Source organism: Malania oleifera, chromosome 2, assembly GCF_029873635.1.
Source record: "Malania oleifera isolate guangnan ecotype guangnan chromosome 2, ASM2987363v1, whole genome shotgun sequence".
NCBI lineage: Eukaryota > Viridiplantae > Streptophyta > Magnoliopsida > Santalales > Ximeniaceae > Malania > Malania oleifera.
Window position 1 is genome coordinate 105966972 of NC_080418.1, and position 144179 is coordinate 106111150.

General features: G+C 37.1%; 2 protein-coding genes across 4 annotated transcripts; one reads left to right on the forward strand and one right to left on the reverse strand.

The window, feature by feature from the left end:
* Nucleotides 1–22779: 22779 nt before the first annotated feature.
* Nucleotides 22780–23847, forward strand: LOC131148301 (uncharacterized mitochondrial protein AtMg00810-like; the record flags this gene model as incomplete). The annotated part of the gene is made up of 1 exon (XM_058098018.1): nt 22780–23847. A coding segment is annotated over exon 1 (1068 nt), but the record flags the coding sequence as incomplete, so codon positions are not given.
* Nucleotides 23848–62768: 38921 nt separating this feature from the next.
* On the reverse strand, nt 62769–100894 carry LOC131149581 (uncharacterized). 3 transcript variants are annotated; one of them, XM_058100161.1, is made up of 9 exons: nt 100756–100894; nt 88396–88481; nt 87361–87878; nt 78356–78514; nt 77898–78053; nt 72160–72289; nt 64517–64744; nt 64295–64419; nt 62769–63693 (listed from the first exon to the last, which is right to left on the reverse strand). In XM_058100161.1, exons 1-9 carry the CDS (start codon nt 100780–100782, stop codon nt 62975–62977), a joined length of 2148 nt encoding a protein of 715 aa, XP_057956144.1. In that variant the 5' UTR covers nt 100783–100894; the 3' UTR covers nt 62769–62974. The 3 variants fall into 3 exon arrangements, with proteins under 3 accessions (XP_057956144.1, XP_057956145.1, XP_057956146.1); XM_058100162.1 differs by lacking the exon at nt 100756–100894 and adding an exon at nt 100615–100727; XM_058100163.1 differs by lacking the exon at nt 88396–88481 and having other exon boundaries at nt 100756–100835.
* Nucleotides 100895–144179: the final 43285 nt, after the last annotated feature.

The window sequence follows — 144179 nt, forward strand, 5'->3', positions numbered from 1 at the left end:
GTGGTTTTAGATGGGTATGATAGTGCAGAAGTGTTAAACGTCTCTAAGAAAGATTTGGGAAAATAATGGACATTAGATTCAGGATGTTCCTTCCACACGTGTCCATTGAAAAACTAGTTTGAGTCCTTTACATGCTTAGAAGGAGGTCACGTTGTCCTAGGAAACAATAAGTCATGTAAAATGCAGGGTATTGCGACAGTTAGGCTTCTAATGCATGATGGGATTGAAAGAGTGCTAAGATATGTGAGGTATATACCTAAGCTGAAGAGAAACTTGATTTCTCTTGGTAGCTTAGATAAGACAGGGTACACATTTATGTCTGAAAGAGGTAGCCTAAGAGTATGTAGAGGTTCATTGGTAGTGATGAAAGGGGTGCTAAAGAATGGGTTGTACACCTTGGTAGGAAAGACAGTGATTGGTGAGGCTTCACCTATCAATCACAGGGTAGAAAATTAGGTTTCCTTGTGGCATAAGAGGCTAGGACATGTTAGCTAATAGGGCCTAAAGGAGTTAAAGAAATAGGGGATGCTTGGGGATAGGTAACTTGAGAAATTGTCATTCTTTGAGGAGTGTGTCTTGGGTAAGTCTACTAGGGATAGTTTTAAGAAGTCCACTCACACCACAAAACAGAATCTTGATAACATACATTCAGACTTGTGAGGGCCTACTATGGTTAGTTCTCATGGTGGTTCTAGGTATTTTCTGTCAATTATAAATGACTTTTCTAGGAAAGAATGGGTTTATATTCTAAAACATAAAAGTGATACTTTTGAAAAGTTTAAAGAATGGAAAACCTTAGTTGAAACTCAAGATGGTAGAAAAGTTAAAACACTGAGAACAAACAATGGATTAGAATACTTGTCAAATAAATTTTCTGAATTTTGTAAAGCTAAGGGCATTGCTAGACATAGGACTGTTAGGGATACTCCCTAACAAAATGGACTAGCTAAAAGGATGAATAGGACTATTCGGGAAAGGGTAAGATGCATATTAGCCACTTTAGGTCTGCCCAAGACCTTTTGGGCAGAGGCGGTGACCAATGTTGTATACCTTATTAATAGGTGTCCTTCCTTAGCTCTAAATTATAAAAACCCTCAAGAAAGATTTTGAGGGTTTGCAGCTCCAGCTATGTCCAAAATAGCAGTCTGTATGCAGCCAGCATTGTTGACTTGTCTTCACCCAGATTGATTGCTATATTTCACCTACATGCATACCGAATTTGAATTTATTAAAAATATAAAAGTTGTATATATATGTCTTTTCTTTCTATATATAAAATACCAGCTCATTTGGAGATCTACAACTTCATATATGTTCAAACTATTGACTGCTGTGCAGTAGGTAAGCAAGCTGAAATTGTTGGCTTTTCATTCACACGTTTTTTTCCATTTGCACACAACAAATACACTACATAAATACTATACTTTATGAATAATACTCAAGACAACCTAAACATGTATGCATAGTCTTATTTTTACAATTAAAGTCAATACAAATCAAAGTTGTGACATGAGTTTCTACTTTGACCAAAAGTATGAGTATTAATATAATGGAAGTGTAATAAAGTCTTATGAAGTGTATAAAAATACTGAATTTTTAGACTATTATCACAAGTACATCATGTTATGTCGACGCCAATATTATGATTTTTACGTTATGATATAATGGCATAAAATACCGTAATTATGCATGTTATGTCAAGTTTCAAGAAAAATATTATCATGTTATGTTTTACCCTGATATATGAAACTGCTATGTTCAATATCATGAAATGTATTATATGTTATCACAACTCGAATAGCTTAGTTTAGTTTCACGAAGCACAGTACCGTAGCTATATGTTCACGTTTACGTTTATGTTTACATTTATGTTTATGTTAGTGCTACCACACATCTTATGTAAAGTGTGGGTGATGGTAGTCGATGTGGCTTCATGGGAGTGTCGTAGTTCCCCTAGTAGTCCGGCATAGGTGGAATAGGCCCATCATACTTACACTATAACTAATATTGACTTAGCATGGTCGGCCAGCCATTGCTAGGTCCAGCCTTCAAGCCGCACAACCCTGTCATGTGGGGCGTAAGACATGACGATAGGTAACTATCTATCTATCTTGGGTAACAATTTAAGTATGATATGTTTATATAAGATGATTATCCAGTACACAAATTTAGTATGTTAAACTCTGTTATTTTAAATCATATTTTATTCAATTATGATATGATTGTTTATCCCTAATATGAATTATGTACTCTTTATATGTAAATCATGAAAAAATACTCATATTGCCACAAACTGATATTAATTTGTCTCCCTTACTGAGAGGTGTCTCACCCCAGCATTACAAACATTTTAGGAAATTTAGGTAGGAGGGCGGATAGAGTCCCGCAGCAATAGAAGTGGATTGAGCTACCCTATTTGTAGGGTAAGTGAGTGAGCTAGGGTTAGATGGATTTTTTATTGAGACCCTTACTTTTTTGTCTTTTGTGAATGAATGTATATATATATAACAAATTTAGTAAAACTCTGGCATGATTTCTAGTGTTTTATGGCATGTATGTGATTTTATGTTTTCCACTGCTTAGGTGTCAGAGTTGTATGATAGGTATATCCCTGGTACCCATGGGTCTAGGTTTATCATGATTATGATAGTTTAGTTAGATGTTAGAATTATTAATATTATCTTTATGTGGGAAAAAAATATATATGGTAAATTAGGCAGGTCGTTACAGTCTGAGACAGAGTATTTATGAGCAAGTTGTGGCATTCCAGGTGTAGACTTTTTCAGAACTAGTGGATAAAACCACAGTGATAGAGACTAGCTTGTAAAGAGGTGTGGGAGTACAGAGTTAGAGGAAGAGGCCTATGCCTCCTGATTTCTGTGCAAGCACCAGTCAGGGTTAGTGGAGGAGATATGATGGGAGCCAGCGGTAGGTAGTGGGACGCCGAGCCCCTTAGGGTGATCTAGCACCTCCTATTTGTACTAGGTGTGGTTGGTGGCATATAAGGGAATGTCGGGTTGAAGAGAATGTCTGTTATCGATGCAATAGACCCGGACACATTGCATGGGTATGTCATGGGTTGTTGAACAATGTACCTGTTCTGAATCATTACAGGGGAAACAACCAAGCACCACGAGGTAACCAGCAGAGGAACGTCGCCCCGACGGGGGTCTATACACTAACACCGGGAGATGTAAAGGCGGCTTGTAATGTGGTGACAGGTATTATTTCTATATTTCAAAAGTAAGTTGTTGTTTTGTTTGATTCAGGGGCCACCCATTCTTTTGTATCTTTGGGATACATCAAGTTGTGTGGGATAGAAACTCAAATGTTAGATACCAAACTAACAATAGCCACACTAATGGGATCATTAGTGATATGTAGAAGGGTGCTTAAAGACTGTCTAGTGGATATTTAGGAAAAAATGCTACCAGCCAATCTTGTAGTATTTGACTTGCATGGATTTGATTTGATTTTGGGAATGGACTGGCTAGCTGCCAATTATGCTAGCATCGACTATCATAAGAAATAAGTGGTATTTAGACCTCTTAGGGAGCAGGAACACATATTTGTGGGGTCGTGTGTGTGCTCCTCACCATAATTATTGTCAGTTATGCAAGTAAGGAGGCTACTACTATACGGGTGCAAGGGATACTGTTGGAATTGGTGTGATCCCAAGAGGGGGGGTGAATTGGACATTTAAAACTTTTCAGCTAATTTAAAACGTTTCGCCGATTCACCAGGGTTCATGTCCCATTCAACTTATATACGTGTACGTAAAGCAAGTTTAACGATAAAAGCAAACATACACGTGTGCAGTATCTTATTTAAATCAAATGTGTGCATGAGAATAATTTTGACATTAAATAAACATTCATACACATGCTGAAATTAAAGTGCGGAAATTTAAATAAGATAGAAAGAGTGACACTGATAGTTATGGGGCAACCCAAGAGGGGGGGTGAATTGGAATTTAAAACTTTTTCGCCTAGGTTAAACTGGTTCAGCAATAGTACTTTCACAACCTAGGTCTATCTACCCAAATGTGCAAATAAGTATAATATGCAGAATTTAAATCATGTGCATCATTCACACAATAACATAGGGCTGACCTCAAACTTCACAATCCTTACCGAGCTAGATTACCGCCCCCTTAGGCCACGCCTAGAAATACAACAATATTCACTCAACCAAATGGTACAATAATTGTGCTTTCATGTAAAGTAGATATGTACCCCAATACGCGCAGTATACTTAATCAATCACATACACATCAACAATGTAGGTAAATGTAAGCTCACTGATGTGTATTTTTGTGCAAGCTACACTCAATAAGATATTATCACTAATTTGCTCAAGAGTGTTCTAAACAAGCTATATCTTTGAAACAAGTTAAATGAAATCTCAATAGAAAATCAAGGTTTTAAAGAAATTAATCAAGTATTCAAACTAGCTCAAAAGATTTTTCTTCAATGTAATATGCTCAAGAGTAGTTTGAAAAAATATTATAGCTTGTAGAAAATGTTTTTGCACAAAAAAAAACAAGCTATAGGAATCTTTGCAATGACAATGTAAAGATCCTTAAGCTAATGAGTTTTTCCCAACAATAGATTTATCAAATAAAAATCTGTGGGAAAACTTGACTCCCTAAAAATAATGTCAAACAATCAAGCAAAGCAATGGGAGTATGAGCAATCCTACTATACACTAGCACAACCAATATACTCTCACACTATCAAGATGTATCAAGGGAGTAAATATTTGAGAGTATTTTGGGCAAATGTGATTTTGAGATAGAGAGGATTTTTGCTAATGATTTTGGCTAATCTCCCCCTAATCCTCACAAATGAACCCATATTTATAGGCAACGGTAAAAATATAACCGTTTGGGACTTGTTGGGAATTATTAGAAAAGATTCAAAATGTGTAAACATACTTAACCCAATTTTACCGCAGTTAAAACAGTTTTAACCTGCCGAGGTTCGAGTGGTTGAACCGAGGTTCGGTCGCCCAACCAGACTCAGTAATAAAAGCCACTCTTGAAGGTTCGGGTTCCCGTGTCAGGGCTCGGTTGGCTGAACCAAAGTCAGAAAGTTTTGGTGCATGGTTCGGGTGCCTGAAGATACATTCGGTTAATCGAACTAAGGAATTCGGTCGCCTGAGGCCTGTTTTGAACTGAAAAGCTCGGCAGCCTAAGTTGGTGAAAAGTGACCTTCTAAGGGTTCGGTCGTCCGAGGGTGATAGGGTCATTTTAGGTTCGATCGCCCAAAAATTGGTCAAACAGTTGACTTCTCAACAATTCGGGCACCCGAGGTGTTCTGAACTTCTGGGGTTCAGTCGCCCGACCTCTCACATATTTGCCTATTATATTTAATTTAATTTCAATATGATCCCCTGATTGAGCAAGTAATTATGGGGACTTTCTTACGTGTAAGTGCGAGGACCTAGGGTCTTTTCAAGTACGCCCAAAAATCTGGTGTCGATCGGCTGAAGGCCGACCGAAGGGTGCTCTAAGGTCATTCGGTCTTTATGGTCAGTCTAAGGCTTTTTTGAGCTTACTAATCCTACATGCATGACATGTAGAGATTATTACATACCGATATAAATTATTACAGACCCAAATAATATAAATTATAACAATAAGTCTTCAGGGTCTTTAGTCTTCAAGTCTTCTTATGTGCCAGCATATGATCTGATAATATAAACCTGCACACAACTAGATAGACATTAAATACTAAATTATTTGTCATTATCAAAACCGGGTGTGACCTATAAGGTCAACAAACACCATATTTGTTATTGATGTTCGGCCAAACTAGCCTACATCCCCGCCTTGGGCATACCCCCTAAGGATTCCACTATACCTGCTCACTTAAGCGGGCGGAGTAAAAGCCTTTTATATCCTCTCCTTACGGGGTGAGGAAAACCCCAGTTCAATTACTAGGCTAAGCCGAACTAGTCTCACTTACGGGGCTGAGACTCCGCAGTTCAATTTTGGGATGAACCGAACCAGTCTCACTTACAGGGCTCAGACTCCCCAGTTCAATTAACGGGATGAATCCAATCATTACAATGAAACCATTTTTGTACATGAAAATACTTCTAAAAAATACAAGCTGAAATGTACACAATAAAGCTCAAACAAGTGTACTCTCTAATGACATGAATTGTGCTCAGTAGAGTAAGGGTGTTTTTCTAAACATGATATTTTCAATCTTTGAAAAGTAGTGTATATGATATGCACAACAAAGATTTAGACCCTAATAAAATATTCTCCCAAAAATATTTTTTAACAAATGATTGGAGAACTCATGGTTTTGATTTTTCAAATGATTCTTGCAAGATAAACATTTTCTATGAAAGCATGAATGCAATAAGTAAATGCCCAACTAAAATGTATGCTCACATTGAAAAAGATTTTATAAAGAATAATAAGAGAGATTTGGAGAGTAAAATATTTGCCCCAATGAAAGAGTTTTTGCAATAAAAATGTTTTTGGGGGAACTTTGATTAGGATAAAATTAGGGAGAAAAGTTGGCTAATCAAAGTTACTAATCTTGGCTTATGAAGGGGTATATATAGACTCAGGAAAATTTTTGACCGTTGGGGACATGCTGGGTATTATGGAAAAAGATTAATTAAAAAATTAATGATGTTTAAGCCCTTAAAAATTTCCAACCCGAGAAGTTTTGGGTGACTGAACTTTAGTTCAGTCGCCCGAATAAAGTCAGCTAAAAAAGCCATTTTAAAGAGTTCGGTCATCCGAGTTTGAGTTTGGTAGGCTGAACAAAAGTCAGAAACATTTGACGCGTGATTCGAGTGCCCGGCTCAAAGCTCGGTTAACCGAACTATCCAATTCGATCGCCTGAGCCTATTTTGAACGTAATCGTTCGGGCGCCTAGGTTGTTGAAAAGGAACCTGACATAGGTTGTGCCCGAGGGAGATACGCTCAAAAGTGGTTCGAGTGCCCAAACACCAAGTCAACATGTTGACTTGCTCGGTCGCCCGATCCATTTTACATGGCTTGGGTTTGGTCACCCGAACCCTCTCAATATTTTCAATCAAGTTCAATTTTTTAGCCGATTTAATTCCCCAGATATAATAAGTGATGTTGGAGACTTTTTAGTGCATATGTCTTGGGACCTAAGGTCTTTTCAAGTACGCCCAAAAACCTAGCGTCGGTTGACCGAAGGGTGCCCAAAGGTCATTCGGTCCCTATGGTTAATATATGGCAAATCTGAGCATTCAAAACATATCATGCTAATGCATGCAATATTACAGACCAAAGATATAAAAATTAAGTGCAATACAAATTAAAATCAAAATTTCTTCTTCTCTTGCTCTTCATTTTCAATGGAATTCGCTAGGAGAGTGTGAGATATATGTCCCTGCTGGCTTCCATTTGGCGGTATCTTATGTTCGTGCTAAACTAAACACACACATAAGATACTGGTGGTTTGTCAGCATCAAAACAAAGATCAGACTCAAAAAGCCAACAATCTCCCCTTTTTTTATGATGACAAACAACCAAGAGCAAAATGGGTACAGCCTGAAAAGGCTCCCTTCTAAGAATATGCATAATGTAAAAATAACACCAATAGCTCAAGAATATTCATTAAAGAAGACATTACAAGAGATTATGCATTTAAATTTAACATTAAAGCACACGCTCAGATATTTTACCCCTATATTTTGGCCATTATCATTTTGCTCAAAAACATTCTCCCTCTTTTGGCATCAACAAAAAGGGCTAAGTTAAGTGGAAAAATTTTATTATTTAAAAACAGACTTAGTAAAGATCAATTTGTTTAGAAAATACTCCCCCTTTATTGGTTTTGGCACAAGATTTGGGCATTGAAGATCATTCTTATATTTTCAAAAAATATGGCAATAAAGCACACAACATTATAACTAGTCATTCAAATTTACAATGACATAACAAACATGATTAGACCATAATTATCCACAAACCATAGCAATTTGAATTGTATCATAAGACCCGTAAAAGATTTGAGTTTAAAAACATACGGCATATGATAACAAGTATAGGTATGAGCATACAAGCAATCCAACTAGTTCATATGCATTTCATATGTGATCTATGAACCAGTTATACAACACCCTTAAAAAATTTATAAACAATATAATTTCATGACATAAATTTCAACACAAAATTAGCAAAAGTCATGAAGGCATTTAAGCACACAAGCAAGACATAAAATATATTTTATATAAGTTCAATTCTTGCTTTCATAAATGTATATATATAAATATATATAGACATAGATATATATATATATATATATATATATATATATCTATGTGTGTGTGTGTGTGTGTGTGTGTATAAAAATATAACCCCATAAAATTTCGATAAAAAAATTAGGGGCTTATGCTTGCAAAAACAAAACTCTAATTTAAAACTCAAGCAAGCATTATTTTCCTGGTTTATCATTTAAGCACCAATCACAAAATACCAAAAAAATGCAACCATATAAATCCAAGGATATTAAATAAAATTAAGAATAGGGATCATATGGCAAAACCTAAAACATTGTAGCAAGTAAAATATTTTCATTTATTATATTCAATGAAGACATTACAATTAAGCACAAGCCACAATGAATTCAAAAACCAAATCTAAGCTAGAAATGTTGTGAGCACAACAAAATAGAAAAATAATTTCTAGGTGCTCCCCCTGTCAAATTGAATACGTGCTTAGATTCTTTTAACTACTTATACTGATATAATTGGTGAAGATTCATTAAAAGCCCAAATAGTATAAGTATTAATTTCATATTTTACTGGATAAGTGTTAGACGAATAAATTTCACCAGTAAAATGTCGCTAAACACACATGCGCTAAAATTCAAACAGTAAGTCAAGCATGGTGTTCATGTGTACCCGAAACAGTCCATATCAAAGATATTCAATAGAGACGGGATATGATGTTCAAGGTGCCTAGAAAACCTTCAGACTCAAAAAGTAGAAACAATGAGTATATGAGTCCATGGGCCAAGAGAGTTATGATCCTTTTCTCAAGGATGGGGCTTAACCTCCCCGGTATAGTCTCAAGCATACAAAAGTGCATTAACGTTCAAGGATGGATTTCATTTAAGCACACTCAACACATGTACATCCTTCTAAATATTACTTAGCATGCAGGAGATTATAGGCATTAAGTTCATTTTTCTTAAATGTGAGGCTTAAACTCCCCCTGTATATTTGCATGCATACATACTTGCATTAAGTTTAGGATGATAGTCATTTAAGAGCATTCCTAAAAAATTCATCCTTTTAAAATATTTTCAGCATGCAGCAAATATAGGCATTTAGCATATACTAACATAACATATTACATTTTGTTTTAACAACACGATAGTCAATCAAGACTATACTCAAAGGTAATGCAATAGGGGATTAAAAGAATAACACAAGTCAAAATTCACAATGAGTGTGTGTGAAATGAAAAACTCCTCCTAAGTCATGCAATTTTTCATAGTTTATGGACCATCATCAAAACATGTGACGATCGATTACAAAGATGATGCTTTACCATTTGGGTCCGGAATGAAAGTGCATAATTCAAGAATTGGATCAAATGGTGTCCATGAACTAATCTCTCCTAGGACAACATAATGTGTACATGTCTTCAATTTATATAGCGGTTTGGATTTATACATGTACAACCTATTTAGTTATCTAGCATCCTAGGAAACAAGTATGAAGATTGCGCATGTTTTTCAGTTTAGCATATATCATTTAAAAAATTCAACATGCACTAGCGGACGGTTCAGCATGCACCTATAATTAAGGATGGAAAATAAAATTCTTTTATGATTCACTCATCCTTTCAAAAATATTTTAGCATGCATTGAATTATCTATCCTAATACATGGTTTCATTTTAAGAAAAATTCTACCGAAATTTCGGCAGCATTTCGTCTGTAAATTGAACATTTCCCATTTTTCCATGTACCCAAAACCTGATAGATTTGCGCAATTAACAAATAATAATCCAGTTTAAGCATGCAAGAACCTATTTCCACTACCAGCATGCAATTCTCATCAACTACATCCGCCATTCAGGAGGCATTCTAGACTAAGCATGCAATCAGGTAGTTCAATCAATATATCAAATAAGATATAAACTATCCATACGAAGATATAATCATTAGGCAATCAATGGATAGTGTCATTCAATACAAATAAGTTATCCATCAAATATAATTGAACTTAAATCAAAAGATGGATATAAGCATTTATTTAAAACAAATTATCCATTCATGAAAAACTATAGTCATTTAAATAAGAATGGACATAGGCATTTAGCTCACATCAGATCAAATTTAAACAATATTCATCCATCATAGAGTGTATTCATTTATCACAAATAGATATTTGCATTTAGCTCAACAAAAGTCATCCAAATAGTATAAGCACTAATTTAAGATGTTTATTGGATGAATTTTAAATTTTCTGCTTCCCCCTCATTTATGGAGCTAAAGGGTTTTATATTCAATTAAGTATCTAGCATAACTGATATTTTCAAATGGGAGGATGAGCTTATGAATGTGTTTGAATATAATTAAGCGTTTAAGCTCCATGATGAGTTTAGGGTAGCATGATATATAATACTATGATAGATTCCCTAAACGTCAATCTGTGTGATGGACAAATCATGGTACATTTAAGATTTTTGAAATTATAGCAGATATATAGCATTACGAATATAATGATATTCTAAAATCAATTTGTCCATTTGAATGGGATTTTATTTAAACATGCTTATGACATTTGAACGAAGAATTGATACTTCTATATAAGCATGCTATAGCTAATATTATCAAATAACATCCAATCATAATAATGTATATATATATATTAAGCTTAGATTGGATAAGATCATTAAAACTCACATATTGGCTAGATTTGCTTAGGGTTTTCAGTATGATAATAGTGTATATTAAGGTTTTAAATTTTAAGCTTATACACTATTTAAGCATTTAAGTATTCTAACCCTATGTATAACAGTTTCTAAAATCTTACGAGTATATGAAATTTCCTTGAAGTATTTCTCATAAGATGACATGCTAGCAATATCCATTATATCATGATTCATAAAAATTTATCACAAAGTCATACAAATCAGGACATATAATTTTCAATAACGTTGAAGGAGAAAGATATACCTTTACAATTAACTCCTCCATAACAGTTCATGCACAGAGTGGTATCTTTTTCTCCCTCAATTTTTCAAAATCCTTATGATTCCCACAATCCTTAGCACATAGAAAGATATAAACTTGCAAAAGCATTAGTGACTAAGGCACATAAAAAGTATGCATGACACACAAATGATATGCATTAAAACACGCATCATGCAAATATAATTTATTTTTAATTTTTTGGAAATTATGCATTTTTAACATCATTTTTCAATGGGATATGATAACTTTGACCAAAAACTTTCCAAATCCACCAATCATTTGATTTTACAAAAATATATTCAAATTTAACATAGTAAAATTTATGTAATAAAACTATGGAGAATTTGCAAAAGAATAACCCTCAACACAAGGATACACCGAAAAAATGAGTCGTTGCAATCTTTATGCGAATAGCGGTTAAGCTTATTGCAACTAGGCTTTAACACCAATTTTTGGAATTGGTGTGATCCCAAGAGGGGGATGAATTGGGCATTTAAAACTTTTCAGCTAATTTAAAACGTTTCACCGATTCACCACCGTTTATATACCATTCAACTTATATACGTGTATGTAAAGCGAGTTTAACGATAAAAGCAAACATACACGTGTACAGTATCTTATTTAAATCAAATGTGTGCATGATGTAGACACCTTATTTTTGCCCTAGCCAAATAGAACACAGGGTCCCCTCTTATTATTTTCATTATTATTATTATTACCTTATTATTATTATTATTATTTTCCTATATTATTAGTACTTTACTATTATTTTTCTAGTATTTTTATTATCATTATTATTATTATTTTTCATTTTTATTATTATTACTAGTACTTTTATTATTTTTATTTTATTTTTACTTTACTATAATAATTTTTATTTTTCATTTATTTTATTATTTTTGATATATTATTATTATTATTATTATTAGCATTAGTATCTTATTTTGGCTATTATTATTTTTATTATTTTTGGTGATGTTATCATTATTATTATTATTATTTATTACTTTTAATATTAGTATTATTACTTTATTTTTATTAATATTATTATTATTATTATTTTATCGATAGTATCTTCATTTTTATTTTTTATACTATAATTATTTATTATTATTTACTATTAGTAGCATTATTATTATTATTATTATTACCTTATTATCCTTATATTACTACTATAATAATAATTATTATTACTATTTCCATTTTCATTATTACCATAAGAATAAAAGCATAAAAAAAAAATAGATTCAAAAAAGGGAAGTTTTGTTTTAGGGTTTTCAATTTTTTTTTTTTATATAAGGGCAATGAGGCACGGAGCCAAAAGGGGGGGGGGCGCGGCACAGCGGGAGGAGCCAGAAAATCCAAAAAAAAAAAGAAAAAAGAACCCCAACTATTCTTCATCCTCTCTCACACGCAAACAGCCGGCTACCCTCTGCAACTCCAGCCACCCGAGCACCACCCCCTTGTCCCTCTGCTGCCTGCTTTCTTCCCCGCAAACCAGTAGCTCCGTCGCCCCTCGCCACCTCTCCATCACTCTCTGTTTCTCTCCATTCTCCATTCCACTCCAGCAAACCAGCAAGCCAGAAGATCTCCGGCAACTCCACCCAACTCCAGCCGAGCACAACTAGTGCAGTCAACCATTCCAGCAGACCCGAGAGACTCTCTGCACCTCCGTAAGCTCCACCGGCCTCTCTTCTCCAGGAGCTCCCTGCCCCTCTGCTGTATATACACATACACACTGCACATGCACAAAAACACACACACACAGCACACACAAAATACACACACACAGCACACACAAAAACACACACACAAAATACACACACACTGCACACGCACAAAAACACACACACACAGCACACACTGCACACACAAAATACACACAAAAACACACACACTGCACACACAAAATACACACACACAGCACACACAAAAACACCCACACACACAGCACACACAAAAACACCCAAACACAGAAACACACACGCACACACACACACATTCACGTGCCTTTTTTTTTCTCTTCTATTTCTTTGTTGATTTTTTTTTTTTTTATTTGTTCTAACATCTAATATCTGGTTTTTTTTCCTTGTATATGCAGGTGTGTAGGTTTTTATTTTTATAGTTAGTTTAATATTTAGTATTAATGGTAAATTTTGGTTGTATTGTTTATATAAGTTAATTGTCTTTATTGCGGAATTTTTGTAGTTGGAATTTGTCTAGATATTTAAAGTTTAATTTCATTTTGTTCGTTGGATTGTTAATATTATTATTACATGTTTAATACGTAGCTAGAATAGTTATTGTAATTATTTACTTAATCCATATGTTTAGGGTTATTTAGGGTTTTTATCGTTGATGTATGTTCAATTTTAATTACTTAGGGTTTTCTTTATTGTATGTGTTATCTATACTCATATTAATATTTTCTGATATTTTGTATTCGTATTCTAATATTTTATCATGTTTACATATAAAGGTATCAATCATTATGGTAAGTTTAGTGTTTTCGTATATATTTTGCTATTATATTTAGTATGATATTGTATATAATATTATGGTATAATTATTATTTAGCTTCACTTAATAAGGCTTTTTTTTTTTATAGATGGTATTACCTTGTATAGTATCTTGAGTGTTTTAATATATATATACATATGGTATTTTATTGCCTATTTTGAAAGTTGTAATATTTTAACAGATATGCTTATTATCATTACTATTTTTATATACATTGTGATAATTTAATATTTTAACTTATTATCTTACCAATATATAGTAAAACCTCCCATACTAGTATTTTCCTATAAAAATTTTATATACGATTTCTAAATTTGGGAGCATATTTTCTTAGATATTTCATTGATTTTTAATCCCTATGATTTTATTGTGGGGGTATGAGCCTTCGGGCATCACGTACCTTAAGCTCTGAGGGAATATATATGTATATATTATATTTATTTATTTGTTTATTTATTTATTTTTCATATGTATTTATAAATTCATAAAAAGGAGTAATTTAAAGACTTATTAGATTAACTTAGGGATAATTTCAAATTAATTAGGTACCGTTCGTAAGAACAGGCGCGTAAGGAGTGCTTGTACCTTCCCCTCGCGTAATCGAACTCTCAAGCCTAACTCTGATAACGTAGACCCATTCTACCCTTAACGGGGTAGTAATCATGATTTCTAACCACACTAAAAGGTTAGTGGCGACTCCGATATTCCAATTTTTTCTGAAAATATTAAAATTAATTTTTCGCCGCCCAGGGCACACGCGCTCCCGGGACGTCGCGACACATGAGAATAATTTTGACATTAAATAAACATTCATACAGATGCTAAAATTAAAGTGTGGGAATTTAAATAAGATAGAGGGAGCGATACCAAATTTGTTATCGAGGTTCGACCAAACCAGCCTACATCCCCGCCTTGGGCATACCCCCCAAGGATTCCACTATACCTACTCACTTAACAGGGCGGAGCAAAAGCCTTTTACATCCTCTCATTACGGGGTGAGGAAAACCCCAGCTCAATTATTAGGTTGAGCCGAACTAGTCTCACTTATGGGTTTGAGACTCCCCAGTTCAATTCCGGGATGAACCGAACAGGTCTCACTTACGGGGCTGAGACTCCCCAGTTCAATTAACGGGGTGAATACAATCATTAAAATGAAACCATTTTTGTACATGAAGATGCTTCTAAAAAATACAAGCTAAAATGTACACAATAAAGCTCAAACAAGTGTACTCTCTAATGATATGAAATGTGCTCAGTAGAGTAAGGGTGTTTTTCTAAACATGATATTTTCAATCTTTGAAAAGTAGTGTATATGATATGCACAACAAAGATTTAGACCCTAATTAAATATTCTCCCAAAAATATTTTTCAACAAATGATTGGAGAACTCATGGTTTTGATTTTTCAAATGATTCTTGCAAGATAAACATTTTCTATGAAAGCATGAATGCAATAAGTAAATGCCCAAATAAAATGTATGCTCTCTTTGAAAAAATATTTTCTAAAGAATAAAGAGAGATTTGGAGAGTAAAATATTTGCCCCAATGAAAGAGTTTTTGCAATAAAATATTTTTGGGGGAACTTTGATTAGGATAAAATTAGAGAGAAAAGTTGGCTAATCAAAGTTACTAATCTTGGCTTATAAAGGGGTATATATAGACCCATGGAAATTTTTGACCGTTGGGGACACGCTGGGCATTATAAAAAAGATTAATTAAAAAATTAATGACATTTAAGCCCTTAAAAATTTCTAACCCGAGAAGTTTCGGATGGCTGAACTTTAGTTCGGTCGCCTGAATAAACTCAGCTATAAAAGTCATTTTAAAGAGTTCAGTCACCCAAGTCTGGGTTCAGTAGGCTGAACAAAATTCAGAAACATTTGGCGCGCGGTTCGAGTGCTCAACTCAAAGTTCGGTTAACCGAACTGTCCAATTCAGTCATCCGAGCCCATTTTGAACGTAATCGTTTGGGCGCCTGGGTTGTTGGAAAGGAACCTGACACAGGTTCAAGTGGCCAAGGGAGATACGCTCAAAAGTGGTTCGTGTGCCGAACACCAAGTCAACATGTTGACTTGTTCGGTAGCCCAAGCCATTATACCGAACCCTCTCAATATTTTTAATTAAGTTCAATTTTTTAGCCAATTTAATTCCCCAGATATAATAAGTGATGTTGGAGACTTTTTAGTGCATATGTCTTGGGACCTAAGGTCTTTTCAAGTACGCCCAAAAACCTGGCGTCGGTCGACCGAAGAGTGCCTAAAGGTCATTCAGTCCCTATGGTCAATCTACGGCATTTCTGAGCATTCAAAACATATCATGCTGATGCATGCAATATTACAGACCAAAGATATAAAAATTAAATGCAATACAAACTAAAATCAAAATGTCTTCTTCTCTTACTCTTCATTTTCAATGCAATTCGCCAGGAGAGTGTGAGCTTTATGTCCCTATTAGCTTCCATTTTGCAGTATCTTATGTTCGTGCTGAACTAAACGCACACATAAGATACTAGTGGGTTGTCAGCATCAAAACAAAGATCAGACTCAAAAATCCAACAAATACTTAGCTTTTATAAAGGAAGTGATAGGAGGGGAATTGAAACTTGCAAATATTTCAGTAGTAAGGGAGTTTTCAGATGTCTTCCCATAAGATTTACCAGGATTGCCTCCCCGACTGTGAGATTGAATTTGTATCAATCTACCTCTAGGTACGGCGCTAATATCTAAAGCTCCCTATAGAATGGCTCCAACAGAGTTGAGAGAGTTAAAAGAATAGTTGTAGGAATTACTAGATAAGGGGTTTATCAAACATAATATATCGCCTTAGGGAGCACCAATTCTATTTGTAAAGAAAAAATACGGGACAATGAGGATGTATATCGACTATAAAGAGATAAATAAAGTGACAGTTAAGAACAAGTATCCTCTCCCTCATATTGATGATTTGTTCAATCAGCTCCAAGCAACACGGGTTTACTCAATGGATGATCTTCGATCCAGGTACCATCAAGTGAAGGTCAAGGCAGAGGATATGGCAAAGATAGCATTCCGAACTCGATATGGTTATTATGAGTTTTTGATTATACCATTCGGACTGACAAATGCTCCTATTACATTCATAGACCTGATGAACAAGGTTTTGCATGAGTATCTAGACCAGTTTGTAGTAGTTTTCATCGATGATATTCTGGTCTATTCAAAGAGCCCCGAGTAGCATGAGACACATTTGAGGATAGTTCTTCAGATACTGAAAGAAAGTAGGTTATATGCCAAATTCAAGAAGTGTGAATTTGGTTAGAACGAGTTACTTTTCTTGGACATGTAATATCTGGGAATGGTATCTCTGTAGATTCAAGCAAGATAAAGATAGTAGTGGACTAGGCGAGACCGAGCGAGACCGAGAAATGTTTAAGAGATCAGAAGTTTCTTGGGTCTAGCAGGTTACTACCAATAGTTTGTGGAAGGATTTTCTAGATTATCGGGTCCTCTAACATGATTGACGATAAAAAATGTGAAGTTCGAATGGACCGATGATTGTGAGTAGAGTTTCCAGGAATGGAAGCAACGACTCGTCACTGCACCAGTTTTGTCTATTCCATCAGGAGATGGTGGATTTGTGAGATACAGTGACGCATCTCAGAAGGAAATTGGGTGTGTCTTGATGTAGCAAGGAAAGGTTATTGCATACGCTTCTCGTCAACTTAAAGAATACAAAAAGAACTACCCTACACATGATTTGGAGTTGTTTGGAGTGGTGTATGCATTGAAAATCTAGAGACATTATCTGTATGGTGAAAAGTGTGAAATATTTACAAATCATAAAATTTTGAAATATTTCTTCACACAAAAGGAGCTAAATATGAGGTGGAGGAGATGGCTGGAATTGATAAAGGATTACGACTGCACCATCCATTATCACCCATGAAAGGCTGATGTGGTAGTTGATGCTTTGAGCCGAAAGTCAAGAAGTGCCTCAGTATCAACAGTGGTGGTGCAACAATATATTAGAATGGATCTAGAAAGACTTGGTGTGGAGCTGGTAGAGGGTAATCACCGAGCATTTATTGCTAATTTGGTACTTCAACCAACTTTGCTGTAGAAAATTAAGATTGTGCATATGCAAGACGCAGAATTGGTAAGGATCGAGGATAAAGTGCAGAGTGGACAGGGAGCCGATTTTAATATTTCATATGATGGAACTCTGAGGTTTCATAGTAGGTTGTGCGTGCCCAATGATGCTGAAATTAAAAAGACCATTTTGGAAGAGGCGCGACGTTCCCTGTATGCGATACATCCAATAAGCACTAAAATGTACAGGGATTTGCGGGTATCCTTCTGGTGGAGCAATATGAAAAGAGAAATTGCTTGATATGTGGAGCAATATTTGACCTGTCAGCAGGTGAAGGCTGAACATCAGAGATCAGCAAGATCATTGCAACCACTTCACATTCCCGAATGGAAGTAGGAGCATATTCTATGGATTTCGTCACAGGTTTACCGTCGGCACTCCATGGGTAGGATTCTATTTGGGTAGTCGTTGACCGACTGACGAAGACTACCCATTTTCTTCCCATCAGAGTTAACTACTCAATGAGTAGATTGGCAGAGTTATATGTATAAGAGATAGTCAGACTGCATGGTATGCCGGTGTCCATCATTTCTGATCGGGACCTGCAATTCACATCTCAATTCTGGAGGAGTTTACAAGGAGCCTTAGGGTCTCGGTTGACATTCAGTACAACATTTTATCCTCAGACTGATAGACAGACAGAGAGGATCATACAGATACTGGAAGATATGTTGTGGGTGTCGCAACGTCCCATGAGCGCGTGTGCCCCGGGCGGCGAAATTAAAAATCAATTTTAGTTTTCAAGGCAAATATGGAATGTCGGAGTCGCCACTAACCTTTTAGTGTGGTTAGAATACATGATTACTATCCCGTTAGGGGTAGAATGGGTCTATGTTACCAGAGTTAGGATCGGGAGTTCGGTTACGCGAGGGGAAGGTACAAGCACCCCCTACGCGCCCGTTCTTATGAACGGTACCTAATTAATTTGAAATTATCCCTAAGTTAATCTAATAAGTCTGTGAAAATAGTAACCTTGACTGAATCTGGAGATGGTCGGCAGCCCATCGTTGTTGACATTGGAGATTGGCAGGCACCTACTCCACCTACCAGCCCACCTCCGTTGAAGTTTAACTCCCACCATTGTTGATTATTTGTTTTCTGTAATTGCTATAAATAGGTGAGTGTGTGTGCATTGTAAACATGTGGTGTGTTGAGAGTGTAAAGCCAGTGAGAGAGAAAGAAATGAGAGTTGCTTCCTCTGTGTATTGTTTCTTATTGAAATAAATTGTTCTTGAATTTATCCTCACTAACTTTCAGTCACAACTAGTGACTGAGTGTTCCTCTCCACCCATCAGTGGTATCAGAGCGTCCAAGAACACTGAAATCCGCCAAACAAAGGCAAACAAAGAAAAAATCTGATTTTCTCCCAGTTTTGAAGTTGTTCAAAATTCAAAATTGAGCCTATCATTTTGAAATTCGATTCAAGACAATTCCAAAGGTGAAAACCACGTCTCAAACGGACACCGGAGGACTCTTCACGCGCTCCCACGCGCCTCCCACGAAGACAGCCCTTTTCCCATGCGCCGCACGGCTGACGAAGACTCCGGTAGACGGCCACACGCGCCTCACGCTCCCGCACGCGTCTTCTTCGCCCGATTGGCGAGATCTGACCCGGATAGCGACCCGATACCCGGCCCAGCGACCAGCAACCCGGATCCGTGCCCGAGACTTGACCCGCATCCGACCCGCTCCCAGCAGCGACATGCAGCACGGGCAGAGAACGCCACGTGGTGTAACGGGATCATTAACGCCGTTAAAGGTCGTTAAGTTAAACCGGTTAATTTAAAAATTCACCAGAATTTTCCTGTAACCGGTTCAGTGATTTTTAAACCGGTTCTTTGCAAGACAAAATCGGTTCCTAAGGTTTTTCGACCTTTGGAACACTGGTGGCATCATATTTTCCAAAATCAGTGCCCATTTCTCTTTTTTTTATATATTAAATTCGATGGCTAACGGTACTACCCAATTGGTCATTCCAAAATTGACCCGGGAAAATTATGACAACTAGTCGATTCAAATGAGAGCCCTTCTAGGTGCTCAAGATGTCACGGACATCGTTGAAGATGGGTACAGAGAAAGCCCATCAAAAGAAGCCGAAGCAGCTATGCCCGATGCTCAAAGAAAGATCTTGTGAGCCGATCGAAAGAAAGATTGTAAGGCAAAATCCATAATCTACCAAGACCTTGATGAGGCCACATTCGAAATCATCGCCTCCACGAAGACATCCAAAGAAGTCTGGGACTCTCTCCATCGAACACACAAAGGTGCAAATAAAGTAAAAAGATTCGTCTTCAGACATTACGAGGTGAGTTCGAATCTCTCCAAATGAAGTCTACTGAATCCATTGTAGACTACTATACACGAGTAATGGTAGTATCAAATCAAATGAGAAGAAATGGAGAGACTCTCAATGACGAGAGAATTTGTGAGAAAATTTTGCGATCTTTAGATCCAAAATATGATTATATAGCTGTGACCCTAGAAGAAACAAAAGACTTGGAAACAATGTCTGTAGAAGAACTTGTGGGCTCACTCCAAGCCCATGAGCAGAAAGTTAATAAAAGAAGTGATGATAAAGCACTGGAGCAAGCCCTCCAAACGAAGTTGTCCCTCACTGCAGAAGGATACGACAAAGGGGGGACGTCACAATAAGGAAGAGGACGAGACCGAGGATCTCGTGGAAGAAATTCTGGAAATTTTGATTCCAAAGGAGGTAGCAGAGGCAGAAGAGGTCCTACTAGAGGAGGACGAAATCAACAGAACTATGTCCCACGAGGTAGAGGACAAGAAAGAAGAGGAGGATACAATAACCGCTCGAATGTAGACAAAAGAAACATTCAATGCTACAATTGTCATAAGTATGGACACTATAGCAATGAGTGTTGGGGGCGACAACAAGAAAAGGTTAGCAAGGAGGCCAACCTTGCTGAAACTGATCATGCAAATGGAGAGTCATTGATGCTGATGGCACACAATGCAACTCCTCAGGACCAGAGTGTTTGGTACCTTGATTCTGGAGCCAGCAATCATATGACTGGCAGAAAGAACCTATTCTTTGAACTTGATGAGAAAGTTCAGGGGGAGATCTCTTTCGGCGATAATTCTAAAATTCCAGTCCAAGGGAGAGGAGATGTTTTGATCAAACAAAAGTCTGGAGATCATGCTTACATCTCCAACGTCTACTATGTGCCAGCCATGAAGACTAATATACTTAGTCTCGGACAGCTCGTGGAGAGAGGCTATCGAATTAGCCTCAGTGATAAGTAGATGGTGATAATAGATGCTCGAGGAAAGCTTGTTACTCGAGTTCAAATGGCAAAGAATCGAATGTTTCCGCTTGCCATCCAACATGATACGCCAAGGTGTTTGAGCGCTATCATTAGCGACAAAGACTGGCTATGGCATCTAAGGTATGGGCATCTAAACTTTGAAAGTTTGAAACAATTGGGAAGCAAGAAGATGGTGAAGGGCTTACCCAATATCCATCATCCAAATGTGATATGTGAAAGCTGTATTTTGAGCAAGCAACAAAGAAACAGCTTTGGAAAGCAAGCCGACTGGAGATCAACCATGCCACTCCAACTAATACACACAGATGTGTGTGGTCCACTAAGACCATTTTCGAATGGACAAAATCGATATTTCCTCACCTTCATCGACGACTATAGCAGGAAGACCTGGCTCTGCTTCCTGAAAAGGAAATCAGAGGTATTCGATAAGTTCAAAGAGTTCAAAACTCTTGTGGAGAAACAGAGTGGCTACCGCATCAAGTCACTCTGGTCAGACCAAGGAGGAGAATACAAAGACGAGGCTTTCCTGGAATTCCTTAGACAACAAGGGATTCAGAAACAATTCACACCATCATACACTCCCCAGTTGAATGGTGTAACCGAAAGGAAGAACCGCACAATCCTTAACATGGTTAGAAGCATGTTAAAGGATAAAAATGTGCCCAAGAGTTTTTGGGCAGAAGCAGTGTTATGTGTAGTCTATCTGCTCACGAAGAGTCTTGATACAAAGACACCATATGAAGCCTAGAGTACTCACAAGCCCAGTGTGAGTCATCTGAGAGTGTTTGGCTCTATAGCCTACGCCAAGATCCCAAAAGCAAAAAGGACAAAACTGGATGATAAAGGAGAGAAGTGTATCCTTGTAGGATACGGTGATAGCACCATGGGATATCGACTCTACAATCTCATCAATAAGAAAGTCTTTCACAGTCGGGATGTCATCTTTGAAGAAAATGAATCTTGAAAATGGGATCAGGCTGAATGTTCTAAAGATGCGGAATTGACACTTGAAGGAGAAGAACCTACATAGACAAGAGAAATGGCTATCGAGCCACAAATTCCTAAGCTACAGACACCTCCACATGGTTCATCGCAGAGGAATGAAGCTCCATCACCAATAGAGCATGAAATCTCAGACATAAGACCTAGAGGAGCTCGAAATCTAGCCGACTTGTATGAAACTACAGAACCAATTGAAGAGTATGTTACTCTTTACTGTCTATTGTTAACCAGCGACCCGATTAGCTTTGAGGAAGCTAACGAAGAAGACAAATAGAAAAAAGTGATGGATGAGGAGATTCAATCCATCGAGAAGAACAAAACTTGGGAGTTAACAAATCTCCCGAAGGGCCGCAAAACCATTGGTGTGAAATGGGTCTACAAGACCAAAAAGAATGCTCAAGGAGAAGTTCAGAGATATAAAGTAAGACTTGTCGCCAAAGGCTACAAGCAAAAAGAAGGGATTGATTATGGAGAAATCTTTGCCCCGGTTGCCAGACTTGAAACCATCAGATTACTTATTTCACTTTCAGCACAAAATGGATGGAAAATTTACCAACTAGACGTGAAATCAGCATTTTTGAACGGTTTTCTAAAAGAAGAGATTTATATCGATCAACCACCTGGATATGTAATGAAGGGCAAAGAAGACAGAGTGTACAAGTTAAAGAAAGCACTCTATGGCTTGAAGCAAGCACCTCGTGCGTGGAATATGAGGATTGATGACTACTTTCAAAAGAATGGATTTCAGAAGTGTCCCTACGAGCATGCACTATACATAAAGATGGAGACAAATGGAAGCATGCTGATAGCTTGCCTATATGTTGATGATCTGATCTTCACTGGCAACAATCCAGAGATGTTTGCCGCTTTCAAGAGGAGCATGGTCAAAGAATTCGAAATGACGGATATTGGCCAGATGGCTCACTTCCTTGGCATAGAAGTCGTGCAAAGTGAGAAAGGAATTTTCATCTCCCAAAGCCACTATGCAAAAGAAGTATTGAAGAAGTTTGGGATGGACAAATGCAACCCAGTGACAACTCCAGTTGAAACAAGATTGGAGTTGAGAAAGAATGAGCAAGGAGATGTTGACCCCACATATTTTAAGAGTCTGGTTGGAAGCTTGAGGTATTTGACGTGCACCAGACCAGATATACTCTATGGAGTTGGACTTGTTAGCAGATACATGGAGACTCCTGACCAGTCCCACCTGAATGCAGTGAAAAGGATACTCCGATATGTCAAAGGTACCATCACCGATGGTATGTTTTATTCATCAAGAGGTGACTGCAGACTTATTGGCTATTCAGATAGCGATTGGGGAAGAGATCTTGATGAAAGAAAAAGCACAACTGGATTCACATTTTTCATGGGAGATACAACGTTTACATGGTCTTCAAAGAAGCAACCCATCGTAACATTGTCATCATGTGAAGTTGAGTATGTTGCTGCCAGCTCGGCTATTTGTCATGATATATGGATTAGGAATGTACTGAAGTATCTGGGATTTCTTGAAGATAACCCCACAAAAGTTTACATCGACAACCGATCAGCGATTGCATTTGCGAAAAATCCAGTTTACCATGAAAGAAGCAAACATATTGATACTCGGTATCATTTTATCAGGGAGCATGTCAAGAAGAAAGAAGTGGAATTGATATCTTGCAAAACGTATGATCAGATTGCTGACATTTTCACAAAGCCACTCAGACATGATATTTTTGCTAGACTGAAGACAATGCTTGGAATGACAAAGTTAGGAGAGTCAAGTTTAAGGGGGGATGTTGAAAACAGTAACCTTGACTGAATATGGAGATGGCCAGCAACCCATCGTTGTTGACATTGGAGATTGGCAAGCACCTACTCCACCTACCAGCCCACCTCTGTTGAAGTTTAACTCCCACCATTGTTGATTATTTGTTTTCTGTAATTGCTATAAATAGGTGAGTGTGTGTGCATTGTAAACATGTGGTGTGTTGAGAGTGTAAAGCCAGTGAGAAAGAAAGAAAGGAGAGTTGCTTCCTCTGTGTATTGTTTCTTATTGAAATAAATTGTTCTTGAATTTATCCTCACTAACTTTCAGTCACAACCAGTGACTGAGTGTTCCTTTCCACCCATCAAAGTCTTTAAATTACTCCTTTTTATGAATTTATAAATACATATGAAAAATAAATAAATAAATAAATATAATATATACATATATATTCCCTTAGAGCTTAAGGTACGTGAAGCCCAAAGGCTAATACCCTAGCATTAAAATCATAGGGATAATACACACGAAAATAAATAATAAAAATAAATACTACAATACATAATACAAAATATAAATACACCAAATAAGAAAAAACACTAAGAATATGTAATAAAAGTAATAGTAAAAAAGTAATAATAATAGTATTAATAATAATAAATCACATTAATGACAATACGTATATAAAACATATTACTATAATAATAACCCCATAATAATAATGTTACATTAATAATACAACCAGATTCTATAATAGCATGTACATAATAATATCAGAACAACTACTACATAATAATATTATAATAATTATATAACACGCACTAACAACACATAATCACAATAACACTGCCTTGATGGTAATCTCATATTAACAATAATAACACATCAATAATATAATAGCAATGATACCATAATGATTCAGCACATAATAATAATAATAATAATAATAATAATAATAATAATAATAATAATAATAATAATAATAATAAATGACAATAATAGTAATAAGATATGCACAAGACACACATATGTAAACACTTAATTAAGGAACAAACCGAACTTAGGATTAAAATACGTAAACTAATGAAAAGGGCAAGAAAATGATTGAATTTATGGAAACGAGTTATCTCTAAAATTAATGCGTACCTATTCAATATGACTACCCAAAATTAACACACAACCTTAACTATACAAACATTAAATATAAAGTGAGTACAATAATGACCAAAAACCCTAAGTACATAATTTATATGGAAGCAATTTCAACCCTAAAAGTACACAAAGATACTATGAAGTGATCAAAACCCTAATAAATATGAACATGACATAATCCAAACTCTAAAAAAAAATACCTAAACCGTGATAATGTGAAATACTTAAAATCCTATTAAATATAAACATTGAATAATCAAAACCCTAACGATACTACTACATGATAATGAACCATAGTATATACAACACAGAATAATAAATCATAATATTATATAAATATGTACAATGACAAACCATAATAGATATGAATATGTATATATGATAATAAAGCAATATGAAACAATGAGCCTTAATATTACATAATAATACAAAACAAATGTAATAATAAAAGCATAACATAAGAAAAAATATATATACATGCTGATAATACAATATTAGATAGTAAACCATAATATTACATATTTAAAAAAAAGATGACAAGAAAATTCAAAATTTGACACTTGAGACCTGATCAAACAAAAATGAATCCTACAAAAACAAAATAAACCAATTAGTATTTATAATAAATATGACAAAAATCTAAACATGGATATTAAATACTAATATTACAACATTAAAAATCCTACAATAATAATATTAATTATTTAATATACATAATAAATACGACAAAGATTTAAACGTCCCTAAAATAAAAAAAATCAATACGTGTGTGTGTGCTGTGCGTGCAGGAATCTCATAGGGGGGTGGGCTGTGTTCGGGAACAGTGGCTGGGTGTATTGCCGAAAAGGTGGCCTGAGCTGTGGGTCGTAGCCGGAGTTGATGACCGGAGTTGGGAGGCCCGCCGCTTGTTGCAGTGAGGTGATGGTGGCTGGAGGGACGTTGCAGAGGAGGGTTGCAGCGATATGGAAGCTGCTGGAGGGTGGTGCTCGGGTCTGGGGGCTGTTGGTAGGAGCTTGTGCAGCAGTTTTTTTTTATTTTTCTCTTTTCTTGCTGTGCGCTGCTGGCTCCGTGTATATTGTGGTTGCAATGGGTGTGTCGTGGGCAGAAGGGCTGCTGTGGGGGCTGGGCTTGTGGCTGTGTGGGTGGTGTGATGGGGAAGAGGATGAGGAAGAGAGTGAGGTTGGTGGAGCAGGGAATCCCTGCGACTGAGAGGAGAACAAGCAGCACTGCTGCGTGGGTTAGAAAGAAAGGAAACGAAAGAGAGAGAGAGAGAGAGAGAGAGAGAGAGAGAGAGAGAGAGAGAGAGAGAGAGAGAGAGAGAGAGAGAGAGAGAGAGAGAGATGGAAGAGGGGCTGTGTGTAGGAGAATGAGGGAGAGCTTAGGGTTTTCTTTTTTTTGTGTCTCCGCCCCTGCCCTGCTGCGCCCCCTCTTGCCCTTATATAAAAAAAAATTTAAAACCCTAATAAAAAAACTTCCTTTCTTTGATTTTATTTTTCTTTTTTATTTTTTTTATGCTTTTATTCTTATGGTAATAATGAAAATGGAAATAATAATAATAACAATTATCATAATAATATTAGTATCAATAAGGTAATAATAATAATAACACTACTACTAATAGTAAATAATAATAAATAATTATAGTAAAAATAAAAATTAAGATACTATTGGTAAAATAATAATAATAATAATAATAATAATATTAATAAAGTAATAATACTAATATAATAATAATGATAACATTACTAAAAATAATAAAAATAATAATAGCCAAAATAAGATACTAATGCTAATAATAATAATAATAATAATAATAATAATAATAATAATAATAATAATAATAATAATAATAATAATAATAATAATAATAATAGTAGTAGTAGTAGTAATAATAATAATAATAATAATAATATATCAAAAAAATAAAATAAATGAAAAATAAAAATAAAATAAAGATAATAAAAGTATTAGTAATAATAATAAAAATGGAAAATAATAATAATGATAATAAAAATACTAGCAAAATAATAGTAAAGTACTAATAATATAGGAAAATAATAATAATAAATTAATAATAATAGTAATAATAATAATAATAATAATAATAATAATAATAATAATAATAATAAGAAAATAATAAGAGGGGACCCCATGTTCTATTTGGCTAGGGCAAAAATAGGGTGTCTACAGCTGCCCCTCTTTGTAGGCTTAGTTGCTTCAATGTAACGGTAGGAACTCTCCTACGTTTTTTGTAGTAACAAGCCTACAAAGATAAAAGACACCTATTTTAGCCAAGCTATTCACCTCTCTATGGCTTTTCAGGTTAATCAAGAGTTGTTTATTTCTGCCAACTAGAGATGATTTGCACTGTAAGTAAGAATCCAGGTTGAGGCACACAGGGATGCTTTTCTGCGAATGTAAGAATCCGAGCCGTAGGGATACGATGATCCAGCCAGGGGACACAATGATGGCTTGCTTCGAATGTAAGAATCCGAGCCATAGGGATACGATAATCCAGCCATGGGACACGATGATGGCTTGCTTCGAATGTCAGAATCCGAGCCGTAGGAATATGATGATCCAGCCATGGGACACAATGATGGCTTGCTTCGAATGTAAGAATCCGAGCCACAGGGATACGATGATCCAGCCATGGGACACAATGATGGCTTGCTTCGAATGTAAGAATCCGAGCCGTAAGGACACGATGATCCAACCATGGGACACAATGATGGCTTGCTTCGAATGTAAGAATTCGAGCCGTAGGGACATGATGATCCGGCCATGGGACACAATGATGGCTTGCTTTGAATGTAAGAATCCAAGCCGTAGGGACACGATGATCTAGCCATGTGACACAATGATGGCTTGGTTCGAATGTAAGAATCCGAGCCGTAAGGACACGATGATCCAGCCATGGGACACAATGATGGCTTGCTTCGAATGTAAGAATTCGAGCCGTAGGGACACGATGATCTGGCCATGGGACACAATGATGGCTTGCTTCAAATGTAAGAATCCGAGCCGTAGGGACACGATGATCCAGCCATGGGACACAATGATGGCTTACTTCGAATGTAAGAATCCGAGCTGTAGGGATACGATGATCCAGCCATGGGACACAATGATGGCTTGCTTCGAATGTAAGAATCTAAGCCGTAGGGTTACGATGATCGATCCATGGGACACAATGATGGTTTGCTTCGAATGTAAGAATCCGAACCGTAGGGATACGATGATCCAGCCATGGGACACAATGATGGCTGGCTTCGAATGTAAGAATCCGAGCCGTAGGGATACGATGATCCAGCCATGGGACGCAATGATGGCTTGCTTCGAATGTAAGAATCCGAGCCGTAGGGATACAATGATCCAGCCATGGGACGCAATGATGGCTTGCTTCAAATGTAAGAATTCGAGCCGTAGGGATACGATGATCCAGCCATAGGACACAATGATGGCTTACTTTGAATGTAAGAATTCAAGCCGTAGGGATACGATGATCTAGCTATGAGACACAATGATGGCTTGCTTCGAATGTAAGAATCCAAGCCGTAGAGACACGATGATCCAGCCATAGGACACAATGATGGCTTGCTTCGAATGTAAGAATCCGAGTCGTAGGGATACGATGATCCAGCCATCTCAACCAGTAACAAGGTGTGCAAGCAAAGTTTAGAAAATTGTACTCTATTTGGAAAATGCACTTGGGGTAAAGTTCAATTGTCAATGAATGAATCCCCTTGTCTTTGGGATCTGTTGCCCCAATTTCAAAATAAATCAATGTGTGTCTGGGGTCAACTGCCCTAGTTTTCCAATTAAATCAATATGCGCTTGGGGTCAGCTACCCCATCTCAGAATTAAACACAACAGGAATCTCTTCATCAAGGATGTCAAATAATCAAGTGTGAACGGTGCTCTATTGCTGCTTGTGATGCTAGAATGTAATGATATGTTGCTATATGTATGCATGTTGTTAACTTATAATGCAGTGATATGTTGCTATTGATATGCATGTTACTAACTCGTGATTATATGTATGCATTTTTTATTTTTTGTGTAATGTATGAAACGCACAATGGCGATGCATGAGATGTATGGTAATGCGTGAAATGCATGGCAATGCATGAGATGCATGGTAATACATGAAATGCATAGCAATGCATGAGATGTGTGGTAATGAGTGAAATATAGGGTAATGCATGAAATGCATGGCGATGCATAAGATGTATGGTAATGTTTGAAATGCAGGACAATGCATAAGATGTATGGTAATGCATAAAATGTATGGTAATACATGAAATGTAGGTAATGCATGCAATGAATGACAATGCGTGAAATGTAGGCGATGCATGAGATATATGGTAATGCATGGAATGCATGACAATGCATGAAATGTATGACAATGCGTGAAATTTGGGTTAATGCATGACAATGCATGGATCTTTTCTCCCAATGACCTCATCTTTGGTCTCTACATGAAATTCGCCACATTTGAATGGATTTGTAACCGATCCTGGCTTAATCTTCTTTATTCATCCGGTCATGGAAGTGATTGACTCAGCTCAAATAAAAATCACAAAATCTGCCCCAGTTGAATGGACCTACAGATGATCTTGACTCTGATTTCATATTCCAATCTGATAAGAAGGCGCTTGAATGGGACGTACTGAGACTCAACTCGAAATTTGCCCCAGTTAAATTCATCTGCCACTGATCTTGACTCTATTGTTGGATTCTTTTCAATAAGCAAATTCTGACATAACATTTACCCCAGTTAGGCTGCTCTTTCTCCACAGGTATCTTTTTCATAGAAAGTACTTGTGATTTTGAAACTCTTTGACTATCCATCCTCTTTTAATGCTCTAAAGAGTAAGAAGGGTTTTTTTTTTTTTTTTTTTTTTTTTTTTGAAGGAACAAGGAATGATTATGCAGCTATGACATCAACTTGCTAAATCAAAAGGCCACCCGCACAAAATAAATGTTTTACCATGTTTCAATGCTATCTTAGGAGAAAATTTATACCAGTATTCAAGAGTTGTATAACGTTGATTTCCTAGTCTAGACGAATGTCATTCTCTTCAACTGCCCCAGTTCCATCATCTCATGCTTTGATCTGAAGATGGTCTTTAAGACTCGGGACGAAATGTAGGCTTAGGGGTGTAGGTTTTCAGAATAAAAGGGAAACTAAGGCTCAAAAATACCACCCCAAATAATGTTTTATGCCTCCAATTTGATTTGAGGCGTTTTGCAAGATGTTGACTGAACTTGTTATTTAAACACCTACGTACCTTTTTAGGATCAGGTCATTACGTATTTCAGACTCAACATTGAGTCTGACAAATCATTTAAGACAACAATGTATACCAATCTGGTCAGGACTTTCATTTGAACCGTAATATAGGCTAAGGATATGGGTTAAAGAAGAAAGGAGTTACATAAGGCTCAAAAATCATCAATTTCATCAAGGGTAATTTGGTCAAAGATCACATATGTAATAAGTCCCTTATTTTCTTTCTTCTTCCCCCTGCTTTTCTTTTTTTTTTTTTCTTTCCCTTTTAATCTTCTTTTCCTTCTTTTACTGCAACTTTCACTTTTCCTTTTATAAAGAAATCGTGACTTCATTTTCATTTGAACTTCAATTGGGACCAATATTTTAAAAACTGCCCCAGTGTGGGGTGTGATCCTTTGACGGGTTAATTAAGAAATGAATCTTTCAGGCTCAAAAAGTGTTTGCAAGGGATTTCTTCTTTGACCTTCTTTTGGGTAGCAGAATAATGGTCTGCCATCCTTTTGGTAATGACTATTGTCTCAAATGATTTTCCAAACGCTAAGGGACCCAAACCTAGGTTGGATCTTTGGTGATCTGACTTTTAAGAAAAAGCTGGTTTAACATTCAGACTCAATTTGGTTAACAAATGGTAATCATTGTTCAGGTTCTTTTTTAGGAATAACTGGTCAGCCAAAGAGGGTCATCCATCATTTGATCAAAACATGAGTGATTAATTGATAGGAAATTATTAAAGCAGCGTAGCCACTTCGTTGAATTCTCAAAACATGAGTGATTAATTGATAGGAAATTATTAAAACAGCGCAGCCACTTCATTGAATTCCTTGGAAAGTAAAAAAAGCTTCTTCATAACGTCTGAATTCAATGATTGTTTCATCCTTTAACATCTCTTTCTAGCTCGTGAACACTGGCAATATTACTTTTCCTATTCTGGCATGAAACATAAGCAAACAAAATTTGGCAACTGGACTTATGATGCAAGTGAGATAACGAAATGCATAATTCATTCTATCGAATATAGAAAATATTCCGAGACACACACGTCCACAAATTACAAAAAGCAAATAACAATGGAAAACAAAAGAACATCAACTGAAAAGGATTAGATAGTCAAAAGTTCACTACTCCATCACTTTAGCCTCGGTGGATAACGACTGAAACCATTGATTTGGGAACCTCCCTGATATGTTAACTACTTCCTTCCTCGTGTTTGGACAAAGGATTCCCCTGGACTCCTAGTTGCTTGTCCTCAAAAGCTAACCATCCTACATCTCTTAACGACTGCACCTTATGCTTGAAAGCCCAACAACGGTCAATAGTATGGCCGGGAGAGTTAGCATGGTACTCACAACGAACCCAGGATCATACCACTGTGGAGGAGGGTTCGCAACTGGCATCCCAGGGATTGCAGATACCATCCCCCTTTCCCGCAACTGAGGAAATAATTCGGCATATGTCATGGGAATGGGGTCCACCTTTCGTAAGTTTCTGGTCACATTCCTGTCTTGTGCTTGCTGATTCGACGGGGCGAACGTAGGACCAGAGTGAGCAATTTGGGGCCTTGTGCCTGTATGCGCCGTTTGATTTACCATGGGCTCATTTCTCTAAGGCCATTGGTTTCCACCTCTGGTATACTGATTCTTCCAGTTAAACTGCCCCTGTATCATTTGTGCCTCTTCCTCCTTCTTCCTATTAGTCCACCTTTTGCCTAAACTAGATTCTGTGCCACTATCTTTGACTAGGCGTGCCTTGATATCGCCTTCAATTCTTCCTCCCGCAGCCACAATATCCATAAAATCGTGGGGAGTTGCTCCTCGAAGATGTGTGCGGTAAGGGTCTTTTAATGTGCTCATGAATAAGGAGATGGCCTCTCGGTCTCTTACCGGGGGGTCCACTTGTATCGACATATCTCTCCACCTATAAGCATATTCTCTGAATGTTTCGGTAGATTTCTTCTCCGTTTCTTGCAGCATCATTCGATCAGGCGTCATTTCTGTCACATGGCGGTAGTAAGTGATAAAGGCGTTGGCCAAGTCCTTCTAGGTGCGGATCCGGGCCTTATCTTGCTGAATGTACCAACGGATAGCGGAACCGGTCAAACTACTTTGAAAGCGATGCATCATTAGTTCTTCATCGTCTGAGTAAGCGGCCATTGCTTGGCAGTACATCACTAAATGTGTTCGAGGACACTGGGTCCCGTCGAATTTTTCAAAGTCTGACATTTTGAACTTTGGTGGCAGGGTGACTTTTGGCACCAAGCACAGATCATTAGGATTAACAGAATCTAGAGTATTAAATCCTTCCATTGCTTTTAGACGCTCTTCCAATACATCACAGCGACGCTCAGTCTCAGATTTGTTCATCCCCATATCAGAAGGTACTAATGGAGGAGTTCTTGCCACTGGGAACCCCTGTGCTGGCATGGCAAGGATGAAAGGAGGCATATTTGGCAGTGGACCCCCATGACACCAGGTGGTGGAATTGATGTTTCTCCATGGTCAGGGGTGAACCATGGGGGATGAGTAGGGTCCACATCTACTCCGGGATCAACCTGCATCGCCTTTCCTTTGTTCATCAGTAACTCTAGGACCTTACTTATCTTATCATTTATCTCTTCTTGCCCTTGTTCTAGACCCACAACTCTATTTTCCAATTGTTCACTCATTTCTCTCACTCTTCGCCTGGTATTGTACTGATGCGTGCTGGTCTCAATTATTGCTTTAACGACCTCTTTGAACTGAAAAGCAACAATTTCCTTTTTAGAATCATGAATGCACAATTATGTACTGCATGAGTGAATGTGTTTTGATGCATGATTAGGGTATGCAATAGGTGTTTATGCATGGATGCAACTAGTGTACTTATATATACAAACAAAGATATGAACGTGCATGCAGCCTATCATGCATGACTATGTATGAAATGAAGTACATGAATATGATGTAACCTAAATGACTACTTTGCTAGAATTCTAGAAAAATTCCACTAATGAAAGATTTTAAGATTAACACCACCATTGATGGGCCACAATTTCAATTCCAATCTTCCTCAACCATTCCTTTCCTTGATGATGGTCCTCGTACCTTAAATTCTATGAAGGGTCAAATTATGTTCTGAGATTGGGGTTGACCTAGACTAGTCAACTTGTGGGATTCATTCAATGTGGACTTGTGTACTTTTAGTGTGCACTTGGGCCTCAAGTATTTTAGAATATGGGCTTCGAGCTATTTCATGATGGGTTAAGGCCCTAGTTGAAAAGGAATTGGGCTTGGATTACTTGAAAAATGTTAGCCCGAATTTTTTGGCAATAGGGCTGGAGCCCATTTTTGGAAATCTGGGTTTGACCCATTTTGAAAATCAAGTCTGGGCCATGTTTTTACTTAAAAAAAGGTCGGGCCTAGGTTTGTTTTTAAAGAATTGGACCCAAGTTATTTGAAAAGGGTTGGGCCGACCCATATTTTAAAATGCTCGGTCCAAGTGCTTCTTCTTCTTTTTTTTTGAAAGGATGGGTCATGGTCTCATTATTGGGCTTTTTCAGAATACTGGCTTAGTATGTAAGTCTAAAATGGATGCATAATGCATGGTATAATACAAGGTATCTCATAACATATGTACAACATGTTATACATGGAGAAGGATGTGGCTCCTGTCCCGACCCAGGGTAGGTACGTATATATAGGGTTCTTCATGGCCCTATCCTAGTTGAGGAAAACTATATACTAGTATGTGTGGGTAGGCTCTAACCCTATTGACAAAAGGTCCCCAGTTTGGAATTCCATCCTCCCCCACAGGGGTTCGGATAAAACCCACACTGAGTGGAGTGGTTTGCGGGTCCCATGAAGCTCTGCCACGAAGGGACTGACGCTATTACACTCCTATCTAATCCTAGTAAGGAAAGCTCGGGTATAGAGCGTGAAAGTGTGTGAATTCAAATTTTAATTTAATCCCGCTATCCCCACATTCATTCACATGCTATTAAGAATATGGAAACAATATATCTACAATTAATATATTTATGGAAACACAATATCTACAATTAATATGTTTATTCAAAAAATTTGGAAACAAAATATTTTTAGTTAATATGCTTACTAAAAAAAAAAATATGGAAACAAAATATTTACGATTAGTATACAAAATACCTACAGGGGGGGCTGTGTTCGGGAACAGTGGCTGGGTGTATTGCCGGAATGGTGGCCTGAGCTGTGGGTCGTAGCCGGAGTTGATGACCGGAGTTGGGAGGCCCGCCGCGTGTTGCAGTGAGGTGATGGTGGCTAGAGGGACGTTGCAGAGGAGGGTTGCAGTGATATGGAAGCTGCGGGAGGGTGGTTCTCGGGTCTGGGGGATGCTGGTAGGAGCTTGTGCAGCAATTTTTTTTTATTTTTCTCTTTTCTTGCTGTGCGCTGCTGGCTCCGTGTCTGTCGTGGTTGCAGTGGGTGTGTCGTGGGCAGAAGGGCTGCTGTGGGGGCTAGGCTTGTGGCTGTGTGGGTGGTGTGATGGGGAAGAGGATGAGGAAGAGAGTGAGGTTGGTGGAGCAGGGAATCCTTGCGACTGAGAGGAGAAGCAGCAGCACTGCTGCGTGGGTTAGAAAGAAAGGAAACGAAAGAGAGAGAGAGAGAGAGAGAGAGAGAGAGAGAGAGATGGAAGAGGGGCTGTGTGTAGGAGAATGAGGGAGAGCTTAGGGTTTTTTTTTTGGTGTACTCCGCCCCCGCCTTACTGCGCCCCCTCTTGCCCTTATATAAAAAAAAATTGAAAACCCTAATAAAAAAACTTCCTTTCTTTGATTTTATTTTTCTTTTTTCTTTTTTTTATGCTTTTATTCTGATGGTAATAATGAAAATGGGAATAATAATAATAATAATTATCATAATAATATTAGTATCAATAAGGTAATAATAATAATAATACTACTACTAATAGTAAATAATAATAAATAATTATTGTAAAAATGAAAATTAAGATACTATTGGTAAAATAGTAATAATAATAATAATATTAATAAAGTAATAATACTAAGATAATAATAATGATAACATTACTAAAAATAATAAAAAAAATAATAGCCAAAATAAGATATAATGCTAATAATAATAATAATAATAATAATAATAATAATAATAATAATAATAATAATGAAAATAATAATAATAATAATAATAATAATAATAATAATAATAATAATAGGAGTAGTAATAATAATAATAATAATAATATATCAAAAAAATAAAATAAATGAAAAATAAAAATAATTATAATTAAGTAAAAATAAAATAAAGATAATAAAAGTACTAGTAATAATAATAAAAATGGAAAATAATAATAATAATGATAATAAAAATACTTGCAAATTAATAGTAAAGTACTAATAATATAGGAAAATAATAATAATAATAAAATAATAATAATAATAATAATAATAATAATAATAATAATAATAAGAAAATAATAAGAGGGGACCCCTTGTTCTATTTGGTTAGAGCAAAAATAGGGTGTCTACAGTGGGCATGGGTGTTAGATTTTGGAGGCTGCTAGATTCAGAATCTGCCGCTGGTGGAGTTTGCTTACAATAATAGCTATTAGACGAGTATTGAAATGGCACCGTATGAAGCATTATATGGTCAGAGGTGTTGAACTCTGCTATATTGGGATGAAGTGGGCGAAAGACAGATTTTGGGGCCGGAGATTGTACAGCAGACTTCTGAGAAAATCAAGCTTATCCAAGAAAGAATTAAGACCGCTCAGAGTTGACAGAAAAGCTATGTAGACACCCGCCGATGAGCTCTGGAATTTGGTGTAGGAGACAACGTGTTTTTGAAAATTACACCAATGAAAGGAATGATGTGCGTAACCTGAGCCCTAGGTATATTGGGACGTTTGAGATACTGGAAAGAATTGGTCCAATTGCCTATAGGTTAGCATTACCTCGGTGTTATCTAGAATTCGTAACGTATTTCATGTGTCTATGTTGAAAAAATATGTCGTAGATCCATCACATATAATAGGTTATAAGGCACTGAAGCTTAGGGATACTCTATCCTATAAAGAAGTGCTAGTTCAGATCTTAGATCATAAAAAACAGGAATTACGCACTAAGAAAATTTCACTAGTAAAAGTACTCTGGAGAAATCATGCAGTTGAGGAAGCCTCATGGGAGCTAGAGGTGGAAATGTGCTGAAGGTTCCCACATTTGTTCAGTGGGACTCAGAGATAGATAGATAACATAATAGTCCAAAGTAAGAAATCAATGGTATGTAAGTATGTTTTGTGTAAATTCAGGTGTGTTTAATGATAGATTTTCACGTAATAGTTTTTGTATATTGAATAGGTTTTGGGAGAGTATTAATTTGGTTTATTGTAATCTCCTAGAGCCGTATATGTAACCACGGTATTTCTCTGCCATAAGTGAGGGTGATTAATAAAATTTCGGTGGTTTATTTTAAATGAGAACAAAAGTACTGGATAGCAAATTTCGAGGACAAAATTTTTATATGGAGAGGAGAATGTAGAGATCCAGAAAATAGTAAGTAATGAAATAATATAGGAAAAGAGGAAAATTGGTTTGGCATAGGCCAAACCGTAGACGGTTTTGGTGGAGCTCAGAAAATCGTCAACGGTTTTGAATTACCACAACCAGGTAAGGGTAAAACAGTGAAAACGGGTTTGGTTAAAAACCAAACCGTCGATAGTTTCACCTAGAAGCAGCTTATATATAAGGATCCTGCAGCTCATTTTCTTAAAGAAAATTAAATTGCTCTCTTCTCTCTCTCCCTCTCTCTCTCTCTAGCTGCAGTATCCTATCTGTATCTCTTCGATTTTTTGCCCGAATTAAGCCTGAATTGAAGGATAAATTGCATTTTGAGATCTCGACGACGATTCTCCGCAGTTTAACCAGAGCAATTTTGCTAGTTTAGACTTCCCAGGCACCACTCCAAAACTAAGGTAAGGAAGTTGTTTTTAAAGTTTAATTAGTCATTGGGAGTGTGTGGGTCGAGGAATGTTAAATGACTATTATTCTGAGGTTGAGTTGATTAATTGGAATATGGATACAGGGTTTGTGTGAGCACCGCAGGCATAGTTTTGGGATCCTTGCGGGCATAACTCCAAGGAACAAGTAAGGGGAATAAGTTATGTCAATTATTTTAGAAAATTGTACCAATTAAAATATAGCATGCGATTACAGGAATATAGAGTATGATTGTTTGGATGACACAAAGTATGAAAGTTATGGGTGTCGCGACGTCTCGGGAGCGCGTGTGCCCCCGGGTGGCGAAATAAAAATGAATTTTAAATTTTCAAGGAAAACAAGGGAATGTCGGAGTCGCCACTAATCTTCTAGTGTGGTTAGAACACATGATTACTACCCCATTAGGGGTAGAATGGGTCTACGTTACCAGAGTTGGGGTCGGGAGTTCGGTTACGCGAGGGGAAGGTACAAGCACCCCCTACGCGCCCGTTCTTACGAACGGTACCTAATTAATTTGAAATTATCTCCAAGTTAATCTAATAAGTCTTTAAATTACTCCTTTTTATGAATTTATAAATACACATGAAAAATAAATAAATAAATAAATATAATATATACATATATATTCCCTCAGAGCTTAAGGTACGTGATGCCTGAAGGCTCATACCCCCACAATAAAATCATATGTAAAAAAATAAAAATAAAAATAATTAATTAATTAATTAATTAATTAATAATAATAATAAATATTTAATACAAAATATAATAAAGATAGATAATAACAGTAATAATAAGAATAATAATAGTACTAATATTAATAATGGAAGTGATAGTATGTGCGCCGAATATTATGTAAATACAATAGCACGAATATGGAAATAGTTAAACATAATAGATAATATACAATATGGAAACAAATCAAGTGAAATTATGGGAACAATTCAAATTATAATATATTATGCAAATATATATATATGGGTACAATATGGAAACATGTGATAATTAGGAAATATACCAAAATCTAACATGGAGATACAATAATAATACGAAAATAAATATGTAATCAAATATACAATAAGAAGGGTAGGTAAAAGTAACATAAAAATGCACATAAACATATGAGGTGATCACAATAATAAGATGTAAACTATACAATTAAGTGATAATATAAATATGCCAATAAATAATTAAGGCAATGACAATAATACATATGCATGCAAATTAAATATACAATTAAAATATGCAATCAATTATAACATAAATATAAATATATAAGGTCATCATAATAATAATCACATAAATATGCAAAAATATATAATCAAATAAATATGCAACATAATAATAATAATAATATGCAAAATAAATCTACAATGATAATATTAACACGACAACAAAAATTATTACATTTAAATATTACAATTGAAATCTTACCTTGGCAATGAAAAAAAAATCCTACAACAATGAAGACAAACCAATTAGTGTACAACAAAAGAAATTTAAACGACCATCACGACAAAGATATTTAACTTGTAATAACAATGTTAAATCATGAAACACTTATAGCTAAATATATATATATATAAACTGCTTAACATAATCAACAATTATTCGTAACAATATAAACAATATAAACCCTAAATATGGACATGTTGACTCACTCGAAAAATAAGCAGCTCGGAAGCTATCCCCAAGTATAGGAGTTCTGTCATGTAATATTAAGCCCAAGGGCTAGATCGTCTCCTTAGGGAATGCGTTTTAATCTCAGATTTTACGTTCTTCCAATCGAAATTAAATAGGTACTGAACTCAGTTCAGATTCGGGTTTTCAAGATTGTGGAGACTTAAACAAAAACATAAATTAAAGTCCTAAAACTAACATGCTTCGAATTAAAGAGTAAGGATGGAAACTCTAATCTACTTAAGGAAACATCAAAACATGCGCTAATTAAAGATGGTAATTTTGAACATGGAATTAAAAACACCCAAAGGAAACTCAATCAGATTCAAAACATACAATAAAAACCAAGACTTTAACACAAAGCAAGAACTCAAACCAAAATAAAATACAAACAAAAACCTAAATTTAAATACTAACGAAACACAATAAAAATGCAAACTTTGATAAATCTAACCGTAATTAAACCGAGCTTCAAAAAAAACTAAAACTTGGGAAGCTTCAAAACAAATACAATATTTTTTTTCTTTTTTTTCTTTTTTTAATAATCAAACCGGACCTTAACGAAATTAACTAAATGACTCGAACAATAATTAAATCTACCACTGAAAACAATAAAAAAAAACATTAATAAATAATTAACTACTATAATGATAATAAAATATTTAAAATTCAAAATCTTGTCTTTCCAAATAACTTCAGCAAATAATTTAAAATAGTAGCATCCAACTTAATATTGAAAGAAATAAAAAAAAAAAAGAGAGAGAGAGAGAGAGAAGAGAAAACAGAGGGAGCCTCGGGTGGAGTCCTAGTCGTGCTGTGATGGAGTTGCAGGCAGCAGGGAGGCTCTCGGGTCTGCTGGTATTGGCATGGCAGCAAGTTGCAGAGGTGAGGAAGTCTTCGGCTGGTGTTGGTGAAGCCGCAGGCTGCTGGAAATTGGCCGAGACACCTGCTGGAAATTGGCCGAGACAGTGCTTCAGATCTGTTGATCTGTGTAACTGTGGTGGAGCTGATGCACAGGGGTTGCTGGAGTCAAGAGTCTCGCCGGAGTTGCTGTGCACAGGAATGGAACTCTCGGGTGTAGTGGCTGGTATGGTCTTTGGGTTGAAGACAGAGAATGGAGGGAGAGGCTGGAGCAAAGAGAGTTTGGGAGAACAGATGGCTGAGAACTGGCAAGCTAGAAATAAGAGAGAGTAGAAGAGAAAAAATAAACAGAGGAATAGAATGAAAGAATGGGCAAAAGAAAGGGCAGAGAAAAGCTAAGGAAAAGAGAAGGGACAAGGGAAGAGAAGAAGAAGAAGAAGAAGAAGAACAGAGGAAAGAGAGAGCCCCCAAGAGCTGTGCTGGAGGAGTTTGAAAAGAAAAAAGAAGAAGCCCTACCCAGATAGCACTGACCCGACCCGGCCACGCATGGCTGGGTCACATCAAATATTCATTCAAATATATTTTTTATTTTCTCATTTTATTTGTTCTCTGTTCGTCGCAGATCTGACTCTTCTAGAGCCAGTATCTCCCAAAACTCAAAACACAAAAGTTGTATATAATCCTTTTCTATTTCTCCAAAAATTTGAATCGTCTCGATCGGAGCTCAGACGAAAAAGTTATACATGAAATACGAACAGGTGTTGGTTTTGGTTTCTAGGAATTTTTCTGCGACAAAAAATTACCAAAACTTAATAAATAATGCAATAAAGTTCAAGAATGATAATTTTGGTACTTTATTAAAATATTGAATGATTTTAGACATTTAATTAAAAATATAAACCATAATGTTCGGGTTAAGTTGCCCAATTATGCAGTTTTGACGCGTAATCACACCCCCCAACTAACGTTTTGCTAGTCTCTAGCAAATGACGGGAATGATTCTCAGGGTGGTGCCTATTATTACATACTCCAGTAATCATGAAATCAATGCACATGCGACATAGTTATACCACTTCACATACAAGAACATAACTGAATTTCACATAAGCTCGTTCATATTCAATGCACACAACTCCAAAGCACGTCACTCATGCAAGTTTCATCGTTTATATGTGATTTGAGAGCAGTATACTCATATGAAGTTAATTAGTGGTACATTCAGACTTAATGCAATCATATAATTTCGAGTATAAACAGGTAAACTCTCGAAGTGTGTGTGATGTGTGTGACTCAGTACACCTAGGACGCCAGTGGACACCTACAGAACGGTCGCTTTGACTTGGCCTAACTGGTATACCCTCAAAAACACTCAAAGAAAATGGGTTCACTCGTTATATGTGAGGAAGCATGTCGCAATCAAACATCCCACATATTAAAGGGAACAACGCTAAGTATATGGAGTGGACTAGTCTAGAAAGGATCTAACCTATCTATGAGGTGTCGGGTCCTTCACCCTAGCATCTTCTCACCTACTCGCCATATCCAACCGAGACCACCCTAGATCAACTTACTCACAAACTTGTCATGAATACATCTGAGGCATTAATCGGTTGAAGAATCTTCATACGTGGAAAATATGTGTCATGTCCTTGATTCTTTGTGATATGTATGTGGATCAAGCATTAGCGTTTCATCTCATGCACATGTGTATTTCTTGTTCTTTCTTCTACTGATTCTTTATTTTTTGTCTTTTCTTGATCAATTAGGACAATCTTAACACTTCTTTTGTAATCTTCATACCATCAATGGGAATTGAGCTCGAATAGGAGTTCATGAATTAAGTCTATCTCTAGGGGTGGCTCAGCCTTCACATCTTGAGAAGGCTACAAGACCTAGGTTTCTATCTCCCCACTAGGTGTTACCTCTAGGCTAGCAAATCAAAAATAAAGACTAGTGTACAAGGAATCATCCAGAAAAAGAGAATTGAGTTCTATGAATTCTGATTTGATATTAACGCTCAAAAGGACGATAAATAGCTCAAGGATATCTCACAAGGTGTCATAGTCGCCACGGGTGCTCTTTTAGTGCTCACAAGGAAACCCTAAGTGCAATGAATCATGTGAATGTGTTTATTCAGTCTCGTGAGATGCCGTGTAAATACAGGAAATTATATAGCCACATTAACACGAATGTACTACCAATCAATTCTTCATGGAGTCATAAGATCATATAGAGAGAAACTACGCATGATTGACTCAAGTGTGTCATTCATAAGTTATATGCAAGTATGTGAAGGGTATACACAGTGTTAAGCATGACATAGTGTAATGTAATTCCTCAGTGCTCCTCCTTTCTTTCTCTCTCTTTTTGAGTTTTTGATCTTTTTGATGGTTTTTTTTTTTTTTTTTTTTTTTGGTTTTTTTTTTTTAAATTAAAAACTTGGTACGTGTACGTGCACAGTGTTACATGCAAATGCTCACCCCCCCCCCAACTAAAGTGGAACATTGTCCTCAATGTGAAAGCGCAGGGGAAATAAAATTGTGCACGGTAAACAACTAATGGAAAAGTACTACTGACTAATGTAACAAGAAAGAAAAGGGAAAAACACAACTAAAACAAATAAATGAAAAAAAATTAAAATAAAAATAAAAATAAAACAGTAGCATAGAAAGGTCAGAGGACTCCCCTAGGGTCTTGCAAAAGCAAGACCTCTTTGTCGACATCGAATGGGGTCATGAAAGGCTTTAGGCGCTGTCCATTGACTGTGAAGCGGTTGCCATTCTTCGGATCTACAATCTCTACCGCACCATGAGAATGAACTTTTTCAACAATATACGGACCACCCCACCAGAATTTCAATTTCCCAGGAAACACATGCAGTCGGGAGTCATAGAGTAGCACTTGTTGAGAAGGGAAAAGTTGTTCTTCTTTGATGTTCCTATCATGTAGCAACTTCAACCGCTCCTTAGCCAAACGAGCATTCCCTTCGAGATTCTTCAAGTTCGCATACCTGCAATTTTCTTAAACCTGAGGCATCATCAAGTGAAAGGTTAATTTGTTTGATAGCCCATAAAGCACGATGCTGAATTTCAACAGGTAAATGACATGTCTTACCGTATACTAACCTGTAGGGAGACATCCCTAAGTTTGTCTTGAAAGCTGTTTGGTAGGCCCAAAGTGCGTCAACAAGTTTTTCTGACCAGTCCTTATGGTTAGGACGCACGGTTTTCTCAAGTATCGTTTTGATCTCTCTATTAGCCAATTCTGCTTGACCATTGGTCTGAGGGTGGTAAGGGGCGGAGACTTTGTGGGTTACACCATATTTTTGCATAAGTTTTTCAAAAGGTTTGTTACAGAAATGGGACCCTCCATCACTAATGATTGCCTTGGGCATGCCAAAGCGTGCAAATAACTCTTTGAGAAAACTTATGACAACCTTGTGGTCATTGGTTCGACAAGGTATTGCCTCCACCCATTTAGAAACATAGTCCACAGCGACCAAAATGTAAGAATGCCCAAAAGAAATGGGGAAAGGTCCCATAAAATCAATACCCTAACAATCAAAAATCTCAAGAGTCAATATGGGGGACATAGGCATTTCATTCTTCGCAGTAATTTTTCCTAATTTTTGACAGGCCTCACATTCTTTACAAAAATTTTCAACATCTTTAAACATGGTGGGCCAGTAGAGTCCACTTTGTAATATTTTTGAAACAATTTTCTTAGCAGCAAAGTGGCCTCCATATATCCCACCATGGCAAAAAAGCATCACGGAACTAAATTCATCATCTGGAACACATCTACGCACCAATTGGTCAAAACAATATTTGAACAGGTATGGATTATCAAAATAATAATGTCTTACCTCAGTTAGGAACTTAAGCTTGTCCTGGGTGAGCCAATGGTCTGGCATCCGGTCAGTGACGAGATAATTCACAATGTTGGCAAACCATGGAGCGCGTGACACAGCGAAGAGACATTCATCAGGAAAGTCATCATTCAAGGGAGGGGACACCAGTACCTCGGGTAGCTGCAACCGAGAAAGATGGTCAGCTACAACGTTTTCCACGCCCTTTTTATCACGTATGGTGATATCGAATTCCTGGAGGAGTAGAATCCACCTGGTCAATCTGGGCTTGGCGTCCTTCTTTGCTAATAAATATTTCAAAGTAGAGTGGTCAGTAAAAATAATGACAAGTGCACCAATGACATAAGAGCGAAATTTTTCTAAAGCAAAAACAACAGCTAGTAATTCCTTCTCAGTGGTAGTATAGTTTCTCTGAGCATCATTCAAATTTCGACTGGCATAATAAATAACCGACGGCTTATTATCAATTCATTGACCTAGAATAGCACCAAGAGCGTAGTCGCTGGCGTCGGTCATGATCTCAAATGGCAAGTCCCCACCGAGGAGGTTGCATGATAGGTGCAATAGTCAAATGTCGCTTTAGTGTTTCAAAGGTCTGTTGACAATCATCAGTCCACACAAATTCAGTTTCATTTTGCAACAAGGTACATAATGGTTTAGCAATACTACTGAAACCCTCAATAAAACGTCTATAGAACCCGGCATGACCAAGGAAGGAGCGAATATCCCAGACTGTCTTAGGGATAAGTAACTGAGAAATCAGCTCTACCTTGGCCCTGTCAACTTCTATACCACACTCAGAAACCAAATGTCCGAGTACTAAACCACTACGTACCATAAATTGACATTTTTCCCAGTTTAGAAGTAAATTCTTTTCCTCACATCTTTTGAAAATCGCAATTAAATGTGTCAAACAATGATCAAAAGACTTACCGAACACAAAAAATTCATCCATAAAAATTTCGCACATATCATCTAACATATCAGAGAAAATACTCATCATACAGCGTTGGAAAGTAGCAGGGGCATTGCATAGACCGAATGGCATTCTGCAGAGAGCAAAGGTGCCAAAGGGACAAGTGAAGGTAGTCTTCTCTTGGTCCTCAGGTGCTACGACAATTTGATAATAACCATAAAATCCATCCAAGAAACAATAAAAAGAATTACCAGCTACTTTCTCTAATATCTGATCTAAGAAAGGTAACGGGAAATGATCTTTTCGACTAGCCGAATTCAATTTACGATAATCAATGCACATTCTCCAACCTGTTATTTTCCTAGATGGGATCAATTCTCCATTAGCATTTTCAATGACAATCAAACTAGATTTTTTTGGAACTACCTGTGTTGGGCTTACCCATTTGCTGTCGGAGATTGGATAGATGATGTCAGCAGCTAACAATTTCAGCACTTCATTTTTTACCACCTCTTTCATGGATGGATTCAGCCTCCTTTGTGTATCTCGAACTAGTTTAGCGTCTCCTTCGAGGAAGATGTTATGAGTGCAAATGGAAGGGTCGATACCCTTGATGTCAGCAATAGTCCATCCAATCGCTCCTAGATGCTCTCGAAGTACCTGCAATAATTTAGTTTCCTGTTCATGAGTAAGGTGTGAAGAAGTTACCACAGGGAATGTGCCGTCTACTGGACCAAAGAAGGCATATTTCAGCTCGGCAGGCAATGGTTTCAACTCAAGTGTTGGAATTTCTTCTGCGGATGACTTTAGAATTTCTGGTAGGTCAATGGCCTCAAATGTAGGCTTACGCCAACTACTTGTATAACTAGCATCAAACATATGAGGAACACTATTTAGGATTTGCTCCTCTGATTCTAGCAATAATTCATCAATCATTTCAAACTGCGCAAAAGAGTCATTTTCAAGTGCGGCATTGACGTCGAGTACCGACAGTAGTTCTGAAGTGTCTAAGTCATCTATCACATCGACTGCATAAGTATCCGCGTCATCACACCCACTTGACATCCTATGAGCATTAAAAACATTCATTTCCAGTGTCATGTTCCCAAATGTGAGCTTGAGGACTCTGCTCTGACAGTTAATCAGGGCTTTTGAAGTAGCAAAGAATGGTCGCCCCAAAATGACAGGAGCCTGATATATGGTGGAAACAGGCTACTGCATATCCAAAACAATGAAATCCACAGGATAGTAAAATTTTTCAACCTGAACCAAAACATCCTCAACAATACCTCGTGGAGCCTTTACAGATCTGTCTGCCAACTGTAGCATCATAGTAGTTCTCTTCAATTCACCTAAACCTAGATGGTCATATAATGAAGACGGAAGCAGATTCACACTACTCCCTAGGTCAAGTAGAGCTCTCCCGATACGAGATTCACCGATCATGATTGGTATCGTAGGGGACCCAGGATCTCTAAGTTTCTGTGGAGTCTGACTAAGAATCAATGCACTGACCTGCTCAGTTAAGAAAGCCTTTTTCTTCACATTTAATTTCCTTTTTACTGTGCATAGGTCTTACATAAATTTTGCATATGCTGGGATTTGTTGTATGGCATCTAAGAGTGGGATGTTGATTTTTACCTGCTTGAATATCTCTTGAATCTCCGTATGATACTTGTTCTTTTGTCCAGAATGCAAACGCTGAGGATATGGGACCACCGGCTGGTATTCCTTAATTAGCTCATCTTCCTTCTTATCGGGTGTTGTAGGACTCGAGCTAGCCTCATCTGATTTTTTCTTTCCTTTATCTGTCTTATCTACCGCCTCAAGTGTCGGCGCAGCTGGCTCTTGATCAGTAGGTAATTCAGGAGAGGAAACTTCTTTTCCACTTCGCAAAGTAATAACTGCTTTTGCTGACTCATACGCATCCCCTGAAACATTGTGCACTGACTGTTGTGGCTGTCTATATACGTGGGGATTAGGCTGATACTGTGCAGGGAATTTTCCTTTTTCCAGGGTATTAAGCTGTGTACTCATCTTACTTACGGCATCTTTCAGTTCTCCATTGGTCGTAACTTGCATTTGCATGAATTGCTGGAGCATGGTTGCCACCTGCGCTACACTATCATCAGAAGCTTTCTTTACTGGAATGGGGACTAATGCTGATTGGAATCCTGGTGGTGCGTAGCTCCGAGAAAACTGTTGCGGTTGGTACTGCGGTTGAGGAGCTACAACTGGATTGTATGTCGGTTGCGAAGGCGGTGCATATGATTGAGGTGCCTGCTGATACCGTGAAGATGATGGATCAGGCTGATCATTTCTCCATTGGAGGTTTGAATGATTCCGCCACCCCGGGTTGTAAGTGTTTGAGAGCGGCTGATTCTGCATCTTGTTGACCCAATTTGCCGATGACACCTGATCAGATCTGCTCTCTTGCAACACAGGTAAGAATTGACAATCCTGAGGTCTGTGGTCTAAAGTCTCACAAATCGTGCAAATCTCAGCTTTCGACTTGTCGGATTCCATGACTTCCAATTTCTTCGATAACGTAGCTACAAGGGCCTGTAAGTTAGTGTCCTCTTTGACCTCATATCTGCCCCTGCCACTGATTGCTCGGATAGGTTGGGCAGCTATCGGCACCCGTTCAGGTCATGCGTTCCACTGCTGGGCACTCTCAGCGAGATAATCAAAAAATGATAAGCCCTCATCTGGTTCCTTACGGAAGACCGTCCCATTGCACATAGACTGGACAAATTGTTTGCACACAGGGGTTAAAGCGGTAAAAAAATAGTTCACTAACCTCCATGATTCGAAACCATGGTGCGGGCATATGTTCATCAAGTCCTTGAATCTCTCCCAACATGCCTGGAATGTCTCACCATCTTTTTACATGAACTGACTGATCTGCTCCTCAGGCACTAAGTTCTCTGAAGAGGAAAGAATTTATGTAAGAACTCACGCTGCATTTCAACCCAGCTAGTAATAGAGTTAGGGTGCAAAGAATTAAACCAGATTTTTGCCCTATCTTTCAGAGAAAAGGGAAACAAACGCAGTTTAATGTATTCATCAATCCCAGCTCTATTAATGAAAGTGGTGCAAACCATCTCAAAGTCTGTCAAGTGTTGGTACGAACTCTCAGAGTCCATCCCGTGAAATTGGGGAATCACAGATAACATGCCATGCTTAAAAGTGAAATTCGGTGCATCTTGTGGTAACACAATGCATGAAGGTGTAGATGTGCGTGCAGGCTATAGAAAATCTTCAAGTCTACGTGATGCATGTGCAGCCATAGCTTCTTCAAAATAATGGTCAAACAAATTATTCAGTTTAAATTCAGAATCACTCGCAAGACTGACAGGTGAACAGTCAGACTCGGTGCTATGTGTATCCCTACTAGTGTTAGGTGAAAGTCTACACAATCGATTCGAATTATCTCGAACCCAGGGCATCAAATATCACAATGGCCAGCAGAAATCCACTAACACGGTAATAGACAAAAAAAATTTTCAATTTTCAATTTTTTTCATTTTTTTCTATTTAAAGAAAACCAAAAAAAATAATTGGGAAAACGCAAAATTCAAAATTAAAACTAGCAATCCCCGGAAATGGCGCCAAAAACTTGACTCACTCAAAAAATGAGCTGCTCGGAAGCTATCCCAAGTATAGGAGTTCTGTTGTGTAATATTAAGCTCAAGGGCTAGATCGTCTCCTCAGGGAATGCGTTTTAATCTCAGATTTTACATTCTTCCAATCGAAATTAAATAAGTACTGAACTTAGTTCAGATTCGGGTTTTCAAGATTGTGGAGACTTAAATAAAAACATAAATTAAAGTCCTAAAACTAACATGCTTCGAATTAAAGAGTAAGGATGGAACTCAAATCTACTTAAGGAAACATCAAAGCACGCGCTAATTAAAGATGGTAATTTTGAACATGGAATTAAAAACACCTAAAGGAAACTCAATCAGATTCAAAACATACAATAAAAACCAATACTTTAACACAAAGCAAGAACTCAAACCAAAATAAAACACAAGCAAAAACCTAAATTTAAATACTAACGAAACACAATAAAAATGCAAACTTTGATAAATCTGACCGTAATTACCGAGCTTCAAAAAAAACTAAAACTTGGGAAACTTCAAAACAAATACAATATTTTTTTCTTTTTTTTCTTTTTTTAATAACCAAATCGGACCTTAACGAAATTAACTAAATGACTCGAACAATAATCAAATCTACCACCGAAAACAATAAAAAAAAAAACATTAATAAATAATTAACCACTACAATGATAATAAAATATTTAAAATTCAAAATCTTGTCTTTCCAAATAACTTCAGCAAATAATTTAAAATAGTAGCATCCAACTTAATATTGAAAGAAATAAAAGAAGAGAGATAGAGAGGGAGAGAGAGAGAGAGAAGAGAAAACAGAGGGAGCCTCGGGTGGAGTCCTAGCCGTGCTGTGATGGAGTTGCAGGCAGCAGGGAGGCTCTCGGGTCTGGTGTTGCTAGAGTGGCCAGACTGTGATGGAGTTGCAGGCAACAAAGAGGCTCTCGGGTCTACTGGTATTGGCGTGGCAGCAGGCTGCAGAGGTGAGGAAGTCTTCGGCTGGTGTTGGTGAAGCCGCAGGCTGCTGGAAATTGGCCGAGACACCTGCTGGAAATTGGCTGAGACAGTGCTTCAGATCTGTTGATCTGTGTAACTGTGACAGAGCTGATGCACAGGGGTTGCTGGAGTCAAAAGTCTCGCCGGAGTTCCTGTGCACAGGAATGGAACTCTCAGGTGTAGTGGCTGGTATGGTCTTCGGGTTGAAGATAGAGAATGGAGGGAGAGGCTGGAGCAAAGAGAGTTTGGGAGAACAGATGGCTGAGAACTGGCAAGCTGGAAATAAGAGAGAGTAGAAGAGAAAAAATAAACAGAGGAATAGAACAGGAGAATGGGCAAAAGAAAGGGCAGAGAAAAGAAGAAGAACAGAGGAAAGAGAGAGCCCCCAAGAGCTACGTTAGAGGAGTTTAAAAAGAAAAAAGAAGAAGCCCTACCCGGATAGCACTGACCCGACCCGGCCATGCATGGCCAGGTCACATCAAATATTCATTCAAATATATTTTTTATTTTCTCATTTTATTTGTTCTCTGTTCGTCGCAGATCTGACTCTTTTGGAGCTAGTATCTCTCAAAACTCAAAACACAAAAGTTGTAGATAATCCTTTTCTCTTTCTCTAAAAATTTGAATCGTCTCGATCGGAGTTCAGACGGAAAAGTTATGCATGAAATACGAACAAGTATCAGTTTTGGTTCCCGGGAATTTTTCTGCGACAAAAAATTACCAAAACTTAATAAATAATGCAATAAAGTTCAAGAATGATAATTTTGGCACTTTATTAAAATATTGGACGATTTTAGACATTTAATTAAAAATATAAACTGTAAAGTTCGGGTTAAGTTGCCCAATTATACAGTTTTGACGCGTAATCAGTATACATTGAAATTTATAACGACAATAAAAACATAAAAACTCCATATACATATAAATATGACGATAACAAAAGCTTTAACAATAATATACAACAATCAAAATTCATTCACACATGCGATAAAAACTCAAGTTTTAAATATTAGAACCCGCTTATACACCTTTTGATAATATAAATATATCATAAAACTGAAAATTCTATAATGAATATAACATGAGCATAATATTGAGAAACACATATAATAGTACTAAGATTAACCATACATAAAATCATACACCACCCAAGCATAAACCATAAAGAACCTATCCTTAGATATTAATATCTAAACAAAAATCAGAAAATATATATTTATATCTATACATACATATATGTACATATATGCCTGCAAAAATAAAGAACCATTTCAGTATCTCAAAATATAATAAACAAGGATGTACAATAAAATAAAATAAAAATGTGTGTGCTGTGTGTGTGATGGCAGGAGGCAGGGAGTTCACCGCCGGGGATTGCTGCTGGACTGACAGCCGGAAAAGAAAAGGTGGCCGGAGTTGATGAGGGTCTCGACTGGTGCTCACGGCGGCAGGAGGTGGAGCAGATGGTTCTCGGTGATGGTGGAGCAGGGGCGTTGCAGAGGCTAGTTGAGGGGGACTTTAGAAGCTGTTGGTTTGGGGCCGCTGTGGTGGAGATGGCCGCCGGAACTGCTGCTGCTGCTGGGCGTCTGTGGCTGCCGAAGTTGGAGGGGCTGGAACAAAGGAGCTTCACGGAGGTTGGCCGGAGCAGTTGGAGCAGAGAGCTGGCAGCAGGTTCTCACGGCGGTGATTTGGTGCTAGCCGAGGGGAGCAGAGGTTGATGCGCGTGACGGCCGAGGATGATGGCTGGGGAATCTTGTGGCCGGAGTTGCAGTAGAAGGAAGAGACTAAGATGGCAGCGAAGGAGGGAGATCTTCGGGTCTTGGCTGGAAGAAAAAGAAGAAGAAGAAACAAAGTTTTCTTTTTTTTTATTTTCTTTCCTGGCCTCCGCCCCCTCCCTTTCGGCTTGGCTGTGCCCCTTTAAATAAAAAAATAAAAATAAAAATAAAAAATTCGAAAACCCTAAAAAAAACTTCCTTTTTGATTTTTTTTTCTTTTTCTTTTCTTTTTCTATTTTTACTATTATGGTAATAATGAAAATAGTAATAATAATAATTATTATTATTATAGTAATAATATAAGGATAATAATAATAATAACATCAATAAGGTAATAATAATAATAAATAATAATAATACTACTACTAATAGTAAATAATAATAATTATAGTAAAAATAAAAATAATAAAGATGCTATCAGTAAAATAATAATAATGATTATACTAATAAAAATAAAGTAATAATACTAATAATAATAATAATAATAATAATAATAATAATAATAATAATAATAATAATAATAATGATGATAACATTACTAATAAAAATGAAGATAATAAAAATAATAATAACCAAAATAAGATAATAATAATAATAATAAGGTAAAATAAATAAATAAAAATAATAGTAATAATAATCCAGAATAATTATAGTAAATTAATAATAATAATAATAATAAATAAAAATAATTATAAGAAAGTAATGATAAAATTACGATAATAAAAATACTAATAATAATAAAATGATAAAAGGGAACCCCTTGTTCTATTTTGTTAGGGCAAAAATAGGATGTCTACAATGGGTATGGAAATTATAGTTTTATGTATATATACGTATTTTGGGGGAAAACCTGGTAGTTGGGATTAAGATAAACCTTAGAGATGAGTATATTATTATTTTACAGCTGAAAATTATAGTTTACCCCATACAGTAGGGAAATACAGTTTTTCCATACAGATTATTATATTAAGAATATCACCCAAATTGTGTGGCATGAGAAATGATAGTTTTAAATACAGAATTTATATACAGTATTTTACAGAGCCATGAAATTATAGTTGATTCAGAACCATGATATATATAATACAGAATTATTCAAGATAGGAAATATTTCCATTACTTGAATATATTGTCAATAGATGTCAATAGAATATTTGTTTTTACAAATTTGATTAAAGGCTCCAGAAGAGCTAATATAAAGTTACCTAATGGTACTTAATTACAAATTGATGAAGCTATATACTCCAGAAGATTCAGAAAAAAATCTATTAAGTTATAAAGATTTAAAACTCAATGGATATCATATTCAAACTACAAGTGAAGGTAATAAATAATTTCTTTACATTACTTCTATTTTTTTATGGGAAGAAACAAATTTTAGAAAAACTGTCAACTTTATTTTCTAGTTTGTATTATACAAAGATTAGAACGGTTGAATCATATAATGTCTAGCACCAAAAGTGCAATGACCTAGAGTTATTTACAATTTGGCCTAATCGTCTTGGACATCCCATAGATGTAATGATGCGAAAAATCATTGAAATTTCACATGGTCATCCACTAAAGAACTAGAAGGTTCTTTTATCTACTGATTTCATGTGTACTTCTTGTCCTCAAGGGAAGTTAATTCTCATTTTAATGAAGCAATATATCCTACATTAGGGAGAGAAAAATCAGTGTCTGAAGCACAACATGAAATCACATGGAATGCCATGAGTTTATCTCATTTAGATTCTCGCACAAATCATATAGTGAACTTGAAGTTCAAAAGATTATGCATTTGCAAGGGATTGCAAATCAATTACCATATTTTTTTGCAGATACCAAGGTCATATTAAAATCTCAAATACCTGCTGCAAATATTCCAGCACGTATTGATGTCCTTAAAGAACAATAGCCGGCTAATGAACCTAAACTGCAAGTTAAGCGTGGAAGGCCTGTTAGTACAAAAGATAAAACTCTCAAAATAAGAAAATTGAAATCTATAAACACTCCATAAGAGGTTATAGTGGTGGATAATCCATTCTACATTCCAAAACTCGTTTCTCCTGAAAATGAAATTTCTATTATAGAACCTCCTAAAGAGGAATCTCGTGAAGAGAACTCCTCCTGAAAAGGAAACTCCTAAGGAGAAAACTCCTGAGGAGACATCCTTTGAAAAGGGACAAATACCTAAAAATAATAATAAGATCTCAATTCATTACATAGGAGAAACTTGGGATAGAAATAAAGTTGTTGTCAAAACACATTTGCATATGTAGTATCTATTGATATTACCAGAAGTAATAAGGATCCAAATCAACATTACCAGAAGTAATGAGGATACTGTACTAATATTACCAAAAGTAATGAGGATCGTGAACCTAAATTTGTTAATGAATGTCGATATAGAAGTGATTATCCAAAATGGAAAGAGTTTATCACATAAGAATTAAACTCTCTATCAAAAAGAGAAGTTTTTGGACCTGCAGTCCAGACACTAGAAGTTGTTCAACCCGTTGGATAAAAATGGGTATTTGTGTGTAAGAGAAATGAAAATAATGAAATTACTCAATATAAAGTAAGGTTTATGGCACAAGGTTTCTTACAGAAACTCGGAATTGATTATGAGGAGACATATTCTCTCGTAATGGATAGAATCACTTTCAAGTTCTTAATTGGGCTAGCTGTCACTCATACATCTTACGGACGTAGTAACAACATACTTATATGGATCGTTGGATAATGAAATTTATATAAAAATCCCTAAAGGATTTAAATTGCCTGAAGTGAAACTCAGAAATTTATATTTAACTAAATTCCAACGTTTTTTATATGGATTAAAGCAATTTGAACGCATGTGGTACAATCGATTAAGTGAGTACCTTGTGAAAGAAGGTTTCATAAATGGTCCAATTTGTCCATGTGTTTTTATTAAAATATCAGAATTTGGATTTGCTATAATTGTTGTTTATGTTGATGATTTGAATTTAGTTGGGACTCCTAAAGAGCTCACTAAAGCTGCTAACTATTTAACGGCGGAATTTGAAATGAAAGATTTAGGAAAGATAAAATATTATCTTGGCCTAGAAATTGAACATGTAAATGGCAGAATTTTTGTTCATCAATCCAAATATACCAAAAAGGTATTGAGGCAATTTTATATGGATAAAATTCATTCTTTGGGATCTCCAATGATGGTGTGATTATATTAAGAGAGATCAATTTCGACCTCATGATGAGGGGGAGGAATTACTTGGTCTTGAAGTACCATATTTAAGTGTTGTCAGCTCTTTGATGTATCTGATAAATTGTACAAGACCTGACATTGCATATGTTGTAAATCTACTAGCAAAATACAGATCTGCTACTACTTGGCGGCATTGGAATGGAATCAAGCACATTCTATGCTATTTGAGAGATGTTGGATATCTATCTGATCCTCACAATGCTAAATTACAAACCGGATATGTATATATTTACGAAAAAGATGCTATATCTTAGAAATCAGTAAAGCAGGCGATTACAGTAACATCCTCCAATCATTCTGAAATACTAGCTATCCATGAAGCTAGTAGAGAATGTGTGTGGCTCAAATCAATGATTTCTCATATCCAAGTAAATTGTGGTCTTCAATCAATCAAAGATATTCTAACATTTTTATATAAAGACAATGTTGCATGTATAGCTTAACTAAAAGGATAATACATAAAGGGTGACAAAACAAAACATATCTCTCCGAAATTCTTCTATACACATGAACTCTAGAATAATGGTGATATAGATGTTCAACAAATCTGATCAAGTGATAATCTAGTAGATTTGTTCACAAAAACCTTGCCTACTACAACATTCAAGAAATTGGTTCATCTTATCAAAATGAGGCATCTTAAAGATCTTAACATAAGAAGTTAATATATGGGTGACATCTAAGGGGGAGTGTTATGAAATATAGGTGGATGTCCCCCATATTAACTATGAATCTGCCCCATATATCTGCACTAATTCATGTCCCATGTGAACCTGCCCCATATGTTTATACTAATAAAGTGCATGTCACCCCATCTTCCACCTCTTAGATATTTCCCCCCAATAAATGCTTCGCTATCCATATTGCCTTATAAAAGGGCACCCTCCCCTTCTCATTTGGGACACACATTCGATGCTTCCATGTAAGTAGACATATAGTGAGGATAAGAGAAGAGGAGAGATAAAGTGGAGAAGGGATAAAGAGAAGATAGAGATATCTTGTACAAGGTCGGTTCCATATCATATTATAATTCCTCCCGTGATAGTGAAGTTTTGATCCCGTCCACCTGTGGAGTAGGTATAGCCGAACCACATAAATTTCTATCTCGTCTCTATTTATTTATTTTCCTATTTATTTTCTACATCTTTTATAACAATTTGCATGTTTTTATACTAGTTTCTAGTATTGAATGTAAAGCATTCAATACTCTAGCATTTACATTCAATACTCTAGCATTCAAATGCTTATTTTCTAAATTATAAATATAATAAAAATATGTATCTCTCTATATGTGCCCAATATTAATGAATAAAGAGTTAGAATCCTCCTACTGTTTCGATGGTGGTGCCTGCTGGCCCTCTGGGGGATCTTCCACTAGTAGGGCCTCTTTCGAAAGGTGGTTCATGACCTTTGTCGTATACCCATGTAGTATCACATTCTCATGCTGCTAACTCATCGTCTTCCTCTTTCAAACTACCCATGAGATATCATGTTGATGTGGATGGAGATATCGGTTTCATATTCTCTAAGGTTGAGAAGAACAAAGTGGTGGAAGATTTCTGGTTTGCGTTGGTTTTAAATTTTTTGCGCTTTAGACCATCCATTGACATTATCCATTTGAATATCATAAAGTCGTGGGGCCTTTGAGAGATCCCTTCTATTAGTTTCATGGATGATTTTCACGTACTAGTTCAGATGAAGAATGAACGAGATTTTCTTCATGGATGGTCTCGTGAAGGAAGGATTTTGGCTGGGTTTCTGTTTCCTCTTTTTCGATGGACAAAGGATTTCAATCTGAAGCAGGAACCATCCTTGACCCCTCAATGGTTATTTCTCCCTGGTCTTCCGATGCATATGTATAGGCCTGATTGTTTACAAATTCTAGCCACGAGGTTTGGTCGATACCTGGGAACTGACAATGCTACGCTTAACCAAACTAGGGCTACAGGTGCGAGAATGTGCGTGGAGGTGGATTTATTGGCAGATCAAGTGAATACTTTCCCGATTGTGGTTTCTGAAAATCAGAAAATTTAGCAGGAAGTGAGGTACGAAAAGTAAGGATTTTATTGTGAGAAATTTCATAGACAAGGGCATTCAAAGGTGGTATGTCGAGTGGGTGAAAGGAAATAGAAAATTGGGGATAGAAGTAAGGATACAAAAAATGCTAGACAAAAATTGACAAGAAGTTTGGCATGTGAAGAAATTGGATAAAAGGAAAGAAGTTCAGAGAGAACTGATAGATCCATGCATTGTTGAAGAACCTTTAGAGGTGGCTTATGTTCAAAAGGGTGCAACGTTATCACAAATTTTGTCAGTGGTTAAGACAGTTCCGCAAAGTGAGATGGAAGAGGGGGAGTTTGTTCCTAAAGATCTGAGGCCTAAAGTGGAGATTTTGCAGATGAACACAAAATAGTATGAGATTGTGCAGAGGGAGGAGTTCGTTGAACCAGTCATGGGTGCTCCCGACGCTGATATTCTGTTAGTTTAGTAGTGTGTGATCAGCTGATGACATCTATTAATATGGTTTCAAAAATCTTGGAACAGGAGTGTACAATCATGCCCAGGTATGTCCCACATAATTGTGAATCAGATAGGGAGGTGGAGACAAATACTTTATAGAAACTCCCATTGGAAAAAGGCTATTTTTCGGATGATGATTTACATGTTCCATTGGTTAAGTTGAAGGATATTAATGGGCAAAGTGAGAAGAAGTCTCAACGAGTTATTACCCGTCCAAAGAAACTTGATTTATGATTAAAACAATTCTAGTGTGGAACATGCGGGGTTTAGGCACGTCTAAAAGTCGTTTACAAAAGTTAATAAGGAAATTTCGCCTTCTATTTTGGTTCTTTCAGAGCCATTTTCTAATGAAAGTCTAATGTTGCAATGGGCTGACTTTCTAAATTTTTCGAATTTTTGTGCGAATGCATCAGTGGGTAAACTTTGGATCTTTTGGGAAGAGGAAGTGCACTTTGAGTTACAACATATGTCTGATCAAGTTATTTCGAGTATTTTTAGTTCTGTGGAACATAATTTCTTGGCTTCATTGTTTATGCTAAATGTCTTCAAACAAATCACCGGGAACTTTGGAATGTTTTAGAGTTTGTAAAGAGGGATGATTTCCCTTGGTTAGTAGCGGGAGATTTTAATATCATCTAGTCAGATTCGGAACGTATTGGCGGTCATACGAGGTCGTTATCGGCTATGGAGGAATTTAATACTTGCTTGGACAACTGTGGTCTTATGGATTTGGTTGGTACTAATAGAAACATGCCTTGGTGTAATGGTCACAGTGGAAATTCTCAGAGTTGGGAAAAATTGGATAGGGTCCTCTATAATTCGAATCTTCTCCAATCTTTGCCAAATATTTATTTTGAGTGTGGAAAGAGGACTTCAAATCATAACCCATTGATTATTCAATTTCATATAAATTTGCATCGGTATGGTCCTTCTCCTTTTAGATATCAGAATATGTGAAGCACTCATCAGTCTTTTAAGTCTTGCGTGGAGGAAGCCTGGATGGAGGAATCACATGGCACGGGTTTAGTTAGACTTGCTGCTAAATTGAAGCATACAAAAGTTGCAATCTGAAACTGGAGCAAACAGGCTTTTGAACATTTGCATCAGAATATTAAAAAATTGGAGGAAAGTATGGAGGTTTTAGAGGCTCAGCTTCAAGAAGGGTATTCGCCAGAAATGAAGGAAGACTTCTTCCTTACTAAACTCGAGTTGGAAGCTTGGAAAAAGAGGGAGGAGATTCGTATTTCTCAGCTAGCCAAAAAGAAGTGGTTGGAGGCGGGGGATAATAATACAAAGTTCTTTCATGCATTTTTGAACCAAAAGAGGAAGAAGACTATGACTCTTTCATTGAAACTTCCAAATGGAGAAGTGTTGGATTCTATGGAGCCTATTCATGAGGGTGTAATAAGGTATTTTTAAACCTTCTTAACAGGTGTAGGCCCCAGTCAAAGAGCTAATCTCGTTGATATAATATCTCTTATGGTTTCTGAAGAGGAGAATATTGCTCTTTGTCGTGAACCGTTCGAGATGGAGGTAAGGGATGCTATTCTTTCTATCCCGAGAAATAGTAGCCCAAGTCCAGATGGTTTTGGTTCAGCCATTTTCCGTGATTGTTGGGATATTATAAAAGAAGAGGTGATCGATGCAGCTAGAGATTTTTTCGCTGGGTCTCCTCTTCCTAGATTTTACTCTGCATCGTACATTGTTCTAATCCCAAAAGTTCAGAATTCCCAGAGTTTTGACAAGTTTAGGCCTATTAGTCTTTGTAGTGTTATCTACAAAATTTTTTCAAAAATTATTATTACAAGGATGACAGGTTTATTGTCTGCATTGATTTCTCCAGAGCAGGGAGCTTTCATTCCTAGTAGAAGTATATTTGAGCATATTTCATTGGCACAAGAAATGGTTCATTCTCTGCATAAGAATTCTAATGGTGGAAATGTAATGATCAAAGTGGACATGGCTAAGGCATATGATAGGGTCGATTGGGATTTTTTAAACTTGGCTTTGGAAAGCTTTGGATTCTCACAAAGATTCTGTGGTTTAGTGGCGGAATGTGTTTCCTCTCCTTGGTTCTCCATTATGATGAATGGCACTTATAAAAGTTTCTTTAAACCTTCTTGAGGGCTTCACCAAGGAGACCCTCTATCTCCTTATTTATTTATTATTTTAAAGGAAGTTCTTTCTCAGCTTCAAAAGAATAAATTTATGGAAAATAAGATAAGGGTTTACTATCATCCTCGTGGGGCGCCTTTGGTATCTCACCTTCTCTATGCGGACGACATTCTTTTTTTGGCCAATGGTAAGATAAGTTCCATTCAAATGCTTATTAAGACTCTTAATAAATATGAGGATTGGTCTAGTCAAATGATAAATAAAGACAAGTCAAATATTTTTTTTGTCAAAGAGAATTGCTTATGCTTGGAAGAGATCCTTGTTAAGGATGACTACATTTGCGAAATGAGGGTTCCCTACTACATACTTGGGTATTCCTTTGGTATCGGGTCGTCTTACGGCCCATATTTTAGAGCCCCTAGTTTCTAAATTGAGGAAAAAGATAGCGGGTTGGAAATTTAAACATTTATCTCAAGGGGGTGCTTAATTTTAATTAAGCATGTATTATCATCAATGATGGTTCATCAATTGGCGGTAATGGACATTCCTAATATTGTCTTCACAAAAATAAATTCTATGTTATCGACTGTTTTTTGGGGTGGAGTAAATGATAAAAGGAAAAGGAAATGGTGCTTCGGGTCTAATATATGTAAGCATGTTTGTGCGGGTAGTTTGGGTGTTAGGGATTTTGAGGAAGTAAAAAAATCATTGCATGTGAAGTTTGTGTGGAGATTGTTAACTATGGATATTCTGTGGACTCAATTCTTTAGAGCCAAGTATTTGTATAATAGACACCACTTAAGAGAAATGAAACCAGATAAAGGAACCAAATTTTGGAAATCGATTGTTCGTGTGATACCTGAAGTATTAGAGCATGTTCGTGTTCAAATTAAAGAAGGGTCAGCCTCTTTCTGGTTTGATCGATGGTTAGCCTCCGGTCCCCTTTGTGCTAAGGTTCAAGAAATTAGAAACCATAAGCTACGAACACAAGGTTGTTGGGATAGAGATGGGTGGAATGTTGATTTATTAGTGGATCTGTTGGGTGAAGATCAGGCTGAGGAAGTAATGAACTCTGCTATTTCTTGCAATGAGGGTCCAGATATAGTAATTTGGGAACCTTCAACAGATGGGAAATTTACTGCGACAAGTGCTTGGAAAATTATAAGGGAGCATAAAGAGGAATTCTTAGTTGCAAAATGGATCTTGAACCCTATGTTGCCAAAAAGGGTGTCAATTTGTATGTGGAACTCTTGGATCGCTTGTCTTCCAGTTGATACTCGTGTTAAAAAAGTAGGTGATCAGATGACCTCTCGGTGTGATTGCTATTCAAATGCCAAGATTGAATCTCTAGACCATGTGTTTTTCATAAGATCTTTTGCTCATGAGGTATGGAAACAAGCAGCAGTGGTGTTGGGTGTTAGTTGTATGGCAACAAATACATGGAAAGCCAGAGTTAATGTCTAGTTTAGTTGTGCAAGACGGGCCTCACAGTTAGGCATTTTGGTAGGTCTCATACCTAGTCTTATCATTTGGAGACTTTGGACTCGTTGATGTAGAGCCAGGATGGAATCAATTCATGATTCGGTGAGAATTGTGTAGCTTGATATTAAATATTGGCTGAGATCCATTTCAGACAAGTTAACTAAATGTGCACCTACTTCTTGCTCGGATATTGCAGTCCTTTGTGCTTTGGATATTCAAGTAAAAAATGTGAGGGTTCGTCTTCCTCCTGTAGTCAGATGGTGTAAACCTGGGATAGGTTGGGTTAAGTTGAATGTGGATGGAAGTTGTAAAGGTAACTCAGGTAATTGTGCTGGTGGAGGTGTGATAGGAGATGAAAGAGATTTATTTAAAGCAGCTTTTTCCTCATTACTGGGTTATGGAACCAATAATATGGCTTAATTGAAGGTGGTTATTATAAGGATTAAACGATGCAAAGATCTCGGATTTGATCAAGTGGAAATTGCATGTGACTCTGCTTTGTTAGTTCAGTAGATAAATTCTAGGAAGTGTTCGGCTTGGAACTTATGGGAATTGTGGGAAGAGCTTGTGCTAGCATTGAGAGGCATATAGTACAAAGTGGAACATGTTTATAGGGAGGCGAATAAAAGTGCGGATTTCTTTGCCAAGCAGGGTGAATCTGGTATATCTCGATCATATAATTGTCAGGATGATCTTCCACAGCAAGTTAGGGGAATGATTCGATTGGATTTGTTGGGATTTCCTTCCTTGCGCTCATGATGTTTTGTGCTATTTTTCGGAGTTTTGTTTGTTTTCCACTTATAGTTGTTTAGTTCTTATTTATTTGTTTGGTTGTTGGTCATTAGTTTATTGGTTTTGAATAAGTTGGTTAAGTTAGTTTTAGAGTCTTGGGGTTTGATTTTGCTATCCACAAGTCTCAAGTTTGGAACCATGGTATTCTTCCGCCATAAGTGAGGGGTTTTCTAATAAAAATAGGATGTGTCGCCCTCTTTTTTCAAAAATAAAAATAAAAATAAAAATAAAGAGAGCTATTTTTATTTGTCACGCCTTTAGCTTTCTAAAGAATTGCAATTTTTACTAGAAAAAAAAAAAGTTACAGTATTTATATAAAATAAAAAATAATTAAAATTTTGACACTGTTCTTTAGCTTGTGTGAATTGTTTTTTTTAGTTTTAATTTTTCAAATAATTACAAATATATTACCCTATTTTTTTTAATTTTCTTAATTTGTATAGGAAAGTTGGGAATAAAATTTTTTTTTATTTTTTTTTTTTTTTGTTCTCCAAATTTCAAATTATTTATCTAACTCATTAATTGGAATAAAATTTTGAATAAAAATGGATGAACTTGATAATATTGTAAGAAATAAAGCTCACTATGTTCCACAAGGTTACACTTAAGAATAACGAATCTTGACGAAACCCATAAAAATTCCATTTGCACATTGATGTATTTTAAATTTTTTTTTAAATGGATGTGGAAATTAAATAGCTTTATTGATGAAAATATTTTGTTCAACAACCCCTTTATTTTTGAAGAGGAAACTTTTCTTTATAGTATATTCAAATTGATAGACTTGTCCTTGACACAAACATTTAAACAAAACTTTGATCAAATATCAATCTATTCACCAAAAAATATGAAGAACACTTTTTGCAAAATCAAAGAAAAGGATGCTTTTAGATGGTATTCTTCTCAATTCTACTAACAAACCTCTAAACACGTAATTTTCTAAACTAATCATGAAAGAAATCATTTAATTACTAGGATTACAGGTCGATAAAAGCAAGAATGCCATGTTCATCGGTCAAAGAAAGTACACTAAAAAGCTTTTGAAAAACTATGGAATGCTAAATTTTAGAATAATACACTCCAATGAGTACATCCTTAAAATTAGACAAACATAAAATAACAAATATGGCAAAGAATAAATGACTGTATTATACCTAACTGCTAGTAGATTGGACATTTAGATTCAAAAATAAGATTCCATGTGGAAAAGGAAAAAATTAAAAGCCTATAGTTACAAAATGAATAAAAGAGAACTATTTTTAATAACACTCCAATTTTTCCCAAAACAAATTCGAGAATAAATCAAAACTCAGGACCATCTAATGATCATCTTCATCATCCTCTAACCTCCCCCAACCCCCAAACACAGCGCTCCTACTTTCCCCCATACAAAGAGAAGGATTCTAGATTTAGAAAACATTGGGAAAATGTAATTTTAAAAATTCACTTTTAAAAAAAAGTAAAAGAAAATATAAGCATATGTATATATAACAAGTTAATAAACAAAATTTTAATTTTATAAATAATTAATATACAACTTTTCTTAATTGTTAAATCATATTTAAATGCATTTTCATTTTTTACATGAATTTAACATTAAAAAAATACAAAAGTTTATGTAGTTTCTTCTTAAACGAAATCCTTAATCTGGGCGAAACCTTAATAGAAAACAAGAAAAGGTGCAAGTTTACAACTGCAATTTCAATATTAGAGCTGAAGATGAACATCCTAAACCTACATTGGTTTTGTACATATGGTGGTTTTAGAAGTAAAATGAAGAAGCATGCGGCTGTACATGACCAAAAATTTGTCTCGCTCAAATCGGCACTCATTTGAAGTATTGAGCAGTCTGCCAGAGTCTGTCTCTCTTGGACCCCGGCTTAGACAGGCCAAATTCCAGTTTATCCAATTGGAACTCCTTAACTTCAGTTTTTATGTCTCCAGAGAATTTCTTTAGGTTTCCACCATCATCTTTTGCCAAAACAGCATGCTTTGAACAACCACGAGGACTTTGAAGGGCACCACCCCCTTTGAAAATAGGAGTCCAGCGCTCAAAATCCGGAGGAACTTCCAGTTTGCCCTTGGGTTTGGGTACAGCGATATCAACTTTTCCCACATTTAAGGAAACAGATTGCTTCGAACAATCGGAAGGACTTCGAGGGGCACCATCCACTTCAAAAATAGGGGCACGACACTTGAAACCTGGAGGAACTTCCATCTTGTCCTTGTCAATTTTTCCCACATTTGCCAAAAGGGCTTGCTTTGAACAACACCGAGGACTTTGAAGAACACTGCCCCCTTTGAAAATAGGGGTGTGGCGCTCAAAACCTGGAGGAACGTCCAGCTTGTCCTTGGGCCTTGGTACATATATATCATCTTTTCCCACATTCTTTCCACCTATCATGTCAATTTCCATGTCATCAAAATTCTCACCTTCTTCAGCATAAACTTTGTGGTCATCTTGAACAAAAGAAGCTGGCGAGTGCAGCTCCACATTTTCCTGGACAGAGCGAAAGACCCCCCACAGAAAGTATTCTGTGTGTAGTCCTGTAACAACAACAGCAAAAACAAATATCCATGTTATCAACATGCAGCACGTGCCACAGAATCAAATGCAAATCCAGAATTGGATACCTACTCCATAAGATAAAATCCAACAGAATTTTATCAAGCCTGCACTTAAAATTTGTAAGAATTTGCAATTTTTTGGTTGTTGAATTCAACAAATTTCACTGTATGTTATTTATGGTGAGCCCCTATATACACAGCTGGTGTTTCATTTAACCAATCCCTAGTAGTAAGGAATAAGGCTTTGTATGTATGCACTAATATAATGATTTTGGAGGCAATTTTGAGCCTTCCTTTCAGGCATATTGTCCAAAGATCGAATAACAGTAACACTTCTGAGCACAAAAAGGCATAACCATGCAAATATGGGCTTCCTCCACAAAATTATTCTTGACGTCAAGTACTTCACAGGTAAACTATTTTCATGAAATGGACAAAGGTGGACCTTGAAGCCCAGAAGTTGGTCACTTGCCCACTGCCCACAGAAAAGCAGGAAAAAAAAATGCCCAGAAGTTGGGCACTTGCGTACTTCCAAAGAAAAACAGAAACAAAGCCAAGTTATAAAGATCAGACTGCTTACTCTGACAGTCCTCTCGCAGCTGCTTAGATGAAAATAATAGCAATTCCACAGAGCTCATGTAACTTCTTATCACCAAATCATGCATTTCTATGTGTTCTAGAAGGCAAACATAGTTTTTCCTGGATCTGCACATCAGAAGATGAGCTTGAAAACCTCAGATGTCAAGAAACAAATTTAAATCAAAAGCAGATCAAGGACCAAATATCTAGTGCCAAAATGGACCTCTCATCCTGCGGGAAAAAATACAGTGCAATGTCATCCCGGCCCGGGCTATAGCCTTGGAATATATCTGGCCAAAGGTTGCACCGAGCAAGTAGCTTAAAATGAAGAACTTGAGGCATTTGTTTTGAAAACTCAAATGCTTTACGGAGAGCTCTGGCCGGAGGATGAGCCCGAAATACATCATAGAAATCACAAGGTCCAACAATATCAGGAATTTTGAAACTTCCCCTGAGAAGAAAAAATGTAAATTAACATTCACGACGAAATCCATTTTTTAGACCCTGCATAATTTTATCAAAAGAAATTGATGGAGAGAAGGGATAAACCTTAAGGTACGTTTGGTTCGCAGAATGTCTATTCTTAGGAGTAGATTAGTTATAAGTTAATAACAATTAATTATACAAAAAATTAAATTGTTATCATAAAGCAAATAACAAACTCAAACTTGTTACCATAAGGAATAACTATTTCCAAATTTCACCATGTGAAAGTCTATTCCTTTTTCACTACATGTTGGATGAAATAACAAGATATATACAAGGAATGGTTATTACCTCTATTCCCGTATTTTTCATTGTACTCCATCTTCTTCCAAGGAATAGCTACTCGATGAACCAAACATAATCTATACTAAATTTCAATTCATAATAATGAATTCTCAATAAAAACTCTTCCAACCATATATTAAAAAGCCTAATATGCTTGGAAATCAAGCAAATACATTCAGGAGACCTAAATACTAGGGATAATTCTTTCCTTCTAATAATTAATAAATAAATAAATAAAACGTAGAATCTAATAGATATTACCAAATCATATAATATCATAAAAAAAATTACGAATATAAGAAAAATTCCAGAAAATAATAAAATTACAACATTATTCACAAATCCTAAAAATTCCAAGCATGATGAATTGGCAAAGTATCTCAAAGCTCAGATTGCATCATTCATTCCCTGTGGGTAAAAAATTCAATCTCAAATTTAAAATGCAGATCAAGAACCAAAAGCCTATCAAGATATAGGAGGCACAAACAGAGTCACTTTCTTTCCAAACTCCATATAAGAAGACTGAAATTTTGAAGATTGAGTTTAATTAGTTTTCGGAGATAATAAACTCAGCATATATCCTTAAATAACTTATAATGCTTGGAGATTCACAATCTCTATCAGATCTTTGTCAACATGACCATCTTTTTTCTACGTTTCAAAGGATGCCTTGTCTAGGTAAGGCTGAATCTTAGGAACAAATGCATTATGTGCTTTCTCACCTAATTGTTGAGCAATGGGAAGAATCCCTTTATTGTCCATCTTCTCACATGAGAGAGCGCAATTCATAATAATTCTACTAATATGTCTTCAGTCTCCTCTAAAACAAGAACCATGATTTATGTCATGGCATAAAATATTCACTAATGGATGCAAGTAAATAGTGGAAAGTAGATGTAAAATATTCACTAATGGATCAATGCCTCATATTCAGGATCATGCATAACAAAAGAAGATTCAACCTTGACTTAACTACTGCCCAAATCAAAGGAGAGAGTGCATCCTTTAGTGATTTTCGTCAGCATTGCTCTACTTGTGTCAAGCAACTTAATTTAACGAGAATCAAAACTGAAGATGGAGAGTGGACACAATTGAAACCTCATGAACTGCACTTGGAGTCCTCTTTCTTGTAGCCGAAGGGTTATAGCAATAGCATTTCCTCTTTCTTTTGTTTTCCACTTTTTATTTATATATATTTTTGAATGCAACCAAATTAGGAGGTGAAGTGGAAGCTAGGCCTTGGCCCTTTTTGAGTGATTTAGGCCTGGGCAAAAGTTTGGCTGGCTCTGTAAAAGTGAAATGCTGAAATAAGCTAGAAGCAAAGAAGGCTGGGCATGAGTTATTTGGCTCACTGCTTTGGGCGCAGGTTTCTTATATAGTAAGTTTTGGGCTTCAGTTTAACACTGCCCAGTAAGAAAGAAGGGTGGGGGCACCCCCCGGGCCGGGGGGGGGGGGGAGTAGAGGGAACTGGGTCTGGGTTATAGATGCTGTGTACTGTGTCAGTTGTATTATTTAGGTCTGGATTGAAGGGGTGAATAAAGCTAGGGCTAATGGTTGTTCATGATGGGAAGAGGGGAAGGGGAATGGCTCAGCAATGACTGTGTTGTGATGGTGCAAATGGTTGGTGCAATCTGAAGGCTGGCGTTAGAGCAATGTTCTCCGGTGATGCTTTTGATGACGATGGAAAAACCTGATAGTGGGGATCACAGCAACTCTCGCAGGCAAAGGGTAGCTCTGCAAAGGGCAACAAAAGGAAATTGCTGGGGAGACTCATTCTTCAACAAAGAAGAGTGAGCTGATGGAGAAATTCAGCAGGGGATGGCGAGGCAGCATCAGTTCACAGAAAAGACGATGGAAGGGTCATTTACTGGTCAAAGACAGCAAGGCAGAAAAGGTCAGAGATGCCTTCTCATCTCTGTTGATCAAACCTTCACCTCTAGTGACCATTGAGCCTTCATCTTTGGTCGCCAGTGCCTGGAAAAACTCTCGAGTCTCACCAGGTTGGTGATGACAAAAAAGAGGTTGATTGCTGGACTTCTTCTAGTGACAAAGGCTTTCATGCAGGCTGAGAAGATTCAATTGAAGCTGTCATGTTGGGGATTAAAGGAATTGATTTGCGAGTGGTGGATGGTAGAGACAAGATGGTGTAACTTTGATACCAAGTTAGCGCAGGACCTCAAGTCCTTACATGAAAAAAGGATAAATCCAGATAATTTCATTTCATGATAATCAACTCTCGATAAAAATTCTCAGAATCATAAATTAAAAAGGCCTATATGTTTGGGAATCAATCTAATAAAATTAAGAAACCTAAATAATACCAAATTATTTCTTTTCCTACCAAATAAAAACTCATAATCTACAGTGTCATCCGGCAACTCCTGGATCTTCGACTTTGGTCTTTGAGGGTGCGAATAATCCTTCTACAACAGCATTTGAGGTTTAGGGCTTGGTTGTTGTTTACGGTTTAGGATTTGGTTTTGGATGCACTTACCCTCCGTTTGGGAGCCTAGATTTCAGGCGTTAGATCTGAATTTGTGAGGATTTAGACAAATCCAATACAAAATTGTATTGAGTTTCATCCAAATCCATATAAATCCAAATCCAAGCCCCAAAATCTGTGCTTCCAAACACTACCTCTGGGTTTAAATCAGACCTTGCTCTAATACCATGTTGAATAATTGGGTAAAACGGTTCCTAACTTCAATGATAGGTAAAGAGAAGCCTGGTGCACAAAGTTCCCGCATATGCGGGGTCCGGGGAAGGGGCGGACCACAATGGGTCTATAGTACGCAATCTTACTTTACATTTTGCAAGAGGCTCGTTTCCATGCCTCAAACCCGTGACCTCCACGTCACACAGTGACAACCTTACCATTACGCCTAAACTGCCCTAATGGATTTAAAATGTCAATAAATGAAATGAGAAAAACTAATGCATGTGGATACTTTCAATCAAGGAACTATAAATACACACTCCCAAGGGACTATAGAAGTCACCATGGAGCATTATATGATCCTTCCCAGGCCATATAAACATCTAACAGATCTATCTTCTTCTTCTTCTTCTTTTCTATTTTTTTGTATATATTATGATAGTAGAAAAGTTAATGTACTAAAAAAGAGCAACCCCAGGCCACAAGGCTCCATGCTTTATGAGGGTCGGGGGAGGGTCATCACAATGTATGCATCCTTTCCCCTACATTTATGCCGAGTTTGTTTCCTTGAACTTGAACCCATGACCAACCAGTCACAAAGGAGAAACCTTATCATTGATCCAAGGCCCAGCCTCAAAAGTCAATGTACTAAAGCTTCTAAAAATTTACAAAGACATTACTTTTTCATTTTCATATCTTTTTTTCCAAATTGAGGAGCATGTTTCGTTTGGCCAAAATCAACTTCATTATCATCATGGCATGTTTCATTATCTTTCTAGATGACATGATTTGCTCATCCCTATTAAAGCCATCTTTAGTATTATTATTATTATTCTTAGAAATACTATTAAGGAAGTAAAAATGTACAAACAAGGAGAATGAAGAATCCTCCAAAACAGCCAATATATTACATCCATCCAATCCAGTAGCTTGGGAGCTTGACTCAATAAGAGCTCATTTGGGCTCTTTTATTACCTTAATTAGAGATACCCAAGACCAACTTTTAGGCTCGGTTCGTTGAACACAGATGGGCTTGGCTTGTTTCAGCTCGCAAACAGCTCAATTAGGCTCAATAATGGGCTCAGTGTCAAATTTAGCACTTAAAACATTTTATTTGTTTAATTTAAGTTTTTGACTTAATTATTGCTTCACACCAATGTTTTAAAAGGCAAAGGTGTAAGGCGAGGCATAAGCATTTTGGCACTGTGTTTTTTAAAATAATTAATAAATAAAATCAATTTATATATGGCACAAAAATGACAAAAATTTTAGAATAATGAAGAAAAAAATAAAAACATAATTTTTAAAAATCATATAGGCCAAAACATTACAAAATGAAAAGGGTTTTGCCCCTTTGACTCACCTTCAGACGTATTTTTGTTTATTGAACAGGAAAAATCAGCAGCTGCAACAGGAAATTAAAACTGAAAATTGAAAAATGAAAAGGGAAAACAGAAACAAATCAAAAGCAGTTGCAGCTAGCTGATTTTTAGAGACAATGGCAAAGAGTCTCGTGGGAGTCTACTACAAATAACACTGGGGAGAGCGAGATCTGAATACTCGAAGCAGAGAGGTTGTAGGGGGTTGCAGAGAGAGATGAGAGGCTGTAGAGGGTCGTTGGAGAGAGACGAGAGGTCTGAATGGGTCGTCGAAGAGAGATGAGACGTCAAAAGGGGTCGTCGGAGGCAGATAAGAGGTTGGAAGGGGTCGTTGACTCATCAAAGAAAGACAAGAAGTTCGAGGTTTCTTCGAAGCCTAACCCTAGCTTGGAAAGAGACAAGAGCTCTGAAGGGGTCATCGGAAGAGAGACAATACCTCGAAAGCAGTTGACGACTCATCAGAGAGAGACAAGAAGGTGGAGTCATCGTCAAAGAGATACGAAGCTTGGAAGAAAGAAGCTACGTCGAGAGAGGGGGTTTTGATGCTCGTCAAAGCCCTATCAAGCTGTTACTTGTTTTTTTTTTAACTCAGGTACTTCCAAAAGGCGTACGCTTTCCCATTTGAGGTGTAAAAGGCGCAATTTTTTTCTTGAGGCGTACGCCTTCTCCACTGAGGCATATGCATTTGAGGCTTTACGCCTTTCAAGTTATGCCTTAGGGCATTTTATGCTCAAAATGCCTCGAGACGCACGTATCATCCAAAAGGCAAACTCACAAATAATTAGATCTATTAGTTCATTAACTACGAGTGGGAAAAGGGGCTTATATAGAAGAGGAGAGACCCACTAAGACTTCTATCACCCAGCAATGGGTTGCCCCAAAAACGAATGTCAACACCCATTGCCCACCACAAATTTGGTATATGAAATAAAGGGTGAGTATTTCTGAGATAAACATCTGCAAGGACTCCCAAAGGAAACATGTCAGCCACCCAAAAAACAAACAAAAAAAAACAAAAACAAAAAAAAAAAAAAAAAGGAGAAAAGAGTAATCTTCCACTACTACACTTCCCCCATCCCCACCACAGGAGCCCAAAAATCAACCAACCAAGGTTACCACCCAAATAAGTCAAAGGCCAATATAGGGTACTGCACCCAGCTAAAGAACCCAACTCCATCTATCAAACCACTCCCATTTTAATACATGCTATCCCACTTTTTCGACCTTGTGACAAGATCAAAAGTTGTAAAATGGTGAGCATACTTAAAAAAGGAAAAAACAAAAAACAAAAAAAAAAAACAAAACAAAACAAAACCCTGGAGTCTTGAAAAAAGTAGTCATCAGGACTAAGGATGAGACTACCACTCACTCACTCCCCACCCCATTTTTTCTTATAAACCCTTTATCCACAGCCACACCTATTAATCTACTCAAAAGTGTCAACTACAAGAACAAACAATAACAGGAATAGATCCCCTTGCTTAACCCCTCCAGACTTAGGTCGTCTAATATAATGATAGAAAAGGAAGCATTAGACAAGCAACCCTTCATCCAAGCCCTCCATCTCTCCCCAAAACCTTACCTCTCCAATACCCTATCAAGGAAGTTCCAATTGACTCGATCATAAGCCATATTCCCCTCCGCACATCCTCAACCTCATGAGCCACTAGAATAGCATCCACTTTGCCTACCCCCAAAAAAGTGCAGGAGAAATATCCTATTACAAAACTCAGCCGATTTGCAAGCATTTTGCAATAATCTTATGCACACTAGCAACGGTGCTAATAGGCCGAAAATCAACAACCACAATAGATCTACACTTCTTAGGTAGGATTAATGCTCTTACTCAAAATTCCCTTAGGAAGGAACTCATTAAATATCTTCACTGAATCCATTCTAGTCACATCCCAACAATCATGGGAAAAATCCATATTAAATCTGTTTCAAGCCCCCGAAGCCTTATCCCAGTCCGACCCAAACACAGCGTCCCTAACCTCATTTTCCTCAAAAGGCCTCTCTAACCAAGACTCCCAATCCTTATTCATTTAATATTGATGTAGCTAGTTAAAGTTATTTAAGAGAATGAGAAGATGAATTATATATTAAAGAATTTCATGAACCTATTGCAGTTGCCTATAATCAAAGTTATCTATCAATAATCAACCCATGGTTGTCCCTCCTCAAGAAAAATTCTAGCTCCTCAACTAAATCTAAAGGCATTAATGAGATGGCGTATCTTAGACAAAACCTTCCATGAAATTCTAGAGAGAACATACAAGCACATGCCTCGTTTCAGTAAAATTTACTTCTTGACAGAAACATCATGATTCAATCAGTACCTCCATGAAATTCTAGAGAGAACATACGAGCACATGCCTTGTTGTTTTAGTAAAATTTACTTCTTGACAGTAACATCATGATTCAATCAATACCTCCTTAACAAAGCCCAACTATAACTTGTTTGACAAGAATATATATATATAATTAATCTGCATGATTTTCTCCCCATAATTATATGGAAGCAGTTTCCACTACTTTTTCCTCGATATGAAGAAATTTATGTGTTTGTTAACTTGTTACAGTTTAAAAGCACAATCATATTAAGCCTTCATTCTCAGGAAATGAGCTCTAAAGAAACAATAGTATCCATAGAAACCACATTTGATTAAACGAGAAAAGCATTAATTGTGTGATGGTTAAAAATTATCTTATTCCTTACAAGAGTTATTTATCATTTGTTTATCTCTCCATGTGCAAACAGGCTGCATGCACAGGGGAGTATTAAAGCTTCTTGATATACATTTTTCAGCAAACAGCCAAAAACCTTTAGCTTTTAGGCAAAGTAGTGGTGATCTAACAAATATAAACAAAAATGGAAAAAGAAGTACTTTGCACCAGCCATCCATGTCTTCTGCCTCCTAGAGAATTCGGTAATTATTAAGAAAATTAATTTCTTGAACTTTGTTCACATTATTCCAATATAAAATATGTTGATGTATTTTTTTTTTTATTTAAATCAAGTATGCAACATAAAAGAACAAGTAATCATAGATTACTCACTTCCAAATAGCACGTTTAGCAGGGAAATACACAAGATCTTTCTCAAGTTCATAAAGAAGGCTCGGCATGTCCTTTACTTTGACATCAGTTATCCTAGGGTGAGGCTTTGCATCCAGATGAAAGTTATCACCTAAGCATAAGTTCACCAAAAGTAAAATTAATCAGGTATCAAATGATAATTTTGCCTCAACTAAGGTTTTCAAATCAAGTGTTAGAACTAGTATTATATGTGTGTCCACACGCACACGCACAATATGTATAAATATATGAACATCCCAAAAGGAGAAAAATGCAACATCTCATATGCAGACTTCAATAATAACTTTCAACAAGATCATGAATATTGTTGTAATTAATTACATGTAAGAAAAGTAAATTAGAACAACTCACTAGTCTGTTGGATTTTAAACTTTTTTTTAAAAAAAAATGGTGCAACACCCAATGCACGAGGCTCCCACGCCTTATTGGGGGGACAGGGAGGGCAAAATGTGTGCAGCCTTTCCTCCAAATTCTATCTCTGTTATTTGAACCTTTGACCTTTAGCTTTTACAATTTGTATTGAAAATCTCTAAAAAGCTAAACATTTGAGGAATGAAGGGAAAAAGTAAAAGGCAAACACATATCATGGCAGAAACAATTCAAATTCGTAAGTGTTGGACAGTTACAGATGGAGGAGAAAATAAGAAAAAAAGAAAACGAGAGAAAGGAGACCGCAGTTTCTGGGAGCCTTGCATTCAGCTCCAGCTTTACCCTATATATATATATAATAACAATAATAATATAAAACTTGAAGGAAAAAAATACCCCTTCTCACACCACATGATAATCACTAAAATAGCCTATCTCTTCTAACACTCCCCCTCAAACCCATACATCACCTAAACCCAGCTTGTTACAACAACTAGACAAGGCAGGCTTAATTAAAGCCTTCTGAAAGCCTCACCTAACTGATCCACAGATTTCACAAATGGAGTTCTTACAACCTTCAAACCAACAACCCTCACAAAAGGAGGATCAATTTCAACGTGCTTTGCGCTCTCATGAAACACTGGTTGTTAGCAATACAAATGGCAGTTTGATTATCACAAAAAATATCTACGGCTTCTTAACCAAAGATCCCATTTTTAACGTAAGAGACTTCAATCACATAAGCTCACTCACAGTATGAGCCTCAGCTCGGTATTCTGCTTCAGCACTAGATCTAGCTAAAGTAGTTAGTTTCTTCCTACACCAGGTAACAAGATTACCTCCCACAAATGTATACCATGGTAGACCTTCGATCATCAACTGAGCCAGCCCAATCTATAAAAGTATCCCACAATCTCATAGATTCTATTACATTTATATATCAAAACTCTACCACGAGAGCCTTTTAAATACCTTAGAATCCTACAAACAACATCCCAATAGTTGTTTGGGATTTTTCAAAATAACTCACCATCACTGCAGCAAAGGATACAGTCTAGTGAGAGTCAAGTAAATCAACTTCCGGACCAACTACTTATATCAAGGTTTGTCTTCAAATTCAGGTTCAACATCCCTAGACAACTTCATATTGGGATCCATAAGAGTATCAACTGGTTTAGCTCCCAACATTTGTCACTAAGAATCTAAGATAGATTCACTCTTTCTTATATCGTAAAATCTCAATTCCTAGAAAGTAGAGCAAAGTACTCAAGTCCTTGATTTGAAATTTTCCTTGAAGCCACTCCTTGATATCCGCAAGCCCGCTTTAGTCTGTACCAGCAATGATGATGTCATTAACATAGGCTACTTGAAGCACCACATCGTTGGTGGACAAAGACTAATCAAAGTAGCACAAAATGAAACCAAATGTAAAGACTACGTCACTAAATTTGAGAAACTAGGCTTAAGCAGATTGCTTGAGACCATAAATGGCATTATACAACCTACATACCCTACCATCCTCCCAATGAAAAACATACCTAGGAGGTCACTCGATGAGTCCATTTATACCTCGTCCTGCAAATCTCCATACAAGAAGGCAGTCTTCACATCCAATTGGTATAAGGGTCAATCAAAATTAACTGCCAATGAGATTAATACATGAATAGAATTTAGTCTAGCAACATGAGAGATCTCAAAATAATTAATTAGCATATGTTTGAGTGTACCCCTTGGTTGCAATCGTCCTTAAGTTGTTAGCTGTCAAGAAGATATTTTACGATATAGACCCAACAACACCAAACCAACTCATAACTAGGAGGAAGATCCACCAAATCCCATGTCGAGGCATCCAATTCTACATCCATTGAATGCTTCTGCCAAAGGTTATCAAGTGCTTCAACATGTGAGGAACGGTGGAGACAAAGGACACTGACAAGGCAAAATAATGCATAGGACTAAGAAGGTGTTGAACTGAAACAAAATGAGCAATAGGATAAGAAATTAATGACTGTTGAATACATGTCCGAGTATCTGTCATGAGTGCAATTGGCAAATCCAAGTCACACCAAGATTGATCTCCAAAACTAGAAGTTGAAACAGTGAAAGGCATAAGGGGCGGCAGCATGGCAGTAGCAATGTTCTACCTGCTTTTCATCATTCATGAACCCTCAATTATTTCTTTGGTGCACAAGTTTTCTCTAGATGGATAACTGGACAAGGGTAGGATAAGAGAAACAATGCACGAAAGGAGCCAAAAATCATTGATGGGCTCACAATATGTTCATCCAATGAGGACCCAGAACTAGAGAAATAAGGTGTCCCTTCAAAAAAAGGTAACATTTGCACTAACATATTTTTGCGAGTGCAGAGATCGTAACAGTTTTATCATTTTTGAGTTCTCAAGTAACCAACAAAATGCATTTAATAGCATGAGGAAAGAACCTATCTTGACCTATAAGTGGAACATGAACAAAACATGTCCACCCAAATACACAAGGCACAACAAATAACATGGATGTTTTTGGGTACACAAGAAAGAAGAGAATTTGTCCCCCTAGAACACTCGAGGACATCCTATTAAGGAAAAAAACAAGCTATAAGAAGAGCATCACTGCAAGGGGTTTTACAAACATGCATATGAAAGAACAGAGACCGTGTTATGTCAGTAAATGTCTATTTTTCGTTTAGCTACTCTTGCTAAGGACATGACGTTTGATGATAATTCCTTTGGCCAAGAAAAAAGACTAAAGCTCATTTTGAACAAATTCAAATACATTATTAGATAAAAATTTTGAATACTAATGCCAAATTGATTTTTTTTTTCCTCATAGAACTAAGTAAATACATTAAGAAATTCATACCTATCTTTTAACAAATAGACTCAAGTCATTTTCAAAACAATCATTCACAAAAGACACAAAATACTGATGACCATTTGAATTCTTGACTCTGCACTAACCCCATATATGTGAATAAATAAGAGAAAAACAATGATTTACGACGAACTAAATTCTTGATGGAAAACATGTCCTATGCTTTTCTAATGGAGATGCATAACACTCAATAGAGTTGAATATAGGAAAAACTTGTTGCAATTTCTAAAGTGATGGATGACCCAAACGAGCAACACCATGGGTAGAAATTGACAAAGCCATACGACAAGAACTAGATTAACCGCCACCACCATCAAAATAATACAGACCACCCATTTCAAGCCCTCCACCAATCCTCTTCTTTGTTTGGAGTTCCAAAATAACACAATGAGAATGAAAGAAAGTCGCTAAACAATTATGATATTTAGTTAATTGACTAATTGATAACAAATTAAAAGGAAATTTAGGCACATATAACACAAAATAAAGAGGAATTGAAGGTAAGATGAAAAGAATATTGCCACAACCAAAGGCTGGTGTAACCGAACCTTCAGTAGGAGTAGTCTTGGAGTGTAAAGTAGTTGAGTTTAAGGAAAAAAGCTCAATTGTGCCCGAATGAGCCACAGTAGCACTAGATGTAGAAGCCTAGGTTTGAAATCATTAAACCATGCGGACAAGAATGTTATAATCCTCTTTGTATTTGATAGAAGATGTATTCCAATGGCGTAGCTAGGAGCACTTGAAGTGTTTACCATACAATCACCTTTGGCAAGAGACTTATTGGGCAAAGTAGGCTTCCCATAGAGATACCAACATCAATCAATAGCATGATTCTCGAAGCAAAATATATGTACATGCAAGAATTCCCACAACAAAACTCCTTGTCCAAACACACTACTTTTGCCACAAATACTATCCAAACCTCATCCTCTTCCCCCAAAATTTCCCCAACCATGGTTAAACACAGTGCCAACCATGGCTGAAGCTACCACGTGAAGAAATCTGAGAAGAAGGAGTCACCTTTTGGTAATCCATTGAATTCTAGCATATGCATCATTCATGGATGGTATGGATTCACCAGCAAGAATTTGATTCCAGATGGGTTGAAGCTTTGGACTCGACACAGCCAAGAACTCTGCCCTTTGCCCCTTAATCATCTCAATGTTGAAACTAATAGTTGATAGATGTTGAGTTCCTTCTACATAACCTTTAGAGTACTACAATACTCATTCATGGACCTAGCATTCATAATTGAAAAACTTCATATAGGTCAAAAACAAGAGTTTGACTTTTATCTTGTGAGAAGATTTCACACAAATCATCCCATATGGCCTTGGTGGTTCTATGAACCATCATGAGCGCAACAATTTGTGGCTCCATGCTATTCCACAACTGCACAAGCAATATGTCAATCACTTTCATCCTTAAAGTTTGGAGGCAGAGGAGAATGCAGCAAATACTCAGACTTCCATTGGCATTAATGTACACCTGCACTGCCGAAGACCAAGGTGGGTAGAGGATCCAACAAATTTGATGGCTGTGAGATGTACATTAACAGTATCAGACAAAGCTCTATGCACAGAGGCTGTCAGAACTGCCCCCAACACTCTACAATAAGCGCACACCAATATCAGGAATGAACAAGATAGCAACAATGCAAAATCAAGCAATACACACAAGCATATAGCAGAACTTCAGAGCTTCAAAGAGGGTTCTTCCACCATGGAAAATAAAGTACAATATCCTATGAGGAATTACTTGACCATGCAGAATTGGGCAAACCACAAACAGCACAGCCAGCACTTGATAAACAACCTCGCAGCACAGCAAATACAGTTATGATGGCTGGAACAACTAGAAGTGAGTGTTGCTAAGAACAGGAAAAAGAGTCATTGAACACCAATCAAAACCACCAGCAACTGATACAAGATTGCAGGTAATAATCATGAACACACAGGATCATCGTGCAATCAACTAGTGAACTGCAACACAGCAACAGCAATATAAGAGAAACAAAGCATCACTTGACATCAGCAGATCACCATAAAGACTAAGGATACTGCACACTGCCCAGTGAAACCGAAATGAAAAGTGCCCCTAAACGACTCTAAAACCAACCAGCAAATTATATTTGAGAACTAATTAGGGGAAGATAAGAAAGAAAACAAAAAACAGTGTAAAAGAAACTACTCAAAGAAATTAAATTTAGAGGAGATTAACAATACCATGTCGAAAGTTAAGAGATATAAGAGAGAAGTAGAGAAGAAAAGAAGAAAGCCAGAGAAAGAAGGAAATGGCAGTTTCCTGGAGCCTTGTGTTCAGCTCCAGGTCTGCCCTCTTGTATATTAATAATAAAAAAACTTGAAAGACAAAAATACCCCTACTTACACCACACAATTTCTAATGTCCTATCTCCTCTAAAAATAAGCAAAAGACCAAGCAGACGTATCATCTTACTTGAATAGATACTAGATGAAGTTGATGAAGATGCACATGGTGCACTGCCTGTTCTTGCTGCTCTTTTACGAGAAGAATCAACCCTTAGTACATGTTTAAGGCCAATATTCAACTGTTTCTTTGGAACAATTTCCTTTGCAGGAACCACAATATTTTCTGAAACAGAAAGGAAGAACCAGCTACACATGTAAGATAATGCTCAAAAGAAGTACAGATAAGCAATATTTAAGCATGAAATCTGGCATATATTCAAAAGAAGAAAAAGGGTTAGTGCCCTCAATGTCATTTCCAAAACCTTAGTACTACAAATTGACCAAGTAGAATCAACTGGGAAACAAAAGCAGAAATAAATGAAATCAGTGCATAATTGCCTGTACATGCCATGCATCTAAAATCACTTATCCATATAGATAAGCTCAATGGACTCAAATTCATAGCGAACAGAGATATTCTCTTACCCAAACCAATTTGATTCAATGACATTGAGGATGCACATGATACCAAACTTGTTCCTTTTGCTACTTCTGTATGAGAAAAATCACATTTTTCGGCATTTTCAAGGCCAAATTTTGATTCTTTCTCACGAACGAGTTCTTTCACAGGAGCTGCAACATTTTCTGAAACAGAGAGCAAGGAAAAACCAGGTTCAAACACTGACACTGTTGTTTATTTGAAGTATGGTAAAGATAGATTAAAGAATGAAATCTGGTCATATAATCAAAAGAAGAAAAAAAAAACAAGAAAAAGGTTTAGTTTGTTATTTCCAGAACCTGAATAGCGAACTTCAAAATTGACAAAGTAGAACTAATCCCTCATTTGGTTCATGGAACGAAATTGAAATAGGAAATAAAGGCAGGAATGCAATAAATGTTGGAATGTGGCTCGTGTTCTTCTAGTATCATAAAATGGCAATAAAGTTGCATTTTTTTATTTCTTCCCAATATTTGGCACATTCTTCAATGGTGGTCATAACAGAGCAAGAAATAATTCTTTTTTCAAGGACACCACTAATACAAAATTACTTAAATCTTGTAATCTTTCAAATGTATGACTTCAATTCAAAATTATTTTTTTATAAAAAAATATCTGCATTTTTAGGAATGCAATATTTTTAAATTTTTTAAATAATAATAGTAATAATAATACATGATAATTTAATTGTTATATTTTAATTGGTGTTATTTTTTTTTTAATGAAATAATAATAATATTTTTATGTTATTGTTATTTTTATTTTTTAATTATTGTTTTTTTTGTTGTTGTTGCTGCTCCTATTGTTATTATTATTTGTATTATTGTTTGTTGTTTTTAGTTCTTATTATTCTTATAATTATTAATAATTTACTATTGTTGTTGTTGTTACTACTGCTGTTGTTTTCCTCAGTGGCACAGTCAGCATGTATTTTTTTGAAATTCAAAAAATAAATTGTAATTTCTGGGAATCATCTTTCCATTCAACAAGGAAATCAGCATTCCAATCTGTAAAGGGAAAAAGGAATTCAACATTCCAGCCAGAATGCAATTCCACCCACATTTCTGCAGACCAACCATGGAACAGGAATCAAGGTCAGAATTTCAATTCCATCCCAGCTTTAATTCCTCAAACCAACTGGGTGGTAGCTTCAAACGTAGCCCATAACAACTATAGTTGAGGCGTATGACTAAGTTGTATGCACCATATATATGAATTTACACTTCAAGTTAACACTTCATTAAAAAACACTCCACATAGGTACAGAACCAAGCCAGTAATGAGCAAATTTGCAAAAAATCATGAACAGCTATAAAAGAACAGATATTAACACTCCGTGTCAATACTTTATCAAAAAGCTAAATCAAAGGAGATAAAGACAATTACTGAGTTGTATTAACTTAGCCATGTTTAAAGTAGGAAGCAACCCCATGCGTTTCTCCACCCCCAGGCAAACTCCTTCACTAATGTTGAGCAGGCTTCTCTAACGTTGAGCATAGTTGACCGATACTCCCTCTAAAGGGAAGCAACACACAGAGGTCAATGGTTGGGGAAAGGAAATCATTGAACTTGGTCCTCGATGGAGGACAAATTGATCTGCTTGGGATCACTGAATATTGTAATGCCAGATGCCCTAAGAGAGAAGAGACCTATAACACAGTCCCTAACAAATGCAACCCTAGCATCCCCAACAATAATCTGCACCCCCCCCCCCCCCAGGGCGGGAACCAAAAAGCTCCCAAGGAAGCAAAGGACAATTAGTATCTAAGCCTGAACTCCAAAAACCACTTAATAGGAAAGCATCCACAAACTTAATCTTAGATTCTCGAAGTCAGGGAACGCAATTTATTAGCTCTCTCAAAACTCCTCACTTCCTACTGCTTCCCAAGCCTTGAACATTCCAGGGTTCAAAAATGACTATTAACAAAATTCGAGCCATTCCCTTACTTCTCATAAGGAGGCACTCTCTGCTCAACATTGAGGATCTTACCAATCCAAACTACTTCCCCTTTGTAGATCACAAGCCTAAGACATCACGAGCCGAGCTTGTTCAGGGCATTATGCTTGCCAGTGACTGCTTGTCTCGGGCGTTTGGGGTGGGTTTCCATCATGTAAATATTAGTGTACGGTTATTTTTCAGAGATAATTTTTCCCTAGGCTAAAAAGGGGAGTATGACTCCTCGGTCATATTGATGTTTCCTAGTGCCAGAGTAAGAATAGCATAGAAAGCTCTTTAGGGGAGGATGAGTGTTCATCAACTTATAAAACTCACTAGCTATTGTTAATGTGTTTAGCCTACTTGCCTCCCTTGCTAGACACACATTATTAAGGGAGGTGTTAATGATGAATTACGTTGCTTCAATGTTTACTGCTTAAGTGTCATTGCTTTCATAAGTTGCATATTGCTTCCGCTTATATCTGCTTGAATGATAATGAAATTGTTTTATTGGTGAATTGTGGTAAACTCTAGACTGGCTAGTTAAACAAGAGGGTTTTAGCTAACGCCACACTATCCATTCACAAAGGAGTGAAATATTCGGCTCGTGACACCTAGTATTAGAGCTCGATTAGTTGCTACATAAATTCAATTGCCTTCGTTGTGGGATTGGTAAAGCTTTGGTAAATGACCATGCTGACCAATGCCAGAGAATTAAAGGGCTGAAAGTACAGGCTGAGACGACAGCCAACAAAGTGGCAGTAGAGATGGCCCAACTGATGGAAAGTGTTGATGAATTGGAGGGATCACAAAAACATCAACAAAGTTCGATGGTGCTAATGTTAAAGGACTTTCACCACACAATGGAGACCTTGCAAGCTCAGACAGCTGATCTGACTGCAAAGATGAATGTGATGGTTCTTGCTATGGAAAACTCTCAACACTCCAGGGTTTAGCAAGACCAAGGTACCAGAACCCAAGATGTATGGGGGTGCCTATGATGCCAAGGAGTTGGAGAACTTCTTGTTTGATATGGAGCAGTACTTTCACACTTTAAGGACGGACTCAAAACAGGTGAAAGTGGATAATGCAACTATGTACTTGGTAAATGACGCCAAACTGTGGTGGTGTGCCAAGTATAGTGAAATTGAGAATGGATGTTGTGTAGTGGATTGTTGGATAGACTTGAAGAGAGAACTCAAGGCCCAATTCTTTCCTAAGAATGTTGAGTACAATGCTAGGAGGAAGCTAGGACCTCAAGCATACTGGGTCAATCAAGGAATATGTGAAACAACTTTCTGCTTTGATGTTGGATATCAGGGACATGTCAGAAAAGGACAAGTTGCTATATTTTCTAGGCAAGGATAGAACTTCATAGGCAAAGATTTCAAGACTGCACTACCGCACAAGCTACCACGGAACGCTTGATTGACTATGCTGATGATAATATCGCTTCGTCCAAAGAGAGTGGTGTGAGTGGAAACAGCAGAAAGTCTTTCAAGAAAGGCAAACCCAAAAGTGGGGGAGCTAATTGTAAGGCATCAACTTCAAAAGAAGCTCCATCATCTCGAGGGTTCAACACACCCACTGGAAAGGGTAGAATTCCATGCTACTTGTGTTGAGGCCTTCACGGAGTTGTTAAGTATCGTCATAACGCATCACTTAATGCCATACAAGCTTCCACTGAGAAGTGGGCATTGAAAAGTGATGAGGATGGGGAGGATGCCCCGAGGATAGGTGCAATGCGATTCGTGAACACATTGGAAAAGCAAGCAAAAGCATCGAATGTTACACAAGGGAAAGGATTGATGTTTGTGGACTTGAGGATCAATGGGAAAAGCACCCATGCTATGGCGGATACCAGAGTTACCCATAATTTTGTTTCAAAGGCAAAAGTAGGGAGACTCAACTTATCCTTGGAGAAGAGTTCAAGACACATGAAAGTGGTGAATTTTGTAGCCCAAACTACTCTGGGAGTAGTCAAAAAAGTGACTGTGAAGATTGGGCAGTGGGTAGGTCATGCAAATTTCACAGCGGTGATGTTGGATGACTTCCAAGTTATTTTGGGAATGGAATTCTTGAGGGAGACTAAGGCAGTACTGATGCCTTTTGCTGGTTCCCTGTGTCTAATGAGAGATCACCCTTGCATGGTGCAAGTCGTTGCAAAGAAAGGAGACGATGAGAAGTTCCTTTCAGCCATGCAACTCAAGAAGAAAATTGAGAAGGGGTGAGCAAACATATCTAGCCACGGTGGTGTTAGAGGACGTAAAAGGCCAAGAGCTGGTGCCTACGACCATCCAAGTTGTGCGAGATGGTGATGTCTGATAAGCTGCTTTACAACTTGCCTCCACGACGGGGTGGAGCATGAGATTGAGTTGTTGCCAGAAGTGAAACCACCTTCTAAGGGGTCATATAGGATGGCACCTCCAGAGCAGCAGAGTTGAGAAAACAACTTGAGGATTTGTTGGAAGCAAGATATATTCGCCCTTCCAAAGCATCATTCAAAGCACCGGTGTTGTTTCAGAGGGAACATGATGGGAGCATGCGGATGTGTGTAGACCACCGCGCGCTCAACAAGGTGTCAATGCGCAACAAGTATCATATTTCGTTAATTGCCAATCTATTTGATGAGCTGAGTCATGTCAAGTACTTTACTAAACTCGACTTGAGGTCGGGCTACTATCAGGTGAGAATTGTTGATGGGAATGAGCCGAGGACAACTTGTGTGAAGCTATATGGGGCATATAAATTCTTGGCGATGCCATTCAGTTTGACGAATGCGCCTGCAACATTCTGTACCTTTATGAACCACGTATTTTGTGAGTACCTTGACAAGTTTGTCATGGTGTACCTGGATGATATTGTTGTCTACAATTCCACAATGGAGGAACATAAAAAAGCATCTACAGAAGGTGTTCAACAAACTAAAGGAGAATAGTCTATATGTGAAGAAATAGAAGTACTCTTTCGCTCAGCGGAGCATCAAATTCCTTAGTCATGTGATTGAGCAAGGTCATATCAAGATGGATATGGAAAAGGTGAGAGCGATTCAAGAATGGAAGATCCTAGCGAAAGTGAAGGAGCTACATTCCTTTCTTGGTCTTGCCAACTGTTACAGAAAGTTCCTAGAGGGGTACTCAAGGAGAGTTGCTCCTTTGACAGAATTACTAAAGAAGGGCCACGGGTGCAAGTGGACAGAGAAGTGTTAGGAAGCCTTTGATGACTTAGAATTTCATGTTGAGAGATCCGGTACTTGCTCTTCTAGACATCATGAAACCCTTCGAGGTGCAAACAGATGCATCGGACTATGCCCTTGAAGGAATTCTGTTACATGAGGGGCATCATGTTGCGTACGAGAGTTGTAAGCTTGGTGAAGCAGAACGAAAGTACACAGCTCAGGAGAAGGAGATGCTAGCGGTGATACAATGTCTCCGCATGTGGTGACATTACTCACTTAGGTCAATGTTTGTGGTGAAAACAGATAACTCGGGTGTTAGCCACTTCTTCACACAACCAAACATGACACCCAAGCAAGGCCGGTAGCAAGAATTCTTGGCAGAATTTGATTTCTCATTTGAGCGCAAGGCAGCGCGCCTAAACTAAGTTGCTAATGCACTAAGTAAGAAGGCCGAGCTGGCTGCCTTGCAGATGGTAACACACTTGACTGTGAGTATCGCTACCATGATGACATAAGAGCACATCAAAGAGAATTTAGCCAAAGATCCAGTTGTGTAGAACCTCATGAAGCTGTCCGAAGAGGGGAAAGCACGTCAGTTCTAAATAGAAGACGGATAGCTAATGACCCATGGTAGTCGGCTCTTTGTGCCACAAGCTGAAGATCTGAAGAAGACACTGTTTAGAGAGTGTCATGATACCATGTGGGTCGGACATCCAAGATGGCAACGCACTTTGGAATTACTGAAGCAGAGTTATTATTGACCGCACAGGCATGATGATGTCGTTGATTATACCTAGACTTGTCTCACTTGCCAAAGAGACAAGGTGGAGCGGAAGAAGATTGCAGGGCTGCTGGAGCCCCTACTAGTAACATCCCGATCATGAGAAAGTGTCTAACTGGACTTCATCACTAACCTGCCTATAGTCGAAGATGCAGGATCTATACTTGTGCTTATAGACACGTTTTCGAAGTATGGTATGTTTATACACACACCAAAGTATTGCTAGGTAGAGGAGACTACACAACTATTCTTTAAGAATATGGTGAAGTATTTGGGGTGTTCCTCAAGACATTGTCAATGACCGAGACTCAAGATTGAACGACAACTTAGTGACAGAACTTTTCGAGATTTCCTTGGTTCACAACTTGACATGTCTTTGATCTACCATCCACAGACAGACAGACAGGCGGAGAGATTCAAGGGGCTACTAGAAGAGTACTTGCGTCATTTCGTCAACGCCAAATAAAAGAATCAGGTGCAACTACTTGATGTGGCTCAGTTCTATTTCAATGTCCAAAAGAGCTCAACAACCAACAAGAGTCATTTTGAGCTTGTTACAGGCCAGCAGCCATTGTTACCTCTCACAGTGGATGAGCCATATAGAGGAAAGAGTCCCCAAGCGTACATCTTCCGAAAGAATGGAGACCAAATGCAAATATTGCCCGAGCCTACCTGAAGAAGGCTTCTAAACGGATGAAGAAGTGGGCAGATTGGGGGAGAAGACCACGACACTTCAACATAGGTGACTTGGTGCTTGTTAAGCTCAATCATGATCATATCAGGTCACTACAAGGACGAGATAAGAGACTACTTCATAAATATGAAGGACAAATCCCCATATAGGCCAATGTCGAGAAAGCCTCTTATAGAATTGACCCTCCGACTTGGATGAAAGTGCATCCTATGTTTCACGTCAGCTTCCTCAAGCCATTCAATGCTGACACCGAAGATCCAAGCAGAAGTTAGTCAACCAGAGCAGAATTGAAGACAGTGCACCTGACAAACGAGACGTTGAAGACATCCTTGAAAACAAAGAGTTCACATCCTCAAGGAAGAAGCAGCAGAAATTCTCAGTGAAATGGAAAGGCCTTGGCGACTAAGAAATCAGCTGGATTCTGCGAAAGATATGCAACCATTTGTGGACAAAGTTGAAGTGTACCTAACATTAAAGTCTACGAGAAAGTCGACCGCATATGTGGGGAAGTGTCACAAGCCGAGCTTGTTCAGGGCATTATTCTTGCCTGTGACCACTTGTCTCGTGCGTTTGGGATGGATTTCCATCATGTAAATACTAGTGTAGGGTTATTTTTCAAAGATAGTTTTTCCCTAGGCTAAAAAGGGGAGTACGACTCCTCGGTCATATTGATGTTTCCTAGTGCCAGAGTGAGAATAGCATAGAAAGCTCTTTGGGGGAGGGTGACTGTTCATCAACTTGTAAAACTCACCAGCTATTTTCAACGTGTTTAGCCTACTTGCCTCCCTCGCTATACAAACATTGCTAATGGAGGTGTTGATAATGAATTATGTTGCTTCAATGTTTACTACTTAACTGTCATTGTTTTCATAAGTTGCTTATTGTTTTCGATTATATCTTCTTCAATGGCAATGAAATTATTTTGTTGGTGAATTGTGGTAAATGCTAGGCTAACTAGTTAAACAAGAGGGCTTTAGCTAGAGCCACACAGTCCATTCGCAAAGGTGTGAAATATTTAGGCTATGACACCCAGCTTGTCAAGAAGACCTTGGGCCTCACTACTGTCCCACTCATCTCCAAGCCGGTCCACATATGCAAATCCCATGTTTTGGTTAAAACCTCTTTGGCACAATCATTGCATTGGAGTGGGGAGAATACCTATTGAATTTATTATGCTTTTCAAAGAAGCCACAAGAGATTCATTCCCCAATATTTAGGCTGGAAGCAAGAATGGAGCTTGGAATTTCCAAGGTTATGAACTCGATATACTATTGCACTGTTGATCCATCTTTTTGTTGTCTCTCTCTTTTCCTGTTTGTGCATAAGTGGTACTCCTTGGTGACCATTCAATGATTTTTTTCTTTTTTAATTAAAATATACGTACACACACACACACACACACACACACACACACATATACACACATATATAACTTGAAAATTTATCACTTGTTTCACCAAACCTTTAGATCCCAGTATATTTGGCCTGCTTGAACAATTCCTTATGTTTATCTCAACCCAATCCAAAATTATCTGCTAAATAATTGGCCATCATTCCATTTTAGAGGATAATATTTTTTCCTTGTTACTCCTTGTTGTACTTCTTCCTTCTCCTTCCTAATAAAATCACTTCTTTTCCACTATATATATATCCCTTGCTTCCTAAACACTCCATACATCTACCCATTGTTTATATAAATTAGTTATTTAAAATAAATATCAGAAATAAAATTCTAAAAGGAGTTCATAATGCCTTTAAAATTTATAATACACAAGTACAAGTAGAAATGGACCAGCCATACATTTACTAGTGGACCATAATGCCATTGGGTTTGAATTCTATTAGATCTTATTTTTCCTTTAATCTGAACAATTCAAATTGGAAATGTCAAAGCAAATAAAGCTATATAAACTTAAATCAGGCCCTGCAGTCTTTATTAAAGATTTAAATTTCCACTAGATGATACACAAAAGTGCATAATGAAAGAGGCGTATGATCAATAACTAAATCAAGGACCTCACAAAAAGTCCACAACTTATTTCAATAAGAATTCTACATATGCACAGGCACACACGATGTAAAATGATAATATTCAACAAGTAGACAAAATAACGAAATATGTCATCCAAAAAATTGAAGACATTATAAAACCACACATCAGTTTTGAGCTCACACGACCAATATGAACAGCATCAGATTTATGGAGCCAACACAAAGTAAAATTGACTCACTAGGGTTTCATTTGAATTGCCAAGTCCTAAATGGAGCTTTTGTCATCATTGTAGGGCGAGTATAACTTAAATTTTAAAGAATATGCAAATGGAATGCAGTTGCTACCCTTTAACATCATTAATGTTTGGAATAACTAGTAGGGGGGAAGGGGGAGTAGAACGGTCTTATTACCTCTCAATTCTTTTGACAATTGAGGAGCATGTTTCCGGATCATTGAACGGATCTGCACAGTGCCATACTTACGAGGCTCAGCAGGTCTTGGAGGTACCAAACTAAGATTTGTTTTAACCTTCTGCAGGGATAACTTTGGTTGGGCAGTTCTAGACCCAGTGGGAATTCTCTTGGACACAGATGCCATGGACAATGGATTAATGTTCAATCCCAACTTGCTCTTAGGAATGGATTCCTTTTTACTGGTTCCCGGCAATAGCATGATGGCTTCTTCAGTAGGAATACACTTAACTTTAGCATTTTCCAAAGCCTTTTGCCTTTTGCAAACCTGCCTCCCAGATATGGGACTTGAAGAATGTGCAGCATCACATTGGAGCATCCCATGGGGGTTTAGTGCTGAAACTTTAGGTACGTGTTCCTTCACAATAGATTTTGGTGAAACTGTGTACTTACTTGACTCACATGCTTGACAAAACCAAACTTCAGGGACTTCTATACAATGGATCTGCATGCAATAACTGAAGATGGAGATAGAAACATATTCAAAAGAAAGTTCAAGAATATTGGGCACTGAACTGTAAATAGAAAAATTCATTTAAGAAATCAAGTGAGTCCAAGCCAATTGGACAACAACCAACCATTTAATGGTGCTCTGCAATGAAAACAAAAAACAAATTGATCTACACATTATATTATCCATCTGATACACTTTGTGAAAATTTTGGTTTCACAGGATAAAATGACAAGTATGTTTACACGGGTGAATTGAACTGGAACAAGAGAACAACCTGCTTTGCTCTGATTCTAGCCCAATGCATTTAGGCATGTAAAAGAACAGGTAGGCCAGGCTAATAAACAAAGTAAAAATAAGTCTTCCCCTCAGTTTTCAGCAAATTACTTGGAAGCAAGTACAAAAAACTAAAGTGCAAATCTTTTTTCCTACTGATAGATGATATTGAGAATTATACAGCGAAACATGAAGATGCAAGATAATGTCATAACAGAGACACACGCACACAGGGGGAGCAATCATACGCATGTTCATGAGCAACACTGCATTGAGAACATGTGGCAATTAAATCTGCAAAGCCAACAGCACCACATATATCACAAGGTTTATCCTGCAAAAAAAGGTAATGATTACGTAAGGATAAAAAACATTTTATTAAAAGACAACTTTTGACCATCAATTTTTGGTACGCTATGGACAAATCACCTTATTTGACCAGGTCCCCACTACTAGGGAACCTTATCCCTGACAGGGCCAATGGCATATAATGCAAGAAAAATGTACCCTTATAATTGAACCAATGGTATATAGGTGTCTGCCAATTAATGCATGCAAATAGATCAAGTAGGCCAACCATTGTTTTAAAAATCGAAGCCAAAAAGCAAGGCATTTTAACACTTAAATGGCGAGGTGTAAGCCATAAGGCGTTGGGGAGTAAGCCTAAAGGCATTGGGACGTGAGCCTCTTGAGATTTTTAGTTTTAGATAAAAATATGTAAAAATAAATTACATATATTTTAAAAATTAAGAAAAACAAAAATACAATGCAAAAAAAAAATCAAATATAATTTACAAACCACATGTTGGGCATTCAGAAATTGCTAACTTGAATTTGTTACATAAATCATGACAAGAGATAAACATACATTACAAAGTTCGAATTACTTTCAAGATCTAACATACAAATCTCAATTATATTAGAATGATAGAAGTTTAAGAGTTTTAGAAGTCAACTCATATTATAACATTCCTTTTATATAAACACGGAGTTTAAATATTCTAGCCAAATTTAACTAGAGAATCACACAACCATAACACATAAGCCTCAACCAGAAAGACGCAAAAGGCATGCCTTTTGTACAAATGCATAAGCCTCAACATGTAATGTATTTGCCTTTCTGGGATTTGGAATTTTAGATTCAGACTTGAGGTATTTTAAGCATGCCTTGCCTTGAGGCAAGCCTCACTTGAGCCTTTTAAAACATTGAGGTCGACAAAGAAGAAACCATTAAATTCAAGATAGCTGAGAAATGAATTATCATTGAATGATGGAATGAACTTTATTTAGGTAAAAGCAGCTAGGGTAAAAATTGAATGAACAAATCATAGGTTATCTGCTTGAAACAAAACTGGTAGTTTAGAAAACCAAAGGCAACAATTTATATCAAGTAAAAAATTGTGCCAACTCAGGTTAAAAAAATATGAATCTGGCCACTAAGTCCACTTATATGGAAAGAAGATGCCAACGAGTCCATGGTCATGTGTGCTTTATTCAGTTTTCATGGGAAGAACAGTCCTTCCATGCTCTCTTTCACATTTTGAAAATTTGGCAGGTATGGGAAACGAGAGGATGTGATATGTTGAATCCCCAATAAGGCCACTACATATGCTCAGATTTCAAAAAAAGTTGCTTTCTTCATTTGGAAAACAATCTCTAAATCGCATTAACAGGCGATAACTTGCAAAGAAGGTTTTATATGTTATGAAAAAAAAAGACATTTTTATTAAACCTGAGAAATGGATTACATGATTAGAGAACAAGGAGTCCTCAACCAACTAGAAAAGCTGAAAAATCCCAATAAACAGTGGAAAATACCAAAGAAAAAAAAAACAAAAAACAATCCAAAACTCCATTGCAAGAGTGCTGGCTTCCAATCTCTAGTAAGGTCAGACAGCGGAAGACTCTTAAAAGAAACCCAAAGAGTGCATCTGCAAGGAGGCAAGGAAAATCGCCCTACCCCACAAAAGCCTTGAGCAGGTGGATCAACTTCTGAAAATTCTAGCATTCCATTCAATCCACACAGTCCAAAGGATTGAAAAAAAAAAAAGCTGCACACCAAAGAGCTCTGCTATTCCTATTCTTTCCAGCACCCCTGAAATTGACCAAAAGAAAGTCTTTCACCTTTCCCAGAGCCCCACACTCTTCTGCTAACAAAGAGAAAAGGGCATTCCAAAGCTGCAATGCCACCTAGCAACGCACAAAGAGATGTGCACTTGACACATTATTTCCACGACTCATGAAGCACATATCAAGACTAATAGCCATATAGGGCCTTCCCTCTTAGGCATATCATGCATGTTGATCTTTTCCAGGAACATGGTCCATACAAAAGCCCAAATCTTCCTTGGCATTTCAGCCCTCCAAAGTAAACAATTCCAAGGAAAAGGGTTAGGGATATGGGTTTTAAAAGATGAGATAGAAAAGATTTAGAAGTAAATAGTCCCAAGGAGTTCTCCTCCCACGTTCTCATCCACACTAGAAGAATGAATGTGCTGGTCCAACAAGGAAAAAAGGTTAGTGAGCTCAACGACCTCTAGTTCATTTGGATTCCTAAAAACTATAAGAGTTATGTGCTCTTTACTTTTTGGTGTGTATTGGGTAACAGGGAATAGAACTTTGGGCAAAAGACATTGACCTCCCCTCCCCTGAGGTTTGACAAAAAGACACTGACCTCCCCTAAGATTTCAAAAATTCCAAGAACCTCCCTGAGGTTTCAAGAATTCCAAAGACCTCCCTTGAGGTTTGTCAAAAAGACGCAAACCTTGCTACGGGCCGAGACAGAGGAAGGTCGGGGAGTCCAAGCAAACGACCAGAGAGGAGAAGTGGCTCGGGCGGGAGGCTACGAGCAGACGACCAGAAGGGAGATTACGAGACTCAAGCCAAGGGGGAGTCCAAACAGACTAAGGGGCTTGGACGAACAGATCGGCTCTTCAGCTCGGACGAACGGACGACTCTTCAGCTCGGTCGAATGGGCAGCTCTTCAACTAGGACGAACGGACGGCTCTTCACAAAGGAGCTGTTCTTCGCTGAGGAGCTCGGATCTTTGTACGTGGACTGAGCAGGCTGAGGCGCTTCACAAAGGGACTCAAACAAAAGATGCTAACCAGCCTGAGGGGCTCGGGCGGGACGTCTCTTTGCAGGATGAGCTCTTCGTGGGTCGGGTCATCGTGGACCGAGAGCGTTAATCACGTGGAAGTTGGGCTGGGCATTGGGTCGAAGTCTCTTGAGTTTTCAGCATCAATTTTACTGCTTAATTGTTGTCTTAATGTAAATGGGCCAAATGGAGGCCAAGTGTAGTAGAGCCCATGGGGGCATTCTAGAGTAGTTAGTTACAAGTTGTTATGTATAAAGCTAGGGGGCTAGCAGGAATAGGGGGTTAGCTAGAAAATTGGGAATCTATTTATTTCTTTGTTTCTTTGGAGAGTGGCTCTCTCGAACCAGCCAACCTATAACTTCATTTCCATTTTTATTGCATTCAGTAAATCTCCATTCAATCATTTATTCCATTCATTCCATTTTCCTGTTGAAATTCATCCAATCATACAGCAGACAAGTCCCTGCGACCGTGGGAGAGGGAACTCGCATAAACCAGATTTTGGAATCCATTACCGCACGTCAAATCACTATTACTCAACAGTTGGAAGCTCTTTCCGAGAGTGGGAAGCGGCACGGCAAGCAGAAGATCAACCAAGAAAGCCCAGGAGGGACATCTGGCAATGATTTCAAACATCAACACTATAAGGGCTACAATGTGGAGCAACACAATACAAAGAGAGCAAACCCCTTGGCTCCAGCTGCAACAGACTCGGATATGTCGTCCAAAAAGGTGACTAAAATGGGTGGACCTAATGGTAAGAGAAATTTGCATCAACAAAAATCCAGTTGCAGTCCCAGACTCACTTAGCTGATCGAGGAGGGATTGAGCCTGTCCAATCCAACGAGAAAGTGTGTAGATCCAGTGTTTCTGTGCACGCGCAACATGACAAGAGCTCCTCCATCTCCTCCTCCTTCTCCTCCAAGAAGGCTATAGAAAATTAAGCCTTACAACAAAGATTTATTCCTTCAAGCAAACTACAAATTTGTTGTGTTCGACTCGGGAGACTATACACCTAAATCAATGGATCCAGACAATATGTTGTGGTGGGATGATGATACTCTAGAGTCACACCATCCATCTCAAGCAGATTGGACTCGTCACTATGTGGAGCAACAAGAAGAGGATGAATCTAAAATGTGGAAGGATAATGCAGTCAGTGTGGGTTCTGACGAGCATGCTATTTCCGTGGCTGAGAGAGTTGCTCATAAGCGCTATGAACCTTCACCTAGTTTGGATGGTTCTCTCGTTGGTTATCAAGTTCGTCTTGATAGCACAAGGAATGAGAAAACGAAGCTTCTATTCTGCACAACAAGCATTCTTCTAAGGAAAATTGCAACTGACAACAACTTGCCTGGTGTTACTCATGTCATTGTTGATGAAGTGCATAAGCGGTCTCTTTCGGGTGATTCTCTGCATATTGTTTTGAAGAATTTGGTTGAGAAACAATTTGCTGATGGCACTCAAAAGTTGAAAGTTATCCTTATGTCGGCAACAGTTGATTCAAACTAATTTTCAAGATATTTTGGTCATTGCCCAGTTGTTACTGCTCAAGGCTGAACACATCTTGTTACAACAAACTTCCTGGAGGATACATATCAAAGCCTCAACTACCATCTTGCTTCAGATTCTCTAGCATCTATACCATATACGTCATTCATGAAAGCAGAGCTTCCAAAAGGTCCTATGAGCCACCAAAGGAGGGAGAAAAATCTCATCTTATCTGCTTAGGGTGACGAATCTCTACTCTCTGACAATTATATTAATCCATACTATATTCCTGAGAATTATCAATCATTCAGTGAGCAGACTTGCCTTAATTTGAAAAGATTGAATGAAGGTGCGATTGATTATGATCTTCTTGAAGACTTGGTCCATATTGATGAAACTGATGCCGAAGGTGCCATACTCATATTTTTGCCTGGAGTCTCAGAAATTTATGTGTTGCTTGATAGACTAACTGCTACATATCAATTTGGTGGGGCATCTTTTGATTGGATTCTTCCTTTACCATCATCCATAGCTGCTGCAGATCAGGAAAGAGTCTTTCTACGGCCCCCTCATGACATACAGAAGGTTATAATTGCAACTAATATTGCAGAAACTAGCATAACAAAGGATGAGATGGGTTTTATCTCCTCAAATCTCACTTACAATAACCTCATGGGTCTCTACACACAGGCTGGCATGCTTGAGAAAATTCCTAACGTGCTATCAAGGATGAAGGAGAATGGATTCTTTACTAATAACTGTAGCTACAAAATTTGCAGTAACTCCTATGGGACAGGATCTGATATTGAGAACATAGAGAAGCTTCTAGAAGAAATGAAGAGTGAACCTTACATCTCCATGGACTAGAGCACTTCCACCATGGTGATTAATATCTACATTAAAGCAAGTATCAATGTGAAAGCAATTGCAGCCTTGAAGAAAGCTGAGGATGTAGAAGAGAAGGTGGCTTCGCTGTTATTTGAGCTCCAGTTCGAAGTCGTCAGAGCAAGGGAAGTTTTGAAGAGAGCTTCTGTTAAAGTTGCTGAGGGACAGGAGAAGGAGGATGCGTGGAAGTGGTATCATAAGTGGAAGGAGAAGTTTCCTCACCTTGTGGGCAAGGTGCTCAAAAAGGGAGGGTATTGCAACGGGCTGAGACAAAGGAAGGTCAGGGAGTCCGAGCAAACAACCAGAGAGGAGAAGTGGCCCGGGCGGGAGGCTACGAGCAGACGACCAGAAGGGAGAATACGAGACTCAAGCCAAGGGGGGGAGTTCGAGCAGACTAAGGGACCTGGAGGAACAAATCGGCTCTACAGCTCGGATGAACGGAGGACTCTTCAGCTCGGACGAACGGGCAGCTCTTCAGCTCGGACGAATGGACGGCTCTTCACAAAGGAGTTGTTCTTCATTGAGGTGCTCAGATTCTTTGTACGTGGACCGAGCAGGCTGAGGCACTTCGCAGGGGGACTCAAACATAAGATGTCAAGCAGCTTGGGGGGCTCGGGCAGGACGTCTCTTCGTAGGACGAGCTCTTCATGGGCCGGGTCATCGTGGGCCGAGAGTGTTAATCACATGGAAGCTGGGCTGGGCGCTGGGTCGAAGTCTCTTGAGTCTTCAGCATCAATTTTATTGCTTTATTGTTGTCTTAATGTAAATGGGCGAAATGGAGGCCAAGTGTAGTGAAGCCCATAGGGCATTTCAGAGTAGTTAGTTACAAGTTGTTATGTATAAAGCTGGGGGCCCAGCGAGAATAGGGGATCAGCTAGAAAATTAGGAATCTGTTTGTTTCTTTGTTTCTTTGTTTCTTTGGAGAGTGGCCCTCTCGAACCAACCAACCTGTAGCTTCATTTCCATTTTTATTGCATTTAGTAAATCTCCATTCAATCATTCATTCCATTTTCCTGTTGAAATTAATCCAATCATACAGCACACACTAGCAGATTCATTACAAACCTCCCCTTCTATTTTGTAAAAAGACAAGGGGAGGTTTGTGTTTTTTTGACAAACCTCAAGGGAGGTCCTTGGAATTCTTGAAACCTCAGGGAGATCCTTGGAATTTTTGAAATCTTAGGGTAGCAAATCTCAAGAGAGGCATGTGGAATTTTTGAAACCTCAAGGGAGATCCTTATCTTTTTGCCAAACCTCAGGAGAGATCAATATCTTTTGCCTTTTTTTCTATTAAGTTAAGAAAACTTCATTGAAAAGACATCATGGGGATGTCAGCCCATGGCACGGTAAGTCAAGCACCCTGAATGGTGTCACACAAATCAAAGATTACATCACAATCATTAACAACAATCCCACTACGCCAACTATTGACAGCAGTGAACCAAGCCTATTCATTTTTTTCCAAATGAGGGATATAACCTTTCTCTTCTCCTTTGCTGCCTGAATCACTTTCCAAGCCCAAAGTTGCCCTCCCATAGAGTTAGCGATAACCCACCATTGTCTGATCAAAGACAACTCCATATTTCATAGATTCCTGGTCCAAGTGCAATAAAGGAGTATGTGCTCTACAAATTCTGCATCAGCCATGCAAAGGGGACACCTATTGGCGATTAACAAACCCCTTCTTTGCAAATTGTCCAAAGTCAAAATCTTACCAAGAGTTGCCTCACATGCAAGGAAGGCAACTTTTGCGGGGGCAGCTGTCTTCCAAATCTGAGTCCAAGGGAAATTAGAGTTGCTCGACTCCAAAGGAAAGAGCTTCCTGTAGAAGGATCTAATGTGAAGACCTCCTTCTCATGTAAGGCCCAAACAGGAAGATTAGTACTATTATGGCGCTCGAAGCTATAAAGAAAGCTATAAAAGTCTACGAGCTGGTTGAGTTCCCAATCTTCCACATTTCTAAGGAAGAGGAAGTTCCAAAAGAGCCCCTGGTCAGAGGTTTGAAGGTGTTGACTAACGTAACCATCTTTATCATAGGCCAAGTTGTAGATGGCTAGAAATAAGACACAAAGAGCTTCTTGGTTGAGCCACCAGTCATGCCAAAAATAAATGTAGTCCCCATCCCCCAACTAAAATCTGACACGAGAAATCATTCCAACCTTTCTTGATGAAACTCCACACCCCTACACCATGTGGTCTTTTGTTAGCCTAGGAGATTCAATAGTTATGTTCAAGCCCATTTTCACAGCAATGATTCCCTGCCGAAAGTGGTATTTCTCAATCATGAATCTCCACAACCATTTCTCTAACAGGGCTTTATTGAGATGTTTGAATAGGAATTTGGAAGATGAGAGAGTAAGATCATTTGACAAGTTGCCTCCCTTTGCTTGGAATGGATTCTTTGGCTTGATTGTAATATTTGGATTATGAACAAGAAGAATTCTTCAGAAATGCTGAAAAGGTCTTTTGTTGCAAATTTTCTTTGTACACCCTCTCATTTCTTCTTTTGAGTTCCTTTTTGGAATTTCTTGGTGTTTTGATTACCAAGTCAAGTTATTTCTTTCTTTCTTTTTCCTCTCCCTCTCTCTCTTCTTCCTTTACTTTGTGGAGCTGCAATTTTTCTATCCATCTTGTGGACAAAGACCTTTTTTGAACTCAAATTAAAAGGAATCTAGAAAAACACACTTCCACAATACTAAAGCTTAATGCAGATTAAATATTCCCTTTTGAATTGGAAATGTAAATATAATATTTTAATGGCAGTGATTTAAATTGTATTCAGCCACCATATATGTGTGACACAGCACCAGTATATGTTACCACCACTCAATCATCAAAAAAGTGATCCACCACAATCATATTAAAAGCATGACGAATGACTTGGATTTTTAAGGATGCATCTCCCATTTAAAAATTTAATATAAACTGTTATAGGAAGAATAACCACTATTCCCATGGGAAAAATAATAGAGATTAAAAAATTCAGCCTTTATACCAAAAATTTGGTTCAAAGCAACACAATATTGGAGCCCTAGCTTGGTTTCAATCCCTAGCCAAGTCCAAAATGAAGTTTCAACAAAATATTGAACTTCAAGACCTACCATAGATTAAAACCAAGCCAACAACTAAATTTTAGCTGGGCACGGAAAGAGACCCTGAGCACCCAACCCAGCAAGAACCTGATCTAGAGTATGGTTAATAAATATACAACTTACATATGTATACACACACACAGCTAACAATTATCAGGTAAGTTATAAAAAAGTTAGACTATTATTAAGACAAGGATCCTATGCTTTGATGGGAAATAAATATTACTTACTTCATATAATTTTGGACAATTTGTTGCATTTGTCAAAAACATCATTCATCTTTTGAAATATTGGAAGACCTTTAAATTCCTTGTTTTATTATTGTGTTGTATGACATGACTTATGAAGATCACTAATGGACATCAAAAGGAAAGGGAATAGGAGATAGATCCACCCTAACCAATATTACCAAGTACCAACTAACCGAATCTACCCAGCATATGTTAAGTAACCCCAACCAAAGAAGTTCATTACTTGGCTGGTGACATGCTTGACCCTAGCTTTATGCTTAGGTTTGTGTTTGCCCCTACCAAACATAAGTTTTAAACTAATTTTATCACATAATTATGCATATCTTCGCATATGTGGACCAAAAATCATCTATTGAATCCATATTTTGTATTTTCTAGATTCAACAAAGCATCTTCTAATGCATGGACCATTTCCAAAGGCCCCTAAAGAACCTAAAATCACAAACTTAGACAAGAAAAAAATGAAGACAGAGAAGCAAACATATATAATAAAAAAATAAATAGATATATACAAATCCATAAATAAATTAACGTTTACATTAATCTAGAAGGTTAAAAATGACCACTACTGTGGCAAAATTGATTTCGTTACACAATAAAATTGGGGAATATTAGACAAAAGGGCACAAAAAAACAAAGAATAGACAAAATTGGCAACCTCAATATAAAAATAAATTAAATTAAATTAAAAATGAAAATATATTCACATAAAAACATATACACAAAAAAACATGACATAGGAATTTTATATTAAAACCTCAATAATAATATTAATAATAATAATAATAAAGACAACAACAGCTAATAATCATAACAATAACAATATGTGTAAGAGTAATATATAGTACCACATATGGCCAAAAGTAACTGAATGAAGCTTTTTTCAGGAAAAAAAAAATCAAAAAATTTTGTTTTATTTAAAAATTGCAAAAATGAGAAAAATTTCAGTCATCCAGATTTTTGAAATCATTACATTTGCAAACATAAATTTGTATTTAATATAGAGCTATTGGCTTCTAGCATGTTTAAAGGAGAGATGTCCCTAGAACATTGAATTTTCAATTTACTTCGGAACTAACAAGCAAAAAACAAGCTGCATGACCTCTATTACAATTATATCACTCATATGTATAACAGTATCAATAAAATAAAACATAAAGAAAGACAAACAAAGAGAATTTATTTAAGGCAATAAAATTTATCTTGTACTCTTTTATTTACTTTTCTTTTGATAGAAAAAATAAATAAATTCATTGGATAAATAAAGAAATACAATCAGGAGAGAAGACTCCTTAGCAAAGTATGGTAAAATCCTCAGGAAAACCAAAAAAGAAAAATGCAAAAATTAAAAATGACAAAAGAAACTCAAGATGCCCAAAGAAGAGACTGTCAATCGTGCTGAACATCTGAAATACACGTTCCCTTGAAATTTCCATAGCCCATACACCATAAAGAAGCCATAAAAAGAATCTTTTCCCACACCAACCAATATGGTAACTTCTTCCCTGAAAATATAAGCAGATTACATTCCTTCCACAAGCCCTAAAACACTGCAAATAAAGCACAATTCCATAACACAATTCCTTCCTTCTTCCTCCCAAACCCCACAAAAGAAATTGCCAAGAACTCCTCCACTATTCTAGGAAAAACCCAGCTTTCTTCAAAGCAATTGAACAATTTGTTCCAAACCTTACATGCAAAATCACGGTGCAGGAAAAGATGAATAACAGACTCCAAACAATTAAACCAAAGCATACATATATAAGGAAGGAGAGCCTTTAAAGGTCTCCTCATCTGCAACAAGTCATTAGTATTTATCCTGTATAGCATAACCAACCAAAGAAAAGCCTTGATTTTAGGGAGATTTTGACCTTCCATATAACCTCATAAAGTAGAACGGAGAAATTTGCCACAACCAAGATGTCAAAGAAAGATTTACAACCAACCAACAACCAATATTGACACAAATTTTCGGATGATACACTACAATTATTCAACATAATCAAGAAAGAAAGTAATTCAATAGCTTCCCTATCATTGAAGGCTTTCCAGAAGTGAAAATCCCATAAAGGATAGCCCGAGTCTACTCTAAACAAAGAAATGGAATCATTTTGCCCTAAGCTCAACTGAAAAAGGTGAGGAAAAGAAGTTTACTTTCTTTATGTTTAGCTGCTTTACTTTTGTAATGAAATGAGAGGATATCTTGTTCTTCCTGGTTTTTCTTTTCATTTTGTATTGTCACATCCTTCTTTCTTCCTTTGATTAATTCTTTAATTAAAAAAAAAAAAGGAAAAACAAAACATGAGTGTTGAGTCCAATTAAAACCAAATTTAATACACTGTTTGCCGCCAAATAAAAAATATGCGCATATGCAAAAAAAAAAAAAAGAATCAAGTCAAATGCAAACTGCGCCTGCGAGGGGGAGCCAAATAAAATTACTTAAAGCAGAAAAAGCAATGAATGTAAAGCAAGAAAATAACCACTTGACAGTGTAGGAGCATAGATTTCGAGCTCTTGGATTTGAGTTTGCGCGGGTTTCAACAAAACTTAATATAATGTTTTAACGTTGGAATTAATTAAAACAACCCCAAATACCCCAATGACAATTTCTCTAGATATCACAAAAGGAAAACAAATTAAAAGTACAAATCATGCAAAAATTAAACAAAATCCAAACTCTTGCTGATATATAACCAAAATATATGGTAGAAATAGAAAATGAATAAGATCCTTAAAAATAAGAATACCAAGACCAAAGAAAAATCCTATTAAAATAAATGCAATATAAATTTGTATTAAACAAAATAATAGCATATGGAGCAAGAACAAAGAAAATCCTATTAAAATAAAATACAAAATCACAATACCAAGATCAAAGAAAAATCCTATTAAAATAAATGCAATATAAAATTATATTAAACAAAATAATAGGATACTGAGCAAGAACAAAGAAAATCCTATTAAAACAAAACTCAGTACAATTTTACATTGTCTTTTATCTAAATCCATACAAATTCAAATCCAAGATTTTAAATGTAAAGTAAAAAAATCATCCAGAAAAAAAAGAATAAAATAACAATAACAAAGTGAAACAGTGCGCCAAACCTCATTTCACATGTAATAATGTAGCAGTACTGAGCAAGAAATAGTGGGGAAAAACAAGAATACCAAGAACAAAGAAAAAATCCGATGAAAGCTAACGCTGTTTCAATCATTATCAATATGCGCAATGATGAAAATTTTCAAAAAAAAAAAAAAAAAACTAATAATAGTAATTGCACGATATTTAAGCAACCCAACCCTGCCCAAATAATTTCCGAACAATAAAATTAAACTAATAATAAAAGTAAAATATAAGAGTGCCTTTGTCAATGGCATTTCAGTAGAGTCTAGGCCCCAAAACTCCAGTCACCCTATGCATCCGTACAACAGTAGTAATAAAAAAAAATTTTAAAAAATAAAAATAAAAACTTTAACACCCAACCTACATTCGACATAAGAAAAAATAATAATGAACAGATGCAAATGGTTCAAAAGGAAATATAATAATGCACATTAATCCGCCGTCCGAGATCAATAAGCATTTCAGTCACACGTACATTAACATCGCACTTTAAAACATAATAATAAGAGATGGAAAACGAAAAATACAGTAGAGGAGCAATTTGAGAGAGAAAGAGGGAGAGCGCGCGGGAGGGAGAGCAAAAGCCAGAATAGAAGGTGTCAAATACAGGACAGAGACGTCATCAATGGCAAGGAGATCAAGATTTAGGGCTTTTCCAGGGTTTTTACCAGATTCTTCCCTCTCGATTCTCTCATTGTCTATCTGATTTCTCTTCGTTCGCAGCAGCAGTGTAGCACCGGGGGCGCGGGGACGGAAGGAGTGGGGCCGACCAGCTCCTCTCGCCGGGATGTCACTGAGTTCATTTATGAGAAGCTATTCAGTGCTTCTAAGACATATAATGGTTCGAAGAGGTTACACGCTTCGTAATGCCACGTTTCACGCAATGCTGTCGTGGCCATCTATTATTGGACACAATTCCAGGGCGTATTTGATTCGTAGTGTTCCGGCTGTGGTTGATACTTTCCTGCGAGGTGAGTGATAATTGCTGAAGTGACGCGCAGCGGTGGTGCCCATTGGACAACTTGGACTAGGACACCTCGATAATCGAGGGCGCGAATTTTTGCCACGTGTTCTAAAACTTGTTGAATTTTTTAAAATATTTTATTTTATTTTAATTAAAAATATTCAAGAAAAATTCGAATAGAATTTTATTTTTAGAATTGATGCGTATATAAAAACAATGGATCACCCAGCATTTAATAAATAAAAGATGTTAGACTATCTACACTAAGTAATGTTTTTAATTAAAAAATACTATTTAGGCTAACACTTTTTGCATGACACATGCACACATATCATTCAGCCCTTAATAATTGAAATGCTTTTATTATATTAGGAATTTTTAAAAATTATAATTGCTATTTTTCAAATCTATAATTGTCTTTTTTCTTTTAAATAAAAATCCTCTTTATGTTACAATAATTTTTATCGAGATTCACGAGTAATAATTTGAAAGAAAAAATCACAAATCATAAATCACAATCGAGACTATTTAAATGATTGCCTTTAATTTTAACTTTTAAATCTTTTCATCACTTTCAATAGCAATAAGTGTGTTTTAAAGTTTGTATAATAAATTTTAAAAATAAATCATGACTTGTTTATGAACTCGTTATCTAGAACTCTTTTGTTATGTATGGTTTGAAGAAAGAAGCGAGATAGGAAAGGAATAAAATGAAATTTTAAATAAAAGTTTGACAAAATCAAGTGATAATTTTGATTCCATTGTTCTTAATTCCATTATATTCTTACGTACCAAAGGTATAGTTTCAGTTTATAGTGGATAAGATTTAATAAAGATTGTCATGAACTATTATAGAATATAATCTAGTCAACAAACTTTGAACAAATAATTTTTCCAATTCAAACTACCAAAATATGGAAGAAAATAATCATAAGAAGAGTCCACCAAAATTTATTTAAAAAAAAAAAATCCAAACTACATATACAAAAGGAAAAATATAGCAATCAAACAAAATTAAAACAACAAAAATAAAATAGTTGTTTCAGTAGTAGAAAATGATTCATATAACTAACCTCACCTACTAGGATTTAAAGTATGGTTGTTTTTTATTATTATTGTTGGTGGTAGTGGTGGTGTCTTAGACAAAAAAAGGCGAGCTTTCAAACTAGTTACTTATAAATAATCTTCAAAAATGAATATTTAATGCTAGTTACAATTTTTTTTATCATTTCAATCAAGAGTAAGGCAATCAAGAGTCAATAAGAATTAGTTATTTCGAAGTGTTCAATTAGTTACGAGGGGAAGCGATTAACAAAGGGTCTTTTGACTTAGTTGTCTTATGTTCTTTCTTTTCATTTTCCTTCTATTTTTGGCTTTTTCAAGTGAGGACTTCTTGTCCTCCTGATTTTATTTCGTTTTTCTCTCTTTCTTAATAAATTTCTTTTTTATATAAAAAAATTCATTTTAGATGCTGACAAAGCACAAGGATCTCAGGTGTGTATTTAAGTGATTAAACAAGTTCATAATCCATATCACACGTAAGGGAAAGAAAATGGAAGCCTGAAGGTCTTAAAGAACACTTTGATTGGCATATTCCATGGAAGACTGAAGAGCAAAAGACAAGAAGACACTTGATTTGATTGTAATTGCATTTTGCTTTCTATTTGGTATGCAATAATACATGTCATGCATGATGTGAATGAAAAACTCAAACTGACCATAGACAGACCATAGGAGACCCATCATTTTCAGGAAAAACTTTTTTCTTAAAAATTAAACTTAGACAAAGGTTTTCAAAATATTTTAAAGTCAAAATAGGGCCAAAATTAATTTTTATAAGGACCTCGGTCGACCGGCCATTATACATTATAAATATGTCAATCGACTGACCTCGGCCGATCTGCTCTTTTAACAAGTGATAAGCTCAGCTGACCGACCTTTTTAAATTGACCACATTTTGACCCCTCAGCCAACCGACCTTTGTGCCTTAAAAGTGCTCAGTCGACCGGCACTATTCATTCGATAGACCGAGGCTTAGGCTAGCCGACCGAGCTCACATAGTTTTGAAAATCGCTTTGAATAGCCGACCGACATCTTCCTCAGCCAACCGAGCTTCTTTGAAAATTCAAATTTTGACTAGGGACGATCGATCGATGAAGCCTTGGGTCGACCGAACCTCTCGGATCAGGCAATTTTTTAGGGCTTAAAATGTGTTTAATTTTATTTAAACAAATTGAAAAATTCCTAATAGGTCTCAAACGGTCATATTTTTTCCGGACTCTATAAATATCCCCTCATTACTCATTTTTTAAACTAATGCTTAGATTAGAAAATCCTTCCAAATATTTTATGCTTTAAATTTTTTTACTCTCTTATATTCATTTGTTTCAAAATTTTTTCAATAGAGCATTTGATTACTACTCTCCACCTTCACTAGCATACATTTGCTTTTGAAGTGTGGTTGAGATTTATTATTTTGGGCATTTGATATATCATTTCAAAAGCATTCACTCTCACTCATTTCTTTACTTTTAAAATCATTTTGTGAGAGTTTGTATAGGGTTTCTCCACATATCTTCATTGATAAAAATTATTGGAGAAACTTCACATTTACTTGTGAATCTTGCATTCATTGCGAGATTCAAAAGCTCACATTGTTTCATTGCAAAAATCTTGTTGAGCTAAAACCTTTGCTTCCCTTCGAATTATTTTCTTGAATATCATTGTTGGGAATATTTTTAAACGGTTTAAGATCTTTGAAGTATTTATTGCATACTCCATTTCAAATCAAAGATCATATATTTTTGTAAACAAAAATTATTTGGAAGCAGATATCTTAGGTTCTCCTACACTTTATTTGAAAAATATTTTTGGGAGAAAATTTTTATTAGGGTTTGAATCTTTGAAGTGCATTGTCATATACATCATTTTCAAAGATCACAAAATCATTTTGTGAAATACCACACATACTCACTTGAGCCTAAAATTCACATCTTGTGTGAGTGCATTGAGCTTCAACTTGTACACATCTACTTTTTAAGAAGCATTTCATTGAACAAAAAATTTTATTATCAATTGTATTCCAAGCGTGGCTTGAAAAGGGAGACTCGCCCTATAAGGAGTCTCGGATTGGCTCAAACCCGGTTAGGAAAGCTAGGATTTGCACCATCACGTAAGGTGTGCACAGTTGGGCTCACTCTGGTAATTGAGTTAAGGTGTCTCCATCTCGAAAGGAGAATTGGTTGTGGTTCAGCTCCAAAATTTGAGTTAGGGAGTTTTCGCCCCATAAGGAGTGTAAATGGCGTCACTCCATCCGGTTAAGTGAGCATCTAGTGGAATCCTTGAGTTGTGGCTTAAGGCGAGGACGTAGATTGGTTTGACTAAACCTCGATAACAAATTCGGTATTCTTTCTCTTCCCTATACTCTTTACATTCCAGCACGTGCATGTTTATGTTTAAATTTATTGTGCAGGGTTTAAATATTCACATATTCTTAATACATGTGAAATTGGTGAATGCTTAGAAAGATTATAGGTTGTGCTATACTGATTGTGATTTGAAGTCAACCTAAGAAGAAATTTTTAAATACCCAATTCACCCTCCCCTTTTTTGGGAATACACCATGAAACCTAAGGTGTAGTCCCAAGAGAGGGGTGAATTGTGAAATGAGGAATAGCTTCCCAAGAGGGGCGGTGAATTGGATTCTTTTTATAATTTTAATGATTTATAGACTTTTGATTTTAACAACCTAGAAAACAAGATATATATGAATGATAACCACACTCAAGAATATTGAAATTTAAATTTACAAGTCAATCAATGAAATCATGATAATTCAATCACTTAATCAAAATGTAAAAGCTTTTGTTGATTTCCCTGTAAACTCTTAGCATACACTCTACTTGATTAAGATTTTCGCAAATTAATCAACGTACTCCCTTCTTGGGTTTCCACAAACGATTAATGAAAACGTACTTTCTAAATATCAAGTACTTTTTGTTTCTTTCTCAATTTAGAACCTGCAACCTGCACATATAAATCATATAACAATAGCTAGTAAGGAATGTAAAGTAAATCAAAGAGAAAGATACAAGAGTATTTACGAGGTTCGACTTCAACACAGCTTACGTCCTCGCCTTTGGCAAAGATACCAAAGGATTCCACTAAATCAATTATGTTACCTGGTGGAACAATACCAATTTACAACACACTCCTTCGATTAGGCTAGAGCCCGCCTCTCCAAATAATAACCCCTTATTTGGCTCAATGATTCAACAACTCTGAATCGTTTAAGAAAGATAATAAAGGTATTTGTGTACAGATGAAAACTCTCACAATAGAGTGAATTAGTACAATAATCAGCTCACTTTATACCTCAAAATAATTCAAATATAAGAAATTTCAAGCTCAATATTTAGTATGAATTACCAAATAGTTTTTCAAAGAAAATGAAAGATTCTGATTGTTGGAAAACTTTGCTTCAAAAAACAATTTCAGATCAGAGATTTAACCTTGAAAGAATTTTAGATCCTTTGAAAACAGAATTTTGAATACTTGAAGATCGGTCGATCTAAAACCTTTGAAAACTTACTTTGATCTATAAGTCTTTGAATATTTCTGAATCAGAAATTTTGTTGAAAATTACTAGATCTGGAAACTTTAGAGAATTTGCTCAACTTCAAAACTTTTTGAATATCTCATCAATGTTCTCTTAATCCTTTCTTTTCTCATTGTAAATATAAAATTTTGAGATTAAGACTATTTATAGAGGCTTTAGAAATCATCCATTAATCCCAAAGATTTCTAAAATTTATTTCCAAATATTTTGAAATAAATATATTCAAAAACGTGGTTCAAAAAATCTTTTCGTTAAAAAATTTATTACCAACGTTCGAGTGGTAGTCGTCTGTCACAAAACAACTCTCAACACAGAATGCAGGCAGTCGTCTGCCAGAACTAGGGCAGTCGCCTGGTTTGTTCACACAGGTGTTTGTCAGTTTAGGCAGTCGCCTATCTAGCTACTAACTTTGTCAGAGATTACTTTCTTAATATGGCAGTCGCCTGCCTTGTTTTAGCAGTCGCCTGGCCCTTCATTATTTCAAAAATTTTCATTTTTCTTAAATCCTTTCTTTTTATTGATTTGAAAATTATTCTTTAGGGTATATATATAAAAACATATTTTTGACTTTCTATGAGCTTCAAATCACTTTATACTTGAAATTTACTTTGAAGTACTTACATTTTCAGAATATCCTAAAAGGTATAATTCGCTTAGTCTTCAAACTTGTCCTTCCATCATGTTTGTAGTTGCAGTCTTTCCTTTGTACTTTTCACAATATAGCTTTGTTCTTCATGCTTTTTGTAATCCATTGAACTTTCTTATGCACTTGAGCTCTGTTATTTTCCTGAAACCTTTTACTTGAAACATGTTAAACATATCATTTGATTTGTTATCATCAAAATAAGAATTGTAAGCCTTATTAGGCCAACAAATTGGGTTATTTAAAATCCCTTAGAGTCTTTTTATGAGTTCTTGACTTTTTACAATATTTTAAAGACTTCTTATATTATTGTTGATTAGGCAATCCACACAAATACTTACTTCTTCTATTCAATCCACAATCACAACATACACAACCAATTGATTAATTGTTCAAACCAAACAAACACAATACAAGTAATCAAAATTTGCTTTGCAATATTCAGTATCTCTATATATGAATGTGCAAGTCCTGTAGTTGGCTTTTGAATTGAATATTAAAATAACATCCAATCACTCTTTCCAAAATTAGAATTCAAATAAACCTTCAGCTAATAGGTTTTGGGTTGTTAACCAATCAACGTACTTCCTTACGGTTTCCACCAAATATTGATTAACCAACGTACTCCCTTTCAGTTTCCGCAAGCCTAAGAACAAATTAGGTTTTGGTTTATTTAATTTCCAATATACGTTGTTTTTATGATTGAAAGAATTACAACATCCACATAGTTTATATTTTTGTAGGAATTTAAAGAGAGTAAAGGAAAGAGAGTGACACCACTGTTTTTACGAGGTTCGGCTTACCCTAGCCTACGTCCTCACCTTAGGTTAACCACCTAAGGATTTCACTATACCTTGTTCCTTCTGGGTGGAACAAAAACTTTTACAACAACTAACCTCTTTTTCAGGAAAAGAAACATCTCCAAGCAACAACCTATGCTTGGTGCAACGATCCAACTAGACCTTAAACCGTCAAAGATCTAGTAGAAAGAAACGGATATCTGCGTACAAAAACACTCTCAAACACAAAGCAAGTTGTACAAGTTAAATCACTAGTCGTACTTCAAAACCAAAACAAAATAGAAAATGTGAAGCTCAAGGTTTAGAAGTTACCAATGGTTCTTTCTTATTGATATAAATATTTTAGTTGCAAATCAGAACCAAAGCTTTTTAATCTAGCAATTTCATAGAGTTTTCCCCAGCAAGAGTGTGAGCAAGTATGAGCTTTAGAAGAACTTTAGCGTAGAAAACGTGTATTGCTTGAGCGTGTTTTTTTTATTGAGTAATGAAGGTATTTATAGACTTCTTAAAGAAAAGTTTCTTCATTTAACATGGAGTATTTAGGTAACTTTTCAAAAGATATTAAATCATATAATTAAATTTGAAAAACTTCCCCTATAATTCGAAATTCAAAAATCTCCGTAGAGTCATTCGGCTGACTCACTCGATTGGGTCACTTTTTGTATTAGTCAGTCGGCTAGACAGGTGGCTGACACCATTTTGTCTTTTCAAAAAATAATTATTAGTCGACTGACAAAAGCACGTTCAAAATGGTCAGTCAATTGGACAGTTAACTTTGTTGTAGGTTTTTTGTCAGTCATCTGACTGAACCACGTTCAAAATGGTCAATTGGCTGGGTACTGTCAGTCGGCTAGGTGTTTTCAGTTCATCGAATCCATCGACTGGACAATTAACTTTGTTGTAGGTTTTCCAATTTAATTTTGCTATTTTGTTTTGGTCTTTCATAAAATATTTTTCGAAATTTTAAAATAGGTCTCCAAGTCCATGTATTTTAAGGAGTTTCACATATCTAAATAGTAATGACTTGAAGTACTTACAAATATCCTTCTAAGCATGATCTCCTTAATCACTAAGTCTTGCAGCCTCTTAAGGTTCAGTCTTTACTTCAAGACCTACTTAGCCTTTAAGTTATTTATTTGTCATTCATTACTTCAATATACTGAAAAACTTTCACTTGATTTACTTTGATTTCCAACGTACTTCCATGATTAAACATGAGTGTCATTTTACTTAGACCTGAAATAAAGTCACTCAACAACACAAGTTAAAACATCCTTCATTTGTTATCATCAAAATAAGATTGAAAAACTCAGTTAGGCCAACACACCATTCCTATTAGTTAGTATCAGAGTCTCGTTGCAAAAAGCTTAACCACTTATGCTAAAAATCGCAATGGCTCTTGTTGGTGTATCTCCATTTGGTGATAGTCGATCATGGCTCAAGCGTCCAGTATTTTGTGGTGTTGATTACACCTCCTTAAAAATTAGAATGAGCCTTTTCATAAAATTAATGGACTATAGGGTTTGACAAGTGATTGCTAAAGGAAGATGTGCACAAATTAATGAAAATGATTTTGAGTTGATTAATCATAATGTCGTGGATTTATTATATTGTGCCCCTAAGCCTAATATTTTTCAGGAGATCATGGATTGTTGTAGTGCACAGGATATTGTGATCTTAGGTGTGATCCCAATAGGTGGAGATGAATTGGATTTTAAAACTTTTTGACTAAATAAATTTATCATTCACCACAAATCATATCTCATTCAAAATATAAGTGTGTATGTAAAATGGTTATCACTCGGTGTAAACATACATATGGAACATATCTCATTTAAATTAAATATGTGTATGTAAAAATAATTATGACAATAAATAAACATTCATACAGATGCGGAAATTAAAGTGCGGAAATTTAAATGTGTGTGTGTGTGTGTGAAAGAGAGAGAGAGAGAGAGACGCACACACACACACACACAAGATTTGTTATTGAGGTCGGCCAATACTGCCTACATCCCCTCCTTAAGTAGACCGTCCAAGGATTCCACTAACCTGCTCACTTAATGGGGCGGAGCAGAAGCCGTTTACACCCTCCTTCATGGGGTGGAGACACCCTAGCTACACTTACTGAGTGGAGCCAAAACCCAACAACACTTTACGGGCAATGCTAAAACCCAACAACACTTAACAAACGGTGCCAACACCCAGCTTACCTAATCGGGCTAAAGCTAAATCGAGTTCCTCCTTCACGAGGCGGAGTCACCGCAGCTACACTTTACGGGTGGAGCCAAAACCCACACCTTACAGGATGGTGCCTCCTCTTTCGACGATCACACGCCAAGAATACGACAATATTTTTGTATACAAATAAACACTTCTCAACAAGCAAAGTAGAGATGTACAAGTTGAAGCACTAAAATGCACTCTCAAATGATATTAAAATGAAGTTCTGTAGAGTATATAAAAATTTCACTCAAAATCATTTTTCAATAAAAACTAAGAGAGTATGGAAAATGATTTTAATTTTCAAAATAACATTTTAAAAATAATTACTAAAAGGCTTCCAAGCAAATCATATGAAATTAAATATATGCTCTAACCTTTCTTAAGGAGCTTCTCAAGTCAATATATATGAGTGAGATATATGCTCAAAGCTACCATGTATAACCCAATGTTTTTCTCGAAAAAATATTTTCAAATCAAGGAATAGGAGAAACACTAGTTTTCTTTAAAATGATTGACCTTCAATTAAGAGACGCCTTCCAAGCAAGAATATATGAATTAAATATGTTCGTCAAGGCTCTCAAACATTTACTCAAAAAAAAATTTCCAGAAATTATTTTTCAACTAAATGTGTAGGAGAAATTTTGACTTTCAAAATATGAGAGTAAAATGGCCATCAAGCAATATATATATATATATATATATGCTCAAGCCCCTATTCAAAATAAGTATAATTTCTCCAAGAATGATTTTCTATAAAAGAGGAGTAGGAGAAATTTAAACTTTGAAACCCATTTGAAAACCAAGGCATTCAAGCAAAATACATATGAAGGATGATACATGCTTGAGCCCATCCAAAATAAAACCCCAAAGAAATATTCTCCAAAAATATTTTCATGGAGTAGGAGAAATAAGAAATTAAAATATACCTGGGTGTAAAAATGGAGGGAGAATCAAAAAATGATTTCTTAAGCTTTCCAAAGGATTCTCCAATATTTTTCAAGTATTTTGGGGTTGTAGTTATAGGCAAAAAATCACATATAGCCGTTATGTAGTCATTGGGACCTAAAAATATTATTTTATTTTGAAAACTAGCCGTTTTTCGGCCATTGGGATGCTTTCCTCGGAGGGTTGGTTAGATGGGGGCAAGCCCTGGTCAGTTGAGGCTTCAAAATTGCAAGGTTCGATCAGCTGGGGCCAAGCCCTGATCGGCTGAGGCTTCAAACACACGAGGTTCGGTCGGCTGTCCTCGAGTTTTCTGTGTAGACATTTTTCTGTGTTTTAACCATAACGTTTTCTATACAACTCCAAATTGAAATTTATTAGTATCAACATAAAGTTAAGAGAAAATCTCACAACTTTCATATTGAACACTTTTTAATATAAGAAGTTATGGATTGAGAAAAATGCCCATCAATGAGATGGAAGAAACATGAAGGAAGTTTTTCTGTTACGGACACTTTTCAGTGTTTTGATCATAATTTTTTCTATATAACTCCAATTTGGATGTTCTTTGTATCGATAGAAATCTAAGCGAACATCCTACAACTTTCATGTTGAAAACTTCTCAAGATAAGAACGATTTGGTCAATAAAATCGCTTCAGTCGACTGGTCAGTTGACTGACCCCTTTGTAAAAATTAATTTTTTTTGCCTTTTTTAACTTCAAAATCATTTTAAAATCTTTGTATAAGTTAGGAATTTTTTGAAAAATGTTTTTCATCTTACTTGGAGGTCCTATGGTCAATCTAAGGTCATGTTTGAGTTTCAAATTGAATCATATGATGTGCATACACATTCAACCCTAATTGCTATTACAACCCAAAAACAAATAAAGTTTTCGTGCTTCGCTCCATTGCAATCCCAAGGAATATGCTGATATATGCTCGTTCAGGTGCTCGTACGACTTCCATTTTGCATCAGTAACTTGTACTTACAGAATTATAAACCTATTTAATCACAAAGTATACAAGTGAGATGTTGTGGTTTGTCATAATCAAAGTAGGGATCGGACTCAAAAAGTTAACAGATATATGGGAAGAGCTGGATAGGAGGTACGGAGTACCTAAGAAGGAAGAGACCACCACTCCTAAGGCCCCAAGCTTGAAAGATCAAAATGGAGTAAGGTGCGGTCTTATAGCATTAACAGACGAGAAGATATATGATTCTATCTCTACCTCTATAGATGATTCTTGTGCTGAATGCTGCTATATTTCATGTATTGAATCATCTAGTGAATCTATTGATAATAATGTTAATGTTGAATGCAATGATTCATGTGATAGGTATTGTGTTAAATCTTGTGATGAATCATGTGTTGAATTTAATAATATAAGCATGCCTTCACATAGAGAACTAGAAAGGCTTCACTTCAAATGCATAATTTTCTAGTTAAAATATCTAAGCATAGAATGTTCTTGATAAATGAAAGTAGAAGGTAAAACAATTAAAAAGTCTAAAAGAATATCATGTTACCTAAAAAAAGAAAAAGGTTGAAAAGATATTGAAAATCACTTGCTTGGAAAGAACAATGAAATATTATCCCGATATAATATCAAAGGTTGCAAGTGAAAAGAATAAAACAAATGATTCCTTTGGAGCCAAAAGAAATAATTCTTTCAAAAAGGGTTCATTGCGTGAATCCCACAGTCATGCCTCTTCATGCAAACATGGAATCAGTAAGCATAATCTTTCACGTATATACAATACTTGCTTACACTGCAAAAGGAAGGGGCACATTAAACATAATTGTCCATCTAGAGATGCTAAAGGCATAAGTAAGAAAATGGAATGGATTGTCAGAGAAGCTAATTCTGTAGGATGAGAGGAAGGATGGGTTCCATTAGGAATTAAATAGTTCTTAAACTCTTCCTTAGAGCAAAGGATTAGTTATAGGGGGTAAGCGATGACTAAAGGCTTGGGAACAATCTTGCTATGTATCACCATATATCCTAAGCGCATTCTTGAACATAAAATCTTAGTCAAGAATTCAGTCATCTCTGTAGACATAAGCACTGAATGTAATAATTTCCTAATTCATTAAAAGTACTCATTTTAACAACATCTTGTTATAATCAAGATTAGAGGCATCCACTAAGGGGTTGAAGTTTTATAATTAAATCATAATATTCCCTTTGAGTTTAAAATATAAATCCTCTAATATTGGTTTACCTATTTCCTCCATAGGAAATCTTTACCACACCATGACCATATCTGGTAAAGATTATCCTATTCCTTGGTTCATATCCTTGCTTTAAATTGTGATCATATTTAAATGATACATTCCTATCTCCAAAGAGCTACAATTAAAAAATCTTATACTCTTAAATGCTCTCTGAATAATTAGTAAGGACATGTCAATCAACACGAAAATATTCTTTAATAATGTCCTAATTCTCCTAAATACTCTTCTAAACTCAATAATAATTTAAATTTTAATAGCATTTATCCTATACTTCTCTCACAAGCTCTCAAATCTCATTCAAATCCTTTTGAGCTTCATGTCCATAGATTGGTGTTCAATGGCTAAAAAGATAGCACAAGGTTTCAATATGGAAATGCAAATATCAAGGAAACTTATGCATAAGTAGTTAAGATTAACAGTCATTCAAACTGGTGCTTCTAACGCGTTAAGACTAATAAAATAAGAGGCTAAGTAGGCTTATGACCCAGAAAAATATTTATTGTGAATTTTTGGTCCGTTGAGCCTAAAGCATTCAACGCTAAGCTTAATTTATTGAAAATTGTAAATCACTTGGCTAAGAAATTAAAAGATGAAAAAGGCATAAGATGATAATAGTGCATAACTGAGGGGGAGCATTTCTCTTTATAGTTTCATAACTTTATTAAATGCTGACATTATCTTATTACCATATGCCTTTCTGAAAAATAACACTGCACTGAACTCATAAATATCCATTGTTATTTATTGATTCATATTATCCTTGTGGATAGTTAATTTGCCTAAATGCGTTTGAGCTACCTGATTGCAAGCTTAATCTAAAATGTTTCTTGCATGACAGATGTAGTGATGTCAATTGCATGCTAGTAGTGGATTTTAAATTGTTGCATGCTTTATATGAAATATCTGTTAAAAACAACTAGTTATCAAGTACAGGTTTTGTGGGAAAATGTCTGATTTACATACGACATACTACCAAAATTTCATTAAAATTTTCTCAAAAATAAAACCATGTATAAAGATGATTATGATAAAATTAATGCTAAACTTTTTGAAAGGATGGGTGGAAATTTATTGAATGTTAAACTTCATCCTTACACAATCATCGCATATTTAGGGGAGCTGAGCTCCATCCCTAGAAAAAGAGCACATGTGACTTATATGCGTCATGCTCGTTTTTTGAAAATTGAGGCTCTTTTGAAAACCCTAAACATCATGTACGACTCTTAAAGCTATATATATAGGTATGGAATGTTCTTAGGGTTACGAGCATTATAGTTATGCCTTGATATTTCTTCCTTTGATACATTTGTAATCTCTAGGGAGACTATACTGGTTGGAATGCTTGAAACGAATTAATTAGTATCCAGTACTGTAACGACCTGCCTATTTTGCCATAATTTTTTTTTATAACATTTAATATAATAATCCTGATATCCTATTCAGCTGATAAAACATAATCAACCTGGACCCATGGGTACTAGGGATATACCTGAAATACAACTCTGATACCTAAGTAGCAAAAAACATAATCCAACCAACACAATACCAGAGTTTTACCAAACTGTTATATGCATATTGTAATGACCCGAAGTATAATGTTATTTTAATAATAATTAAGAGAGAGAAAAATAGGAATAGAAAAGAGGGTGCAGCAGACTTCGTCGACGAGAATATACCAAGGAGGGTTCTGGCAATTCTGAATTTCATCGACGAGAGGTGAAGGTTCATCGACAAAACTCTTTAGGGACTCGTCGATGAGGTAATGTGTCTTGTCGACGAATCTGGCTCTATAAATAGCCTAAAACTCGGATTAAACGCAGAAAAATTAGGAAATTTCTTACTTTCTCTTTCCTCTACTGTTCCTTTCTCCTCTTTCTTCGATTTTGGCTCCATCGTTCGCCGAATCGACGATCTAAGGCCACCACGATGCTCCTGGGGAAGTTCTCTCCAAATCTGTATGAGCAAATCATTGGTGGAAACGAGTTGAAAATCATCCTTGAGTTGAGGTAAGACTTTTTATACCAAATTTGGTCTTTTCATAGTTATAGGAAATGATATTCACGTGAAAATACTAAAGTTTAGTTCTAGGGATTGTTGAATTCAAGGTGTTGAACGGGGAACCCTGCGGGTGTAGGACGAGTGGAATTTTTAGGGGGTTTTCTTCAGTACCAGGTTAGGGAATAAACTAAAGCAGATATTTTCCATGCAAACTATTATTATTTATCAGCAATTAATTTTCTAGAAAAGCATGTATTACATTTGAATGTTATTGAGAAAATGCATATTTGGGAAAATACCGTTGTTATACAGAAAATGTGATTTTAGAATGAAATATATGAATTTGCTCAGATTTGTGTGGCATAAATATTATTTTTTCATGAAAAGTATTATGATATGACAATTTTATGAGTAAAACATGTTTTGAGGAATTATGAAATAATACAGTACATAACGATTTTGAAAAATACATGATAATTGATTTATTTACTCAGAATGATATGTATGAGATATTCAGCACAAGGTCGTGATTGATAGCCGGCGCAGAGCCATGCTTTACGTATGATTTCAGCGCAAGGCCGTATTTATGAAATGTTCGGCACAAGGGCATATTTATGAAATTATAGAAAATGCTATTAATCCATTTATGTTAAATGCTATATTATCATGTATTATATGTTATCAAACCCCGGATGTTAGTTTAGTTCAGTTTCAGGAGCACGGTACTGTAGCTATATAGATAAGATATCTATGTTTAGATTGGTGACAACCACTCCACGAGGGGGTGAGAGATGGATAGTCGATGTGGCATTTAGTGTAGAGTTGTAGACATCCACCTGGGAGTCCGGACCAGGGTGTGGCGGGCCCATCATACTTATAAATATTTTTGACTCGACAGTGGTCGGCCAGCCATTGTCGAGTCCCGCCTTCGAGTTGCATAACCCGTCATGGGGGGTAATACATGACATCAACTAGCTATTCATCCTGGGTATGTTTCCAGTATTATTAGCTATACTAGACAGTTATGATTAGTATGATTTATTAAAAATATGAAAGTATATGTTTATGCATTTATTAAATGATTAATGTTTTCTAGTATAAAGAATGTACTGTATATCTATATTATCATTAAATATTCATATTGCCACACAGCTGTATTTAGTTTATTTTCCCTTACTGAGAAGTGTCTCACCCCCGAATTTAAATAATTTTCAGGAAACCCAGAAGGACCAGCGGGTCGTGGCCGCCGTTGAGCCTGTTGTACCACCCCGTTAGGAGGTTAAGTTTGAACTCGGATCAATGGACTTGTTATAGGATCCTAGGAAATACTTTTGGTATTTTTGGATATTTTTGGAGATTGTATATACACACAATGTTTTGGATTATTATTAACTCTAGTATTATGTATTTTGTGGTATTGAGGTTGATGATTTACATTTACTGCTGCCTAGGTTCCGCCGTGAATGACAGGTGTTCCCGTTACCCACGAGTTCGGGTTGACTGTTTTATTTACTATGTTCTATTATATGATTAGTTAAGTAGGTCGTTACAGTTTGGTATCAGAGCCTAGGATGCTAGGTTCTGTAAACTTTAGAATGCAGTAGTAATAATACCAGAGTATAGGATAAGGAGATTTGAGGTCTGATTTCGAAGTCTAGATGCAGGTGGTGGCTTGTGTGATTTTCTTGGGGTGACAATTTCAGGAAAGTCATGGTAAACTATCGTTGGGTTGGGTATTTAGGTTGCAGGATTGAACCTTGAATTAAGATCAGGAGTGATGAATTAATTAAGGAAAAATAGTTCTAGTTGGATGATATGTTATGGTGATAGGGTTCTGAGTTAAGTTATTTGTTTTTTCAGGATGGACCCTGGTGGTAGTAGTGCTCATGCTAGTGGGAATGAGGGAGTTGGGCCCTCAGGCATTGCGGGTGATGATTCAAAAGTAGTTTTACGCAGCATGGCACAACAGGTTATGGCAAAAATTGCCAGGAATTCCAGGGAGCTGAGTGGTTCATTTGCGGGCAATCGAGAAATTCATTAAGATGAATCCTTCGTCTTTCTCAGGAGGAACTGACCCTGCAGTCGCTGAAATCTGTGTACAGGAGATAAAGAAAGTGTTTGCAGTGCTGCAGTGTTTAGAAGAGCAGAAGGTACTATTTGCTACATATAAACTTACTAGAAAGGCCGAGAGATGGTGGTCGGCATTGAAACTTTTAGAACAGCAGAAGACAGTACCTGTGGAGATGATGTGGAAGCGATTTAAGGAGATATTTTTTGACGGGTATTTCCTAGCCTCATCTAAGGAAGCAAAGATTGAGAAGTTCTTGAATAAAGCAGGGATAGCAGATTGTACAGCAGTACGCGGCGAGGTTCATCGAATTATCTCATTTTGCCCTGTACATCATACTAGATGAAGCAAAGAAGGTACGATAATTTGAGAGAGGTCTGAGGAGAGAAATATATATATAAGCAGGTGTCAATTTTGAAGTTGTAGGATTTTGTTAAGCTAGTGGATAGAGTCACTATAGTAGAGATTGGAAAGCGGTTAGAGGCTGAGGAGTAGAGACAGAAGAAGAGATCCACACCTTTTGGTTCCCAGCATGGAGTTGGCCATGGTTCGTGGAAGAGAGGTAGCTACTACAGAGATCGGAGGCTGGAGAACGGGAATCGCGGTTTTCAGGATGTGTAGCCATCTCCAGCTTGCCCGTCTTGCAGAAAAAGACACCTAGGGAAGTGTCCTGCCGAGCGAGGTGTTTGCTACTAGTGTGGGGAGCCAGGGCATGTTATGAGGGATTTTCAGGCTCATATTGGTGCTGTTCCCACTCCTAGACCTGCTCGAGGAGGCTACCGGGCGCCACGTGGAGGCCAACAACGGGATATAGCCCCAGCTAGGGTTTTTGCTCTGATGTCGGGTGATGCTGAGACAGCCAGCGACGTGGTGACAGGTATGGTTAATATGTTTTCATTTAAAGTTATTGCACTTTTTCACTTGGGGACCACACACTCGTTTGTATCTTTGGGGCATGTTAAATCATATGGGGTTGAAACACAGACATTAGATGTTGAATTCTTAGTAGCTACACTGACCGGGTCAATAGTGTGATGCAGTAGGGTGCTTCGTGGTTTTCTAGTTGATGTTCAGGGGAGGATTCTATCAACTAATTTGGTAGTGTTGGATATGTATGAGTTTGATATTATTTTTTAGCATGGATTTGATATTATTTTTGGCATGGATTGACTAGCAGCTAATTTTGCCAAGAGAAGTAATATTTAGACTGTCAGGAAGACCTGAATTCAGATTTACATGGTCACGATAGCAATCTTTACCTCAGGTGATCTCAGCTATCCAGGCAAGGAGACTTCTCCTAAGTGGTTGTCAAGGGTTTGTAGCCTTTGTAAAAGAAATGTCAGAGAACGAATTGAAGCTTGTTAACACGCCTGTAGTGAAAGAATTTACAAATGTGTTTCCAAATGAATTACTAGGTCTGCCACCTGATCCTGAGGTAGATTTTCCTATTGATCTACTTCCAGGTACAGCGCTGATCTCTAAAGCACCATATCGAATGGCGCCGGTAGAGTTAGCAGAATTAAAAGATTAGTTGCTGGATTTTCTTGATAAGGGCTTTATATGACCTAGTGTATCTCCGTAGGGAGCTCCGTTACTATTTGTGAAGAAGAAGGACGGGTCTATGAGGATGTGCATAGATTACAGGGAGATTAATAAAGTGACAATCAAGAATAAGTATCCTCTACCCTGTATTGATGATTTTTTTACCAGCTCCAGGGTACACGGGTATATTCTAAGATTGACCTTAGGTCAGGCTACCATCAAGTAAAGGTAAGAGCATAAGATGTATCGAAGACGGCTTCCAGGACCAGGTATGGGCATTATGAGTTCCTTATTATGCCATTTGGTCTGACGAATGTCATTGCGATATTTATGGATTTGATGAATAGGATTTTTTATCCATATTTAGATCAGTTTGTGGTTGTTTTGGTTGATGATGTACTGGTCTATTCGAGGATCTATAAGGAGCACGAGATACATTTGAATCAGGTCTTGCAGATGCTTAGGGAGAAGAAGTTGTATGCAAAGTTCAGCAAATGCGACTTCTAGCTTGAAGAAGTTATATTTTTGGGGCATGTTATCTCAAGAGACGAAATTTCTGTGGATCCCAATAAGATTGATGCGGTAGTGAATTGGGCTAGACCGAGGAACGTCCAGGAGATCAAGAGTTTCTTAGGGTTAGCTGGTTATTACCATTGTTTCGTTGAGGGATTCTCAACTTGATTAGGGCCTTTGACACAACTGACAAAAAAGAATGCCAAATTTGAATGGGATGATTGCCGTGAGCAGAGTTTTCAGGAATTGAAGCAGAGGCTAGTCACGACACTAGTACTGATCATCCCATTAGGGGGTGAGGTTACGTTATTTACAATGATGCGTCCTTGAAAGGACTTGGTTGTGTATTGATGCAGCATGGCAGGGTGGTGGTATATGTGTCCAGACAGTTGAAAGAATATAAAAAGAACTACCCTACCCACAACCTTGAATTGGCTGTAGTGGTACATGCATTGAAAATTTGGAGGCATTACCTGTACGGAAAGCTGTGTGAGATTTTCTCTAACTACAAGAGTTTAAAGTATTTCTTCACTCATAAGGAATTGAATATGAGACAGAGAAGGTGGTTGGAATTGATTAAGGATTTTGGTTGTACTATCAATTACCACCCAGGAAAAGCAAACGTGGTAGTTGATGCACTAAGTAGGAAGTCTAGGGAATCGGTGTTGGCGGCTATGGAGATCCAGCATCTGATCGTGATGGATTTGGAAAGACTCGACATTGAATTGATTGAGAGTAATCTTTCAGTATGTATCGCCAGCCTAGTGGTACAGCCTATTCTGTAAGAAAGAATTAAAGCTGCTCAGAAGGAAGATCCAGAATTAGTAGAGGTGATAAATAGAGTGTAGATTTGTCAAGGTAAGGAATTTTGTATTTCAAATGACGGAGCTTTATGGGTCCATTCCAGATTGTGTGTTCCTACTGATGATGACATTAGGAAGACTATTTTGGAGGAGGCTCGCAGATACAGTTCATCTTAGCAGTACGAAAATGTACAGGGATCTACGAGAATTTTATTGGTGGAGTGGTATGAAGAGAGAGATTGCCGTGTATGTAGCCTAGTGCTTGACGTGCCAGCAGGTAAAAGCTGAGCACTAGAGGCTAGCGGTTCAGTTACAGCCGCTATTTATCTTAGAGTGGAAGTGAGATCATATATCTATGGATTTTGTCTCACGGTTGCCGTCGACATCACATGGTTAGAATGTGATTTGGGTGATAGTAGATCGGTTGACTAAGACTGCCCATTTCCTCCCTACCAAAATCAGCTATCCCCTCAGCCATTTGGTAGAGAATTACGTCCAGGAGATAGTTCGTTCCTATGGAGTGCCTGTGTACATAGTGTTAGATCGAGACTCGCGGTTCACGTCACGGTTCGGGAGAAGCTTGCAGGAAGCTCTAGGGTCTCAGGTATCATTTAGCATGACATTCCATCCTCAGTCAAACGGGCAGACCAAGAGGATGATACGGATATTAAAAGATATGCTTCGAGCATGCGTATTAGATTTTGGGGGTAGCTGGACTCAGTTCATGCCACTAGTAGAGTTTGCGCATAATAATAGTTACCGGTCCAGCATTGGCATGACACCATTTGAAGCTCTATACGGTAGAAAATGTCGTTCACTGTTATATTGGGACGAAATGGGTGAGTGGCGAGTTGTGGGACCAGAGCTTGTACAACAGGCATACGATAAGGTTTGACTCATTAGGGATAGAATCAATGCAGCTCAGAGCCGATAGAAGAGTTATGTCGATAATCATCGCAGGAATTTGGAGTTTGATGTGGGTGATCATATATTTTTTTAAGATAACTCCGTTGAAAGGGGTTTTAAGGTTTGATAGAAAGGGTAAACTTAGCCCTAGGTTTATCGGTCCTTTTGAGATTTTAGAGAAAGTGGGGCCGGTGGCCTATAGGCTAGCTTTGCCACCTACACTATCTAAGATGCATGACGTATTCCATGTTTCTATGTTGAGGAAATATGTCTCAGACCCTTCTCATATTATCAGTTATAGTGAATTAAAACTTAGTGATTCGCTAGTCTATGGGGAGGTACCAATGTAGCTTCTGGACAGAAGAGAACAAGAACTATGTAATAAGAAGATTCCTTTGGTAAAGGTTCTATAGAGGAATCATGTAGTAGAAGAGGCTTCTTAGGAGTTCGAGGAACAGATCAGACAAAAGTACTCGCAATTGTTCCAAGAAGTTCAGATGTAATTAGGAAATGTAAGTAAATATGTAGTATTTCTTTTGTAGGTACATGTAATACTTTAATTAGTAAGTGATATTTTAGTTTTGGGGGTAATTTTCTTTTATATATGTAATCTCCCAGAATTCAGAATGTAACCACGGTATTCCTCTGCCATAAGTAAGGGTAAGTAATAAAGTAAGTAGACCATTTTGCCTCTAAGGGATGATGAGTTGTATGAATAGTAAATTTCGAGAACGAAATTTTATAAGGAGGGGAGAATGTAATAACCCGAGGTATAATGGTATTTTAATAATAATTAAGAGAGAGAAAAATGGGAATAGAAAAGAGGGGGCAGCAGATTTCGTCGACAAGAGGTGAAGGTTCATCGACGAAACTCTTCAGGGACTCGTCGACGAGGTGACGTGTCTCGTCGACAAATCTGACTCTATAAATAGCCTAAAACTTGGATTAAACGCAGAAAAATCAGAAAATTTTTTACTCTCTCTCTCTCTCCTCTACGGTTCCTCTCTCCTCTCTCTTCGATTTCGGCTCCGTCGTTCGCCGGATTGACAATCTGAGGACACCACGACGCTCCTAGGGAAGTTCTCTCCAAATCTGCTGAAGTGGATCGTTGGTAGAAGTAAGTTGAAATTCATCCTTGAGTTGAGGTAAGACTTTTTATGCCAAATTTGGTCTTTTCATAATTATAGGAAATGATATTCACATGAAAATACTAAAGTTTAGTTATGGAGATTGTTGAATTTAGGGTGTTGAACGAGGAACCCTGCGAGTGCAGGACGAGTGTAATTTTTAGGGGGTTTTCTTCAATACCATGTAAGGAAATAAACTAAAGCAGATATTTTCCATGCAAGCTATTATTATTTATCAGCACTTAATTTTTAGGAAAGCATGTATTACATTTGAATATTATTGAGAAAATACATATTTGGGAAAGTACTGTTGTTATACAGAAAATGTGATTTTAGAATGAAATGTACGAATTCACTCAGTTTTGTGTGGCATGAATATTATTTTTTCATGAAAAGTATTATGATATGGCAATTTTATCAGTAAAGCATGTTTTCAGGAATTATGAAATAATACAATACATAACGATTTTTAAAATACATGATAAATGATTTATTTACTCAGAATGATATCTATGAGATATTCGGCGTAAGGCCGTGTTTGATAGCTGGCGTAAAGCCGTGTTTTACGTATGATTTTGGCACGAGGCCGTATTTTTGAAATGTTTGGCGCAAGGTCATATTTATGAAATGTTCAGCGCAAGAGCATATTTATGAAATAATAGAAAATGCTATCAATCCATTTATGTTAAATTCTATATTATCATGTATTATATGTTATCAAAACCCGGATGTTAGTTTAGTTCAGTTTCAGGAGTACGGTACTGTAGCTATATAGATAAGATATCTATATTCAAATTGGTGCTAACTACCACAAGAGGGGGTGAGAGATGGATAGTTGAAGTGACTTTTAGTGTAGAGTTGTAGACATCAACCTGGTAGTCCGGACCAGGGTGTGGCGGACCCATCGTACTTACAAATATTTTTGATTCGGCAGTAATCAGCTAGCCATTGTCGGGTCCTGCCTTCAGGCTGCACAACCCATCATGGGGGTAATACATGACATCAACTAACTATTCATCCTAGGTATATTTTCAGTATTATTAGCTATACCAGACAGTTATGATTAATATGATTTATTAAAAATATGAAGGTATACGTTTATGCAGTTATTAAATGATTAATGTTTTTTTGTATAAAGAATGTACTGTATATCTATATTATCATTAAATATTCATATTGTCACACAGTTGTATTTAGTTTATTTTTCCTTACTAAGAAGTGTCTCACGCCCGAACTTAAATAATTTTCAGGAAACATAGAAAGACCGCGCGGGTTGTGGCCGTCGTTGAGCCTGTTGTACCATCATGTTAGGAGGGTAAGTTTGAACTAGGATCAATGGACTTGTTATAGGATCCTAGGAAATACTTTTGGATATTTTGGGCGATTGTATATACACACAGTGTTTTAGATTATTGTTAACTCTAGTATTATGTATTTTGTGGTATTGAGGTTGATGATTTATATTTACTGCTGCTTAAGTTCTGCTGTGTATGACAGGTGTCCCCGCTACCCGCGGGTTCGGGTTGACTATTTTATTTACTATGTTCTATTATATGATTAGTTAAGCAGGTCGTTACACATATACACATCCCAAATAAACCAAAAAGTGCCCTAGGGTCATAATCCAAAAATCCATTAGACCCTAGCATAACGACTTACCATTCTGATAGGGTAGGGGAGTCGACCTCTGACGCTCCAGAGCTTTATCCGTTCTTCTATTTGGGTCTCCTGAAATGTTTATATAGCTTGGGTGAGACACCTCTCAGCAAGGGAAATAAACTAACATCAGTGTGTGGCAACATGAGTATTTTCGTATTATAAATGTAACGGTACATAAATCATATTTGGTAAAATTGTTTGTATCATATCTGATTAAAACATAATTTATGATAACATAGTATAACATACTAAGTTCTATACATGAAAATCAGCTTATATAACTGTACATGAAATAACACCTTGGATGGATAGTTGGCTGGTGTCATGTCTTACCCCCACATGACTAGGTTATGCGGCCCGAAGGCGGGACCTAGAAATGGCTGGCCGACCATGCTAGATCAACATAAGTCTGTAAGTACGATGAGTTTGCTCCTCCTGGTCTGGATGCCAGAGGGACGCCCGCACTACCATGAACCACATCGACTGCCGAACTCTCACAGTCCCTTACGACATGTGGTAGCACTAACATATACATGATCGTGATCATATAGTTACGATACTGTGCTTCGTGAAAGCCTAAATCAAGCCATCCGGGTTCTGGTAACATATAGTAAATTCCAAATAATGATACATAATTGTTTCATAATAATATCTGTCCTGATAATATTTTCATAAATTTTTGCATAACATATCATGTAAATAACGGCCCTTGCGCCAGCGTATTATATTTTGTAAATCACGGCACTTACGCCGGCATAATATAACATGTAAAACCATGGCCCTTACGTCGGCATAGCATATCATATAAAACCATGGCTCTTACGCCAGCATATTATATCATGTAAAATCACGGCCCTTACGTCGGCATATATTTTAACATGCATAGCTTTGAAATCCTTGTATTGTTTTAATACCATACTTTAAACATAGTTCCTATACCGTTTTTAATATCTTCTTGAAAACAGTAATAACATACTTATTCTGAAAATATAATATTATGATATTACATAAAATCATAGCATTTCATATTCATGCCACACAAAAGTAAATATTGCTCTATTCGTAAAATCTGCACAAAATCATATTCCCTTCTGAAATGTATTAAATCATTTTCCTGTTAACAACAATATTTCCAAACTCAGTTCTATAACATACATAATTTCCTTAAAAATAAAAGCTAAATATTAATAAACAATTTCATGGAAATACTTACTTAGTTTATCCCTTTACCTAGCTTATTGAAAAGCTCACAACTTACTCCAAAATTACACCTGTGGTATTCCTAGCTCAACACCCTGAAATTTATATTTCCCCCAACAAAACATCAGTATAAACTCATCTAATATCTTTCCTCAGCCCAAAAATATTAAATACCTTAATAAATATCAAAATAATCAACTTACCCAAATTTTGAGATGGTGCCCAAATTGGCCTAACCAACAAATCACTCCAGCAGTTTTGTAGAGAATCTTCCTAGGAGTAACATGGTGGCTTCGGATAGTCAAACCGGAAAAGAAAGGGGCCAAAATTAAAAAGAGAAGGTGAGAGAGACATAGTAGAGAGAGAGAGAGAGAGAGAGAGAGAGAGAGAGAGAGAGAGAGTTTTAAAAATTTTCTCACAGGAAAAATGAATTCTTGGCCTTTTATAGAATTGTTGTCCATGTGGCCTCGTTGGCAAGTCACATCTCCTCGTCGATGAGTCCAAGCGATAGTGTCATTGATGACACCTTCTTCTCGTCGATGAGTTTCAGGCTCTAGAAGAAGTTCTCTCAGTAATTTCTCGTCGACGTGGCACAAGTTCCCGTCGATGAGCCGAAGAGCCCTGCTTGTCGACGAGCACTTCTTCACTCTTCGACGAGTCCCTGCTGAAATCCCTTTTCAAATTCATTTTCTTTTCTTTCTTTATTATTTAATTACTAAAATTTTTCGAGTCTCTACATTCTCCCCTCCTTATAAAAATTTCTTCATCAAAATTTACTATCTGTATTAACACTATCCTTTAAAAAAAAAATGAGCTACTTATTTTATTACTTTCCCTCACTTGTGGCGCAGGAATACCGTGGTTACATTCAGGGTCCTGAGAGATTACAAATACATAAACTAAAATTCTCCCAAAACTAAAATACTACATATTCTATAACCTACAATACTACTCATGCATATATCATCCTGCCTTTCATAAAATTAAATCATACTACATTTACTTTACTCATATACCTAGTACTGATCTCCACTGAATAAGTATAGGTATTTCTATCGTATCTGCTCCTCGAGCTCCCATGAGGCTTCCTCTACAACATGATTTCTCCACAAGACTTGTACTAGAGGAATTTTCTTACTATGCAAATCCTGTTCTTTTCTGTCCCGACTCTGCACTCGTATCTCCTCATAAGCTAGTGAATCTTTGAGTTCTAACTCACATAACTAACCACGTGGGAGAGATCTGGGATGTATTTCCTTAACATGGAAACATGAAATACGTAATGCATTTTGAACAAAGTTGGTGGTAACGCTGCCGGTAGGCAGCTGATCCCACTTTTTCAAGTATATTAAAAGGGTCAATGAACCTAGGGCTCAACTTACCCTTCATTCCAAAACTCATAACTCCCTTCAATGACACTATCTTCAAAACACATGGTCCCTAACTTCAAATTCCAACTTCCGGCAGTGAGTATTGGCGTAACTCCTCTGCCGACTCTGAGCTGCACAGATTCTTTCTTTAATGAGCCAGGCTTTGTCGTATGCTTTTTGCACTATTTCTCGTCCCAACACTCGCCTTTCACCCGTCTCATCTCTAATATAGAGGAGAACAACACCTCCTACCATAGTATGCCTTATAAGGTGCCATGTCGATGCTAACCTGATAGTTGTTATTGTATGAAAACTCTACCATCGGCATATACTGGGTCTAACTACCCTCAAAACCTAGCGCGCATGCCCGTAGCTATCTTCTAATATCTGAATCACCCTCACAGTCTAGCCATTCGTCTGAGGATGAAACGATGTGCTGAAAGATAACTGAGACCCTAGAGCCTCCTGTAAGCTTCTCTAGAACCGTGACGTGAAACGTGGGTCTTGGTCTGATACTATAGACACTGGCACACCATGTAAGTGTACTATCTCCTAAATATATAATTTCTCTAGTCTGTCCATGGAGTAGTTGACTTTAATAAGAATGAAGTGAGCAGTCTTCGTCAATCTATCAATGACCACCCAAATAACATTCTGACCATGCGATGCCGGTGGTAAACTCGTCACAAAGTACATAGATACATGATCCTACTTCCACTCTGGGATGTAAAGCGGCTGCAACTAGCCCGTCGACCTCTGGTACTCAGCCTTTACCTGCTGGCACATCAGACACTGCTGCACAAACTCAGCAATTTCCCTCTTCATGCCACTCTACCAGTAAGACTCTCGTGGATCCCTATACATTTTAGTACTACCTGGATGAACCGTGTACAAGAACCTATGAGCCTCCTCTAAGATCGTCCTCTTGATGTCCATATCTACAGGCACGCACAACTTGGAATGGAACCTCAAGGCCTCGTCATCATAAATACTGAATTCCTATCCCTGTTTGTACTTCATCTTAGCTATCAGCTTTACTAATTCTGCGTCATCTCTCTGAGCGGTCTTAATCCTTTCTTGTAGAGCAGGCTGCACTACCAGGCTGGCAATAAATGCCTGAGGATCACTCTCTACCAACTCTGCACCGAGTCTCTCTAGATCCATCTGGATCAGATGCTGAACCTCTATAAATGCCAGTGCTGGTTCATCTAATTTCTTGCTTAGAGCATCAGCTACCATGTTTGTTTTCTCTAGGTGGTAACTGATAGTGCAGTCATAATCTTTAATAAGTTTCAACCACCTTCTTTATCTCATGTTTAGCTCTTTTTGAGTGAAAAAGTACTTCAAACTTTTGTGATCGGAGATTATCTCGCATCTCTCACCATACAAGCAATGCCTCCAAATCTTTAACGCGTGTACCATTGTAGCTAATTCCAGATAGTGAGTAGGATAGTTATTTTCATACTCTTCCAACTATCAGAAGGTATAAGCTACAACCCTACCATGTTGCATTAATACACAGCCGAGCCTTTTCAAAGACGCATCACTGTAAATATTATAACCATCACCCCCTGATGGAATGATCAATACTGGTGCAGTGACAAGCCTTTGTTTCAGTTCCTAGAAGCTCTGCTCGCAATCATCATCCCATTTAAACCTGACATTCTTCCTGGTCAGACGCGTGAGAGGCCCTGATAAAACTGAAAACCCTTCTACAAATCGACGGTAATAACCCGCCAGTCCCAAGAAACTCCAAATTTCCTGAATGTTTTTTGGCTTGACCCAATTCAACACTGCCTCAATCTTGTTGAGATCCACTGAAATACCATCTCTTGAAATAACATGCCCTAGCAATGACACTTTTTCTAGCCAAAATTTGCATTTACTAAACTTGACATACAACTTTTTTTACCTAACCACTTGAAGTACCAGCCATAAATGCGTCTCATGCTCCTCAAAACTCATTAAGTAAACCAGTATATCATTAATGAAAACTAAAAAAAATAGATCTAAATACTGGTGAAAAACTCTATTCATCAAGTCCATGAACACAATAGGAGCATTCGTTAGACCAAAAGGTATAATGAAGAATTCATAATGCCCATACCTGGTCTTGAAAGTTGTCTTCGAGACATCTTCTAACTTTACTTTCACCTATTGGTAGCCTATTCTGAGGTCAATCTTGGAATAGACCCGTGTGCCTTGAAGATAATCAAATAAATCATCTATATGGGGTAGAGGATACCTATTCTTGATTGTTACCTTGTTTATTTCCATGTAATCTATACACATCACGGACCCGTCTTTTTTCTTTACAAATAACACTGGAGCTCCTCATGGGGATGCACTAGGCCGAATAAAACCCCTATCCAGCAAGTCTTGCAACTGATTCTTTAGCTCTCCCAACTCTGCTGGAGCCATTCTGTAAGGAGCTTTAGAGATCGGTGTCATCTCGGGAAGAAGATCAATAGCGAAATCTACCTCGCGGTCGGGAGGCAACCCAGGTAGGTCTTTTGAAAAAACATCAGGAAACTCCTTAGCCACTGGTGTATTACCCAGCTTCAATTCATTTTCTGACATCTCCTTTAAAAAGGTCATAAACCCCTGACAACCGTCCATGAGTAATCTTCTCTTCTATATGACTGAGACTAACTGTGGCGCGGGGAACTCACTTGTGATCCCATAAATCTGAATTCTTGCTTCCTCGGTGGTTTGAAAATCACTTCTTTTAGATGACAGTCAATATTAGAATAGTTAGCTGCTAGCTAATCCATACCCAGTATTACATCAAATCCATGCATAATAAGCACAATAAGGTCAGCTGGTAGTACTCTTCCCTGAATTTCTATCAGATAACTCCTGAGCACCCTACGACATTGCACCAAAAACCCTATCGGAGTAGTGACCGACAACTCTACATCACATAATTGGGTCTTGTTCCTAGAAAATTTATTATAGGCCACAGACACAAAGGAGTGGGTGGCACTTAAATAAAATAAAACAATTACTTGATATGATAAAACATTAAAGGTACCTGTAATGACGTCGCCTGCAGTTTCGGCATCTCTAGGCGTCAAAGCATAGACCCTCGTTTGAGCTACATTCTGCTTCTGGCCTCTAAGAGGAGCTTAATAACCTCCCCGGTAAGGTCTGGGAGCAGGAGCAGTACTAGGTGATGAAGGGCAATCTCGTACCAGGTGTCCCTGCCTACCGCAACGATAGCAGCTGACTCTTCCCACTCGATACTCTCCCAAGTGTCTCTTTCCACAAGTCAAACATACAAGGAAATTTTGCACCACCTGAAACTCACGACCTCCAGTTTCCTACCTCTATCCTCTACCATTATTTCCTCTCCTCCACTAACCCTGCCTAGATCCCTACTGGAAGCCTGAAGACGTAGATCTCTTCTTCTGTCCCTACTCCTCTACATCCATCCACTCACTAGCCTCAGCCAATGCTGCTCTGTCAACCAACTCTACAAAATCCCGTATCTTCAACACTACCACCTGCTTGTATATTCCACGCCTCAATCCTCTTTCAAACTATCTCGCCTTCTTTATTTCATCAGGAACAACATATGGGGAGAAGCGGGACAACTTTATGAACCTCGCCACATACTGCTAGACTGACTATTGTCCCTGCTTCAGATTTAGGAACTCTTCCACTTTGGCCTCTCTAATAGTGGCTGGAAAATATCTATCAAAGAATAACTCTTGAAATTGGTCCTATGTCATAGCTATCGGCGTTATCCTCTACTGCTCTAGGAGTTTCATAGCAGTCCACCACCTCTCAGCCTCCCTTGTCAGTTTATAGGTGGCGAAGAAGACCCTCTGCTCCTTCGTACACTACAACACTGCCAACACCATTTCAATCTCCTGCATCCAATTTTTGGTGACTGCATGATCAACACCTCCTGAAAATGCTGGAGGATTCATCTTGGTGAATTTATCGATCATGTACCCATGGCTTGCAGACGGGCCTCCCTGCTCTCTGGAGCTCCTAACTATCTCAACCATAACCTGCTAAGCTACATTGCGTAGTATTGCATCTGAATTAGTCCCGTCTGCACTCGAGGGCCCTGCACCTTGACTACCGCTCATATGAGCACTACTTTATCCAGGGTCCAACCTGAAAAGACAATAAACATGGCTTATGGACCCTATTCTTTTAATTTACATATCTACCCAAAATCCCCTATCTTGACATTTTTTTCTTAATTCAAGATTCAATCCTACACTTTAGAAACACAACTCGACAATAGTTTGTTATGACTTTCCTGAAATCGTTACTTTAGGAAAAACACAGAAACCAACACGAAAGTCTTGCCTCTAACCTGTAGAATAAAACCTCAAATCCTTTCCTATATTCTGGTATAGTTTCTGTTGCGCTCTAGAGTCTATAGAACCTAGCAACCTAGGCTCTAATACAAAACTGTAACGTCCTGCCTATTTTACCATAATTTTTTTTTATAACATTTAATATAATAATCCTGATATCTTGTTCAGCTGATAAAACATAATCAACCTGGACCCATGGGTACCAGGGATATAACTGAAATACAACTCTGATACCTAAGCAGCAGAAAATATAAAATCATATACATATCAAATCATCCAACCAACACAATACCAAAGTTTTACCAAATTGTTATATACATATACACATCCCAAATAGACCAAAAAGTGCCCTAGGGTTATAACTCAAAAATCCATCAGACCCTAGCATAACGACTTACCATTCCGACAAGGTAGGACAGTCGACCTCTAATGTTGTGGAGCTCTATCCGCTCTTCTATCTGGGTCTCGTGAAATATTTATATAGTTGGGGTGAGACACCTCTTAGTAAGGAAAATAAACTAACATCAGTGTGTGTCAACATGAGTATTTTCGTGTTATATATGTAACGGTACATAAATCATATTTGGTAAAATTGTCTGTATCATATCTGATTAAAACGTAATTTATCATAACATGGTATAACATACTAAGTTCTATACATAAAAATCATCTTATATAACTGTATATGAAATAACAACTTAGATGGATAGTTGGCTAGTGTCATGTCTTACCCCCACATGAGTAGGTTGTGCGGCCTGAAGGCGGGACTTAGCAATGGTTGGTTGACCACGCTAGATCAACATAAGTCTGTAAGTACGATGGGTTTGCTCCTCCTAGTCTGGATACCAGAGGGATGTCTGTACTACTATGAACCACATCGACTGCCGAACTACCACAGTCCCTTACGACATGTGGTAGCACTAACATATATATGATCATGATCATATAGCTACGACACCGTGCTTCGTGAAAGCTTAAACCAAGCCATCTGGGTTTTGATAACATATAGTAAATTCCAAATAATGATACATAACTGTTTCATAATAATATCTATCATGATAATATTTTCATACATTTTTGTATAACATATCATGTAAATCACGACCCTGGTGTCGACATATTATATTTTGTAAATCACGGCCCTTACGCCGACATAATATAACATGTAAAACCACGACCCTTATGTCGACACAACATATTATATAAAACCACGACCCTTACGCCGACATAGTATATCATGTAAAACTATGGCCCTTATGCCGGCATATTATATCATGTAAAATCACGGTCCTTACGCCGGCATATATTTTAACATGCATAGTTTTGAAATCCCTGTACTATTTCAATACCATACTTTAAACATAGTTCATGTACTATTTTTAATATCTTCCTGAAAACAGTATTAACATGCTTATTCGGAAAACATAATATTCTAATATTACATAAAATCATAGAATTTCACACTCATGCCACACAAAAGTAAATATTATTCTATTCGTAAATTCTACACAAAATCATATTCCCTGCTAAAATGTATTAAAATCATTTTCCTGTTAACAAAAGTATTTCCAAAATTAGTTCTATAACATACATAATTTTTTTGAAAATAAAGCTGAATATTAATAAATAATTTCATGGAAATACTGACTTAGTTTATCCCCTTACCTGACTTATTGAAAAACCCACAAATTATTCCGAAATTATACCCATGGTGTTCCCAACTCAACACCCTGAAATTTACATTTCCTGCAACAAAACTTCAGTATAAACCCATAAATACCAAATACCTTAATAAATATTAAAATAATCAACTTACCCAAATTTTGGGATGGTACCCAAATTAGCATAACCAACAAATCACTCCAGGAGATTTGTAGAGAATCTTCCCAGGAGTAACGTGGCATCTTCAGATCGTCGAACCAGCGAAGAATGGGGTTGGAATCGAAGCGAGAAGGTGAGAGAGAAGTAAGAGAGAGTCAGTGAGTGAGAGTGAGAGAGAGAGAGAGAGAGAGGGTTTCTGAAAATTTTCTCACAAGAAAAATGATTTCTTGGCCTTTTATAAAATTGTTATCCATGTGGCCTTAACGACGAGTCACATCTCCTCATCGACGAGTCCAAGTGATAGTCTCGTTAATGAACACTTTCTTCTTGTAAACGAGTTTCAGGCTCTGGAAGAAGTTCTCTCGGTAATTTCTCATCGACGAGGCACGCGTTTCCATCGACAAGACGAAGAGCCTTGCTCGTCGACGAGCACTTCTTCACTCGTCGACGAGTTCCTGCTGAAAACCCTTTTAAAATCTTTTTCTCTTCTTTCTTTATTATTTAATTACTAAAATTCTTCGGGTCTCTACAAGTATAGTTATGTTAAAAGATTTAAAATGATTTCTTATAATGTTTGGTATTTTTTAGGGAAATCAGCCTTTATTAAGTATAAGTAGTTTATTTCATCTAAGCTTGAATTCAAATTTAGAGGGGGAGATGCTATAAAATCTCATTTCTTATGCTCACCCTTCTTTCAGCTTAAATCCATAACCTACTGTGGCCCTTATGTCTGGAGTAATAAATTTCTACCCACAATAAATCTAAAACTCATAGCATTTATGCTCATATTCAAATTCATAGGGGGAGCCTTTGAGCTTAACTTCTTATCTAGTTGTGCTCACCCACATTCTAAGGCTTAGGTATGTGTTTCAATTCATTGTGGCTCATGCTCTACTATAAGTTTTGTATTGAATATTATTAATGATAATATGTTGATTAGCCACAATCATTTGTGTTGCCATATGATCTTGATTTAAATTGCTATGTCCTTAGGATTTATATGGTAGCATTTTTCTGGTCATATTGTGCTCTATGCCTAAATGATTACCAGAAAAATTGGGCTTGCATGATCTTTAAAGTTTCTTTTTAGTAAGCATAATCCCCAGTACTTTTTGAAAACATCAAAAGGGGAAGTTTTTTTTAATACGTTATGGCAAGATTTTTTTTAAACAAAAATTCTTATCTCTTGCCTCCTTATATATATATATATATATATATATATATATATGTTTTTGAATTGCATAGTTGGTTCACTCATTCATACATAAAAAAAAAAAAAAAGCATGCTGACAAGTGAGACTAAAAGCAAGCTCAAACCTACTCCTTGCTATCATATGTCGTACGTTTTAAACTCCAATCTTTTACGAGTCTTGTGATATGTTTTAATTGCAATGGTTTTTGGATGATTTGGTCTGACCATGTTTGTCATGTTATCTTAAACTTAAATGACCAAATGTTTTTCTATGCCCAAATCTTATACCAAATAGGAGGGGAGTTTTTTTAAGCAAAATGAAAATTATTTAAAAAAAGGGGGAAGAGTTTTCAAAGGAAAGGGGGAAGTTCTCTTAAGCTAAATATTTTAATGCTTAAATGTTTTATAGCGTAGCCCTTTTGTTAATGACAAATGAGAGAATTTTCTGAGCAAAATGAAAAATATTTTAAATAGGGTAAATGTCTGAGCTTCACCGTCAAAACTAAATGCATGATTTGTTTTAAAATGTCTTCTTTCTTAAAATATGCTTGAACTGTATTGTTTATTTCAAATTATGCATATTACAAGGGGGAGCCTTTTCAGGCTTAACCCATTTTGCTTTTATGTGTTTGTCATCATAAAAAAGGGGGATATTATTGACTATTTTTGTATTCGATCCCTATTTTGATGTTGAGAAAGCACAAGGATCTTATGTTTGTATATAAGTGATTGAACAAGTTCATAATTCATATCACACATAAGGGAAAGAAAATGGAAGCTTGAAGGTCTTAAAGAACACTTTGACCGGCGTATTCCATAAAGACTGAAGAGAAAAAGACAAAAAGATATTTGATTTGATTTTAATTGCATTTTGCTTTCTATTTGGTCTATAATAATGCATGTCATGCATGATGTGAATGAAAAACTCAATCTGACCATAGATAGACCATAGGAGACCCAAAATTTTCAGAAAAAAATCTTTTTTCTTAAAAGTTAAACTCATACAAAGGTTTTCAAAATAATTTAAGGTAAAAAATAGGGCCAAAATTGATTTTTATAAGGACCTCAGTCGATCGGCCACTTCACGTTATAAATGTGTCAACCGACCGACCTTGGCCGACCGGCCGTTTTAACAAGTGATAAGCTCAGTCGATCGACCTTTTCAAATTGACCACATTTTGACCCTTCAGCTGATCGGCCTTTGTGCCTTAAAAGTGCTCAGCCGACCGACATTGTTCACTTGGAAAACCAAGGGTTAGGCTAGCTGATCGACCTTACGTAGTTTTGGAAATCGCCTTGGCTAGCCGATCGAAATCTTCCTCAACCAACCGAGCTTCTTTGAAAATTCAAATTTTGACTTAGGACGATTGATTGGTGAAGCCCTAGGTTGACTAAACCTCTCAGGTCAGGCTATTTTTCAGCACTTAAAATGTGTTTAATTTTAATTAAACAAATTGAAAAATTCCTAATAGGTCCCAAATGGTCATATTTTTCCCAGACTTTATAAATACCCTCTTAGTACTCATTTTTTAAACTAATGCTTAGATTAGAAAATCCTTCCAAATATTTTATGCTTTAATTTTTTTTACTCTCTTATATTCATTTGTTTAAAATTTTTTTCAAGAGAGCATTTGATTACTACTCTCCTCCTTCACTAGCACACTAATTGCTTTTGAAGTGTGGTTGAGATTTATTGTTTTAGGCATTTGATATATCATTTCAAAAGCATTCAGTCTCACACATTTCTTTACTTTGAAAATCATTTTGTGAGAGTTTGTATAGGGTTTCTCCACATATAGTTATTGATTATTGGAGAAACTTCACATTTGCTTGTGAATCTTGCACATTTAGTGCAAGATTCAAAAGCTCACATTGTTTCATTGCAAAAATCTTGTTGATCTATAACCCTTCCTTCCCTGTGAACTATTTTCTTGAATATCATTGTTGGGAATATTTTTAAAGGGTTTAACATCTTTGAAGTATTTAGTGCATACTCCATTTCAAATCAAAGATCATATATTTTTGTGAGCAAAAATTATTTGAAAGCAGATACCCTAGGTTTTCCTACACTTTATTTTAAAAATATTATTGGGAAAAATTTTTTATTAGGATTTGAATCTTTGAAGTGTATTATCATATACATCATTTTTAAAATTCATATCTTGTGTGAGTGCATTGAGCTTCAACTTGTACACATCTGCTTTTTGAGAAGCATTTCATTGTATGAAAAATTTTATTATCAGTTGTATTCCAGGCGTGTCTTGAAAAAGGAGACTCGCCCTGTAAGGAGTTCCGGATTGGCTTAGACTCGATTAGGAAAGCTGAGATTTGCACCATCCCGTAAGGTGTACATAGTTGGGCTCAGCTAGATAATTGAGCTGAGGTGTCTCCGCCTCGTAAAAATAATTGGATGTGATTCAACCACGAAATTTGAACTGGCAAGTCTCCACCTCGTAAGGAGAGTGTAAGTGGCGTTGCTTCGCCTAGTTAAGTGAGCATCTAATGGAATCCTTGCACTACAGCTTAAGGCGGGGATGTGGACTAGTTTGGCCAAACCTCGATAACCAATTCAGTGTTCTTTCTCTTCCCTATACTATTTACATTCTAGCACGTGCATTTTATGTTTAAATTTATTAGGCATGGTTTAAATATTTGCATAGTCTTAATACCTATGAAATTGGTGAATGCTTAGAAAAACCTTAGGTTGTGTTATACTAATTGTGATTTGAAGTCAACCCAGGAAGAAATTTTTAAATACCTAATTCACCCCACCTATTGGGAATACACCATTCCTATCAATAACCATCAACGGTTTCAGGGAAATTGTCGACGGTATTGTTCGGCAATATTTACGGGATTTGAATCGCGAAAATCAGTTGATTTATGGATTTCGGAGGATTTTCCTCTAGGGATTACAATAGAATTGTTTTAGATACTTTCTAAGTCTTCTGTACACACAGGGTGAATATATAAGCAATATTTGTAACCCATTATTGTATCTTTTGATGAATGATAGTGAAAATCTGCCGCTTGCTCCCTTGGAGGTAGGGACATTGCCTAACCATGTAAATTCTTGTGTCATTGATTATTTGATTTCCTTTATTCTCTCTGTGATGGATTGTTTTCATATTGCTCATTGTTGATTGCTGCATTACACGTTTCGATTCAATTTGTATTTCTGCTATGCATTGGTATACTCTTTGCCCAATGTACCCTGATATTAACTTAATCCGTCTAACTAAGAGGTGTCTTATCCCAATAATCATTTGAATTTTCATGAAACGGCATGGATCGAGCTTAGAGAGCTAAGGGGCGGGGTTTTGTTATTTTAATTGTAGTAAGTGGCTTGTATGGACTAAGTTAGTTTTCTTTCATTGTGTTGGTATGTAATATGGGTATTTGGAGACTTTTTTTGTATGATGGTAGTCTAGAACTCTAGTAATGTATTTGAGGATGTTTGATCTATTTCTGTTGCTTTTATATGATGATTATGGTATTAGAGAATGCAAATATTACTAAAGTAGTACCCTGGGCCCAACTTCCGAGTTTGGGGCGTTATAGGTGGTATCAAAGCTTTGGTTTTGTAGACTTTGATAGTTGATGATTACTAGAATATAGGTTGAGATAAGATAGGAATAAGAGTGGGTAGATTAGGTTGGGTTTTGGTCTGGAAGCTTGGAGGCGAAGATCCTTTGATGGTCTTCTGTATTTTTCCTGGAATGACGATTTCAGAAAAACCATGGTAAATCTATTCATGGTTTTGATCCTGAGTTAAGAGACTAAAACTTGGAAATTTAAACTGGAACGTTAGGTCGGTCAAGTATGTGTGTAGTGTCAATGTAGTGATTAGAGGTCGACACTTTGAAATGACTAAGGGTATACAATCAAAGGGGTAGTATGGTTTGCAGAAGGCAAATCGTCGACGGTTTCTTGGGGGAAACGGAAATTGTCGATGGTTTTCTCCAAAATAGGCTCTCTACATCTCAGGTTTTCCGTTAACAGTTTTGGGACCCTCTAAAAATAAAACCGTTGATGGTTTTGTGGCAGGACCGTGTGAATGGATTTTTAATCTGAGAACTCATATGTTATATTAGCTTCTTCGTTCAAAACTTTCATCAAACATGAAAAAAATGGAAGTTCTAAGTCTGTTTCTATCCTATCTTCGGTTTCTATCCTATCTTCAGGATGGATCCCAGGGGAAAGAACATTGATGTCGGAGGGGATAATCATGTGGAGACTTCCAGCGAGGAGGATGTTGATACCTCGACGGTGCTGCAGGGTATAGCACGGTAGGTAAGGAAGGAGATCCGGAGGGACTCCAAAGGATAGGATCAACCACTGGTTGATTGGGACTACACCATCGAGCAGTTCATTCGAATGAGTTAGGTGACATTTGTAGGAGGAGCAAACTCGATCGCAACTAAAGATTGGGTTCAGGAGATAGAGGAACTGTTGGGTGTGCTGCATTGCATGGATGTGCAGAAGGTGTAGTACGCTACTTTCAAATTGGTGGGGGAGGCTAAGCGATGGTGGAGAGTGGTAAAGCTAGTGGAAGAGTAGAAGCCAAGACTTGCGGTTATTACCTAGAGCCGTTTTAGGGAGATATTCTTTGACAAGTATTTCCCCGCTGCCACCTAGGAAGCTAAGGCAGAGGAATTCCTAAATCTGACTCAGGGGCCTATGACCGTGCCAAGTTTGTGGAGCTATCTTGTTTCGCTCCACACATGGTTCGGATGAGCCGAAGAAGGCCTGGAGGTTTGAGAGGGGTCTAAGGCAAGGATTACGTGCGCAGGTGGTGTCGTTTTTGGCCTAGAGTTTATTTGAGCTGGTGGACAAGGCCATGGCAGTAGAGGCCAATTTATAGGAGTGTGTGTGTGGGGAGGGGGGGTCAAGTGAATCAGAAGAAGAGGACCTTGCCATAAGGGTTCCAAACTAGCACTAGTCAGGGTGCATGGAGGAGGCCTAGTAATTTCACGGGCCAGCGACAACAGATAGGACATCGAGGCCATTAGAGGAATTCATCATGCTTTACCTTTCCTAGGTGTCATTAGAGGCATTGAGGCGAGTGTCAGGGTGGGGCATCTAGATGTTACTGATGTGGTTGAGCTGGCCACATAGCACGGAACTATCATCCATTATCTAATGAAGCACTTGCACCTCATCAGTTCTAAGGACACGATCAGGCACCCCGAGGTGGCCATCTAAGGGGCACAACCCAGGTGTGGGTGTATTCCTTGACTCTAGGTGATGCTAAAAATGCAGGGGATGTGGTAACAGGTAACATTTTTGTGCTTTCAAATAGAGCTATTGTGTTATTTGACTCAGGAGCGACGTACTCTTTTGTATCACGTGGATTCATCAAATTATGCGGGGTAGAAACACAATTGTTAGATGTCGAGTTAGCGGTTGTCACACCAATAGGGTTAGTTGTAGTTTGTAGTAAGTACCCAATGGAGATTCAGGGGAGAATGCTGCCTGCTAGCTTGATAATTTTTGACAAGCACGATTTTGATGTCATTCTGGGGATGGACTAGCTAGCATCCAGTTACGTGAGTATTGATTGCCACAGGAAGGAGGTAGTGTTCAGACCTCCTAGGGAGTAGGGGTTTAAATTTGTAGGGTCATGTGTGCTCCCTACACCACAAATTCTTTTAGCTATCGGGAAAAAACGCTACTTCTAGAGGGATGTTAGGGTACCTAGCGTATGCGGAACCACTGAGGGAGGAACTTAAGTTGGAGGATATCCCCGTGGTAAGGGAGTTCTCGGATATTTTTTTTCTAGAGGACTTACCAAGATTGCTTCCTGATCGCGAGTTGGAGTTTGCCATTGATTTAATTCTAGGGATGATGCTGATTTCTAAGGCTCCATACAAAATGGCTCCAGTTGAACCAAAGGAGTTCAAGGAACATATGCATTAACTACTTGACAAGGGGTTTGTCAGACCGAGCGTATCACCCTGTGAAGCACCGATGCTTTTTGTAAAGAAGAAAGATTGGTTGATGAGGATGTGCATCAATCATAAGGAAATCAATAAAGTGATAGTGAAGAATAAGTACCTATTACCCCGTATTGACGATCTGTTTGACCAGTTATAGGTTACACAGGTCTTCTCTAAGATCGATTTGCGATCCAAGTATCATCAGGTGAAGGTTAAATCAAAGGATGTACTAAAGACAACTTTCTGCACTAGGTATGGCCATTACGAATTCCTGATTATGCCTTTCGGTTTGACCAATCCTCCTGCAGCATTCATGGACCTGATGAACAGGGTGTTCACAAGTACTTAGATCAGTTTGTGGTTGTGTTCATCGACGACATCCTGATTTATTCTAAGAGCCCTATGGAGCACGAAGCTCACTTGAGACTAGTACTTCAGGTACTTAAACAAAAGAAGTTGTTTGCTAAATTCAAGAAATGCGAATTCTAGTTGGAACAAGTTGCATTTCTGGGACATGTAGTGTCTAGGGAAGGTGTTTCAGTGGACCCGAGCAAAATAGAGGCAGTAGTTAATTGGGCGAGGCCAAAGAATGTGTCTGAGGTTAGAAGTTTCTTGGGTCTGGCAAGATATTATCACTGGTTTGTAGAGGGATTTTATAGACTATCAGGCCCCTTGACACGGCTTACAAGGAAAAATATGAAATTTAAATAGACTGGTGAGTGCGAGTAGAGCTTTTAGGAATTGAAGCAGTGGTTAGTCACTGCCCCAATGTTAACTATACCATCACGAAATGGTGGATTCGTGATCTATAGTGACGCATCTAAGAAAGAACTCGGGTGTGAACTGATGTAGCAAGGAAAGGTCATTGCATACGCTTCTTGCCAAACCTCAAGGAGTACGAGAAGAACTATCCGATGCATGATATGGAATTGGTGGCAGTAGTTTATGCGTTAAATATTTGGAGGCACTACCTATACGGTGAAAGGTGCCAGTTCTTTACTAAAAATTAAAGTCTTAAGTACTTTTTCACCCATAAGGAATTGAACATAAGTCAGCAAAGATGGTTTGAGTTGATAAAGGACTACGACTGTACCATTAGTTATCATCTAGGAAAGGCTGATGTGGTAGCTAATGCCTTAAGTAGGAAATTAGTGGGTACATCAGTCTTGGTAGTGGTAGCTCAGCATCAGATAAGGATGGAATTGGAAGGGTTGGGTGTGGAGTTAGTGGAAGGAAATCACCAAGCTTTCATTGTTAGTCTGGTTATTCAACCAACCTTGCAGGAAAAAATTAAAGTCGTTCAGATGAAAGATGTGAAGTTGATGGAAATTGTGGAGAAAGTACAGAGTGGTTCAGGAATAGGTTTCAATATTTCCAGTGATAGAGTTCTAAGATTTCACACCAGACTGTGTGTACCTAAGAATATAGAGATTAAAAGGATAATTCTGGAGGAGACTCATTGCTCTATATATATTATCATCTAGAATGTAGAGACTTAAAGAATTACAGTATTAAATAATAAAAAAAAGGATAGAAAAAGGAAATTTAAAAGAGGGGTCATAGTAGAATCTCGTCGACGAACGTAAAGAGTTCGTCGATGAAGCATCTTATTGAATTGATGAGGACACGTGTCTTGTCAATGAGGAATTACTGAGAGGGGTTATTTCAAGGCCTGAAATTCATTGACGATGAATAAGTGCTTGTCGACGAACTCTCTACTTGGCCTCATTGACAAAGTGACGTGTCTCGTCGATGAAGGCAGATGTATAAATAGCTCTAACTCGGATTTTTAGCGGGTAAATAGCATGCAAATCCCTTCTCTCTCTTTCTCTATCACTTCGTTCTCCCCACCTTCTCTCTAGGATTCTGGGCTTAATCTTCGCCAATTCGACGATCCGAAGCTGCCACGTCACTCCTAGGAAGATTCTCTTTACATTTGTTAGAGTGATTTGTAGGTTAGGCCAACTTGGGAACCATCCCAAAATTTGGGTAAGTTGATTATTTTAATATTTATTTAGGTATTTGGTATTTCTTGGTTGAGGAAGGTATTGGATAGGGTTTATACTGAAGTTTTGTTAGGGGAAATACAAATGTCAAGGTGTTGAACTAGGGAACACACGGGTGTGATTTTGGAATAATTAGTAGGCTTTTTTATAAGTCAGGTAAGGGGAAAAACTAAGTCAGCTTTCTTGTGAAAATATATTTATTATTTTATGGTATTTAATTTCACGTAAATATGTATATTGTAAAATTATGTTGGAAATAATGTTGTGGATCAGAAATATGATTTTCATATATAATATCATAAATATGATTTTAGAACAGATTTTATGTTCTGAATATTACTCCTTTTTTGTGGCATGAGTAACATTTTCCATGAAAGTTATGATGATGAAATATTATGTTTTCCCAAAATATTCATGTATTATCAGTTTTTAGGAAAAACTCTATAACAGTACAGGAACAATGTTCTAAGTATTATGTTAAACAGTACAAAGATTTCATGATTCAGTATGTTATAATAGACCGGCGTAGGGGCTGAGGTTTTATATGATATACCGGCATAAGGGCCGAGGGTTTTGCATGATATGTTATGTTGGCTTAAGGACAGTGATTTAGAAGATACAAAATGCCGGCGTCAGTGCCGTCAATTTTATATGATATGTTCTGCAAGGTTTTATGAAAATATTAACATGACAGATATTATTATGAAATAGCCATGTGTCATTATTTGGAAATATACTACATGTTATCAGAACTCGGATGGCTTGGTTTAGGCTTTCACGAAGCACGGTCTCGTAGCTATATGATCATGATCATATATATGTTAGTGCTACCACTTGTTGTAAGGGGTTGTGGCAGATCGGCAGTCGATGTGGTTTTATGGTAGTGTACGCGTCCCTCTAGTGTCTGGACCAGGAGGAGCAGACCCATCGTACTTACAGACTTATGTTAATCTAGCGTGGTCGACCAACCATTGCTAGGTCTCGCCTTCGAGCCGCACAACCTAGTCATGTGGGGGTAAGACATGACATCAACCAGCTATCCATCTAGGGTGTTATTTCATATATAGTTATATAAGATGATTTTTATGTATATAAATTCTATATGTTATACCATGTTATAATAAATTTTGTTTTTCCCAGATATGATACATACAGTTTTATCAAATATGATTTATGTACTGCTATATGTATAACACGAAAATACTTATGTTGCCACATACTAATATTAGTTTATTTCCCTTATTGAGAGCTGTCTAACCTAAGCTATATAAATATTTTAGGAGCCTCATATAAAAAAGCGGATAGAGCTCAGCAGCGTTAGAGTTTGACTGTTCTACCCTGTTTGAAGGGCAAGTCATTTTGCTAGGGTTTGACGGATTTTTGGGTGGTGTTTTTAGGGCACTTTTTGGATATTTTGGGATGTGTGTATGTATATGACAGTTGTGGTAAAACTCTGGTATTGTGTTGGAGGGATGATTAGATATGTATATGATTTTACGTTTCTCGTTGCTTAGGTACCAGTATTGTATTTCAGGTATAACCCTGGTACCCATGTGTCCAGGTTGATTATGTTTTAATAAGATTATTATGTTTATAAAAATTTGTATGGTAAATAGGCAGGTCATTACACTTTGGTATCAGAGCCTAGGTTGCTAGGTTCTGTAGACTTTAGAATGCAGCAAAAACGATACCAGAGTTAGGGAAAGAATTTAAGGTTTTGTTCTACAGTCTAGACGATACCAGAGTTAGGGAAAGAATTTAAGGTTTTGTTCTACATTCTAGAGGCAAAACTTCTGTGGTGGTTTCTGTGTTTTTCATGGGGTGAATATTTCAGGAAAGTCATAATAAACTATTATCGGGTTGTGTTTCGATAGTGTAGGACTGAGTCTTGAAATAATAGGGATGTCCAGATAAGGGATTTTAGTTAGACGTATAAATTATAAGAGTAAGGTCCCTAAGTCATGTTTATTATCTTTCCAATTTGGACCCTGGAGGAGGTAGTGCTTATGCGAGCGGTAGTGACAGTGCAGGGCCCTCAAGTGCAGGCGGGGTTGATTTTGATGCGATATTACGCAGTGTGACTCAGCAAGTTATGGCTGAGATCGCTAGGAGCTCCAGAGAGTAAGGAGGCCCATCTGTGGGCCATGGGTGCACAATAGAGAAATTTACCGACATGAATCCTCTGGAATTTTTAGGAGGATTTGATCTTGCAGCCGCCGAGAATTGGATGCAGAAGATGAGAAAGTTTTGGAGGTATTATAGTGTACGGAGGAGCAGAGGGTCCTCTTCGCTACCTATAAACTGACAGGGGAGGTTGAGAGGTGGTGGACTGCTATGAAACTTCTGGAGCAGCAGAGGATGACGTCGATAGTTATGAAATGGGACTAATTTAAAGAATTATTCTTTGACAGACATTTCCCAGCAACTGTCAGGGAAGTTGAAGTGGAAGAGTTCCTAAATTTGAAGCAGGGACTGTAGTCGGTCCAATAGTATGCGGTGTGGTTTATAGAGCTATCTTATGTTGCCCCATATAGTGTTCTTGATGAAGTAAAGAAGGTAAGGCAATTTCAAATAGGATTGAGGCGAGGAATATACAAGCACGTGGCAGTACGGAAGATATAGGATTTTGCTGAGTTATTTGATAGAGCAGCTTTGGCCGAGGCTAGTGAGAGCATGAATGTAGAAAAGCAGGGATAGAAGAAGAGATCTACGCCTTTAGGCTTACAGTAGGGAGCTAGGCAGGGTCAATGGAGGAGAAGAAACTATGGTAGAGGACAGAGGCAGAAGACTAGAGGTCAAGAGCTTTAGGTGGTGCAGAATTTTCCTGTCTGTCAGACTTGTGGGAAGAAACACTTTGGCGAGTGTTGAGTAGGGAAAGTCATCTACTATCACTGCGGTAAGCAGGGACATATGGTGTGAGATTGCCCTACACCACCTGATATCGCTCCTGCTCCCAGACCGTACCAGGGAGCTATCAGGCGCCTCCTGGAGGCTAGTAGAGGAATGTAGCTCCAGCGAGGGTCTATGCTTTGACACCTGGAGATGTTGAGACAGCCGGCGATGTGGTGGCAGGTATGATTAAAATACTTTCATTTAAAGTTATTATATTGTTTGATTTATGAGTCACACACTCGTTCGTGTCTTTGGGGTGTATTAGATTATGCGGGGTAGGAACACAGT

Excerpts from the sequence above, each read along its gene's own strand:
- LOC131149581 (XM_058100161.1), bottom strand. The coding sequence starts at position 100,782 with ATGAGAGAATCGAGAGGGAAGAATCTG. Across the intron at positions 88,482-100,755 it reads AATCGAGAGGGAAGAATCTG|GATAAACCTTGTGATATATG; the intron begins GTAAAAACCCTG and ends CTTTTTTTGCAG. Across the intron at positions 78,515-87,360 it reads ATTGTCAAAAGAATTGAGAG|AAAATGTTGCAGCTCCTGTG; the intron begins GTAATAAGACCG and ends TCTCTGTTTCAG.